Here is a 142,709-nt window from a genome sequence, read left to right as displayed (position 1 = left end):
AGAGAAAAGAAAAAGAAACCCAAGGAGAGGGTCATGGAAACCTCTAGAGACAGACATACAGGTAACAACTTGGACTTGCAACAGGCATCCGAAGTCCAAGAAGGTCCTTGGAAACTTCAATCTATAGCCGGTTGGTCAGAAGCACCTGAGCTTGTAACTAGCATCTGAAATTGTTGCAGAGGAGGACAGTCTTTAGAACTGAACTCTTAACCTGTGGACTCTGATGTTATTTATGGGTATAGAGTGTCAGAATTGAGTCAAATTCTCAGACACCCTGCTGATGTCTAAGAATTGTTTGCTGGTGTGGGAAAGTCCCCCTTCCATGATGGCACTGGGTCCAGGAACCCAAATAGGTAAGAACTGAGAAAACCTGTTCTCTCAACTTCTGAATTAGAAATGAAGATACAGTCAAATTAACTGAATTAATTTATTTTAAGCTAATGGTTCTCAAGCTTTAGTGGCCAGCTTATTAAACCACAGGTTGCTGGGTCCATATCAAAATTTTCAATTGAGTAGGTCTAGAGTAGATCTGCAAATTTGAATTTTTAACAAATTTTCAGGTGATGCTGACGCTGCTGACCAGGGACTGCTTTGAGATTGACTATATTAGGACTCTTTTAACCTCCCTCAACTTGGATTTTCTCATTGGTAAAGTGCGTATAACAATAGTGATGTGTGGATTAATGAAGCCAAGGATGTGGAAATGCCTCATAAATTATCCAACACTAAGGGAAAATTGGTAGCAATTATGATTATAACACATTTGGCTTCGAGAGTGAATGCTAATGGTGCATGGGAAGTGTTGATGTTTGAATCTCTGATCTTAACCATAGTAGTCCATATTCAAATACATGGGCATCACAAGAGATTCTAGTAATATCAAATGGAATGAGAAGGGGAGAACACCTTTCTATGCTAGACTCCCATTCAATATGCAAATATAATAAGCTTTCTTATGTGCCTTGCCAAAAATAAGAATATATCATACACATACATTTTGGAGTTGCACTGTATGTAAATTTAACTTATTCAAGGATTGTTGTAGCTGCCAGCCCCCAAAAGACACACGGACCACCAGAAATCAGTGAGTTATAGGAAACACACTCTTTATTCAGCCAGCTGGGTCTGCCAGGGATACGCAGACCCCAAATTAAGCAGCTCCGAAATGTAGAGGTACAGGGTTTTTAAGCCCTAAATCCCATTCCTCATTCTGTCTTAAACACAAAGGTCTATTTTTCTCCTATTCATTACCTGTCAACCCACAGGTCGGGCGTGCAAGCAGGGGTACAGAAGCAGAAAGCTTATTGTTAGAACGTTACATTCCCATGGGTGATAGCCTATGTTCCCATGGGCGATAGCCAAGCAGTAATTTTCCAGCCAGCACAGGATAAGTAAGTGAGAAGTCCCTTTAGCTACCCAAAGTGTGAATATCCCACAGAGCTGAGTGTTAAAGACATATATTAGTCTAATACCTAGGCACTAAACGCATGCAAAGTAATTCACATCATGTTTAACTTTTACAGAAACATCTAGCTACGAGTTACCATGGGAATTTTGTACTCACATATTTTTGCCCCAGGGCCTTTAAACTAAACCCCCTTAAAAAATCCAAGTGCACTATATCTCCTTTTATATCTTGCACACTCCATTATATTTGTTAAACAGCTCTGTTAGAAAGTTCTTTTCCACAATAAACCAGAATCTGCTTCCACAAACTTCTGAACAATGGAACTTATTTTGGCTTCCAGGATATGACAGAATAAGTCAAATTCATCTTATGTTAATGACAAGCCTTCAAGAATTTAGACAAATGTTTGTTTTACCTTCTCCCACCCAACCCAAATGTTTACCGTTGAAGAATTAAAAACAACTAATTCCCTCTCTCAAGAAATACTGAGGTTCTTGTCTGAAAGACCTAACAATTAATCCTATTTACATTATACTCTAAAGATAAATGGTGACTTATTAGAAGACAACTATATCTGAATTTAAAAGACTAAATGGTTTTCCTTTGCAGTAAAAATTAAATAAACAATGACTACCCAAAAAAATATTCCCAACAGATTCTAGATCTGTAAACTCAGCCATCTAAATATCCAAGCAAGGAGCCATTTCAGGGACCAGAAACAGGCCCTGCAGAAACATGTGGCATTTATGTAATAGTCTTAACTGTACTTCCAGGAAAAAGGTTCAAAACTGAAGCATGAGAGCCATTCCAAATGCTGCTGCAAAGAACATCCTTGTATAATAAGTAACATGTTAGTAATTCTGTAAGATAGTTCCCAGAAGTTACCTTGAATTGTAGTGTTGATACAGAATGTCAGAAAACTTTTCCCAAAATGGTATTCATTATCTTTTAAAATAATGTTCACTAACTTCACAGGTGAAAAATTGTATTTATATTCCTTCTTCCTATCAATAAAAATGTGATCATTCTATAGTGTTCTGCACCTTAATTTTCCTCAAAATATCTTGAATTTCTTTTCACATCAACACATAATTTTTGACACATATTTTCATTATATGTGTTATATAGTATTATGTAATATTATATTCCTGTTGAAAGTAAGTAAAATTATTTATTAAATTAATCTAGACATCTTTACTCCAGTGTTATAAAATACATCACCCAGTGGGGAAAAGCATCACAGTTTATATTCTAAAACAAGAACCTGGGGAAAGTCAAGTAATCTAAAGTAAACATTCATTTTGGAAAGTCAGGTTATGGGGCTGGGAGAAGAGCCATCCTATGGCTGGTGGGGAAGTGCCACCCTTAGCAAGCCACACTCAGATGTCCGCCTGCTCTGCTGGCCAGTCCACCCACAAAACCACAATCCTGGACACAGGGGATGACTCTTGGCCCAACATGTTATTATCCTCTACCCTTTCCCAGACAAATAGGCCTAGAACCCTCCCCTCAAACTTTACTAAAGCCTCAAAAAAGAAAGAGAGGACTTGCCCACCTGTTCCCCCTTTTAGTTCCCTCTTTTTCTGCAGACCTGAAGCCCTGGTTCATTCTACTCTAGCTCCCAGTTTTTTTGCCCTACTCATCCCCCTTAAAGTCCCATGACTATGACAGAAGCTCAGGCTAAAGTCCTTGAGAGTTGGACATTTTATTTTTCTTTTTTAGCAGTAACTAAATACTATTTAAATTGGCAGTTTAATAAAGTTAAATCTTACATATCCCCAGTGCAACTTGGGTCATGGTTTCTATTAAAATTAGAAAGAAAAGCAAAATCCCATGAAATTAGGTTCAGCTTTTGACGGCTGGAGTTAGGCTGGAGTTAAACTAGCATAATCTGGCACTTTCATTACTGCTGCAGAGATGACAATGTGGCTACAGGACGCAGCAGAGCCACCTCTCTCTGGACACACTCTAACTCCCAAATTCTACAAGCCAAGCAGATAACCCCCTTCAAAAAATATTCTTACCCCTGATTATTTACTATACAATTGAATATTTTAGATTTCTTCCATGTAAGTAACACTCAAGACACTTGTTTTTTGAAAATATTCCCTGAAATCCTGAAAATGCTCCCTGGCTACATCTTTCTTTTTGTTTTCTCCCTACAGCAGGGTTCCTGGGGAGGTGGCAAAACAGACATCTGAAGCAATGTTTCCAGATTAAATGAATTGATGGGAGCAGTGAGGAGGCAAGGCAGAGGGATTAGAGAAGAATCAAGATCTAACCTGAGATCCTAGCGGGAAGAGAGACAGGAACTAAACTACTCAGTGGTTTTGAGGGACTAGAACCTTCTTTTTTTTTCCCCTCTGCCATGTCAAAACAATTTCATTTCTGGTCAATCATGAAAGTTCATATCATTAAAATGACAGCTTAATTTGGTTGTAAGTTTCTGATATAATACTCAACTTTGATCACATGCACATGTTTTTAGAGGCACTGATATAAGACAACTTAAAGGAAACATTGGCTTGCACAAATTAGCTTATCGTTAAATCCTGAATTTTGATTGTCTATATTAAAAAAATTTTTTTTTTACTTTTATAATAACAGCATTTTATTCTGTTTTGGTTCCATAGTTGTCTACTGTACCACCTTGACAGGAGGCTCCTAAAATTTTTTTATTAAAATATAGTGTGTATACAATATTATAATAGTTTCAAGTACACAACACAGGGATTTGACATTTATACACCTTATAGTGTAATCACCACACGAAAGTCTAGTAACAACCCATCACCTTGCAAAGTTATTACAGTATTGTTGATTATATTCCCTGTATGTATACTATATATAGAAAACCCAAAAGACTCCACTACAAAACTATTAGAACTAATAATTCAGTAAGGTTTCAAAATACAAAATTAATATACAGAAATCTATTGTATCTCCATATACGAATAATGAATGATCAGAAGAAATTAAGAAAACAATCCCATTTACAATTACATCAAAAAGAATAAAATACCTAGGAATAAATTTAACTAAAGAGGTAAAAGATCTGTATTCTAAAAACTTTAAAACACTGAAGAAATTGAAGAGGACACAAAAATTAATATTGTTAAAATGTCCATACTGCTCAAAGTAATCCAAAGATTCAATGCAATCCCTATCAAAATACCAATGGCATTTTTAGAACCTAAACAAAGTCCTATAATTTATATGAAACCACAAATATAAACACAAATTTGACCTCCAATAGCCTAAGCAATCTTGAAAAAGAAGAACAAAGCTGGAGGTACCATACTCCCTTATTTCAAAATATTACAAAGCTACAATGATCAAAACAGTATGGTACTGAGATAAAAAAGAGACACATAGATCAATGGCACAGAATAGAAAGCCCAGAAATAACCCCTGCTTATATGGTCAATTGATCTATGATAAGGAGGCAAGAATTTAAAATGAAGAAATGGCAGTCTCTTCAATAAGTGTTGGAAAAACTGGACTAGAAGCTTTTTAGACAACTTATGGCCTGCTTAAAATTCCCCAGGTGGCTTTCTCTGCTCTTAGTGTAGTCTTTGAGGCCCTAGGATAATCTGCCTCCCACCCTTTCTGGCCTTGCTCCAGTCACCAGGTTCTACAGTCAGCTCTACGGTCAGCCAGTCCCCAGGTCTCTGTGGGGTTGTGCATCCCTTCCACCTAGCCAGTCTCACTGCTGCCAACCACTCAGCTCTCACCCAGGAGTGACTTCCTCAGGGAACCTTCCCTGACCTCCCTGCCCAGATCCAATCCCCACTGCAGTCTCTAAAGTACCCTCAAGCTCCTCAAAACATAGCACCATCATAAAGTCATGGACTCTTAGATCCACGTAACTCCCCAAACAGGCTGGAATCTCCTGGAGGTTCAGGCCTGACTGTCTGCAAAAACTGGTAAACTTGCTACAGCCCAGACCCTATAACCCCCTACCAGAGGCTCTCACTCATGAGAATTCTGGCAGGGTGTCCTCTGGAGCCCATGAAGGAAGGGACATTAGCTTGGTTGACCAGGAGTGCTTACACCGACTGAGAATCTCCTTTCCCCCTTCACCCAAAGAGTAAAACCGTTTCATTTGTAATCTCTCAAGAGATTACATATATATATTTAAATATATATTTAAATGTGAATACATGTACCTTAGGGAGGGGGTGTGACTGATGGGCTTTGATTTTCTGATCTGTAAAATGGTAATAATGTGAAAATTGAGTTAATACAAGTGGAATTCCCCACTGGCAATCAGCATTGGCTTTAATTGTTAGCCACTGTTATTTAGGTAGTTCTTATCAGCTGTTCTGTAAACAAGCTTTTCTGGACTATGCTACGCCCTAGTTTTACCTCCCCTCCAAATCTCTTTTGTCCTAAAGTCTGACCTTCCTTAAGGCAGACTTCTCATCTCCATTACAATGAAAACTTGCTTTGCTTCCCATAATCTTTGCACTTTGACTCGGTGAAAAACTGGGCAAGAGCTTCAAAAAAAAAAGGCAGCCATTCCAAGACAACTATTTTTTTAACTTCCAAAACTTTTCCTATGAATTTTCTATCGTTCTGGGGTTTTTTAAGGGTTGAAAAATCTTCAGTCCAGGGCATGCCTGAGATTTACGGCATATTCTTAAATTTTCAAAATTTGCTACTTTGACAGATTAACCTAAAGCTGTTTTCTACATTTAGAAGCACTGCCCTTAGGACAGAATTTCTAGACTTAAAGGGCAAGGGCAGCTTTTATGTGTTTCATTCACACTGCAGAATTAAGAGTTCACAACTCTCCAGTTTACAGTCCTATATACAACGATTCATTGCCAACTGACTCTTTGAGGGGTGCACTAGCTGAGGGTAATTTAAAAGTGCCAAAACTGATGGTCCCCAAAGCGGACTCAAGAAGTACGGACGACAGGAAGACTAACACATCAGCAAAAAAAAGTTTGCCAATCGTCTCTGGGTGGAGTTGTGGGGGAACAGGCAATCTTATACATTACTGTTGGGTATGAAATTATTTCATCCCCTTTGGAAGGCAAGTTGGTAATATCTAGCAAAATTATATATGCTCTTCCCCTTTGGACCAGCATTCTCCCTCTTGGAATTTGGCCTACATTTGCATGATGGACATGCACTACTTGTCTCTTGCAAAGAACTAACAGCTATTAGTTTTCTCCACCGCTATTGGTCGATCTCTCCAAGAAATAATCAACACTTGTTACTACGTGTGATGCCTGTTCTAAGTGCCCTACATATATTAACAGCGAAACCTCACAACTTCATACAGATTCAGATGCTATTATCTTCAATTTGGAGACTGAGGGAGTTGAACAACTTGGCTAAAGTCATAGGGCCAGAAAGTTCCCTAAGTGGGACTCATTCTGGATTTAAACTACCAAGCTAGTCTCTACTAGGGAAAACTGTAGTCCCTATTCTGATGACCCGTCAATCATCGGGAGTGAGGCCCACCTATCGTAACACCTTCAACTATCCCCAATTCCACTTACCCTATGGTGGAGAACCCCCAGAGACCTGTTTAAGGGTCTATGAGGTTCTTCTTTCACATACGAATCTGTAAGGTTGAATTTTCTTCAAACTCCAACCTAAATAATATTCTGCAGCAGAATGAATGAAGATGAAAAGCTGGCTAGCATTCATTCTGTTAAGTTTACAAGGATATAAAATTGATATACTGAGATGATATTGGTGCTTCTGTATTTGTTTTGGAGAATATTTGCTTTTCATTTTAAACATGTTATGTTAACCAATTGTTGGGTTATTATTTGTAAGAGTCCAGGTCAGTTCTAGACAACATCACCATCTCCCCTAGACCGACAGCTTTTTGGTTGGAGCTGCAACTCAGAACTTGGATCCTAGACCTTTTATACCTTAGCTAAGTGTGCTTAGGCCTCTAAACATAGCTTTAGGAATTTCAATTAAGAGTTAAGTACAAGATCCACCTTGGCTGTGATGTCATCTGCAATACGTCAACCACATGTCAAAGATTTATTTAAAATTTTATTCTTTAATTAGCAATCTTGAGAAAGTCAAATCAGGACTCAGAGGCAAAAGCAGCTGTTTTCCCTTGTCAAGGTGGAGCAGAGTTTAAACCAGGCCAGACCCATTCCAGCTCTAGCCACAGCCTACTCTCCACACATCCTGGTCCCAGGTACGTTGGTTGCAAACTGGCTTCACTTCATCGAAGGGCCTAGCTCAAGAGCATTCATGGCTTCCTCAAGTTTGAGCATCCCTGCACCAGAAAGCAACAGTAGGTGGGCATGAGGAAAGAGGATAAGAGCCTGGACAGTTGTCAGCGTCTATCAAGGTCCCTTTCTGGGACTTTCTGACCTGGCGTTCTGGTTCTAAGATTCTCGGGAACCTCAGAACGTGGGGCCACTGTGCCCACTGTAACATCCTCGAAGAAGCTGGGGGGAGGGTGGGGGCGGAGGGCGGGAACTAGGTTGTTATCTCAAATAACCCTACCCTATGAGGCCAGTCTCTAAGACCTCCCATCATAGTCTTACTCCAGGGTCCCTAGAACCAACCGCCCAAGTCTCAGGGTCAGCCTAGACACCAAGGGCCCCGCTGGTGATGCCCGAGGTGTGGGTGGTAGTTGCCGGAGAGGATGGGAAGGGAGGGGTTAAGAAGATGGGCTGAAGGAGAGGGAGTAAAGCTGTCCGCTCAGGCCTCCCGCTCCGGACCACCTCGTAACGAGCCTCCCACCTCGCTCCTGCCGCAGGCGGTGCCTCTCGGCCATGGACTGAAGCATCCACTTGGTTCGGAGCTTGTACAAATAATTGCCGTAAACCACAACCTCGGTGAAGTCCGAGGATTCCAGAACCTTCAACTCGAGCATGGCTTTGCTCACTTGCTCGATGTACGGGATTCGAGATCCGTCTGGGCCTGTTTGGGGAAGAAGATGCGCGCTCCAGCCCCCGGAGGAGGCCGAGGCACCCAGGTGGAGGCACCCGGCTCAAGTCTGGGCTCACTCACCAAACATGGCTTCCAGCAACCGCGTCTGGACCAGAAACACCTCGGGATCTTTCAGATCTTCGGGAACTCTGACCCACGGTGGGATATCTTTCCGTTTCAGCAGCGTCCCCATCTTGCGTGCCTCGAAACCAAACCACGCTCCTACTTAGGCAAGGCCTAACAGAGTCGCCCAGCGCCGACGCGCGCCTGAAAATTGAACACCTGGGCGGGCCCCGCCCACAAGCAGGGCCCGCCCCCCGAAAGCTCCGCCCCTGACCTGGAGGCTCAATCCGGCGCTCACCACCCAGCCGCCTGCGCTTTGGTCTCGCTGGTGACCTCTGTGGCTTTACCCTCTCCCGAGCACTGGTGGGCCCAGCTGTCTCTGAGCTTACGAGGGTTTCCATCTGCATTGACTGGTATCTTCAGTACCAGAATCCCTGGGCCTTGGGAGTGCATGGGGCGAAGGCGTTATGGTCTCTTCCCCTAGGAACGAGTGGTTGGGCCTGAACCCCAGAAAGTTGGAGTCCAGCTGTGAGGGTGCGAAGACCACCCGGGAGCTGCCAAATAGAGTTCCTGCCTCCTGTGTTCCAAACGAGCGTCTATTTCCTCTTGGCCTAAAAGGGCCAGACCCTGGAACTTTACATAGCAGGTGAGCCCTGCAACTTCTGGGGACTCAAGTAATTCCTGCCATTTAACAAAGAGGAAAATGAGATTCGAAAAAATCGTTATCTTCAAGAGACGTGAAGGGGGCTCTAAACTGCGCCCACAGTTTGAGTTCCTTGAAGCCCCCCAGTCTGGAACTTTTGCGTCTACCCGGATTTCGAAAACTTAACGGTGCCCCTCCTGGATACCGGAGGAAACCGTGTGGTCCAGGCTCCTGGCCCTAAATAAACTTGTTTCATTAGTTTAAAAAACATCTTGCTTGAAGCAGTTGCACTAGATTCACTTTATGAGGGTATGGTTTCAATGTTTATGGCTTAATTGATGAAGAAAAACCTGGCATTTCCCATCTGCTAAAATCTGGTTACCAAGAAACTGAATATTCGAAAAGGTCTGGAAATCCTAGCCCACAAATTAGGAACTTAATACAGTATTTAAAGAAGCAAATGGAAAGTTGTAAGAACTGTGTCCAACTAAACGAGATTAGAGACAATCTCGTAAAAATACAGAAACTTATAGGATAAACAACCAGAACTTACATTGCTGACTCAAAAATTATGGCTATCAAAATTTTTTCAATAGTAATGATTCAGGTCCCTTCTAAAGAGCTCATGCACAATGACATCAGCACAGGTGTATCACATCAGCAGTTTATAAGAGTCTGTTTCCCCCACTCCAATGATTTTCAGTTGTTTGCCTTGCCACTGGGATAAGTGACTATGGATGTCTCATTGCTTTTTCATTTACACATTTTGAACCTAGAATCTCAGATTCACCAATTGCTGGTTTAGGGGACTAGTTGGAGAGTGGTGTGATTTACTAAGGGGAGTTAGATCCAATTTCCTGAAAAAGGTGCCACCACCAACTCCTTCGCGATTGGGGATACCTGTCTTAATTTTATCTCCCAGGAAAAAACTGTTTATGTGTCCCAAGGCAAATCTTTACCTTCTCAGCATGGCCCTGAGCAACCACTGTGAGTAAATATGAAATGAAGCCACCAGAAATTTTCAATCGCAAATATTATCTGCCTGCAGCTTCTCATTTGAAGCAGATAGGAACCCCATCCAGAGGCCCCGGCACAATCACAGCCACCCATACTTCCCTTCCTCCAACTTGAGTACTTAGGCTGGTGGGCAGGAGGTGGTGAAAGTGAAAGGGCTGGCCAGGAGCTTCTGGATGTCCTCCACCCCTCCAGCACATGGCTCAGGGCGAAGCAGGTAAGTGCCAGGTGCACCCAACCAGAGGTGTCAGGAGCACCCAGGGCTCGCCCCCTAGCTTTCTGGACACTCACAGCACTACGTCCTAGTCAGCTACATCTGGAAAGGGAACGAGCTTCCTTCCAGCCACTGACCCCAAGGTGCGGCAGTGTGGACCGTAGACACACAGCTGCCTTTATCTGGACCACCATCCAAAAAAGGCCTCAGGGCCCATCTGTCTTCTTTAATATACCCCTCACGCAGGGCCTGAACTGAGAGAAGGCTGCAGAATATTGATTGGGAAGGCTGCAGCAAGAAAGGCAGTCCCGATAATACTCATTCCAACCCTTGCCTTTCTCAGAAAAAGACTGCTGTCGAAGGATGGCATCTCTGCAGCCAGGGATCCTCCTCCAGGCCCTGGGCGCGGGATTTTATGGGAGTTTCGAGGAAATGGTTCCCCTTGCCCAAAGCAGTCACCGCAGCCCAGATACCAATGGCCAGTCCATATATTCCTCCTCCCTCCGCAACCTGTGCAAGGTTCTAGCCCATCATCTTGGGTCTTTCCATGGGTTGCCCTGGCGGTTGTACAACCCCCATGAGCTTCGCGCTTGCGGCTAGAAACACACCCACGAGGTCTAGTCTATCCAGAGCCAACTGTCTGTCAATCTGCTCAGCCTTTTTGGCTTCAGTAAGAAGTCTCCCGGATCCAGGTGCATACCCAGCGCGCGCATGGCTCGCTAATGTGCTGGCACCGGGTTGCGTTTAAGGAGAACCCAGTGCTGGGAATACGCAGGCACTTAACCACCCAGGCAGGAATCCGCGCCGCTCGGATGCGGAAAGGGCACCCTACTGAACGCAGGTTCCCGCGACCCCTACCAGGCTTCTGCGTCTGGACAAGCTTCCTGGTTCTAGCTCCTTAGCTCCTGAGGACATCGTCTGGCCATTGCCTGAGCCGAGATTCCCTGCCAGACAAGAGCGGCGGAATTGCGGAGCAGTGAGCGCCGCCAGCTCTCACTGTCGAAACGCCTGCAGGACATGATCCGCAGCTGCCACTTGACTCTCTTCCTGTGCCACGAGCGCCGACAATGGTGATCTCCGTGTAGCCTAGAGAGTTTGCCACTTTCAAGTTCAGAACTACTTCGTGCACGCCCGGAAGAGCCCCAGGAGAGCAGTGTCCAGGCCTGGGGAGAGCTGGGCCATGAGCTAGGCGGAGCCCTCAGCTCCGCACATCTCCCAAAAGGCCGGCTAGTCAGGGTCCCACCGTTTGGAATAGACCCCGCAGAGCTTGACTCTAAAGCAGTGCTTGAGACTTCTGGAAGGACTGCGACAAGGGGCGCAGACGCGAGGTCCACCGCGGAGCAGAGGCCCCGGGCCGACTCCCTCCCGGAAGACTGACTCCGGCAGCGACAGCTCCTCCCGCGGACTCTTCAAGTGTGAGGGCCCCAGCCACCACCCGCGCTTCCGGAGTTTTCTCGGCGGTGGGAGCACGGGAGCACCGTCCACTTCCATTCCAATTCTGCTTCAATTTCAGCTCGGTCTGCCTCGGCTTCGGCCATGCCGAAAGGCATGAGCAATTTTGGTGGAACTTCAGGGAAACATCGGACCTGCGAGCGATCAGGGTTCGGTAGTTCACAGCGAAACCCACCCCTTCCAGGGCCTAGTCTATCCAGATAGCCCAACTTCAGGGCTTGTTGAGGACCCATAGCAATGACAGTCACTGACTGACCCTCTGTTGCAGGCTCTGCTTTTCCAGACCTTCCATAACTATCGGAGACATCTTATGTCTTACACGCTGTAACCCATGGGAGAAGGGGCTCAATGCATCAGCATCTTGAAACTTGGGGGAACAAGGGAAAGATGACCTGGCTAGAACAAGAGAGTTAGACTTTTTCAATAGAACAGATTGTATCCTTCCAATTTGCATCTTATTTATCAAAGATTTTTAAATTGCTTCTATTATGGCTCTACGATATTCAACCCAAGTCTACTATCAGATTTTGTTGACTACCTTTTATACACTGCCTTGAATAAATGACAAGACCATTTGGCTTATTAGCCATATTTGGGAGTATCTCCTTTATATAAGATAAACGCCCACAGAAAGAATTATAAATGAAAGGACAGGAGAATTTTTCATACTCAAGCCATTCATTAACCTATTGCTTTTCAAAAACGTCCCTTGAACATTTGGAGTGAAAAAATCACTTGGTTGGATGCTGGAATTGGGAATAATTTCCGTCTTAGATTTCAGTTGTTACTTTATTGTAAAACAGTATTTTTAAAAACAATTTGTTTTTAATTTATACCCCCAATCGACTAGAATCTGTTGTTCTCTGGACTTTTATGTAACAGACCCTGAAGTATTAGAGATAAGAGTGCCTCAAGCTTGAATGTATAAAAGTCACTTGGGGATCTTGTTAAATACAGGTTTAGTAGGTCTGGGACAAGCCTAAGATTCTTTATTTTTAACAGTTTCCCAGGCATTGCTGATGCCGCTCGTTAATGGATAAATGTGGAGTAGCAAGGTTACAGATATCTCAACTATCAACCTAAGACCTCATCTAGAATATAAAATTCAGTAGCTAGAAAAGTGTGTTGTAATTAGCAACTTTTCTAATGAGTGCTCTCTCAAGCTCTGTATAAGAACCTGTGCTGCTTTAACATCCTGGGCTTCATACCTTTTCAACATTACCATTGGTCAATCGCCATGCAGGGATGTGAGCCCCAGAACTGACAGATATTATGATTTTTATATAAAGTTTCTCATTTTTATAATGTTAGGACCTGATTCAAAAGGTAGATAAAAAAAAAATAGTGTGAGTAAAACAAAACATACCTGTGTGCATTACTAGGCCTGTTGAAACCAGTTAGCAACCTCCAAAGAATGTTGTACCTTCCAGGTTCACCTCTATTCTCAGCCTCTAGGAAAAAGTCTGCCTCCAAAGGGGTAGTGAAGCCTCAAACCTAATCTCTCACAGCTTTCTCTACATCTTAGATGCTTCCCTACATTCAGAGATACATAATCCCTTTTGATTCCATCTTGTCTTCTATCATTTCTCTTCAAATTGATAATACAGGCTTAATGCAATTCCTATCAAAATGCCAGTAAGATTTTTTTTTTCTTTGTACATATAGACTAGATCATTTTAAAATTTATATGAAAAGGCTAAGGAACTAGAATAGCTAAAACAATTTTGAAAAAAAAAATCAGTCTGCCTAACTTTAATTATTATTATATAGCTATAATAATCAAGGATATGTGGCATTGGCAGATTAAATGTAAAAAGTATAGCTATAAAGCCTTTAGGGGAAAACACAGGAGTAAAATTTTGAGAACTAGGGCTTAGTTAAGAGTCCTTAGACTTATCACCAAAATCTTGCTTCATAAAAGAAAAAACTGATTAATCGGACCACCTAAAGTAAAAACTTTCATTTTGTGAAACACTCTGTTAAGAAGATGAAAAGGCGAACTACAAACTGGGAGACGTATTTGCAAACCACATATCCAATAAAGGACTATTATCAAGAATATATTAAAAAAAACTCTCAAAACTCAATAGTAAAAATCAAACAATACAATTAGAAAATAAGCAACAGACATGAAGAGACATTTCACTGAAGAAGATATACAGATAGCTAATAAGCACATGAAAAGACGTTCATCATCATTTGCCATTAGGGAAATGGATATTAAAAGCACAATGAAATATCATTTTATACCTATCAGGATGACTAACATAAAAAATAGAGAACTCTAAAGCTGGTGAGGCTTGAGAACAACTAGATTACTCATACACTGCTGGTGGTAAGGTAAAATGGTACACCAAATCTGGTGACAATCTTACAGTTCTATGATTAAACATAGAGTTACCATATGACCCAGCAATTCTTCTCAGGTATACACTCAGAAAAACTAAAAACATATGTCCACACAAAATCCTGTACATGAATGTTCATAGTAGCTTTACAAGTAATAGTCAAAAGCTGGAAACAACACATATGTCCTTCAAGGAGTGAATGATTAAACAAATATGATACATGTATCCCATGGGTATCACTCAGCAATAAAAAGAAACAAACTATTGATACAAGCAACAACTGGATGAATCTCCAGAGAATTATGAGTGGAAAAAAATAGCCAGTGCTAAAAGTTACATACTGTTTAATTCCATTTATATAACATTCTTAAATTAACAAAATTATAGAAATGAAGAACAATAGACTAGTGGTTGCCAGAAATTAAGGAGAGGGTGGGGATTTCCCTCTGTGTCCACACCATATGGACCATCCGCTGATGGGTGTGCTCAGCTGTCGCAGATAGGTTAAGGAAGAAGCTGAAAATGTGGTGGCCTCTGGGAAGGGAATTCAGTGGTCAGGGTTCAGGAGGAAGTAGGGGACCTACTTAAGCTCTTAAATGACATTTTTACTCTTTGAGTTTCTGCTTTTCTGATGTTACTTGATTAGGTTTTCCATTAAAAGTTATTCCAGCCCCTCAGGAATGCTAAACTGGTTCCATTAGAACTGTCTGGGAAAAAGCCCGATTCTCCACAAACATCAGTTTTCTTCTCTGCGGATATTGTCCCGAGGTTGAATTTTCTGCCTTTCTGGGGCTCAGTCTCTCAGCGCGCCGAAAGTGCCCCATTGCACCTGCGCGATCTCTGGAAGTTGCCGGGCTTCGGAGTTTGAGGAGCGAGGCCTGGAATCCAATAAGAAAGGCGCGGATGGGGAGGGGCTTGCCAAAAGCCCTTAAAATAAGGCCCAGAACCGACTGCAACTGCCGCAGCCAGGCCCAACTACGACCTTCCAGGTTGCAACTGTACCGTTGCTCCCTGCGAGACCCGCTGCAACATGGCCAGCCCCAAGAGGTTTCCGACGCTCGTGCAGCTGGAGCAACGGGAAGGAACGCTATTCCAGGTGCTCGGTAACCTCACCAAGCGGCCCTACTGGTTCCACAATGAGTACCTGAAGAATCCGAAGGCAGTTCACCTCGAGGCATGGCTGGTGGAAGCAATCTTCGGTGAGTGGCCCGAGAGCAGAAGCTAATGCGGTCTCTTTCCCCCACTCTTACCCACCCCAATGCCCAAACTGACCGCACGCCAGGACAAGCCTCTCCTGTGGCCCTGGCCTCAATCCGTGCCCCTGTTGCCTCCCGAGTCCTCACCTCACACACCCTCTCTGCCTCCTGCGCAGGCCCGGGAGGAGAGCACATTCCGCACGTCGAGTGTGTTTCGCAGACACTGCTTCATGTTCATCAGTGGGACTCAGAAGACGAGGCTGAAATCTTGATATTTGGTCGGCCTTCTTACCAGAAGGATGTGTCCAAGATGATCATGAACTTGGCTTACTATCACCGCCAACTCCGGGCGCAAAGTACGGGACCTGGAATAGTGAGGAATCCTGGACAGACCTTGGGTTTCTTGGGAGGGATCCTGATGCTTGCTGGCTGTGCCTCGGCAACAGTTTCATATTCTTAGTCATCCCGAGATTGGTTTTCCTCTTTGCAATGGATCTAGAAGGCCAAATTGACCCCGCGCTGTCAGATTCTGGGCCCCCAACCCCGAAGCCCGTCCAGATGACTGACTGACTCCTTTTGTAGACAGAGTACGAAGACACAGGTGCTGTCTCCTTACACTGCTCTTCTTCCAGGCTCAGTGAGGGACGCTGCGCAGGAGACCGGGACCCAGAGCTCCCCCGACTCAGTCTGGGAGGCGGCGACCCAGAGCTCCCCCGACTCAGTCCGGGAGGCGGCGACCCAGCGGTCCCCCGACGCAGTCCGGGAGGCGGGGACCCAGCGGTCCCCCGACGCAGCCCGGGAGGCGGCGACCCAGCGGTCCCCCGACGCAGCCCGGGAGGCGGCGACCCAGCGGTCCCCCGACGCAGCCCGGGAGGCGGCGACCCAGCGGTCCCCCGACGCAGCCCGGGAGGCGGCGACCCAGCGGTCCCCCGACGCACTCCGGGAGGCGGCGACCCAGAGCTCTCCTGACGCTACCGTGGGCCCGGTTCCCAGGTTATGAAGGCATTTCGAGGCCCGGGAGCGAAAGCCAGCCAAGATTCAAGTGGAAACTCCCATCTGGAGCCCTCTTCTAGGCCCTCAGAAGCTGAGGAAGGATCATGTGTGTTGTCCTTGGTTACTCCTCCCTCACCCCACCCCCATGTTAAATGTTTGCAAACACGAATCTAAAAAGTTCTAACCAAGAACCGAATTACCCTAATAAAGAATCGAATTTCCCTAACGTCTGTTTAACTGGCTGGTAGAAGGGGAGGGAGAGTGGGCATCTGCCTCCAGCAGGCAGTACCTGCTCTAGGCTGCTTTCTTTCTAGAGAGGCAGGTGAGACCTATTAGATTTTTAGTCGCTGGAGACCACAGTCTTCCCAGCCACCGGTAGGTGCTTCCCTTGTGCTTCTCAACCGCCCGCACCTGACTTTGAGGGTGGAGAGCCAGCCCATCGAGTCTGTTCTCACGGAAAAACCTCCAAACCTAAGGTGTTTCCCTTCAAGGCCACAGGGGATGCGAAAACTTGGTTCCAATCCGAGTATGCAGTTGGGTGTATTGTGCTGCTGCAAGCAGCTACTTCCCAGCTGGGGCAACCATGGGCAAAAAGGGTAACTGGAAGAAAAAGCCAGGACTGACCTGCTGCCATCTCATCTTGCCTAGGTCACTCGACATTCAGTGAGGTTTGACCCAAGCCAGAAGTAAGCAGTGCTGGTGACTCTTCCCTTAGTAATGGAAGTAGCAAGCTGAGCTAAGGTGAAGCCCTCTTTGTCACTTTTTTTTTAAAAAAATGAACTATATTTGACATAACATTGTGTAAATCTAAGGTGTTCAATATGTTAATTTGATACATTTACAAATTGTACTGATTGCCATTGTAGCAATAATTAGCACCTCTATCACATTTAACATTCTGCTCCAGGCAAACTGTTAATAGCTGGGTGCTGTATGAAAAAAAACAACAGCATCCATCAATCTTAGTCTTAAGAAAAACCTTCATTTTAAAAATTCAAGGAAACCTAACTTTAAAGACCAGGGGAGTGGTATGTCTATCATAGACCCGTTGGTTACCGCTAGTAGAGTATCACTCCGATTTTAAACATAAGGGAAATAAAGATGAAAAGCTGAATTTACAATAGGTTATTAACTATTTTTGGAAGAGGCAGAAAAAGACTAGGTGGAGTGAACTTTAAACATTTAAGACTCAAAATCAATGCAGACTCAGTTTCAACTGAGGCTACAGTGTAGAACTAAGACTCGATGTTGATTTTTTCCCCCCTCTAAGTTGTACCCACATGATGAAAGTCAGATACTCCCCTTTACAAGAAAGATTACTGAGCAGCAAACATTTAGGAGTCTTTGTGACTACTCCAAAACTTTGATAAAGATACCCTATATACACACACATGGACATGTCTGAGATGATTTTGTGAAAGAAAATGGTAAGATGAGTAAATATCCTTGGTTGGAGGTTGGCGAGAGAAAAGAAAAGGGAGGTTGAACTTTAAAAAGCATTTAGGTGTGATGGCATATAAAATTCTTTATGCATATATTTTTTAAAAAAGAAATGTATTTGGTTCTTCTCAAAGCAGGGCATGAATCAATGCCACTCGAGTTTTCACCCAGATCAAAGTCTCCAGAACTCCCTGTCCTCTCAAATATATTTAGAGGAAATCACTTTTAACAGTTTAACTTGTACTTATATATAATTGTATATACCTTTTTTCTTCTAGCAGCTTGATTTTCCGCAGTATGGGTACACTTTAGTCTTCCCTCTCTTACTACTGGTTAGTTTCCCAGATTTCTCAATTACCAACTGCTACATTGAATTTCTACTTGCATCTTTGTATTCATGTTGGAATTATTTCTATGAGAGAGCTTCCTAGAAGTGGAATTGCTGGGTTAAAGAATGAGCACCTTTAAAATTGTTACATTGCTAAACTGCCCTACAAAATGGCCATACCAATTTATTTTCTCACTACATGGTATGAAAGCTATTTTCGCTATATTGACCCAAACTCAATGTTACTAATCTATGTTCATGTGTCGCTTTAATTATTTTCTCAATATTTACCCTACTTTTTAACCATATAAAGTTATACAACATTTTCATATCTGAAAGGGCAAGCCTACTCACAGTTCAATTGGTAGTCTCAATCATTTGTTTTCCATATGAAGCAACTTGTTAAAGTACATAGAAAAACCGTTGAGGAAAAAGATGTATGTAAACGGCTTCCAAAAATATTGGTTTTGTTTCATTAAGGTATCCTAGAGTGCTCATTTTATTTTCAATGACATGTACATTACATATGAATGGACACATGTATTTTACCAGTTAAAAGAAGTTGGTGAATTAGATGAGAACACAGAAACTGAGGCCCAAGGCAGTCAATGGAAGATTGTCAAGGAATAAGGGCAAAAACTACAGGAGTCTAGAAACAGTGACTCCTTTTTTTTTTTGTTACCTTTTTGTAGGTAAAATGATTGACAGCTAATAAAGAAGTCAATCGGGACGGTTTTTGAATAGATTGACTAGAGGCATCAAAGAAAAATGCTCATTGTCGATAGAATCTGTAGAAAATTTTTGAGTTTAGTTGTGAAGCACACATAACAGCCTATCTCAAGGTCTTATTGCAGCTCTACTTTAGTTAAGCCAGGCTGGCACTAGTTCACCTCATCAGAATTTCTCAACTCCACTTTTGATCAAAACAAGGCCTTTTTAAATATCACTAAGAGTGGAACAAAAAAACAAAACAAACTTTGTGCCTGCTGATGTGATGCACTGAGGACACAATATGCTTTATCTAGTATTTTTGCCAAAAAATATAACCTAAATCTAACCATAAGGAAACATGAAAAAGAAAAGGATTGTAAGAGAAAACTATCGTCTGAAAATAGTGAAACCTATTTGCATATTTTGAAGGTGGGGTAAATGGTTGGCAAGTAGTTTAGTGTGGACAGTCTTTGAGTGGACTCAGTAAAGGTATCAGTTGTATATGATTTTCTAGAAAAACTTGAGAATGTAGCTGTGGAGCATATGACAAGCCATCTCTGTTATGTCTACCTGTGTACTTCTGTTAGTACCTCAAATTTAGTTAATAGATATTTATTTAATAGAATTTTTCACTAAAAACCTAGGAAAAACTTTATTTACAGCATTCCTGAGTCCTTCCGAAGCACTTATATAATCAGGCTTTAAGGAGTCTCGCCATACAATCACTCCCTTGAAAAGTGGTTGGATTATAATTGGAATTGCATTGAGTTTTTAGATTAATCCAGGAAGAACTGACCACATCTGTGCAATACTTGACTTTGCTATCCAAGAATGTACTGTCTCCATTTATTTAGTTGTATTCCTTTCTCTCTTTCTCCTTCTCTCCCTTGTCCTTTTCATGTTTATTCATAGATATTTCAATTAAAATATAGAAACCGTATTCTTTTATCAGAAATAAGTTTTCATTAATCTGAAGTAGAATGTAATGAGTTAAGATTTGTATAATCCCGAAGGCAACTAAGAAAAAAATCATTTAAAAAAAACTAATTTTAAATGGTATGAGAATTTAACACAAAATCATAAAGGAGGAAAAGAACAAAAAAAAGATGTAAGACAGGAAACAAATAGTAAAACGGAAGACAAATCCAGTCATATTAATAATTATACTAAATCTGAATGGACTAAATCTTCCAATCAAAAAGCAGAGATATTCCAACTTGATAAAGCCAAATTCAAAAGACTACATTTTATATTATTCTATTTATATTACATGTTCAGAAAAGGCAACTTTGTAGAGACATAAAGCAGACTGGTTCTCTAGGGCTAGAGACAGTAGTGATAATTGACAGCAACAGGCATAAGAGAACTTTCTGAAGTGATGGAGGAACAACTCATACATTTACTTAAAAAAATTTTTAATTATACTCACAATTTTATAGTTATGTAAATTTTAACCAATTAAATTTAAAAATTACAGTGCAATACCACTAATACCCAAAGTCTCTAAAATGAAAATTCTGATTGTGGACAAAGAGAGCAATTGGAATCTGATATAATACTGGAAGATATGTAAATTGGTTAAATCACCTTGGCAATTCGAATTTAGGCACACTCAATAAACCAGCAATTCCAATCTTAGATACATACTCAATAGAAATGCACATATGTATGCGCCAAAAGTCATGTACAAGAATTTTCATAGTAGCACTATTCATTATATGCCCAAATAGTAAACAACCAAAATGTACATCAACAGATATAAAACTAAATTATGGTTTATTCATACAATGGAACTATACTCACAACATGGATAAATCTTACAATAATTTCATTTATATTTAAATCAGAATAGTTACCCTTGGGAAAAATGCAGTGGTAGCTTCTGGAGGGCTGGTAATGTTTCTTGTTCTCTGGGTGCTGACCAAATGGATGTGTCTCCTTTGCATTGTTCAATTAATTTTTCACGCCTTTTTTTTTTTTTAATTCTCCCCCCACCCCCACTTCCACCCCTGATTTAGGGATGTTGCTGTCTCTCCTTAAGAACTGGATCTCTGAAGGTGGGGCATCTCCTCCCATGTGCTTGTGGTGCACATCTGGGGCTTGGCATACCCAGGGGGCCTGGTGCACCCCGGGTATGGGCCATGGCTCTGCTGGGGCTCAAACCCAGGACCTTCTACGTGTAAAGCAGACATGCTAACCACTACTCTATGGAACCACTTCCCAAATTTTTCACACTTCGGATGTGCATTTATTTTTTATGAACATTATGCATCAATAAAATATTTACTAAAATAGAAAAAATGGAGTTATGGAAGACTACTTGAAGGTAATATAGGCAATAAGGTTTTTTGAATAATTATTCTAATGCTTATGCTCTAAACATCCTACTTAGGAGCATGGCATAGGGCATGGTATGTGATATAAGCTCTAATAAATAAATATATAGCTAACATTACCCCAAATTCTGAAAGGCAGAATGACAGTGCAACCTTTTTTTTTTTTTTTAGATATATTAAAAGGTTATGAAGGTAGTAAAAATACTGTATTGGCACATAGATGAAAAGGAAGATGGAAAACCCCTATTAGATATCGTATTAGTTTGCTAGAGCAGCCATAACAAAATAACAGACCAGGGTAAACAAGATATTTATTTTCTCAAAGTTCTGGAGACTAGAAGTCCAAAATCAAGGTGTTAGCAGGTTTGGTTTCTTCCGTGGCCTCCCACCCTAGATTGCAGATGGCTATCTTCTTGCTGTATCCTCACATGGTCTTTCCTCTGTGCTCACACCTGTGTCCATTATTTCTTCTTATAAAGACACCAGTCATTGGAAAAAGGCCCACCCATATGGCCTCATTATACCTTAATATTACTCTTTAAAGGCCCTATTTCCAAATACAGTCACATTCTGAGGTAATGGGGGTTAGGATATCAACATGTTGATGTGTATAAATGATGGAAGCAATGCAAAATCATTTATTAATTTAATTTTGGATAATTTGGAGAAAATTGGAGTAAATTTTAAGCATAACCCTCCTTCCAGCAAATAATTGTCCAAAATGTTCATGGTTTTGGAGAAATCCCAGTAGGAAAAACCTGTAGGAATATTTATCAAATTTCTAAAGAATGAGAAAAAGTAGGAGTTCCTAAAATTTAAAAGGGGTAAGGATGAGGAGAAATCACACAGAAAACAGTAGTTGGTTTAACTACATAGAGTAAAAACTTCTCATGTGCAAAAAATTTGAGAAACAAAGGGGTGAAAAAATAGTAATAATAAACCATTATTTGTTACAAAAGCTTATACAGATAATAAAAGTTCTTATATTCAGGGTTGAAAGAAGTAATTAGGAATAAAGAAAAATGTAAAAGCATTTTACAAAAATGTGAAGCAAAGTAGGAACATGATCAATATCAATTGTGTAATCATATTAAGAGATTTGTGTATGAATGTGTGTTTAAAACACTTGCAAATGGCTACAATCCATTACCGCTCAGGGGTGAAGAAACTGCATGGGTTAAAGCAACTCCACCTTTGTGTCTGAAGCCACCCAGTTCTTGGCAACCTCTCCCCACAAGAATCCTGCTTCCTGAAAGTGGAGGCAGCAAGGGCTTGGGGCTGTTTTGCACAAATTGGTAATGGAAAAACAAGCCAGCACGTGCAGGACACCTGTGCAGACCCCAGGGGAAAAGCAGACAGCTGACTTGGAGGTCAGATGCTTTCCTGGGCTAAGCTGCCCAGTACTCCGACTCTTTGGCGAATCACAGCGCCAGCACAATGAATGCTGATCACCTTATTTCATACTGGAATATCCACACATGTGCATGAAGGGAAGGTTCCACTCTAAGAAAACCCACCCTCGGTGCTACTCAAGGACCAAACCAGAAGCTTCAAAATGAGAGCCTCAAAGAATCATTAACCTTACCCATGAGCTTGTTAGAAATGCAAAATAATGGGCCCAATGTACTGAACTAGAATCACTTAAGGAGCCTAGGAAATTGTTTTAGCAAGTTCTCAAGGTGATTTGTTCCACACGTTAAAGTTTGAGAACAAAATGATGCCTGATTCTGACCCTAAAATCATAAAAGGGTTAGTAGTTTCAAAGTGGTAGAAATTAAGAAACAAAAATAGAACCACTACAAATCAGGCCTTTTACCCACGTCGCACAGCAAGACAAGAATAAACAATCTTTTGTAAATTTGCTTAATTTTAAGTGAGAAAAGATCTTTATGCCATTGGACAAAAAGGAAATTCATTTCTTTACTAGAACAGCACTATAAACTCACGTTTGCATCAAAATAATCAAACCACTACCCATTACGACAAAGGAAAAAAGAATGCAGAGATTTAAGGATTCTTTCTTCTCTCGAACTTTAGTAGTAGAAGCAGGGCTGTTCTCCTAACGTTCCTGACAATACTTATGCAACAGCATGCTGGGGAGTCTGGAGACCTGCCGCACGGGCCTTCAAGAACTCCTCAAGTTGTTTCATCTTCTCAGCTGGATAAGGAAAAATGCAAAAATGCTTGCTGTTTCAAATTACTCTGTCATTGAGGGATGGGAAAGGTGCTGGCAACATCATTTCTCAGAGTGGAAGCTCTGAATTTGGGATCTGGAAATAGTGGGTAACCAAACTGAAGCTGGCATGGGAAGTGACAGGCCTGAATGCATCAGACCCCAGTTTATTCTCCCAAGGTCCTACTTTGACTCCTCTCACAAAGCGATGCCCAGGGACTGTGTGCGGCATACTGGAGTTGGGAAACTGCAAAAACTACTGGGGAGATGAGAGAGGATAAAAGGATGTCAAATACGGCCAGGTGGTTCACCTGTGGCTCCCTACACATGCAGGTTGTCAAAAACCTTCACCTCGGGCACGATATTGCCGGTGCCTTGATGCCAGGCTCAGAAGCACGCTCTTCACCCGATTTTGTACACGCGGCTGGCCGAAAATGGTGATTTCAACGAAGTTTCCAGAGTTTACTTTGTCCACCATCAACAAGACCTGATTCATCCACTCCATTTCCGGAATTATGGCTCGGTCTGGGCCTAAACACGAAGAGAGACACTCAGAGAGGCAGCATGGTCGAAGGTCTGGAGGAGCTAGAATCGAAGGGAATGTCAACTGGGGAAGGGAAGAGCTAGAAGCTGGCATCACGGCGCCAAAAGTGGCCTCTGAACTGGGAAAGCCTGTAGAGAGCTGCTCTGTCGGGCCTCTCTCGGACTGGAGGGGGCTGGGCCACCCGCGCCCCCAGGCTCGCTTACCAAAGATCGAGTCTGCCAACCATGCCTCCAAGTAAAACACCAATGGGTCTCTCAGTTCCTGCACAGGAAACCACCACGGCCGGGTGCGAAGCCGTGGCGGTGGAAGTGGTAGCCTCAACAGCCCATCCCGGGACTCGGCGGGCGTGCATCCATGCCCCTGGCCCACATCACCTGCGTGGTCCGCCATGCTAAGAGGCCAAGAGAGAGGCCCACGCAGCTCTGACGAAACTCCAGCGAGCAGCGAAGCCCGAGCCCCCTTTTACGGTTTCCGGCCAGCCCCGCCCTTTCCTGCGGCATCCGGTGGCCCTTTGGGGCAAGCTACCCCATTTGACAGCGGGCACTCAAGCCTGGCGGCGTCGCGAGGTACTTGCTGTTGTGCGTCTAGCCGCAGGATTTCCTCTTCGACCTTGAATTAGTGTTTATTTGAGCTCCAACTGGATCTCAGAGGCTCTCTGTGGTCTTCTCCGCTGAATAAGGTATCAGTCTCAAAGCCCGTTCCCTGTACAAAGCTAACAGTGTGGTTTGAATTGGCGACTTTGTTAACTGAGAAAGAATCACTTTCAGTGCCTAGGTTAAGGTTTCTATGTTACCTACCTTTCAGAGGTAGGTAGGTAAATCAGGCCGAGGGCAGACTTATCGAATCTACATTTTTCTCTCTTCTACTTCCTGTTATGTTCTGCCTCTGGTTTGTTACCATTTCTAAATCATTCAAGAATGTTTTCAATTTAAAATATAAACGTCAAAGGTGTTCATTACAGAAAACGTTGCAAGTATAGACAAACCTTGTCTGTTTCCAGTGTCCTAAAACACCTAATGTTGATAGACGTTTCTTACCAATGTTCTTAGTTTTAGTTAAAATTTTAAATTATGAAAGATTTCACACATTCAAAAAAAGTTATAGAAAACTCATGTACAACCCCCACACACCATCCCCAATTAACAAGATGTTAAGATTTCCCCACATTTGCCTCACTTCTCTCTTCTTTAAAATAGGTATCACTGAAACATCTTTCCTTTCCCTCTCCACAGGAAATCATTGTCCTGAAGCTGGTGTATATCATCCCATACACGTTCTTATACTTTTTCTAGTATATTTCTAGAAATATTATATGGTAGTTGTTTTAGATTAGATAGCATCTGCTGTACAAACAATTTTGTTCTTACAACTAGCTATAATGTGTTTCTTTTAAAAATCTTTTTAATGGAAAATGTTTATCATTTACATAAGGGGGATAGTATTAATATACTGAATTCCCTCATCCACATCATCTAGGCTTCAACAGTTATCCATAGATAATCTCTTGAGACATGTTAAATTAAACTTTAGTGGATATTTTTGTTTCTTCAATTTAATATTAAAATTCAACATAATAATACATGTACATTGTAAAAAAAAGTCTTGAAGATATAAATATGTGAAAGTTCTCATGAAGTTGAGTTAAAAAAAAAAGTTTTTCTAGATCATTTATGCAAAATTACAAGAAATGACTTTTTGCAGTTAGGGATGCCTAGAGAAGGAGACCATGAAGAGCTCAGCTTACCTGGGGGGGAGAGAGAGAGAGAGAGAAAGAGAGAGATAGAGAGTGAGTTAGAGTTGCCAGGTGTCTGAGTAGCCAATCAAAGCAACAAGCCAAAAAGGAAAGAGTCTCCAGCTCCCTTCGCCTTGTACCATGGGCCGGAATGCATTCGCGGTGGTCTGGCAACATGATTGTTTTCACAGAGCCAGTCTCAAGGGCTTTCTTGGTCTCCTCAGGTCAGAGCAGACCAGCACAGGGGAGAAGAGCAACCAGATTAGAATTAGAAGTATGTAGTTTGACATTTAAAATAGGCACATGACTGCCACATCCCACACCCCTCATGCTGGCAGGACCCTAACTCTTCCCACTTTAGGAACTTGGTCGTCTGTCCATGTTCTGGATGCGTTGACACTAAGGGATTCTCCCGGAGATTAAGAGGCTCAGGAGTAGGGGCTAAGGGCTCTCCGGAAGGAACAAGAAGGGGATGAACAGATCTGTCCTGGCATTCAAACATATTTGCACAGAGACCTGGTCCCGGGCCCCAAGATCGTCACTTCAGGCCTGGCGGTGTCGACTCTCGAACCCCAAAACTCTCGACCAACACTTGGAAGACCCGTTCTATCCGTCCCCTGAGCAGCATCGATCCGTAGATTGTCATCTCCATGATGTCTTTGAAGCACGAGTCTACTTGGAACAGAGTGTTGAACTGACACTCTATTTTGGTGAGGCAGACCCCACCCCGGCCTGTGCGGGGGGGGGGAAAGAAGATGCTCAGGTCCAGAGAGCTCAGGTCCACGAGGCCAGGAAGAAGGTGCCATTGTCGCTTATAGGAGGTCCCAGTGGCGCCAGTAGCGGCGAGAGGATGCAGTTAGGAGGGAGCAGGGGGCCAACGCAGCACCAGAGTGGGCCCACCACGGGTCACTCGGGACGCACATTTTCTCATCAAATGCATCTACCTTGACGTGGACCAAGGCCGGGTTCTTAAAATATTTCGGCTCTACAGAGCTCAATTTGCTCTGGCCCCTTTCTCATTTTGATCTCTGGCCAGTGTCAGGACCAGCGCACAAACCCTGCGGCCCAGAGAAGCAACCTAAGACCGTAGGACAAGTGAGCTGCTAACCTCAGCCGACTTCGGCTTAGGGAATCGCCGCATCTCGGCTTCCAAGTTCTGCGGAATACTCTCTCCATCATACCCCCAGGCCTGTGGAAGGGTTGCGTGTCCCTCTGAGTCCGTGAAAGATTTCCCAGCACCTTGGCTGCCGAAGTTTGGGGGGCGGAGAAGTGAGAACTTGGTGGGTCTTCCAGCCGCCCCAGGAGGTAAGCTCTGCCTTTCCGGGATGTGATTCTGGTCTTTGACTGCCTAGTGGGAGGTTCCCCTTGGCAGAACCGCAATCCACTCTGGAAAAAAACTGCCTAAGGATGAAGTGGCCATACCAGGCGCTTGCGGCTTGTTTGTGAGGGAGACTAACTGCCATGCGCCTCCAACAAGTGAGTCATTTGTGTGGGGCTTTATCTCTAAGGATCCCCATAAAGTAACTGGATGCTACCGTATCCACACCAAGAAACTGAACCTGGGAGAACTGAACAACTGAACAACTCACACGAAAAATTCATTAGAAGTATGTAAATACCGGGTAAAATAGAAATATTTGCCTACAGCAGTGTAGTTAAATCTCTTGATTGGGTTAAGGTTTTAAATGTTTATTGCTTCAGAGACATAGCCAAATCTTGCTTTCCTGAAGGTGTGTCCTACACAATGATATTTGTGTTTTTTCAGAAAGCTTTATTTGAAGATGAGAAGGGGGTGTTCTGGGGACAGAGTCACCCATTCCCAGGTGACTTTCAGGACTCTGCAATATGCTTTCCCCTATTTGAGGACTTTTCCTACCTCATGTTTAATTCTCTTGTCCAATGTTCACTTTATTTTACTTTTCCTTAACTATCAACTCTTAATGTGATACAAAATTTCAAGCATTTAAAACTTCACTTAAGAAATTATTTATGGCCTGTTTTACTTGTCCTGGAGGTAGGGAGGATTGCTTTTTTTCTAAAGATATGTTTACTTCATGGTTCTTTTATTTCCATTTTTAAAGACTTAAAGCATTTAACACAAGACTCTAGAGTGCAAGTTTGACATGTATAATTAACCATACATATAAAAATACAACTTAAATATTATCAAAACTCTAACTTTTATACTCAAAGTATTCATCAAGTATGAAAGAAGATTAAAAATACTAAATATGAAAGACTTCAACAAAACGGCAGATTAAAACACACAGTATCCATCAGGCACCCTGCAAAAATCTATAAATTCCTGAACAACACCCAAAGAATCTAAGCACCAGGAGGAAAAACAGACCTAAGGTTTAATTTGTTTGAGAAAAGGGTTTGTTGAGAGAACTGAAGGTACTTTCCTGAACTCACCCATCTCTTTAAAGGCAGGAACTAGTGCTCCCCGCCTTGAAATTACCTTTTTCTAACCCTGCATTCACATGTTTTCCTATTTAACCCAAAGTGGGGGCAGGGGGGTGGGGCGGGGGTGTCTCCAGAGTACTTTAGATCTGGGAAGAGAAAATAGTGGTGTAGCTGAATTGTGATTCTTTTAACCTCACCTCCACTGCCTTTTCAAGGAAATTGGCTGTTAGTGGGCCATCTTCCTGTGTCCTTGTCTCTTCTCTCATCTTTCCAAGTGAAGGATGAAGATTTTGAGATCTCAGATTTTGAGAAGCTGGATCCTTGTGGACCATCAGAGATGTGAAAGAATCTTGCTTTCATTCTCCAATTTGAACCATTTCATCTGACAGTCTTTATATTCTGTGTTATGAGGGTGTGGGGTATTTCCTCATAAATTATTTTTGATTAATTAACTTTGATTTCCAGGAAACATTTGTTATATTTGTGCTTTAAATTTCATGTTGCTTGCTTCTAATTCATGCTTACAAAACAATACTTTTACTTATATCGATCGTGTCCCTTTATTACCCTTCCAGAGTAGAAGCCTGTAACTTGGCTATTTTCTTACTGTTTTTTTGCTCACTTTATTCTTTTGAAATCTTTTTTTTTTTTAACTTTCTTTTAATAGAAAAAAATTTCCTAGCGTTTCTCTTTAGTCTTGATCTCAGTAGTGACCTAGTATTTCATTCTCCTTTCTTTACACCCTCCTTTACCTCTTTCCCAGATCTGCGGCAGAAGCGGACTTGGGTCAGAGCCACCCTCCTCTGCCGATCTCCCCCAACTGCGCTGTAGGTCGCCCAAACTCCCTTCTTGGATCTACGTTCTTCTCTCACACAGGCCTCAACCTTGAGTAGGTACGAATAATCGAGAAAGTCACTGGGACTCGGCTCAGACTGGACATAAACTCCCTCTTGGAGCTGGTTGAAGTTATGGTCCAAAGATTGAGGATGCGCAGGAACAGGGCGGGATGGGTGATCCATGCCCTGGCCAGGTAGTGCTCCCCAAGAATGCGGGCAGAGCTCCTGGAGTTCGGCTTCCTTCCCACCCCAGGCTAGGTCCTGGGTCTAACTGGGATAAATGATTGGGTCAGGGCCGACCTATCCATTAGACGCAGTAGACACAGTGTGTGGAAACCACAAAAATACTTTTAATTAAAAATATTTTTAACCAGAAAAGAAGCATTAAATAACGAATCTAGTCTGTTTCGTATTCATTTTTATACCAAAACTGTGGTATTATACACCCAGTCTCACTTTGTGTTGAGGTAGGATTCAGATTCAGGAAAGGTCCTGGCATCCTAGGATTTTCTCACTAGAGGCTGCTACAGACGATCCTCTTGGCTTCCATCAGTATTTCCTTCTCTGCCTCTGAAAGGGAAAACAACTGTATTTGCGGTAGTTCACGAAGGCACGCACAATCTCGGCTTGTCGCGAATCCCTCATACACTGTAAGTGGAACCAGAGGGAGCCTGTCCCCGCTCTTGTTTCTTGGGACTGAGTTTGGGCACTTGGTGGGAACGCTTTGAGTCTGGGAGGTAAGGAGACAGAGGGACACACCAATTTCTCCCCTTCCAGCTTACCTTGCTGCTAGGTCTTTGGGGCCTTAATGACTGAGATTTCCCTTGACAGCGAAGATGTGACTCGGACTCTGGAAAGCTCCTGAGACAATGAGTAAAGACGAATAGGGCTCCCTACCCAAGCCTGAGCCCAGGTCTGTGCGGTCTCTGCTCCTCGTCTTTAAACTCGCCCAGCCTCCCCAAGCCCGCAGCAGTGCTGCTTTCTTCTGCAAAGGATAATGGACTGAATGTTTCCTTTTCTAGCGGTCGGAAGGTCAGGATCGTGCCCTTGGGGGCCAGAGTTCTTACTTGCAGCAGGATCTCGGTCAACTGCTGGAAGTGCGGGATTTGGTGCTTTGGTTGTGAGCTGGGGGTAGGGGTGGGGTCTGCTGAGTTTGGCCGAGCTGGGCGGGGTGCGAGACCTGATTGTACCGTCTCTGGCCTGGAGGAGGGGGAGTGCGCCTGGGCCTGGAGGAGGGCGGCCGCCAACCACACACTCACCAAAGATCTTTTCCACCTACTCTATGGATAGATAGGTCAAACACTACCAGTTTTCCAGGTACTCTTCTTAGAAACAGTCGGGAAGGCTGCTCAGACCCATGTGTACCGGGCCTGTGAATACAGGTCAATCTTCCCTCTCTTTCTTCTGGGGCGAGGCCACCGCCCTGTCCTGGTTGAAAGCTGGACGCCACAGCCCATTGGAAACCGGGAAGCTCTCGGTGCGGCCCCGACACGTTTTGGTGCCGTAGGCTTACATGGTACTCCGGGCTGCGGGATCCCGCAGCCTAGTGCTGCAGGTCAGAACCCGGAGCGCCCAGGCGGCTGGGGATGTGCTGAAGGCACGCCTACCGCGGGCTGGTGAGCCTCGCGGCCCGCAGCACCTGGAGGCTTCCCCGACCACATCTCAGCGCAAGCGCGGGACCCGACAGGCGGCCCTGGGAGCCTCGACCCTGGCTGTGAGGGATCTGCGGCAGCGGCCAGATACACTGGTCTTAAAGGCCAGGACGGATTTCCAAGTCCTTCTTTCCTCTCAGCCCACAGGAGCCAGATCAGCACATCTCACCTTCGACGTAGAGTAATGTGACACAGTGAGGACTCACATTCTCATTTTTGGACCTCCAAGGGCAAAGTAATCAAAAGAAATTCGGACTGCCTGTTTGCTTAGATAGGTTGGAAGTTATTGAGAGCAGGATGAAGTCTTATGCCTCTGCGTATTCCTGGCACCTGATATGGCACCTGGCACAAAAACGTTATTTTAAGGAATAGAGAAATGTGGATTTCAGTTCTAATTTTGCCACTTATTGGATTTGTGACTTTGAGCAGTTTATCTAACTTCTCTGTTCCTCATTTGTAAGATGTGAACAATAAAAATAGTAATACTTGTGGGATTGTTCAGGAAATTAAGTAAGTTGAATATATACAAAGAGCTCAGAAAAATCTCTGGCTTGTAGTATTTTCCTAGTTCAATAAAAGTTATTTCCATTATACAGCACGATGTACATGTACATTTAGACTGTCTCTGACATTCAGCGGCCAACCATAACTAGTTACTCTAATTCTGGCTCCTCCTCCACTCCTTCTTTTCCCCTTTTTCTGCACTTTCCCCCACCCCATCACTTACTAGATATATGTGTGACCTTGGGCAAGATGTCTAACTTTTCAGTTCTTTAGTTTTCATCTATAAATTGGGGATAGCGATAATAGTACCTCCATCCTAGAGTCGTGAAGATTATATAAATTAATTAATACATATAAGACCTTAATTGTGCCAAGCATAAACCACAGGTAAAGGGCACTACTGTAAAGAACAAGGGCAACAAATAGAAAACAGTAACAAATATGGCAGATGTACACTCCACTATATCAGTAATCGCTTTAACATTAATGGTCAAAGTGCACCAATTAAAAGTCAGAGACTCAGAATAGATCAAAAAACAAGATCCGACATATGTTGTTTACACGAAGCCTATATTAAATATAAAGACATGCAGTTGTCTAGGAAAGACCGTACTATAATGTGACTACTGCAAGGTGGATCCAGGCCAGAAGGGAAGTTGCTTTTGGAACCCCACCACCACCACCACTCCTAGACTCTCAGATTGTAATTAATGTTTATTTCTGACAGAAATCAGCATTCCTTCTTTGCCACCTGTCATATGCCCATATATTGTCCTGACCTGATCAAGCATGTAAAGTAATTTTCTCTACCTGGCAGCATTCACAGACTAGTACCCTTGACTATCCTCCCCTTTACCCTATGTAATTCTTAGGAATCCATTTTGTCTTACATGCCTCCTATGTAAGTTTCCCTTATCAAACTCTATTAGTTGCCACACTAAGTGGCCTGCTTCGTTCTTCAGCCTCTCTTTGCCCTCTGCTGAGATTTCTGGTCTCAGGGCTTTTTGCTAGGTCTGTATGTTTTTCTTTCCAAGGTTTTAGTTACTAGCGGTCAACAGCAGTCCAAAAATATTAAATAGAAAATTCCATTTATAATAAACAATTCATAAGTTTTCAATCATGTACCATTTCGAGTAGTATGATTAAAACTCAAGTTGTCCTGCTCCATCTGCTTAATATAAATCATCCCTTTGTCCAGTGTATTCACACTGTATACACTACCTTCCTGTTAGTCACTAAGTAGTAATCTCAGTTATAAGATTGGCTGTCATGGTATTGATATCAAGTAACCCTTATTTTGTCTTCAAGTAAGCCTTGTTTTATTTAATGATGGCCCCCAAACCAAATAACTTGTATTGCATATATTGTTACAATTGTTCTATTTTATTATTTGTTATTGTTGTTAATCTCTTAATGTACCTAGTTTAAAAAACTTTATTATAGGTATGTATATATAAAAAATATATATAGTTTGGTATTATCCTCAGTTTCAGGCATTCACTGGGGGTCTTTGAGCATAAGGGAGGACTGCTATAGATTAAAAGTTAAAGGATGGAGAAAGATATACCATGATAAGATTAATTAAAAGCTGGAGTAACTATATTAATTTAAACACAGCTAACTTCATAGCAAGGAAAATTAAAATGATAAAGGGCTAAATTCTCCAAGAAGCCGTAACAGTCCTTAACATGTATCTAACAACAGAGCATCAAAATATGTGAGGCTAAACTGATGGAACTACAAAGAGAGATAGGTGAAGTCATTATTATTGTTGGAGACCTCAGCACCCTGCTATCTAAAATAGACTAATCTAGCTGGCAGAAAATCAGTAACGACATAGTTGAACTCAACAGCACCATCAATCAACTAGATATAATTGACATCTATGGACTACTTCATCCAACTACAGCAGAATACACATTTTTCTTAAGCCCACATGGAATATTCACCAAGACAGATCATATGCTGGGTCTTAAAACACACCTTAACAAATTTAAAAGAATAGAAATCACATAATACCTGTTAAAATTGATGACAGAGACCTTAACCTGGATATAAATCAGGAGGGCCTATGGAAAGAGCTATTACACTCCATGTCATAGAGTCTCATAGGAAATCTATGTTTATAATATAGCTCTATGGTTGTAATAGCCCCTCACCTTAACCTCCTCTTCCACTCTATAAAGTACTTCCTTTATCTTTCTCCAGTTCAGTTCATGCATGTGGCTCACCATGTCTGCACTGAATTGAAATCCATCCTTTTTCCTGAATAAATCCTTTTGATGATGGAATGTCTAATTGATTTTATTTTATGGTCGACAATGTTCTCAGACCACAATAGAATTGAACTAGCAATCACCAGAAGGATAGCTGAAAAATACTTCTAAATAACACATTGGTCAAATAAATCTCAAGACAAATTAAAAGATAGTTTGAACTAAAAGAAAATGAAAACAACTTAAAATTTGTGGGATATAGTAAAAAACAGCGCTTAGAGGGAAATGTATAGCATTGAATGAGTATATTAGAAAAGAAGAAAGATCTAAAATCAATCATCTAAGTTTCTACTTTAGTAAGCTAGAAAAAGAAGAGAAAATTAAATCCAAAGTAAGCAGAAGAAAATAAAAATTAGAGCAGAAACCAATGAAATTGAACACAGGAAATCAGTAGAGAAAATCAGCCAAAAGCTGGTTCTTTTAAAAAATAAAATTAAATCAATAAACCTCAATACAGGCTAAGAAAAAAAGAAGGAAGACACAAATTACTAATATCAGAAATGAAAGAGGGACATCACTATAGAGCCCATGGACTTTAAAAAGATAATAAAGGGATACTATGAACAGGTCTGTGCTCACAAATTTGATAATTTAAGTGAAATAGACAAATTCCTTTAAAGACACAATCTACCAAAACTAACATGAAAAAATATAGACAAACTGAACAGGCCTACATCTGTAAAGAAATTGAGTCAATAATAACTTTGCAAAACAGAAAGCATCAGGCCCAGATGTGTTCACTGGTGAATTCAAAAAAACAACAACAACAAAAATCATTTAAGAGATTACACCAATTTTCTACAATACCTTCCAGGAAATAGAAGCAGAGGAAAAACTTCCTAACTCATTCTATGAGGTCAGCATTGCCCTAATATCAATCCAAGTGACATTACAAGAAAACCACAAACTATCTTTTATGAATATAGATGCAAAAATCCTCAATAAAATATTAGTGAATCTAATCCAACAAAATTTCTTTCTAAAGTCCATTAATACTATCTATTTCAGATTAAAGATTAGAGAATTGAGATTAAATATATAACATATTTATCTCTTTATTTCCTGGATGCTCAGATGGCACTGTAATCCTATTTATCCAGAGATGATCACATTAAGAGTGATAGGTAATCCCACATGGGTTAATCCATTCAACCTAGAATGGACCAGGTTCAATCCTGAGCACAGAGCATAGTGCCTAACATTATAATAGATGTCTACTATGTTTGATAGATGATTATACATGAGATTTGTTCAGACAATATGAAGATCCTAATCAGAGCAGGGGTACTCCCAACTGGCTTGCTTGCCTGGAATAGTATGTCCAGCCACAGAGCCAGGCGGCAGTGATGGGAGTACTTCAGGCATTTATTCGATTTACTTCATTAGCTTTAAAACTGCACCAAACATTCAAATCAAGTGTTGAGTGAAGCCTTGACGCCGCGTCTCTCAGGCCAGAGATTTTAAACTGTGGGTTACTAAATTTGTGGATTACGACCAACATTTTAAAAACTAATACAGGCTTAAAGATATCAAAGTGCTGCTTACATAGCAATGGTAAATGTTTTGTCAACCTTTCCTTTCAAATGTTTTATGTACGTATTGGGTCACGTTGTAAAAGTGACCGACGTTTGGGACTCATGACTTTAGAGTCACTGAGACGTGGAGTATCAAGGGTGGGAGTTCAGCAGAACAGCGGTCAAAGACAACTTGGTAGAGGTCCCACGCCCAAAAAAGGAACAAACGTCGGCGCATTGACTCGTTCAAGACGAGCTCGCACGATTATGAGAGCGGATTGGTTAAACCGTGAAGGTCCCGCCCACAACGTCTCATGCACCAATGGATGTGAGGCCATGGAGGGCGGGGCAGGGGCGGAGCGAGCCTCGCGCGGGCTCCTTAAGTAGCGGCTGCGTGGATGCCCCTGTAGAGGAGCCCTACGACGGCACGGTGTGGTGCTGCAGAGCCGGACCGGAACGACGTCGGACGAGCCGGATCTTCTTCACGGAACCATGTCTAGGCAAGAAGCAGGCGCTAACGCCTCTTCCTGGGGCGTTGCTTCCCGGCGAGGCTCGGCAGTGTCTCAGGCTCCGGAAAGGAGGCCGGCAGAGGAGTCGAATCGAAGAGGTCGGGGTGGCCGTAGAGGTGGCAGAGGCGGCGGCTGGAGGGACCCCTCCAGCCTCCAGCAGCCTGTGGCCGATGGTCCCCGGGAACCGCCGCTCTGCTTTGGATTGAAGAACGATTGGGTCGGCGCGGTGATTGGTGAGAGCAAGTGGTTGTGTGCGGGGCTGGGCCGGGAGAGGTGAATGGGTGGGGCCAGGGGCGGAGCCTGGTAAGGGCATCCCCGCCACACGCTCCTCGCCTCCAATCAGCTGCCACCTAGTGAGACTAGTTTTATCCCCGAGATATTTCTAACACCTTCTGGTACTAGAATGGTGTCATTTAACGCACCTTTTGATATTTAGAGACGATCATTTGGGAAAGCAAATTCTTAGGAGACTTTGGAACCCTTTGAGACGAAAGATCAGTCCCATGATAGCTTACCCCTAAATGAACAACAAAGCAGAACTGAAATCAATGTTTGAATATCGTATAGAGCCATTAACCAAAGATAAGAAGGTGGAGGATATTATAGGGTTGCACAGAGTATAATCATATATTGCATTTAGTTTAACTTAAATATGATTTATCTGCTGAAAAACAGGATTTCGTTTTCTTAGTATGTCTTTAGTCTTACAAATTCATTTTTGAAAAGCATTTAGAAATGATTGGAATTTAGATTCCCCTCATTTATTGCCATTAATTCTGAGGATAAATTCCAACATTTTGCACATTAAGTATGAGACCTAATATTTTGTTTTACCCCTTTTTAACTTGTTTTACCCCTTTTCAACTTATTTTGAAAAAAAAAATGAAATGATTTCGTAGGCTAATTTTTTTTGAATTTTTATGAGTTTATTGAACCAAACTGACAGCATAAGCCAGGAAACAAGATCTCAAGTCCTCCAAAGAATAACGGTTTTGCAGATTATGTTGTTAAATGGAGCAATACAAGACTGATTGCTAGACCAGCCAGAAATTAATTGATCCATCAAGGTGTCTCGGGTTCAAAGATATGAAGAGTGATGGTTCATAAATGAATGCCACTAGGTTTGCAATAAAAATCACTTAAGCTTTCAACACTTATTGAGCACCTGTGAAATGCAAGCACAGGTTGATGTTGGTTCTGGATCCAGTATTCTTAGATTGTGATAAATTCAACTTTAATTTACACATAATTTTAAGCAGACAGTATACAGTGTAGTATTGTGAACTGTAAGAGTAATGTATACTAAATCTCTAGAATGTTTTCATCTTGCATGACTGAACCTACCCATTGAATATCCATTTCCCCCATCCCTGGCAACCACCATTCTACTTCGTTTCTCTAAGTTTGTTAGATACCTCATAGAAATAGAATCATACATTACTTGTTTTCCATGATTGCCTTATTTCATTTAGCATAATGTCTTCAGGGTTCATCTGTGTTGTCACAAATGGCAGGATATCTTTTTTTCTTAAGTCTGAGAACTTCCATCGTATGTATATGCCACATTTTCTTCATCCAACCATCTGTTGGCAGGCATTCAGATTGTTTCTACCTCTTAGCTATATGAATAATGCTGAAGTGAACATGGGAGTGCAGATATCACTTTGAGATACTGATTTCAATTCTTTTGTATAAAAGCCCATAAGTGGGATTGCTGGATCCATATGGTAGTTCTATTTTTATTTTTTTTGAGGAACTTCTGTACTGTTTTTCATAGTGGCTGCACCAATTTACATTCCCATCAACGTTACACAAAGTTTCCCTTTTCTCCACATCCTCCCAAACACTTATCTCTCTTGTATTTTTGATTAAGGCCATTCTAACAGGTAGGAGGTTATTTCTCATTGTGATTTTGGTTTGCATTTCCCTGATGATTTCATCATCTTATATATACCTGCTGGACACTTATATGTCTTTAGAGTAATGTCTATTCAAGAGCTTTGATCACTTTTTGGTTGGAATTTTTTTGAGTTGGACTGTTCAAGGGTTCCAGTTTTTCCACATCCTTGCCAACATTTTGGATCTAATTAGTTTGCTTGGGCTGCTGATGAATCCTTAGGATCAATTCCCAGATAAAGAGCCTTCTACCACCCACTAAAATTTGGAATCGAAAACTCTTGCTTCCTTTTTTCCCAAAGAAAGTGATTATTGGACCCCAGGAGCCTTCGTCTGGATGATTTAGGAAAGAACTAGAGAAAGTTCTTTCAAGATAGTAGGTAAATCCTCCCCCTTATTATTTCAACTTGCTTTAAAAAAAAAATCCTTTATTTTTAAAAACAGGCCGTGGTGGGTCAAAAATTAGAGACATCCAAAGTACAACAAACACCAAAATAGAGGTAAGTAACCTGTGTTCTTAAATCCTTAAAGAGTATAGTTTATTCCTAACTCTAGTTTCTGCTCAGTTATTAACATACTGTTGTAACTTAGAGTTGCTGAAGCTCTTCATACTGCCATTCTTTTCAAGAACTCACCTATGCTGTGGTCCATTCTAGGTCTAGGTTTTTTGATTCATGGAGGTAAAAACCTTTAGAGATAATCTTCACTGAAAAAGGAGATCTCGAGGTATATTTTTCATGCCCTTCCTGATCCTCATTCCTCAAACCTTGAGCTGTTCCTGTGTTCCCAGTCTCAGTAAGCAGCCACATCATTCACCAAGTTCCCAAGCCAGAAATCTTAGATTACTAACTTCTCCTTATCCTACAATCAGTTCATAATGGAGTCCTATTTCCTGTATTTCTCAAGGGAAATCACATCATTTGGGGGCATTCTCCCCTAACTGAACCATCCTACTTCCAGTCTTGCCTTTTTCTAACCATTTTTCACTGTGGCCAGAGTATTTTTTCGAAAACACAGATTATGTGTTCATGATCTTTTCTTGCATAAAAACCTTTTATTAGATCTCAAACACTTATTGATAGCAATCCTATATTTATACTTTTATACTGTATGAAGTTGTGATTGTTTGAGGGCGGAATGGTGAAGGACTCTAGTCTTACCTATTTTTCCCCTTGTGTCTAGATAATAAAAGGGTGTCCAGAAGCAGAAGTCAAAATTTTCGGCAGCAAGGCAATGCAGACAAAAGCAAAAGCAGTGATAGATAATCTTGTTAAAAAACAAAAAAATTACAGCTCACAACCCAGAGTTGGTAAGTAATTTTTGCCCGCTAAAGAAAGTCCTGTAAAATTTTTAAAAATTTCAGTGTTATAAACCATGTTATAGCTGATGCTTTTCCTAATAACAAAGCTTTAGCTTGCTGTCATTAAATCTAGTCTGTTATAGAATTTTTTGCTATAGAATCCCAAGAATACTTTTTTCTCAAATGAAAACACTTAAACTTTCATTTGAGCCTAGCAGTTTTACTTATAGCCACAGATGAGTGAAAAAACCAAAATAACATAACCTTTTTATTACACTTCTATTAATGAGAGAGCAGGGATTAGTCTAGCCATTATTGAACCATTTCCAGAAACAAGGAAGTAAAAATAAGTCTTGGGTTCAGATGGAAGCACTGGTCTTAGTGTTTCTTGAGAAAGAACCTCTAAGAACTCTGTAAGACTCCATTTCTTCATCTGTTAACCTGGAGTTACATGTGCCTTGCAGGATTATTGTGAAGATTAAGTGATATGTGTGATTTATTATTAGACACTAGGCTCTCATGCTGTTTAACTTCTCCAGTAAGTTAAAATTTCTTCCATTTTGTAAAACCGAAGTAGATAACTAATGACAAAAGCCGTGACCAGAATTGTCATGTTAGTATAGCACAAAACTCAATTTTACATTGCAAGCATTATTGTCTTGTTATTAAAACAATAATAAAATGGTTTTGGAGATTTTGTACTGATAGGATTTGTTTTGAAACGAATTTGGTAAAAATATTTTAACAGATATTGTTGCATTCCAACCTTCTGTTCGAAGAGGTGTAAGGACAGATGACAATGTTGTTACAGAAGATCAGACATTGATTGATTGGGATCAAATTCGAGAAGACGCTTTGACATGGGGGAAAAAAAAGTGGGCAGGTTAGTGCTGCATTCTAACATTTACATGTGGTATAGGTGTTTCTCTTAATGAGGTTTTTATCTTCTAAAATGTGTTACTCTCAATAATGAGATCTGTATGAAAAATGATATTAAAATTTGCAATGCTGCAGTTAATCCCTGGGGCATGATACTGTCTATGTTGCCTGTGTTGCGATTTATGCTACCAATGGAAAATTAAAATATTAAACTTATTTATACCTTATTTGAGGTAACTTCCTGCAAAAGTCAATAAAATAGAAAGAAAATTGGATCCTAGGGGAAAATGGAATAAACATTCTGACTATAAGTTGTAGCTGCAATTAAGCAAAAGTTGACCTTGGAGTACCTGGCTGACAAGGGCAAAATAAAAAAGGAAAAAACATTTAATAAGAGCATACTGTTCTTGAGAAGAGATAGGTTTTTAGAATTTAATTTTAAATGAAATTCTCACATGGAATTATATATGGAGTATAATATAATGTTCCACATTATAGGCACCAAATTTCAGAGTAAATTTGAGCACGAAATTTGGCTATCAGAATGAGGCAGCAATACATCATTTAAAATTAAGAATCTAATGCACCGATATGTGACAAATATTAATGACAATTAATACCACTTTGGTAGTCAGCCTGTCTGCACAGTAAGCTTCCAGTGCCATCTTGACAATTTATATGTTGGGGAGATTTGGAATGGGAAGCCATAGAAAGGATTTAAATTTTGAGGACATATGATAGGTATTTAAGAAGACAAGGTAGCTTCTGAGGGTAGAATAAGGATAAATATTTTATTCCTAAACAGTAATGGGATGGACCTTCAAAGATAAAATCAGTTTACTATGTTTGAGAGAAAATTTATCAATGTGATAATTGTTGTGTCTTGTAAAGCATGGTTTCTTTTATTTTGTACCTAATTAATTTTATACTTAAAAGATCTCTTTTTTGGGTGAAAAATATAATTGAAAGAGAGACCAAAATGGGAGATCTCCTAGAGTCTGGCATAAGCCTGGCTAGCAAAGTCTAGAACAGATGTCTAAAACCATGTATACAAAGTGAGCCTGATATATATTTTAGTTTGATTTCTATTACTTTGAATAAGTGTCAATGAAATGTAAGTTCCCATTATTTATCAGTTTGAATTTTCATCTTTGTCTCAGATTTACCCCCAATTAAGAAAAACTTTTACACAGAGTCAGAAACAACAAGTTCAATGTCACAAGTACAAGTAGACAATTGGAGGTAGGTTTTATTACTTTGAGTATTTGTATAGTTATTAAATTAATGTAGGAAAAGATTTGAAATGATTGCATTTGACGTCTACGCCTTTCGTAGCCAAATGAAAACTTGGTTGCATCCTACAAGATATATTTTGGAGCATTGCTATCCAATAAAACTTTTTGCAAAGATGGAAAATTGGGTATATTTGTGTCTGATAGTCACTATCCATATATAGCTATTTAACACTTAAAATATGGCTAGTATTAAACTGAATTTAAATTTTAAATTTAAAAAGACGCATGTGGTTAGTGCCTGCTGTATTGAACAGTAATTTTAGAGAATTGTTTCAACAACTATTGAAATTCATAAGAAATTGATCCGATATCTGAATATTAGAATAATTTTTACTTCTCAATCCTTATCTGGAATTAAAGGTCCTAATGGCTACATTTTTTTTCTATTAATGTCTGTTATAAAACTAAGATACTATGGTATAGTAGAAAGAACAGTTATCCTAGTTTGGAGTAGAGCTCAGACCTTGGACAAATAACTAATGATCACCTATCAAATGTGAATAATTCTCACTTCATAGGATTGTTGGATAAATTAAGAAAATATGTGTGAAACATTGTAGGCCATCAGTGTTAGATCTGATTTTGAATTATGAAGCATATAATTTTCAGGCTCTATTAACCTTTCCATGAACCTTTCATTGGCCTGTTCATACATATAATGTAATTTTTTTCCTTCTCTTTGCATCTATTCTGATGAGAAAAAGATGGGTTCATTTCTATTAACTTAGTTATTACATTTTACTGTAATTTTACTACTCTGGTTTTAATCAGTTGCAGCAGAATTTCTAGATACAACCTGAACTAATGCTGGAAAATTTCTTGTTTGGGGAGTATAAGGATACTCCCCAAATATTAGTGGCTAATATTTGTTTTATTTTTCCTTAAAAGGAAGGAAAACTATAATATAATGTGTGATGACTTGAAAGATGGTGAAAAACGTCCTATCCCCAATCCTATTTGTAAATTTGAGGATGCCTTTCAGTGTTATCCTGAAGTTATGGAAAACTTTAAAAAGGCAGGTTTTCAAAAGCCAACACCAATTCAGGTATGCTAAATAGTTCTTTAATTCTAATATTTCACTGACCATCCCCCACCCCCAACAATATCTGATTGTTAGAAGTTAAATCATTAGGTAGCAGCTGTCTCTAAATGAGCACTCCGCAGCACCTTCTGCAGCACCAGTGCCTAGCATTCAGAAAATATTTGTTGAAAGAAGTTAGGGGCTGGGAGGGGAGGGACACCTGACAGAAAGAAATGCACTTTTTATTTTACTATTTATTGTTCCATTTCAGTCACAGGCATGGCCAATAGTTCTACAAGGAATAGATCTTATAGGAGTAGCCCAAACTGGAACAGGGAAGACATTGTCCTACTTAATGCCTGGATTTATTCACCTTGACTCTCAACCACTGTAAGAATTTCTACAGCTGAGTTCTCTTTTTAAGGGTTTAAATGATATGGATACCAAAAACGCAATTAAAGTTTTTCGTATATTGCTTTGGTCAAAAGATAATGCCTGGTTTCAGGGAAATACACTTGTATCGTACTGACGAAAGTATAAATTGACAAATCATTTTGGGAAGTAATAAGTAGAATCTACCAAAAATGTTAATAGTGAAATACTGGAAACAAATTATTTAAATTATCATGTCCAACACAATTGTGTGAGAGAATGTTTGACACAGGAAAGCACTGGCCATGTTAAATGATAAGGCTTCTATCTTGGCCCTTGGATTTTTTTCTATGGCTGTTTTTCTATATTTCTCCACTTTTTATGGTGAATTATGTGACTTTGACACTAATTGCTAGAAATTTTGAAAGCACTAAACGAACGTATCGTGTATCTGAGACAAGTATTTTAATCTTGTTTTCTCTCCAAAGACCTAGAGAGAAAAGGAACGGACCTGGCATGTTAGTCCTTACACCCACTCGAGAATTAGCTCTTCAAGTGCAAGCTGAATGTTCTAAGTATTCATATAAAGGTCTTAAAAAGTAAGTCATTTCTTTGGTCATTCCTGCATCAGCATCTTAATCATTTGTAGCTTTATATATTCTTCCATCATTTTTCACACATTTAGAGAACCTGATTGGCTCAGCATGGGTCAGGGGTGGGGCCAATAACAGCGATGCAGGCAGATGGCTGTGGAAAGTTCTCAGAAAGGGGAAAGAAAATACAACAAAAGGCATCTGATACTTTTTTTGATTTGTATACCTTTTATTTTGTTATTTTATACCCAAAATACTTAGGTTGGTCTGGATTTTGAGTTGTGATGGGACATTCCCTACCTGAACATGAACCTCTGTACTATTTTTTTTTTTAAGTATCTGTATATATGGTGGCGGAGATAGATACGGACAAATACAGGACCTGACAAAAGGTGTAGATATCATTATTGCAACTCCCGGAAGGTTGAATGATCTGCAAATGAATAACTTTGTCAACCTGAAAAGTATAACCTACTTGGTAATTATGGAAGGGTTTAAGGGTTTGGGATACTGAGAGGAAGCACAAATCTTATGAAAACAGTCTTTTAGAATGGCTGTCCATTTTATAATAGTTTTAAATCCTAGGATTATTTGCCATTCCATCTAATACGTTAAAGATTTTAAGATAATTGTATTTTAATGTTGGAAAATGTAGATAAATACAAAAGTATTAAAATACATGGGTATTTTAGATATAATTTTTTTTTATTAAGTAGATTTAGGAACTATTAGACAACTTAAAAAAAAATCAAATCAATTTATGTTACAGCTACAGACAGCTTATTTTCTCCTGGAGAAATTAAAATAGTGGCTTAGGTAATAGGAGAAATGAGAAAAAATTACCTCTTAATGTTATATTCATAAAAAGAGTGCATATATGTTGGCTACCTCTCAGATCTAATATAGCCACAAACATTTTTGATGCAGGTATTAGATGAAGCTGACAAGATGCTGGATATGGGATTTGAACCTCAGATAATGAAGATTTTATTAGATGTGCGCCCAGACAGGCAGACTATTATGACAAGGTATGTGCTTAATTGCTAGTCTGCAAAATAGAAATGAGTGTAACAAGGACTATTGGGTTTCCTAAATTATAGATTGAGATTTCTGTAAAAACAGAGGGGACTCCAAGAGGGTAGATTGTTTCACAGTGAAGTCTCACATTTGAATAAGTAATCACCTGTCCTTAGGGGTATCTATTTGATTACAATATACTTTTTTGCCCAAGATAAAACTGAGGAAGCAGTGATTGTTATTTAAATGAAGAGTGATCTAGAGACCCATTTTCTCCTTTGTTTCATTAGCATAAAAAATAGTATGTAATTGAGGAAATATACTAAATTTCCTCTGTCTCCTTACTGTTCCCATCATTGTAATTACTGTGAAAGTATAAAAGGTGGTTACTTTTCTAATTGATGTGGTTGCATAAACATCTGAATTTACATATTCTTTCATCAGTACACTTAAAATGTTTTTATTTCACATAAGCACTTAGTTTTCCCTGCTGACAATGTATGAAAAATACAAGGTTTTTTGGGTTTGTTTTTTACAAAGGCCAAGAGAAAACTAATTTAACACTTCATTTTACCTTTTCTTAGATTAGAATTTAAGGTATAAATCTCCTTCACCTTTGATACTATAAAACATATTTAAAGGTTTCATCTAGTACCTTTCCTATAGTTGAGCAATTCTTTATGAAGCATACATTTTCTGTAAACTCTCTTATTGAAAAACATGAAAGAAAAATATGAAATTTGTTTCATGGGCAATTTTGTTCATAGCACTCTTAGGGAAACTTAGTAATATTTGTTTTATAATACATTTTTATAATAAATTTGTTTGTATATCATGTTTTGTTTCCAGTGCAACGTGGCCATATGCTGTCCGTCGACTTGCACAATCTTATTTGAAAGAGCCAATGATTGTATATGTTGGTACTTTGGATCTAGTTGTAAGCTTGATTTTTATTACTATTAAAAATATTTATTAATTGTGGAATTTAAATTTTTGTTTTGGCATTCCTCCTGCCCACTCCTTAGTTTTAGAGCAAATACTAAATACATATGATTTTACTCATAAATACTTCAGTATATATGTCTCAAAGGCTAATTTAAACATTTAGTAGGATTATCTTACACCTAAAATTTTCATAATCTTTTAATACCATCAAATATCCAGTCAGTGTTTCTGTTTTCCTAATACCTCATTTTATTAACCCTGTTAGAATCAGATTCTAAACAAGGTCTACATCTGTGCATATATTTTAAAGGCTGGTGTTTTTTTTGTGAAGTTAAGATAGATCAGTGGGTTAAGATGTTAGTAATTATACAATGTATAATTAAAGATCACTATTATATCTCTCTTCTATTATAAAGTTCTCTGGCCTTTCACTTAATAATTGTAACTGACTTTTCAATTAACCATTAATGAAAATTGACCTTTTTTACTTAATCACTAGTAATAATAATGAATCATTGCCCAGGCTCATTTCATTAGATTTCATGAAGGGCCGGATAAATGCTTGGTTCTTTCCTGTCATTAAATGCTATTAGAATCTATTTTATCTGTCAAAAAAAATGGTACCAATGATATTTTGAAATTTCACATTAAATCAGGATACTTATTGAATAGAAACTCTTGTGTATAAGAGAATTATCTTCCTTCATTGTAAGGGCTATACGCAAAGTTCATGATAGTTTTCACAAGCTTAGCTTTACCCCATGGTTATTTTCCTACATTGGTAACCAGTTGCTTTCAACACATGGCCAAGTACTCAAGAGTTTCTAACTTCTCTTGGGTGAATAAGTGATAAAAAGTGAAAGGCTGAGCTACAAATCCTTAAGTAAAAACAGGTAATTTTGCAAGGACCTGCCTTTTTTCCTATTAGCAATTTATTAAGACATTAGCCAATGATATAAATAAAATGTATTTTGAGCCACGCTATGGGATTTGCCAATCAATGTTGATCTTTGAATCTTTTAGGCTGTAAGTACTGTGAAGCAAAATATAATTGTCACCACAGAAGAAGAGAAACGATCGCATATCCAAACTTTCCTAGAGAGCATGTCTCCCAAAGACAAGGTCATAGTGTTTGTTAGCAGAAAAGCTGTGTAGGTATTTTTTTGTTTTATAGCTTTAATTATCCAGTCAAATTGATTTATTTAGTATTATTTCTTTTTGTATACGAATTCAAGTGGGGGTGTGTATGTCTTACAGTACATTATTTTAGACTTTCGCTAATAAAAGTGAAATAGTGAATTGGTGGTGGTATTAGTGTAAGCACTTAAGATCACCATCTTTTGCTTCAGTGCTGATCACTTATCAAGTGACCTGATCCTCCGACAAATATCAGTAGAGTCTCTGCATGGCAACAGAGAACAGAGTGATCGGGAGAGAGCGTTAGAAAACTTTAAAACAGGTACATTTTTGCAATTTCTGCTTGTTGCATTTAAAAGTGTAAGATGTTTGTGGTTGGCTGAATGACAGCTCTTTTTGATGGAACCCGTCTCTAAGATCTGTCCTCAGCTTACAGATCCCCAAACTACCTGTTAGAGCTCTAAATATTAATCAGACTCTCAGGACTATCCAAACTCAAAGAGCTAATGTTTAAACTTGGATGTCGAGGTAATTATTTGCAATGGGGATTATTTCCATTAATTTATCTGAGGCACATATCTTTGTGACATGGCTCAGATGATTCAGTGACTGTTTGCTGTACTATGATATCATTGTGTTGTAACTTGCCAGCAATTAAAAAGAAAGAGTGAGTACCCCTTTCCCATTTTCACTGCCTTAAGTATTTTAATATTAAAAGCAATAATAGTTCACCTGATAAGAAATTAAGGGAAAATATACTTTCTGATATGTCTTAGGTTGGTTTATGCCAGAATGTGTCTATGTTCTTTTGGCTTTACTTTTTAGGTAAAGTGAGAATACTGATTGCTACTGACTTAGCATCTCGAGGTCTTGATGTCCATGATGTCACACATGTCTATAATTATGATTTTCCTCGGAATATTGAAGAATATGTGCACAGAGTAGGGCGCACTGGAAGAGCAGGGTAAGCATAGTCTACAGGTGAAAGAAGCGAACCCTAGCTCCTCATTACTACCCTTACATTTTTATCTAGAAAACTTTGTTCTCTTGCCTATGAATTATCTAAGCCACCCTAGAACCTGCTTTGCTACTTTATTCCTGTCCAGTTGGCTTGTTCCAGGTTCAACCAGACCCCTCTATGATTAGCATGTGACTGTCCGATTCCACTCTGCTTTATGTTTATAGTGTAACAAAACTGATTTATACCCAGTTGGTTACTCTTGTCCAAGTTGGCCTGTGTAAGAGGACTTTTCCTCCTGCTGAGATTACCACTATCATAAACCCCTTGTCACCTGCTGTTTAAACAACTGCAGATTATTTAGATTCCAAATTGCTGTTTGAATGATGCTAAATTTTGATAATACATATTTGGGCTTGTAAAAGAGTTGAGGTTTTGCTGCTACTGTTTTTATTCTATTTTGCTAAATGAATAATGATTGTAAATTATAAATCAAATTATATGAGTTTTTCCCCCCATTAAAGGAGGACTGGAGTGTCAATTACTCTTATTACTAGAAATGATTGGAGGGTTGCCAATGAATTAATTAACATTCTGGAAAGAGCAAATCAGGTGAGACTATAAAACTCATTAGAACTTTCCTCGTATCACTTTTCTAATATTCAAACAATTTCATTTACTCTGAGTATGGGGGCTTACTGCTCAGCAGGAAAGACAGATATTAAACAAGTAATTGAACATGTTATAAGGGCTTTAGCCTAGCAAAGGAGCTATATAATATCATGTAATTGGGTAACCTAATCTAATGGGGGTGAGCATCACTGAATGAGGTAAGTGTTCCAGCAGGGAAACATATTCAGGCCCAGAGATGAGAAAGAATATATAAAGGGGCACTAGGCAAGGCACGTTAAGGGCACTGGGGAGCAACTGGGGGCTATACAGGCAGGGGAATAGTATAATGATGGGTGTTTTTAAGATAAGTCTGATTTTATAGCTTGAAGATAAATTCAGAGTTTAATGTGCAGGGAGACAGATTTCATTCTGTTTGAAGAATTGTCAGTAATCAGCTGTGGAGATTCTCTGATTGAAATGCCTGGGAGGCATTTTTAGCATATTGTACAAAAGCTGTTATACTAAAAGAAAAATGTCAATTCTAGTAATGCATTTAATGGTTTCAGAGTATCCCAGAGGATCTCGTGTCAATGGCTGAGAGATACAAGGCAAATAAACTAAAAAAAGAAATGGAAAAAAAATTCGGAAGACCCCAAGGAAAACCGAAGAAATTTTATTATTAATGTCTTTGTTCAACAGCAGTGCCAGCCTACTTATAGGAGGTAAAATTTGAAAAAAAAATGGACTTTCAATGCCTGTTTCCCTTAACTAGGTTTTGTTAGTATGTTTATTAACATTATCTCTAAGAATCATTAACATAATAAATTATTAGGTATTATTCTTTACCTCTTTTCTAAATTCCAGTTAATATAATTTAGAGTTAGAATTATTCAGAGTTGAGAATAAACTTTAAATTGTACAGAAAGATCAATAGTGTAATAGAGTTGGTGCAGGTATAAATTTTCATAACCTTCTGAGCAATTTGGATAATGTATCAATTAAAATACATATACCTTATGATCCAACAATTCTAGGAATGTATTCTATAAATGTCTGTGTATATAAGTAAATATTTATTGTAGCAATATTTGTCGTAGGAAAAGACTATAAATGTCCACTAGGGCACCATATGAATAATTTATGGAGAAAATATTTTTGCAAATCATATATCTGGTAGGTGATTAATAGCTACAATATACACAACTCTTAAACTGAACAAAAACAAAACGACCTGATTTCAAAATAGGCAAAAGATTGAACAGACATTTTTTCAAATATGTAAAAATGGCCAACAAACATATGAAAAGGTGTTCAGCCTCACTCATTACTAGGGCAATGCATACCAAAACCACAATGAGATAGTTTTGATTTGCATTGCCCTAGTGATGAGTGATCACCTATTAGGATGGCTACTATAGGATGACTATTATCAAATAAACAAAATAAGTGGCAAGGAGGTGGAGAAGTTGGAACTCTTGGGCACTGTTGTTGGTGAGAATGTAAAATGATACATTCACTATGCAAAATAAGGCAGTTCCTCAAAAAATTAAAAACATAATCTAACAATTCCACTTCTGGCTATATAGCCAAAAGAACTGAAAGCAGGGTCCCTAAGAGACACCCATGTTCATAGCAACTTTATTTATAATAGCCAAAAGGTAGAGGCAAACCGGGTATGAATGAATTGGATAAACAAAATGGTGTAAAAAAGAAGTTCTGGCATACACTACAACATGGATGAAACTTGAGGACATTACACTAACTGAAATAAGGACAAATACTGTATAATTCTACTTAATATGAGGTTACCTATTGTAGTCAATTCATAGAAACAAAGTAGAATAGTGGTTGCCAGGTGCTGGTGAGAGAAAGGAAATGGGGAGCTGTTCAATGAGTTTTAGTTCTGCAAGGTGAAAAAGTTCTGGAAATTGGTTATAGAACAATGAATATACTTAACACTTTAACACTACTGAACTGTGTACTTAAAAGTGGTTAGGATGGTAAATTTTGTTGTGTATTTTATCACAATTAAAAACACTTTAAGGATGTGGTTCCATAGTGTAGCGATTAGCACATCTGCTTTACACATAGAAGGTCCTGGGTTTGCGCCCCAGTGGAGCCACGATCCATGGTCTACGGCCACGCCACCCTGAGCAAGCCCAATCCCGTCTGATCTCGGAAGCTAAGCAGGGTCGGGCCTGGTTAGTAATTGGATGGGAGACCACCTAGGAAGACCAGGTGCTGTAGGCATAAATAATAACAAATTTAAAAAATTTTTTTTACGATTTAGGAATAGCAGTTTGTTTTTTTCTATTTTTCAGAACTCAAGATTTTTAAGAGATACTACTTAAGCTATATGGAAGTATGGAACATGCTAGCAGTGTGAAAAGACTGATACTTAAAATAATAGTGTTTTAAAATGTAGAACTCAATATTTTATACTTTCTTTAATAAAATCAAAAGTATTTAAACTTGAGTTGAAAATTTTTTTCATGGATATTAAGGAATAGAGCATTGAAATTTTTTCACTTTATACTACCTTTTTATTTAAATAGAAGTAAATTTTGTCTCTTGTAATGTTGCTGTATTAAGGCTAGTCTTTAATGGGTTTAAAGCTTGTTCAGATATTGTCATCACAGTGAAAAAGATACTGTTAACAAAATAAATTTTTTCCATTACAAAAAGATAAGCTGATCTCCGTGTTTCTGCATAGCCCCTTAATTCTATGTTTGCTAAATAGTATTTTATTTAGTGGTACTTTTCTTAAGTGATTGTACTTCACCTTCTTTGAAATAAAACAGTAAAAGTATTTCATGGGATCAAAATATACAACAGCAGTTTCTTACATTTTGACCTATACCTATACTAAAGTCAATCCTAGGAAAATCATTTCATTTCCATGAAAGCTTTTTTGACTAATGACATTCTAGAACTTTTCCTTACAGTTTTGTATACAGTTGTGTTCCATATATAATAGGCAATTGTATTAACATTTAGCATTTATGTATTAACTTTTGTGTATAATTAGGCCTTCGTCTCATTTTACATTCATTCATGCAATATTTTGTTATTAGTGATAAGAACATTAATAAGAACAGAAAGGAAATAAAAGTAAAAGCAGAAATAAATTAGAAAATACAGAGTTCAGTGAAAACCAATGGCTGATTCTTTACTAACACCCACCAAATAGATAAATTTCTGGTAAGTCTGAGTAGGGAAGGGAACAGCTCTCCCTGCTTTCTACCTTAGGGATACAAAGGTACAGAATTGTAAAAACACCATATAATATGTATTCACAAGCCTGACTACATTTTCCTAAGTTACCAAAATTAACTCAGGTAAAGCTGAACAGACGAAACATGAAAGGTAATCAAGGGGCTTCAAGAGGGTAAATCTTGCATATTAGAACATTAAAAAAGATGAGTTTTTCAAAACTCATTCTAAAAAGCTAGCATAACTGATATTAAAAAAGGAAAAATCTCATTAAATCAAGCTATGTAAATAGTTGTCATACTGTATTGTCTAGGGAATAATGACAAAATCTCTACATGTTCAGTAGGTATGCAACCATTGTAGGCCAAACTACATAGTACATATCAGTAACAATGTAACTTTTTTAAAAATATTTTTGATTCACTGTTGGATGAATCTGTGAATGCAGAACCTGCAGATACAAAGGGCTGAATGTCTATGTATACATATAAGCATGTTCTTAGAAGGATATATAAGAGGTATCAGTGATTGCCTCTTGGAAGGTAAATGGTATCTGTGTAACGAGTGGAATAATTACTTTCACTGCCCTTAGGTACTTTGGGAGTTTTTTGGCATTTGCATATATCATGTCAGAAAAAAATGAATAGTATAAGGAAATATGTTCATAATATAAATATCTTAGACACCTACCAAAAAGTATATGTAATGAATAATTTTTTATAATGAAAGTTTTATTACTTGAACATATTTAAAATAAGTAAAAAATACTATAATATGAGTTAAAGACAGGTTTTCAGCTAAGGTGGGCTAGGGGGACCATCTAAAATATAAGAAGTTTTAAGTTTAAATATAAGAAGTTCTTAAAATATAAGAAGTTTTAAGGTTTTTTTTTTAGGTGATGAAACTTCTGAAATTACATAGCAGTTATGGGTATACCACTTTTGAATACACTAAAAACCACTGACTTGTACACCAAATGGATGAATTGTATGCTATGCAAATTATATCTTAATAGAGCTGTTATTTTTATTTTTGTCTTTTTTTTTTAATTTTTTTTTTAGAGTTGTTATTTTAAAAGTCTCCTTAAGAGCAAACGAGCTGGCAGGATAGTAGGGAACTAGTAGTCCAAGAATCCAAAAAAATGAAGCTGATCACAGGCAACTACAAACCCTTTTTGGACATGAGGATGTTTGGTGACCCTGTTCTGCTAGGCAGTGAGGAAGGGGACAAGGTGGCATCTTCCTAGGCTAAACTAAATATTCAGACTCACAATACCACCAACAGCCACACGTGACATCAGATTTACTCAGGAGCATATGAGACAGGAAACTCAGCTTGCCAGGAAGGCACTATTGGGTGTTCATGGTAGTAGCCCTCACAGAATTCCATATAACCATTCTGGAGCTAGTCTCACTGGTGCTCTGAGGTAACACTTCAAGACAGACTAGATCCACCTTGCTGGGTATGGGAGTCACCTTGGCATGGAGCTCCATGGCTCAAAGGAGCCAGTATCTCCTGTAACAACTTCATAGGCCTAGATTCCCACAATGAAAAACTGAATCTTGACTTGGTGACAAAAAAAAGACCAAGGTCCACTTGAGTTGAAAAATTTAACATCTTCCTCACATTAAATTATGACACCAAAGGGCTATCACCTTAAGGTAAGGTAAAACAAAAGTAAACTCACTTCCAGTTTTCTCCAAGCAAGATGGCCCTGGCTCTTAGAAGAGCAGGAGTCAAAATAAAAAGTGAAAAATAACATTGAGAAGTGTTGCTCCAGTTCACATTGGGTGGTCTAAGAAGACTCCAGAAGTAATCTTGATTTGAGGTGCTTCATTTGCTGACTGCTAATGTCCCCCTGGCAAATGCAAACAAATCCTCTTTAGAGGGAGGTACCTTCACAGTAGGCCAGAAAGAATCTCCAAAAATAATTCAAGAATAATAAACAGTACGCAGTAAAAAAAAACAAACCATGCACCACAAAAGAGAATAAGAACAACAGACACAGCAGTGGTAAACTACAACTATGAAATTTTCAGATTATAAAACAACTATAATTATTATGATGAAATAAAACAGGCTTCAAACTACCTGCCAGAAATAGCAAACTATAGAAAGTGATATAGCAGATGAGAACAAGAACCAGATAAAACTTCTGGAAAGGAAAAAATTTACAATAAAAAATTTCAAACTCGATCACCATAGATAAAACCAGAAAAGTAGAATGATGATATTGTTGAAGCCAGGGAACAGATATGAGAATATTATATTTTCTCTGATTTTGTGAATATGTGAATATTATCATAATAAAAATATTTTTTAAGGATGAGTTAACCAGAGAATTAGAAATAATTGAACACTGAATAAGTGAACTAGAAGATAAGTCAGAATCCAGGTTGTAGTACAGTAAGGCAAAAAAGGAAAATACAAAAGGTGGTTAAGTAATAGAAAATTCACTTACGAGTTCTAACATGTATTACTAGATTCCCAGAGAAGAGAAAGATTAGGGCCAGGCCAATATTTGAAGAGAAAATGGCTGAGAATTTTCCAGAACTAATGAAAAATATCCACAGAATCAAGCTCAATGAATCTCATGCAAGATAAATTTAAAAATATAATTATATATATCATAATAAAATTATAGAACAAAAAAACAAAAATTCTAAAATCAGCCAGAGAAAAACATTAGGTTAATGCTATGTCTCGGACTACTGGAATTGTAAGCAATTTTAACTTTCTTCTTTACACTTAAATGTGAGCATCTGATTTTGTAACATTACTTTTAAATAAACACATATTAAATTATTTTCATTTTTATCAGTCATGTATGCATGTAGTATACAGAAGCCAATGGTTCTACAAAGCTTATTTTTAAAAAGTAGTCCCCAGCCCTTCTACCCTTCATTTTTCATTACTAAGATGCAACCATTCCATCTTTTAGCCATTTCTAAATAACATGTTTATATTGCATTTTCTTGGTTTTTCAAACCTGGTATTTCTGATCGATAAGCCAGTATGAGAGAGATAATTCAGGTCTTTCATACCTGTCATGGTCAGACTCTTAGGGTGGAACATCTACCTTCTGTGGTTCATATCTAGGTATAATTTTAACCCAACTCAAAGAGGGGTCTTACTTTTGCTGTTAGTTTCTGGGAAATAATCACTAAGCCCTTGGAACATGCCAGAAAGTCTACCAGTGTGATTTATGGTGGGCCTTTGGGTCATACTGCTTGGCTTTTAGAGGAGTTGGAGACTGAACTTAGACAAGTGGGCAACCAACCACTGAGCTCCAATAAAAACTCTGGATACTGAACCTTAGGTGAGCTTCCCTGATTGGCAATACTCCATGTGTATTATTATACATTGATGACAAGAGAATAACACAGCTGTGATATTCTCTTGTCATCAATGTATAATAATACATTCAGGAAAAGAACAGAAGCTTTGCATTTGGTACTCTCCTGTACTCTGCTCTATGTGTTCTCCCTTGGCTAATTGTATCCTTACCCTGTAATAAACTGTAACCGTGAGTACAAAGTTTTCAGTGAGTTCTGTCTTTCCAGTGAACTATCAAAACAGAGTGATTTGTGGCATCTCCTGAAACTGCAGTTGTCAGAAGTGAGGGTGGTTTTGTGGGGGCTGTTTTCCTCCTAATGGTATATACAGCTGGATAAATTGACACTCCTTTGAGTGATTCTCCTCCCGACTAGTATGGGTAGAACCTGTGACTTGCTTTCTACCAATTAAATATAGTAAAGGCAATGGGATATACATAATTATGTTTCTGTAATTATGTCAGAAAGATTGTGGTGCCCCTCTTGCTGCTGTCTTTCCATCCCTTGCTGATTTTAAAGAGAGCTGCCATGTTGAAGGCTGCCAATGTTGGAAAATTCACATGGCAGGGAACCGAAGGCAGTTTCTAGCAGCTGAAAACAACCTCCAGCTGAAAGAAGCTGAAATCCAGTCTTAAAACTGTAAGAAACTGAATACTGCCAACAAAAGTGGACCCTTTTCCAGTCATACATCAGATGAGACTATAGCACCAACTGACACCTTGATTGTAGCCTTATGAGACCCTACATAGAGCCATGCCCAGAATCTTGAACCACTGAGACTATGACAAAATGTGTTATTTTAAGTTACCGAGTTTGTGGTAAGTTGTTATACAACAATAGGAAACATACAATCCAACCCTCTCTACTACCACTATCCCACACAAGCACTCAACCTGTTGCCCTATCCTCCCCATAAAATTAATCATAATTTTTATAAGATTAATAGTTAATGGTTATGTTACTTTAACTTCAAATATACTTACAGGTGAGCAATATTCTCAAATCGGACTATTATTACTTTTCTTTTCACATATTCATTTGTTCCTGGAATTAAAAGGAGCTTGGATTTTTTTGTTTGCCTAGTTTTCTATTTCTTTTATCATTCATTGTCCCCAAAACTCTCTTCCAAATGTCTAACTTCTCTCTTAGTATGTTCAAACAGAGTAAGTTGCTAAACAGGATACATGAAATACACAAACCATAAAAGACTGGTAAATTCAACTACATTAAAAATTTTAAAACTTGTTTACTAAAATAAAAATGGTAAAGACAATCCAGACAGTGGGAGAAGTTATTTGTTATGTAGACAACCAATAAAGCATCAAATACTGTCATGCGCCGCTTAACAGTGGGTATACATTTGGAGAAATGCGTTGTTAGGCAATTTCTTCACTGTAAGAACATCATAGAGCACAATTGTAGAAACCTAGATGAGGTAGCCTGCTATACACTTAGGCTATATAAAATATATAACCTATTAGCCCTAGGCCACAAGTCTGTACAACATATTACTGTGCTGAATACTGTAGGCAACTATACAATAGTATTTGTAAATCAAAACATAAAAAAGGTACAGTAAAAAATACAGTATGAAAGATAAAAAATGATATACTTGTATATGGCACTTACTTTGAATGGAGCTTTCAGGACTGAAAGTTGCTGTGAGTGAGACAGTGAGTAGTGATTGAATGAGAAGGCCTAGGACATTACTGTATACTACTGTAGACTTTATAAACACTGTAAACTTAGGCCATCTTAAATTCATAAAACACAAGATTAAATTAAGCACAAGAAAATGATGTAATCAAGAGACATGGTAAACATGAGATGTATGAGGCTACTGCTAGTATAACACAGCATACCGTTTTACAGTAAACTTTTTTTTTTGAGTAGAAAGAGTACACTTTAAAATAATGATAAAAAGTATAGTAAATACATAAACCAGTAACACAGTCATTTATTATCAAATATTATGTACTGTACATAACTGCATGTGCTATAATTTCATACAACCGGTGGCAAAGGTTTCTTTACACCAGCATCCCCACAAACACAAGAGTAAAGCACTGTGCTATGACGTTACCATGGCTACAATGTCACCAGGTGATAGGAATTTTTCAGCTCCATTATAATCTTGTGGGATCACTGTCATATATGTGGTCTGTCATTATGTAGCACTTGATTGTATCTAAAATATATAAAGAACTTCTACAAAACAATGAGAAAACAATAAAATACCCAAAAAGAAAAAGTGAAATATAGGAATAGGAAAAAGTTAGCAAACAGCAGCTGCCACTAGGTTAAATGCTACCCAAGCACAGAAGAAAGTGGGTGACATTCTTATCTCATACCCATTTCTTTGAGTTTTGTACCATGTGTATGTATTGCCTTTTCAGAAATACACATAAAAGTGGAAACAATAAAAATAAATAAGAGAAAATAAGTTATAAGTTTTATATTTAGCCACAATATTAAATTACTCAATATTATCCTATAAGATTATGAATTTCCTGAGACATGTAGAGACAATGTAGAACTTTTTTCATTTCCTTCTTACCTATCTTACCACATGGTTTCCAAGTATATTTGTACATTGAACAAAGCCCACCAGATTTATGGAGGCGATAATCATTTCTAATATTGTCTCTTGCAACCTTCCACACATTTGTGCTAGGCGAGAAGTGGCAATCAATAAGTACTTGATGATTTTAATTAAGGTGATATGTATTCTCTCCTTTTCATTCCAATCTGGTAAAGTTTTTAGATTTTAAGTACTCTTTTGCTTTGTATTCCTTGACTAATCTCTTAACTAAGATAATCAACCCTTTCATACTAATTAGAGTTTAGTAAGACAAACTGAAAACTGAGTAATTATTTATATTTTTTCATTAATCATTGCTGTGACAAACTTCAAACATTTAATTATTATAAAGTCACTATAATTCTTGATTCTTTCTAAAAATGTAATTTCAAAACTCACTGAAAAAGTGGAAATCCCTTCAATCTTTGATATTCAATTTCCTTTGACAGAAATGCTTTACTCATTTTCTTAATTTGGTCTGGAGAGAATAGATTTACTCCAGGAATAAAAAAATGCTTCAGATGTTCTGTCCTGAGGTACTCAAGAAAGTATGCCACACAGTGATCAAAGCAGTGTTCCAGGTCTTTGACTTGCCACTGTCTGTCATCTGGTTGCTGGGTACATATGTGCAAGAAGGCAGTTTTCACATGGTAAGAACAGAATTCATTCAGGCACCTTTGGTTTCCAAACTTGTTTTTCAATTCTTCTAAAAGATATTTCATTAGTTTTAAACAATCTTTCCTGTTGAATTAAAAAGAAAACCATTCATTTTTACTAATTAACAACCTGCTTCATTCCACAATGAACTTTAGGCATCCTACAGGAAAAACGTATAAAGATACAATAAGCAATACAGATAGTATCATACATATAGTGATGCAGATACAGATAGTATCATACATATAGTGATAGTATCAATACATATAGTGATGCAAAAAATAAAGATATAGAGTCACTCTAAAACCTATTTTTTCAAATATATGCTTTCGGTTTCAAAAACATATTTTTTCTTCCCTCTTTCCCATTCCTAGCTTAAATATTTTATCCTATTGGAATTAATTCAACTATATGAAACTGGAAGATATTTGTATTAGTTATCCAGTTACTTATTATTTTCAAAAATTTTGTTCCAATTTTTATACAGTGATTTTGCCTTACTAGACTACAAATATTTACATTATTCATCTACTTATTTGACAAAATTTAATGTTTTTAAAATTATTTAGCCATATTACCAACAATATTTTTTTCTGAATGCTGGTTTCAAAGCCTATACGTGAAACCTGAACAACAATCCTTTGGCTGCATGTTGGGTATTCTTGTTTTGACCTTTTAATTTTTGTGACCCTATACTGGACAACATTAGAAACTGAGATTAAAAAGGAATTGTTCATTCACGTTTAGCCAGTCAGTCCCTGGCCTTCAACGCAGTCAAACCATCTCAAAGCAAGCACCAGTATCCAGTAAGAGTGATCTTTAGGCATCCTTCCATCATGTGACATTAATATTCATTACCTGGAAGCAACTGGAATACTAAGACACATACAATTGTCATGGCTAATTATGGCTAGTGTTTACACTCTCTTACTCTGTCCTACTTTATACATCCATCTGATCCAGGTTCAGGAGTATGTTTCCTGGCCTTGCCTTCTAACAACACTCTTTCTTTGGTCCCTTGGATCTGGCTTCCCTGGTTTCATGCTCGCCCTCTAGATAATATTTCAGGTCAGTCCAGCCATGTGTTTTCCTTAAGGATTTAACCCAGCAATGATCATTTTTAGGTTTGAGCTACAGAGTCAACAAAAAATTAAACATTCCACAGATAATTCCCCATTTCACAAAATAAGTAAATTACCTGCAACACTTCACTCCCTCAGCTTCACAGCATGTTTTAGATTGCCCATGATTTTTCAAAATGTACTTTTCAGTATGAGAGAAAGAGAGTCTCCATGTTTCTTCTTAATTTCCAAAAGAAAAACAAAAAAGCACTTTATAAAAATGTCCATATATAAATAGCACAATATTTAAGTGATATCCTTCATTAAAATATCATTCTGAAAAATTTCTAGGGGGAGATAAACCAAAAGAAGTAAACAGATAAATAATATAATTACATACTAAATAAGTCGTTTGAAGCAAACAATGGACGAAGATAGAAAAAAATGGCAGGGAGAGGTTAGATCTTAATATACTTGGCCACGGTAAGATGTATTACCTTCTTATATTGCTAAATTCAGTTTAATAATTTGTTTCAACAATAAAAGGCATAGTAGAAAACATAGGAATGAAACTCAAGGATTTTGGACTTAAAGAGGATTTTATGAATTTGACTTCAAAGGCAAGGGAAGTAAAAGCTAAAATAAATGAATGGGACTACATCAAACTAAAAAGCTTCTGCTCAGCAAAAGAAACCGTCAACAAGGTAAAGAGACAGCCATCTCGATGGGAAAATGTATTTGCAAGCTACACCTCTGATAAGGGCCTAATATCTAAAATATACGAAGAACTTATACGACTCAATAACAACAAAAAACCAAATGATCCAATCAAAAATGGGCAGAGGATCTGAACAGACACTTCTCCCCAGAGGACATACAAATGGCCAAAAAATATATGAAAAGATGCTCAACATTGCTAGCTATTAGGGAAATGCAAATCAAAACCACAATGATACCATCTCACACCTGTTAGAATAGCTATAATCAAAAGGACAAGTAATAACAAATGTTGGAGAGGATGCAGAGAAAAAAGAACCCTCATACACTGCTGGTGGAACTGCAAATTGGTACAGCCACTATGGAAAACAGTATGTAGGTTCCTCAAAACACTAAGAATTGATCTACCATATGATCCAGTAATCCCTTTACTGGGTATTGACCCCAAAGACTTGAAAACTCATACCCCTAAAGATATTTGCACACCGATGTTCATAGTAGCATTATTCACAGTGGCCAGGACATAGAAGCAACTGAAGTGTCCTACGATAGATGACTGGCTAAAGATTACTCAGCCATAAGAAGAGATGAAATACTGCCATTGTGACAATATGGATGGACCTTGAGATAATCATGCTAAGCGAAATAAGCCAGACTGAAAAAGTTGAAAATTACATGATATCACTTGTATGAAAAATATAAACCTAAAAGCAACAAAGGAACAGGACAAACAGAGACTCATGGACATGGTCTATAGACTAGTAGTTACCAGAGGGTAGGGGTTGGGGGAGGAGGGAAGAGGTAGACAGGGTAAAGGGGATCAAATATAGGGGATTAGGGGGAGGGTGAAGTGGGTAAAGGGGATCAAATATATGGTAGCTGAAGGAAACTGGACTTTGGGTGGTAAATACATAATAATCAAATTTTAATGTACATTTGAAAATTATATAATTGTATTAACCAATATTATATAATACAAATTATATAATTATATAATACAAATTATATAATTGTATTAACCAATAAACTTAATACCCCAATAAACTTAATTTAAAAAAATGTTTCAGTAATAATTTGAATCAATGGATTCAAAAATTTTTATACCATTCTTGCAAATTTTGATATTCATGTAAAATGAACTAGGAAATATTTCCTTTCTTCCTATTCTTTGAGAGATTGTGTAAGAATAGAATGATTTCCTCCCTTATCCCCAACTTTTACCATGACTAGCTCTTTTAAACTCAGACTATCCTATTTCCCAATTGGTTTTATACCAGGAATGCACAATTGATTTATAATTTAAAAATCAATCAATATAATCTGTCACATCAACAGAATCAAGGAGAAATGTATAATCATCTCAAAAGAAACAATATGCAGCTAATAAAATTCAGCATTCATTCATCATTAAAAAAAACACCTCTCAGTAATTTAAATCTGGATGGGAATTTGATCTGAGGAAAGACTTCTAAAATACATAATTTGATAATATAAAGTAAAAAGTTTAGTTTTTTCCTTTGAAATCAGGAAGACAGGATGTCTGCTGTCCCTATTCTATTCAACATGCACTGGCTATCCTATCAAGCACAGTAAGGGACGGTAAAACTGGATTATAGCATTGGAAAGGGAGAAACAAGGCCATCATTATTACTAGATGATACAATTTGCATAGGTAGAAAATACAAAAGAAGCTGGGTGACAGGTATGCATGTGTTCAGTATATTTTTCAGTCTACTTTTCTATTGGTTTAATATTTTTATACTAAAATGTTGCAATTGTCTATGAGTAAATCTAACAAAAGATATATAAAACTTGTAGAGAAAACTCAAACTTCACTGAGATGTATTAAGGAGATCTAAATAAAGATGTGCCCCTTGTCCATGAAGTGGAAGACTCATTATTGTAAATACATCAAGTCTCCCCACATTTATCTATAGATTCAAAGTACTCTCAATAAAAATTCTAAAAAGTATTTTTGTGGAACTTGGTAAGATGATACCATAATTTTAATGAAAATACAAAGGGACAAGAATATCAAAAACACTCTTGAAGAAGGACAAAGTGGGAGAACTTGCCCTACCAGTATCAGTGGTTGCCAGGAGTTTCGGATGGGGAGGGTTGAATAACTGAAATACAGGGGATTTTTTAGGGCAGCGAAACTATTATATAAGAATCGATACAAGATACAATGTATTTGTCAAATCCAGCAAAACTTTATAGCACAAAGAATAAACCTTAACATACACAAACTTAAAAAAAATTAGGAGGTCAAGAGATCCCAGGAAATAATGCAGGCTGTAAAAAGGGACTCTTATTACAATCTTCCTAAAAGGGATAGGGGTAAAAGGTACTGACCTAAATTACTTTGAAAATGGGATCTGTAAAACTGAAGGTAAAAGGAGTTGTACTGTAGTTGGTAATTGTTTCCCATGGGGGGAACTGAACAATTAAGTAAATGGGTGGCAGATGTGGGTGTCAGGTTTTTCACTGTTAAGAATGAGAGGTTACAGAGAGCAAGAAGAGAAAGAATGATCCATGTAGTAATGGATTATAATTAGAGATAGTATGAACTCCGGTATAACTAAATATAGATACAGGTGGTTACATATAAAAATATTCATAGATATGTGTATACACTGGGGTTAGTACACATACATATATTTCCTTATTTCTTCAGCTGAGACAGTTGATACCCTAGTAATGGAACAAATACACACAGCACCCAGATCTTGGTTTCTAGTACATTCTCCAGTAAAAGGATTCAGGACTCCTTGGAAAAATGGCTGGTTTTAGGACTGATGCAGGAAATATACAAGATGAACCCGGAGCAAATGATTTGGTGCAGAAAACAAAAAAACAAAGAAAAACCCCATAATTATGGGGGGTAAGTCCAAAGGACATAGGAGCCAATTGAAAGAGCTCCTAAAGGCCAAAGCTGGAATAACTGAAGCAATAAAATCAATAAAGTAGTATTGGAATATAGCCCAAGTTTAAAAAACAAATATTCATAAGTCCATATTGATATAAATTATTAAATTAATAAATGGAGAAGAGACAAACCTCCCATGTAGAATTCCAAATAATTTGTGTAAATACTCTGCTCTTAAAGAGGTGGAGCATAACTCCCCACTCCTTAGGTGTGAGCTGAGCACAGTGACCTCCTTCCAAACAGTATAGTAGGAAAAGTGGGGGAAAGACTAACAGTGGAGAAACCTGACAACTACCTCAGCCAGGTGATCAAGGTCAGCATCAACAGTGCTAAGTCATGTTCATGGCATGTACTTTTAATATGATGTGATGAAAATGGCACTTTACCTCTTTGGTCTTCCTTGCTAAAGCCCAGAACTCCAGTCTAATCATAAGAAAGAAAAACATAAGACATATGCCATATGAGGGACATTCTACAAAATACCTGACTAGCACTCCCCAAAACTGTCAAGGTCATCAAAAACAAACAAACAAACAAAACTGAGAAACTGTTAGTCAAGAGGAGCCTAGGTAGGCAGGATGGCTAAATGTAATGCGGTACCTGGAACAGAAAAAGAGCATTAGGAAAAAACTAAGGAAATCTGGATAAAGTAAGAACTTTAGTTATTATCTCATTGATATTGGTTCATTAATTGTGACAAATGTATTCAATTAATGTAAAATGTTAATAATGGGAAAACAGGTATAAGGTATATGGGAACTCTCTGTACCACCTTTGCAATTTTTCTATAAATATAAAACTATTCTAAAACTAAAAGTTTATTTTTTTTAAAAAAACTACATTGAAATATCATTTCTCACTTTTTCAGATTACTGGCAAAAATTCCAAAGTTTAACGAGTTCTGTTGATAAGGCTGAGGGTAAATCAAGTACTCTCATATGTTGTTGTGGGAATGCACATTGGTGCAATTCCCTATGGAGGCAATTTTGGCATTATCTAGCAAAATTACATATAGATTTACTCCTTGACCAGCTGTAAAAATATACTGTGGAAAGGAATGGGTGCTATTTCTATACAGAGCTATGGAATGATACCACATTATCTTATTAAGTGAAAAAAGGAAAGAATACTTTTTTATCTTAAAAAAGGGGGTAGCATATATATACATACATGCAAATATATAAGTATTTACTTATTTTTTTTTTTTTAAATAAAAGGAAAACCAAAAACAAAAGAATTTCTGATCAGGGAAGGACTGAACACTGCAGGAAACATGAATGGAAGCTATGTTTTTCTAAGAATACCTTTTTCTGTAGCTTTGACTTTGGAAACATGTGAATGTTTTATAAACTTATGAAACAAAATTAAATCAAAATTTAAAACCAAAAATCATAATGAAACAAACTAATTTAATTATGTTGAGGTGGGTAGCTTAACCAGCTAGAGAAATTTTCTCAACTGAGGTTAGGGTATTTTGACTGTTTTTTTACCTTTAATAAAAAAATGGCAAAGAAATCTTCAACTTGTTTTTATAAGTATACTCTTGGTAATAATAGTGGTATTATTTTGAAACAAGTAGAAAGATTTTAAAATTTTTGAAATTTTAAATTGGAAATCAAACAAATTATATTTTTAAAAATTTAACTTGTGAGACTAGGAAAATTCCTAGTAAAATGTTTAGAAAGAGGAAAGCTAAAGTAGGTGTAATAAGTGTCTCCAAACTAGTACAAGTATTTTCATTATTAATATGCCCCTCTGTTCAGTCACTCAGGTACATACACACACACATATACAGGCAAGGTTTTGCCTCAATATAGATAGTAATCTGGAATAATGGGAGATGGAGAACAGCCACGGGTAACAGAGAGCAGAGGTCAGCTGAGCATCCATCACCAGCCTCCACTTTCACCAGCCACGGGGCCAATGAAAAACTCTCATCTCTAAGCTGATTTGTCTACCAGTCTTCCCCAAGATGGTTGGTAGAGGGCTAGCAAGAGGATGGTATGGGTCCTGTGAGGGTGGTATGGGTCCTGTGAGATTTCTTTGGGGAGCCATTCTAGAAATTGTTCAGGGAGTAAAACTCCACTTGCAGAAAGCTATGTTCTTTTTAAAAAACCATGAATAATGAAATGTGTAATTCCTTCTTATGAACAACTTTTCTTGCAGAAAATGACTCCTATATATACGCAATATAAAAAGTTACAATGTGCGTCCACAAAAACATAAGCTATCAAACCAAGCATGACTATTTCTAGGATTTGTTCAGTAATATTCATTTATAACTTGGTTCATTTGTTTTGTGGTCCCCTCAAATTTTACTGGAGTCCAATAGCAGTAAATACCAAAACTCATTATATAAGTTTATGAGAGAAAAAGAAAATAACCAGCTAATTTTTTCTGCCACTTGAGAAAACATCACCATTATTCAGTCTTATCTGTGAACTAACTCAGCTCAGTTTTTGGAACTTGACTGTTACTCAAGAACCCCACCTGAAAATCTGTCTTGACCCCTGAGGCTAAGGTACACAGGTGAGAAGGAAACCTGACCACCTGTGTTCAACTGCAGCTGAGGCTGCAAAGGTCTGCTAGCTGCACGGGGAGCAGCGGAAGGGGAAGATGAAGAGAAAAATGTGGCTGGGGAAGAGAGTCCAGGCTCTGATGTTCATTAATAATATATAACTGCTATAAACTGAAGTAGGGATTTTGCATATACTGTCTCATTTTTATCTTCCAGAACCTTTCAAGTAGTCTTAAATTAGCATATAGATGAGCAAACAGGTTTAGAGCAGCTTGGTAACTAGCCCAAGATCACACAGGTAGTGAGAAGAAGCCTCAGGGTTCAGATCCAGAGCAGTCTGACTCCAACGCCTTCCTTATTAAAAACAAACATAAAAGATAACGTTCTTATGTAGGTTAGCAGACATCTGAAAGCTGGTATTTGATATTACTACTACAACTATGCCCTTTTCAACTCCATCTCTCACCAAACTCCCACCTTATAGCCTATTTAGTCCGATGGCTCTTGAAATGCCAGTAGTTGATCTTTTAATGCCCTAGTATATATATAACATTAACAACTTTTTATGTCTTTAAATCAACCTTCATATTCAAGATACCTTGAAAATCATTTCCTTCCTTTGCATGCTTGGCTACCAGGTAAAACGGCTCCTGTCTTAGACTTCTCCTAACTTTTCTTCCAAGCCAGTTACTGATGGGCAAGCCTTCCTGGGTGCTAGGTGGCCAGTTGGCTTTTGCTTCCAATGCCAAGATTACATCCACAGATATTACTTTAGGTTTTGTAATACGAAGTGTTACAGCAGGGCTCCCTTTCTTCTTCCTCTCCATTTTGATATCTGTATCTGTTTAAACATATAAAAGAGAAAAAAGGGTTTGTCAATCTAATTTTCTTGAAAATATAGGAAAAATAATATAACTATAATTGGAGATCTATAAATGCTAAGGTGAAATTAGCTCTAAAGTGGAAACTGACCCCTAAGGCAAAGTGTTTTACTCATTTAATCAATATTTATTAATATCTATCATGGGGGGAGGCACTGTCAAGATTCTGTCTGGTATATATGATGAAAAGCCCCTGAAGACTTTGGGGTATGGGAGTGCTTTGATTAAATTTTCATTTAAATTGATGCAAGGGATTTTGGAGGAAAGCCTGTAGAAGAGGCCAGATGAGAGGTAGCAAGGAGAAAGATGATCAAGAAGACCATAAAGGACAACACAACAGAAAAAAAAAAAACCCCACAGCAGTAGCTCAACACAAGAGGGTCGGGGTGCTTTGAGGCAGTGACCATCAAGACACAGGGAGCAACTCATATTCATTGAAACATCATTCACAATAGCCAATACACAGAAACAACCTAGGTGTCCATTGATGGATGAATGGATAAAGAAATTGTGGTATATACAGGCATATCTCGGAGATATTGTGGTTCAGTCCCAGACCACTGCAATAAAGCAAATAGTTAAATAAAGTGTATCGCATGAATTTTTTGGATTCTCACTGCATATAAGTTATATTTGCACTATACTGTGGTCTATTAAATGTGCAATAGCATCATGTCTAATAGCATCATACCTCAACTAAAAAATACTTTATTAAAAAATGCTAACTATCATCTGAGCCTGATGGAAAAATGGCACTGACAGACTTGCTCGACGCAGGGCTGCCACAATCTTGATTTGTAAAAAATGAATTATCTGTGAAGTATAATAAAGTTAATCACAATAAAATAAGGTATGCCTGCATATACAATGGTATATTATTTAGCCTTAACAATTTTATTTAGCCTTAACAATTTTAGCCTTAACAAAGAAAGAGATCCTGCCATTTGTGACAACATGGATGAACCTGGAGGAAATAAGACAGACACAGAAAGGCAAATACCAAATAATCTCACTTACATGTGAAATCTAAAAAAGTAGAATACACAGAAGCAGAGAGTAGGCTGGTGGTTACCAAGGGTGGGGAGGTGGGGAAAATGAGGAGATGCTGGTCAAAAGGAACAAAGTTGCAGTTAGGTAAGTCAAGTCTAGAGATTAATGTACAGCATGATGACTGTCATTAAAACCATTATATCGAATACTGGAAGTGTGTTAAGAGAGTAGATTTCAGGTACTCTCACCACACACACACACAAAGGTAACTATGTGAGATGTTATGTTAATTAGCTTGACTATGGAAATCACTTCACTATGTATATGGATATCAAAACATCATGCTTATATGATCATGAAGTACAGAAGAGTGAGGGTCTACATCTATTTGTTCATTAATAAATCCAAAACATCTAGAGCAGGGATCCCCAAGCCACAGGCCATGGACTGGTATCAAGCTTCAGACCGTGGACTGGTACCAGTCTGTGGCCCGTTAGGAACCTGGCTGCATAGTAAGCAGCAGGCAAGCGAGCAAAGCCTCATCTGTGTTTGCAGCCGCTCCCCAGCACTAGCAGCACTGCCTCAGCTTCACCTCTGATCAGTAGGCATTAGATTCTCACAGGAGCACTGGTCCTTGGTGCCAAAAAGGTTGGGGACCGCTGGTCTAGAACATCTGTCACTTTAGACAATCGGTGAATGTTGATTAAATTAATAAATAAATGAATCTCTACTCTCTGCCTAGATGATCTCATCCATTCCTAATGTCACTTCTGTGTTCACATGCAGTCCAAATGTATCCTCTGAACTCCAAATCTATACCCAACTACATACTTGGCACATTCACTTTAACATATCATAGGAATCTCTAATTTAACATATCCAAAGCAAACTCTTAATTCAGTGCCCAAAATGTGTTTCTCCTCTGTCCTTCCCATCTTGGAATATAGCACAATCAATCTACACAGGTGCTCAATCCAGAAATCTGGAGCCTTATTCAATTCAATCCTCTCTCTCACCCCTACACTTAATCTAAAAGTAAGCACTGCTACAGCTTGGATGTGTCAGCTTCTTTCCATCCCATCACCCCATCCCCACCTCCATCTTTCATCTGAACTATTATAATATTTTCCTTTCTAATCTCCTTATTTGCCTTCATATAATATCTTCTCCACAGAAGCCATAGTAAACTTTTAAAAAACAAGGCCAATCATTACTCCCTAATTAAAACCTGGCTTCTCAATGAACATGGAATAAAATCTTAATTCCTTTCCAGAATCTACAAGTCCTTGCAGAATTTGGTCCCTGACCACTTCTTCAACTTCATTTTATGTCACTCTTCCCCTTGTTCACATGAGCCTCTTTTTGTTCCTTGATCTTGCCAAACTTTTCTGTCTCATGGCCTTGCTCCACCACCCCACTCTCTCCCAATTGCTACCACTTCTCCCAGTTCATTCCCTTCAGAGCACTCACTGCAATTTGTGTTTACAAGCTTCAAGAGGGGATCTCCTGATTTTATTCAACCACATATGCTCAGTGGCACAGGCAGCGGTTCAGTGAACATTCAATGGAGACCAAAATAGAACCAGTCAACATTTAGGAAAAATACCAAGAAAATGTAGTAGACTAAAATCAAGGGCAAAGAGTTGTTTCTAGGAAGCAGTAGTCAGAGCTGTGCTGCGGGGTGGTCTGAAAAGATCAGGAGAGGAAGGTACACTGGCAAGAAGCAGGTAGGTATGAATAAAACTTTAAAAATCGAAAGTCAAAAATCTTATAATGTACACCTGAAAATTATATAATTATATTAAGCAATGTTACCCTAATAAACTTAATTTAAAAATATATATAATGTACACCTGAAAATTATATAATTGTATTAACCAGTGTTACCCCAATAACCTTAATTTAAAAAATTGTTCTTTTCAAATTAAAAAAAAGTCAAAAATCTTACCTTTAATATTTTTAATTTCTCCTTTAATGATTTCCCTAAACTTCAACAGCATTTTAGAAGCTGATAAAAATTCTCCTTCTAAAAACTGTCTTAGAGGATTTCCTTTGGGATTTCTTTTGAACTTCACAAAGTAATGAGCACCACTGTCGCCATATTCTTGAAGCTCAATTCTGGGGAGACTCAGTTTGAACATAACGTCAAATTCATTAGGAGCAGAAATCTAAGAAAAAGTAAAAACGGCAGTGAAATGTTTGCTTGTGAATATTTTCCAAGCAACTTCAATTTTTTTTTTCTTGAAATTTCCACTAAAACTCTACATTGAAAAGCAAGATTCCTAATATTTATGTCCTCTGAAAGTAGGACCAGTGGAGCTGGGAGAGTATTATTGCTTTTAGTTTGTAGGCTCTATATTCATTTTTTTTTTTTTTACCATGAGTATGCCTTATTTTTATAATTTAAAGCAATTTTAAACATCATGTAAGCTTTTAAAATCTATATCAGTTTTACTTTGAGTTTAAAGCTTAATAAAGTTAAAAACCCTTAAGGTGCTTTTACATCACAAGATACACACTGTAGCCACCCTCCTGTCACAATGGCCTCAAAAATGTGTGTAATTACTTGAAACTAATTTAAATAAATAATTTTTTTAAAATGTGTATAGTCACTGCTGGCTAGTTGAGCAAAGGCCATCTCATTATAGCTGCTGGTCACCCAAGTGAAAGTGAGATCCAAATCATGCACTAGATTAGTGTCTTTTAACCACAGCACTTATAGGAGTTTCAAAGAATCTTTTCCATTCTCAAAATAATATTAATTAAAGCAATTATAATAAATTCTTGTTTTTGCCCCATTAAAAATGCCACAAATCTTTCATTACTTAGGAGTGTGCTACCAGTACAATTATTGGACAGCTCTGTTCAACGCAGTACCTAGAAGCCAGATGTTTTATTGACCCCATGAAATGGGGCTAATCCAAATTGAGATGTATTGTGCTGTGCTCTGAACTGTCTTCCCCAAATTCACATACTGAAGCCCTAAACCCTAATTTGACTATATGTGGAGATAGAGCTTTTAGAAGGTAAGTTAGGTTAAATGAGATCGTGATGGCGTGGTCCTAATCTGATAGGACTGGTGACCTTAAGAAGATTGCATTCTCTCTGTGCACATACACCAAGGAACACAGTGAGGACATAAGGAGAAGGTGGCCATCTGCAAGCCAGGAAATGAGTCCTCAACAAAACCTAACCCTGCAGGCATGCTGATCATAGACTTCCAGCCTCTAGAACCGTGAGAAAATAAATTCCTGTTGTTTAAGCCACCCAGTCTATGGTATTTTATTATGGCAGCCTGAACGGATTAAGACATACTATAAAGGTGAAATAAAGTGACGTCAGTGGGAATGACTTAAGAATCTTTGAAAATCCACTTTTCCATAAAAGAAACAAAAAACATGGGCAGAAATAGTCAAATTCAACTCTTTTAGAACTCTGTAGATTAACTAAAGGCTTTCAACAATCCAAGGATTTATTCAAGAAAAATGGCTGAATCCCAGTAAGAACAGTGAGCCTCGTGTCATTCTGAATTGTCCTATTCCCATACCCAGGAACATAGAAAGTTCTCTCACCCCCACTCTCTATCAGAAATCTTCCACCAACAGTAGCCACTATTCTGACTTCTAACACCAGAGATTAGGTTTGCCTGTTTGGGAACATCGCATAAATTGAATCATAAAACATACTCTTTTATATCTGATTTCTTTCATTCAGCATTATAGTTGTGATTCATCCATATTGTTATGTGTATCTGTAGTTTGTTCTTTTTCATTCTATTTAGTATTACACTGAATTAGTAGAATATATCGGAATATATTTATTTATTCTATTGTTGGGTATTAGAGTCGGTTTCAATTTCTAGCTATTACAAATAGTTCTGAGTTTAACTATTACAAAGCTGTTCTGAGTAGTTCTACATATGCCTTTCTATTGTATATATGCCTAGGAGTGGAAATGCTGGACCACAGCGTAAGCATATCTTTTTTTTCCTATTTCTTAAGTTTTTCCGATGTCTAATAACAGTTTGCTATTATTTATACTTTTATGTGCTTTTGATCAGATACAAATTTTAGTAGGGAAATAAGCAACATTCCTAAAAATGAATTATAAAGAACTGTGTTTTAGAATACTAAAAGGATTTTACGTGCTTGCTTTGGCAGCACATGTACTAGAATACTAAAAGGATTTTAAATATTTCAATTCAGTAAAGTTAACATTTTTCCTTAATTGAAATAATGCAAAAACAAGTGTAGACACATTTATGGCTTGGGGGAAAAGTCTTCATGCCCCCAAAATCATGTTCCTTAGCAGTTACTGTTAGGATCTGCTTCCACTAGCCCTGCAGGGTAGGCACCATTTTGTCTTCTTCAGAAGGTTCATCAAGACATTGGTTACTGTTAATGTCTCAAGGTGAGTACCTCGGCATCATATTCCCATAACTGATTTTCTCTCATTCGGTGGTATTTTAACATGATAATAGGTCCATTGAGTCTGATTTCCTCCCATACCATGACAGTTGAATATGCCCACTTTTTCATTTTCCTTGCAGCCCACGTTGTCTAAACATTGATTGGTTTCAACATTTCTTATCTCACCAAGCGAGTAATAACATTTTGGGATCTGAGAGTCTGGAGAGATGTTTTCAAGGTACCAAGAAAAGGGCTTACACTTCAGATTTTCTCTTAGTGTCTTTCTGACTGACACATCTCCATAATCCACTTTGACAACACTTCCTCAGCAGCAGTCCACATAAGAATTTTTCCCAACTAGCCTATCTTTTCTTAGCTTCTAGGACACTACACTCTTTTTTTTTTTTCCTGTCTCAACAGTCATCCTAGATTCTCTTTGGTGCCTCTTCTTTTGCTGACCTTCTAAAATGTGCATATCTTTAACTTTAGAAAAAAACTGTTTAATTTCTAAAGAGGTAATACCAATTTATCCTCCCATCATCGATGTAAGGAAGTTTCAGTTGCTCCACATCATCAACACTTGGGATTGTCAAGTCTTAAAATTTTAGCCATTTTAAAATTACATTTTCCTAATGATTAACAATGTTGAAAACCTTTCATGTGTTTATTGCTATTTGGATTGCATAGTAAGTGTCTGTTCAAGTCTTTTGCCCAGTTTTAAATTGGTTTGTCTCTCTTTCTTATTGATGTGTACTAGTCCTTTGTCAAATATATGTGGTGGAAAGTATTTTCTCCCAGTCTATGCCTTGCATTTTCATTCTCTCAATGGTATCTTTTGATGACGTTCTTAATTCTTATGCAGTCCAATTTATGTATCTTTTATGGTTAGCAGTCCTATTGTCCCATTTAAGAAATATTTGTACGTCTCAAAGTTATGACAATATTCTTCTGTTTTCTCCTAGAAGCTTTATTGTTTTACCTTTAGGCCTATGATATATCTTCAATTAATTTTTGTGTATGATGTATGGTAGGTGTCAAGGTCCATGTGTTTCCCTTATGAATATCCAACGGACCTAGCACCAATTGCAGAAAAGACTATCCTTTCCCTCACTGAATTATATTACTGCATATATTGCATATTGTATTGAACTGTAAATGTAGGTCTCTTTCTGAATTAACTTTCTTTCTTTCTTTTCTTTCTTTCCTTTCTTCATTCCTTCCCTTCCTTCCATTCTTTCTTTCTTTTAGGCGAGGCAACCCTTGGTTGACCTCACAGATTGCAAGGACCTTGTCAGTTTACAATCCCTTATTTTTTACACCTACAGCACTTGGTCTTCCTAGGTGGTCTCCCATCCAAGTACTAACCAGGCCCGACCCTGCTTATCTTCCGAGATCAGATGGGATCAGGCTTGTTCAAGGTGGCATGGCCGTAGACTTTCTATTCAATTGGCCTATTTGTCTATCATTGCACCAATAACACCTCCTTAATTAAGATAGCTTTATAGTAAGTCTTGCTCTTTAGTAGGGTAAATTCTCCAACGTTTTTTTCCTTTAGAACTATCTTGGCTATTCTAGGTCCTTTGCATTCTCATATACATAAACCTCATAATCAACTTTTCATTTTAAACCAACTATTGATGGTATTTTGATGGAGATTACGCCGAATCTATAGATCAGTCTGAAGAAGACTGAATATAAAAAACTATCCATTTAGTTTCTCTTCAAATTTATTCAGCAATTTTTTTGAAGTTTTGACCATCTTTAACAAGATTTATTACTAAATATTTGATGTTTTTGATGCTATTATAAACGATATTTTTAATTTCATTTTCACTTGTTTCTTTGCTAGCATACGGAAACATTATTTTTGTTTACTGACTTTATATCCAGCAATCTTGATAAATTCACTTTTTTCTAATAGTTTGTATGAAAATTTAATTGTCATATACATATAGTAACAGTTTTATTACCTCTTTTCCCATCTTATGCATTTTATTTCTTTTTCTTGTCTTGTTGCATTGACTGTATATGTTCCTTTGCCTTATCTTTTTTGTTCAACATTATGTTTGTAAGATTCATTTATGCTGCTACATGTTGCTGTAGTTTGTTCCTTTACTTTATGGTTAATGTGTCATTGGCTAAAACCACTGCAATTGGTTTCTATGTAACCTTTTCACTTGGTCTTAACTGTAGAATCAGTATATTACATTAACATCTAGGAGAAAAAAAACATTATGGACTGGCAATTCTACATAGAATTTCTATAAAAAATTTTCCAAATTTTTATCTAGAACTTGATAATATTACAATAAAATATACATATAAATGAGAAATGTCTCATTATGAGACCATGTAAATAAATTACTGAGAAGTATATTTTGTTTATCCTTTTACCAGTTGTGGGGAGTCACTTATGGACATGTGAAATCGTATAACGAGGAACAAGGATATTTGTGTACTTGGCAACAATGTAAGAAGTTGAGATTGTAAAGCAAAAACTGGGAGGTAACTGTTCACATAGCAGTCACTGCACATTCCTTGCAACAGTTTAGCAGAGAGTTCTGAGTTGTGAGAATCTCATTGTTCTACTAGATATAGTAATCTGGCTAACCTTGGTTCTTGACTACTGTCTTTCTTATTGTAATGTTATAAATAGTATGTTCTAAATAAACTCGGGGACACAGACACAGCTTGAATCTGTGCTCCCTCCTGCAATTCTGTCTGTCTTCTTTCTTTTCCTCAGTCCGTGCTCCCCCTTTCAGGTACCCTCAATTACTTCATCGGCTGGCTTCCAACAAGTGGCGCCCGAACAGGGACCTGAACACGGGGGATAACAGCTAGGACGTGCCGCAGAGTAAGGCGTGCGCATGCGGAATCTGGGGGCCTAAGAGTCCTGTAGGCGGCCAACCGTAAGTACGCAGGAGTATTGTAATATAGAAACTGAAACAGAAACTTAAAGAAGTAAAAATGGGCCAAGGAAATAGCCGGCTGCTTTTTTTGTACATATGCTTAAAAATATGCTTAGTATAAGAGGGGCCAAAGTGGGTCAGCAACAGTTAACTAAGTTTTTGCAATTTGTAGAAGTATGTCCCTGGTTTCCGGAAGAAAGGACTATAGATTTAGAAACCTGGAAAAGGGTAGGACAAAAGTTACAAGACTATTATGATGCCCATGGGCCAAGTAAAGTGCCAGTGGATACTTTTGGATTATGGACATTGATAAGGGATTGCTTAGATCCCAGGCACGAGAGAACTCAATGGCAGGAACAAGGCAAGGATGCTTTTACTGGCCCTGAGGCTCCACCTAATCCTGATATTGCACCCACTGCTCCACCGCCTCCTTTTACTTCCCTCTTTTTTGATGAGAATGAGAATCTTTAGATCCAGGAGATACTGCTCAGTTAGAGGATGAGACAGCTAAATATCATGAGGAAGAAGAGGTTGAACAATTAAAACAGAAATTGGCTAATTTGTCTTTGCAGATGCAAAAGCTGGCCATGGGGCCTCAGCCCTTAAAAGTGCCAATTTTTAAAGTTCCTCAGGATCCACCGAGGTCAGGGGGAAGGCTGACTCCAACTATAATTGCAGGGTTAGATCCCCCTCCTGTGAGTTTTGCCCCTGTTGGACCAACTGGCACACCCCTTTGGATTAATCAGAAACCAATGCCTCAAACAGGGTTACAACAAGGGCTGCAGCAGGCTGCTTCACGGCTTTTAGGGAACCTAGAAGCCAGTTCTCTGCTGGTCAAACAGCTGGCTTATGAAAATGCAAATTCTGCCTATCAAACAACAATCAGAACTTTTAGAAAGAAAGAAGACTTAAGTGATTATGTTAGGTTGTGTTCTGACATAGGGCTGTCATATATGAAGGGACTTGCTGTGACTGCTGCCCTGCTGGGAAAGTCCATGCGGGAAATGTTATCTGACTAGTCGAACAAACATGGCAAAAAGATGCTGTGATGCCCTCAACCCGGTTTCTCCACAAATTCTTTCTGATGCTCAAAAAACTGAATTTCTGATGCTCAAAACTAATCGACATGGCCCCGACCCGGTATTAATATGGGGACGAGGGCATGTTTGTGTTTTTCCACAGGATGCAGAAAATGCCAGGTGGTTGCCGGAGAGGTTGGTCCATTTCGCCGCTCTACCACACACTCGGTGGGATGACCCTAACCTTGATCTTGCTGAGCCTGGTGATGGCAGCTGAGGGTGCAGTTTACTGGACATACTTTCCTGACCCACCTCTCTTACATCCAACAATATGGCAAGGACCAGAGGTCATTGTGAAAATGAACAACACATCGCTGCTGGACATGCCATCTATGAGGAGGGTGATTGGACTAATTGTTCCAGGAATACTTGCTATTATATCTCTTATAGCTACTGCTGCCACCGCTGCGGTGGCTCTCTCACAAACTGTACAAACTGCTCATTATGTCAATGATTTGTCTAGAAATGTTACTTTAGCATTGGGAACACAGAAAAATATAGATAGAAAATTAGAACAAAAGTTAGATGCTCTGTATAAGACAGTGGAATACCTGGGTGATGAAATCCAGGGTCTAAAAATTAGATCTCAACTAGAATGTCATGTAAAATATCATTGGATCTGTGTCACATCTAGAAGATATAATGAGACCAGTCATGACTGGGATCGAGTAAAATATCATTTAAAAGGCATATGGCACAATGCTAATGTATCCTTAGATTTAATTAACCTGCATAAAGAAATACAAGGACTTAAAAATGCTAAACCTCTACAATTTGACGCTGATAAATTGGCCACTGAATTTTTGGATCACCTTAAGGGCCTTGTCCCCTCATGGTCTTCCTTCTATCAGCTAGCTGCTTCTGTTTTGACTATAGGAGCCTATGTAATTGTTGTTTTGTGCCTGCTTCCTTCTCTACTGAAATACTTCATTAGTGCCATGTTAAAACTTCAGGCCAACCTACATCATGTAAGACTTCGAAATACGGCTTAAAAGATAGACATCTCCCTCCCGCGGGGGCTGGTAGTCAAAGACGGGTAAGACTCCCTCAGAGACTGGACAACCTAAGACAGGGCGTGCATGACAGAATGCACGTACTGATGACGGGTAAGTTTCAGATCTGGTGAGGGGATCACCTAAGACAGGCACAGTCACCTTGCGCCAGAACCAGGAGGGTTCGGGCATTTAAAAAATAAAAAAGGGGGAGATGTAGGGAGTCACTTATGGACATGTGAAATCGTATAACGAGGAACAAGGATATTTGTGTACTTGGCAACAATGTAAGAAGTTGAGATTGTAAAGGCTGGGAAAAACTGGGAGGTAACTGTTCACATAGCAGTCACTGCACATTCCTTGCAACAGTTTAGCAGAGAGTTCTGAGTTGTGAGAATCTCATTGTTCTACTAGATATAGTAATCTGGCTAACCTTGGTTCTTGACTACTGTCTTTCTTATTGTAACGTTATAAATAGTATGTTCAAAATAAACTCGGGGACACAGACACAGCTTGAATCTGTGCTCCCTCCTGCAATTCTGTCTGTCTTCTTTCTTTTCCTCAGTCCATGCTCCCCCTTTCAGGTACCCTCAATTACTTCGTTGGCTGGCTTCCGACAACCAGTTATAAAGAGCTTGGAAACCAATCTTGCAATTCAAGTATATGCATAACAGAAGAAAATACACCAAATAATAGTGAATAAAATAAACAGGAAGAATATTGTCTTCTATGTGTTTTTCTGAATTTTCCAGGGACATTCCAATGGAATAGAGGTGAATATGGGAGAGGGTGAGGAAGGAGGTAAGATGGAAGGGGGTGCTACTGTACTGTGGGAACCTGCTGAAGGGCAGACAGTGGGTCAACTCTAAAATAAACAGGTATACCTTTTATAATTAGTTGAAATAAATTTCATTGAATTTCTTTCCATCTGCGTGATTTTAAAAAGGAGAGTGGTTCTGATTGGAGACTTTTCTAAATGTCTTATTGTTCTCTAGTTCTAACTAGTAAGTTTCTTTTTCCCTTGGGTCTTCTATATAATTGAACTGACAAATATTTATGTAATAAAAATCATGCTCAAGACAGTATGATGAAAGTGTTGCTCACTTAGCTTTCAAGAGACTTTAGGTGGAATTATATGAGTGGTCTTCGGTGCTAAGAGTTTAAGATCCAGAGACCAATACAAACACTGCCAAAGATAATAAATATCACTAAGTCCATACCAATGAAATAAGAAGCTGTACAGGGTGCAAAGTTGTGTAAAACATGCTACAACAATGAAGCTTACAATATCGGTGGAAGGCTAAGACAAAAATATACGAAAGGTTTAATCTCCACTGAAGGCTACCAGGCTAAATGCTTAAAATAGAAATTAAATCTGAATTTGCTACCCTGAGAAGGCAAGGATCTTGTGAGAGATCACCCATCTATTCATCTTGAGCCCATTCATTCATTCATTTGAATGCTTAGAAATACAAAGATGCATAATAACTGGCCTGCTCACTTGATAGTTTATAATTCTAAAACCCTAAAACTAGAGTTTTACCATTACCTACCTTCTGGAGGAAAGCAGTTAATTGAATAAAGCCAATATGTAACTCTAAAATAAATTATGACTACTTAATAAAGATCTCAGCCTCTATTCTGTTCAGCCTTTATTTCTGTTGGTGCTACTACACCCAAGATCTTACACAGAGCTAATGGAGGTGCCCAGAAAACTGACAGCCTAGACAAAAAGCACAACCAGAGAAATCTGTCACTGGTCTAGAAACAAACTCCAGTCAGGAACCCGCTCCTAAACCTTGAATTTATACTGGAATGATGACTTTAATGGCAAACAAATGGAGTTATGGAATACGTACTTAAAAAGTTTCAACTGGTTTGCAAGTAGGAAGTATGCTTTTTAGTATCTTTCAGAGAGTTTCTCTTTAAAAACATTTTTTTAACATCACTCACTGTGAGCTTCCCATAACATTTGTATTAGAAACTGGGGAAAGAGAAAGGGGTGGGGGTAGAGGGAGAGACTGAAGATATTTTTCCTGAGTACAGATGTCCTCATAGGAAAAAGTTTCTTAGATATATTAATTTTGTGGATTTTTTCGCAGATCAGTCCTAATCATCCAAGCCATAATTTGACCAGAAACCACCAAATATAGCACTGTTACAGAAACACAGTACAGGTCTGCTTGCATGGAGGAATCTACACATTTGAATTCCCCAACCCCCAACAGCAGTGTCTTGACAGTGGCTGGCAATCAGTATGGCTTGATTGTATGTTCCCTGGATGCAGAGATGGATAAATGAATGAACAACTGTTCAACATTTTAATTAGAACTAAAGAGCAGGAATTTGAGTTACTTCTGAAGGGAAGTAAGCGACCGTAGGAGGTGGGTAATACCGGGAAGGCTGGGAAAGGGGTGAGAAAGCTGGGCCCGCGCGTCGCGGGAACAGAAGGGCAGGCGCTGGGAAGCTCACCTTCACTTGCTCGTAGTAACTCCCGGCGCGCAGCAGCGTGACATCTTTAAACTCGGACTCGAAGCTCTGCACTCTTCGTAGCAAGTGGTCCACGACCCTGTTTACAACCTCCGCAGCCGCTGAGATTTCCTGGCGTCTCAGCCTCAACTTCTCCAGCACGGCCTGGAGCTTCCAGGTGCCGGGCGGCGCCTCCTTCCCGCCGAGAATACGTGCTGCGACCAGCGGGTCGGGGCCGTGGAGTACCGCGGGCGCGGGACGGGGTCTCCGCCCCGGAGCGGACCGCGCGCCCCCCGTGCGGCGAGATCCATCCCTGGAAAGCGGCGGCCGCATGGCCGCAGGAGGCAGCGGCCCCTCGGCCAGACCCTCCTGCCCGTCCACCGCGTCCTCAGCGCTCAGAGGCGCCTTCTTGGCGCCGGCACACCGCGCGCGCGCGGGCGGCCTCTCCTGGGGACCAGGGGCGCTCTCCTTCTGCTGGGATCCCGACGACCTGGTGGATCCGCGCCTCTGCGCGTTGGGCCGGGCAGCTGCGGGAACAACCGGAGACTCGTTGGGCTTCCTCGCGGCGCCCTTCGCACTCGGCGCCGAGGCCTTGGGTGCGCAGGCTCTAGCCTTCGGAGCTGTCCGCGTCGCTTTTCCGCGCTGGGGATCCATGGCTGGCACTCTGCTATTCGAAAGCTGGTTTCACTTCGGGGAAAAGCTGGGAGAAGAGGAACCAGCAGTCGCAGCTGGAAATGAAACTTAAAACTGGCGGGAAGGGAGCGAATGCGGCGGAGAAGCACGCACGGAAGGTGTCCCCAAGCTGGGGGGCGGGGTCACGTGGAGCCACACCACCGCCGCGACGGGGCGGACCGCCCACGGTCCTACAGTTCTCCTCCTCGCAGCCATCCAAGCCCATGGCTTCGGAAACACTCAAAACCAAACCCGAGGAAAGCGGGAAATAGTCTCTGGAGCTTTGAAAACCAGAATTTGTCATTCCGCTAAAAGAATTTTGGAAAAAATACAGGGTTTGTTGCCTGTTGAAGTTAATAGACACTTGTTCAGGTAAGTTTAAATAAGGGTGTGTGTATGTATATATATAATTTTTTAACTAAAAGGAAATAGAAAATGGTCTTTTACAAGACGAAAAGAGGTGAAGATTGACTGTAATTGGAATAAATGTTTCATTTTATTTGACATTTTGAAAGCAAATGTTAAAAATTGTGTGAAGTTCTTATTCCTTAGTTTTATCCACTAGTTCTCAAAAGCCCATCAAAAATGATACATTTTAAATAATCCATGCTACTTCTGCAGTTGAGATTCCAGAGTATCTCAATACAGGCTTTCAAATATCTATTTCTAAAGCCAAGCCCTTTATAGAAATACATATGAGAGAGGAAGCCCTTGGATTTAGAATGCTTTACTTTTATTTTTTTAACAAGCCTAATCATTTTTAAGTGTACAATAAGGTGATATTAAATACATTAACATTGTGCAGCCATCACCACCATCTACCTCTAGAACTCTTCATCTTGGAAAACTGAAACTCTGTACCCATTATACAGTAACCCTCATTCCCCTCTCTCTCCAGCCTCTGGCAACTACCCTTCTACTTCTGTCTCTATATATTTGACTACTCTAGGTACCTCATGGAAATGGAATCATACAGCCTTTGTCCTTTTGTGACAGGCTTATTTCACTTAATTCTTAAGATAACGTTCTCAAGATTTATCCATGTCGTAATGTGTCAACTTTCCTTTTTAAAGCTGAATAATTCCATTCTCTGTATATACTACCTTTTATTTATCCATTCATCTCTCAGTGGACAAAAATGCCATGATTCCTTTTTTAAAAAGTTTCCCTGAATCCAATATTTTGATATAGCCTTCTCTTTTAGTGCAAAGAAGATTTTATTTTTTTCGGTTTTTTTTGTTTGTTTGGTTTTTTTTTTTACAGCTCTGGGCAGTGAGCAGTAGTTTGAATTGTGATATGAGAGATGTTTATATTTTTCTTTTGTAAAATGGAAGGACTGTTGTGTAGTCAGGCTTGTTTGCAAGCTGACCAATTTCAGAGAAGAGTAAAATGGAAGTTGAAATTTAGAAATCCATTTCCTTAAAACTGCAAGTTCACTTGTCTTCCAGGATGCCCAGGGGTTATGCCTACCCCATTCTAAAGACCTCTGCTCTATAGTTCAATTGTTCTTCTCCAAGGGCTCCAGCTGCTTGTCATAGTATCCTGTAAATGACTGTTCAGCTAACTTAATGCTGTTTTCCAGCCATTTCCAAAGTCTTCAAAAGTCCACTGGTGCAAGCAGTCTACCACATCAGAAATCAAATATCTCTACTGGTAACCTGTCAAAGGAGGAAAACTTGTTCCTTGCTCAATCTTGCTATAGCAACCAGTGTCTAGATCATAGAGGGAATGAATGACTTTTGAGTTGAATCTTGATATGAATCTTTGGCTTTACCTAGAAGAAAAATCCAAGAGATTCATTTGTGGGTACATATTTTACCTCATTGATTTTACATGTACCCTTTATATTTTATATTTGTTTCAGTAATTAACTTAGTCACTCAACAAATATTTGAATGCCTACTATTCTACATTCTTGGGATATATTGATAAACAAAGATCTTTGCCCTCCTGGAGACTACAGACTGGCAGGGAGAAACAGACATCTCTCATATCACAATTCAAACTACTGCTCACTGCCCAGAGCTGTAAAACAAACAAACAAACAAACAAACAAACAAAAAACGAAAAAAATAAAACCTTCTTCGCACATAATACATATGATAATTACCTCATATAGTAGATTATAAGCTGTATTAAAAAAATGCAAGAGGGATCAGGAGTGAGGAATGCTACAATACTAAAATACTTGGAGAGAGACATTTGAGCCAAGATTTAAAGGAGGGGCTACCGGGGAAAGAGTACTCTAGGCAGAAGCAAAAGATAATGCAAAGGACCTAAGGTGGGGCAATGCCTGATTGTTCAGACAAGTGTGGCTGGAGCTTGTGAAGTTTGAGATGATATGTCAGTTATCAACTTATTGCCTTTTGGCTCCAAATACCCCTTCAATATATGCTTTCTGATAAACAATAGAATTCCTTTAAGCATCTCCCTTTTGAACTGCCCACTATGTTAATCTTTCTCAGTAGAGGTTGCTGAAGGGAATTTGCAAGAGGAAGAGGTTTTCTGCAATTTCCAGTATAGTGGAGGGAGTGGAAGGGGGTTGAATGGGGAAAGGACAGCCTTGTGGGTATGAGAAAATCTGATAGAACCTATCCGGGGCCTGGAAAGTGATCCCTCCGGGACCTTGCAGCGTTGGCCTGGCCATAACCTGTCTATAGCTTACTAGGCCGGGAAACTCAAATTCCTGCCTGGCCTGCACACAGCTGCCTGCGGTCCAGAGGTTCACACAGCAGGCACTTGTATCTTTCTTCAAGCCCTGTGTACAGACGGTCTATGGCCCAGGAAATCCACATATAGCTGCTGCTCCCTCTGCAAGCTACCTTGTATAGCTCATGCTCTTTGAAGGCCTTTTGACCTTGAGATCTGAACCACTTCCAAGTTTATTCTTCTTTGGATACTCCCCCTTAGCCCTATGGTGCTATATAGAATTTCTTTATATTTTATAGTTATTCTTTTATTATAATTTATTCTTATATTAAATATCTCCTGTTTAATCTACCATGTGATTTCTATCTCTGATTGGTCCCAGACTGCTATAGAATTGATATTAGGAGTGGTCCCAGGAGATAGAATCCTAAAGATAGGATTTGGGGATTGGTTTGGTTATGCCCTTGAACTTTATAACAAAGCTCAAAGAGGAGGAATCAGCAAAATAGACTGAGAAAAAGTAGCCAGAAAAATAGGAAGAAAACCAGAATACCTTGATTTCTTAGAAGTAAAGAAAGTGTATCAGGAAATGGTTGTGAAGATAACAAAGCATCAACATATATAATCTCTGTCTTCTTGCCTATGTGTAACTGTTCCTTTGTCTTGAATGACATTGTTCTGAAACAGGAAGTACCATAAAGTTTGTGGGAAGATAGGGGTACAGAGCACGGGAAGAAAGAAAGGTATTCCAGTCTAAAGGAACAGCAAATGCAAAAGGAAAGATACTAAGGAAGTTATTTGAAGACCAGATAATAAAGACTCTTCAATAACTTTTTTTCCTTTTACGATGAATTACCTCAAGTCCATTTCATAAGTCAGCTCATTTAAATAGCAAGCATTCTCTGTCATCTGCCATGGACAGGATCACTCCGTCTCTGCCTCTGTGCCTGGGTGTGGGTTAACTTCCCTGGCTGGCGATACTTTGTATTGTCATTTATCATTGCTAGGAAATCTAAGTGCTGTCCTATCTGTATTACTCCAGAGGGAGAAACAACTGGAAGCTTGTTTTTGGTCTCTCTGAATTTAATAACCATGAATATAGCAGCTTTTCAGAGTTCTGTAAGTCCTTCTAACTTATCATTAAACCTGAGGTTGGTCTTGAGGAATCCCCAAAACAATGGTAAAAGACTAACTTCAGAATAAAGAAGAGACTTACCTTCTTTTACAGTAGAAATCCAGTTAAATATATACCAATTTCTGCCTAAACATCTTATCTTTGAGTCTGTGATTAATGTCTCTGTAAGAAAGAGAAGGGTTTCATTTAAATATATACCATGTGAAGGAATTAGTAAAATTGAAAATGTAGGCCTGTGATTCGCTTATTAAAGACTGAAGCTATTAATTTTTAAAAATATTTAATAGTACATTGTGTAGCCCTTGAAAATCACATAAATCTGTATTTATTGTCGTAAGAAAAATCCATGATAAACTATTATGTGCAAAAGTAGATTATAAAATGGTGTATATAATATCCCATTTTCAATAAAAATACCAAAAATGTATTTATAGTTAAAACTTAATTAAAATCCAATGCTAGCTACAGTGTGATGAAATAATCTTACACTGTTAGTACACAGTCTGACACAAAGTTTTTAGAATGTTAATTTAGCAATCATCAAAAATTTAAACATTGAGGAGTCCTTTTACCCCAGAGGCCCCCACACCCCTGGCTGCAGACTGGTACCAGTCAGTGGCTAGTTAGGAACTGGGCCACACAGCAAGAAGTGAGCAGCAGGCAAGCAAGCGAAGCTTCATCTGTATTTGCAGCCGCTCCCCAGCGCCAGCATCACCACCTTAGCTCTACCTCAGATCATTAGGCATTAGATTCTCATAGCAGCACTGGTTCCTGGTGCCAAAAATGTTGGGGACCACTGTAATTTCACAGTATTTTCATTAGAAAGAGTCCCATACATTATTATTATTATTTATGCCTACAGCACCTGGTCTTCCTAGGTGGTCTCCCAGCCAAGTACTAACCAGGCTCAACCCCGCCTAGCTTCCGAGATCAGACATCGGGCTTCTTTAGGGTGGCATGGCCATAGACCATGGACTGTTGCTCCACTAGGGAATGAACCCAGGACCTTCTACGTGTAAAGCAAACGTGCTAACCGCTACACTATCGAGCCGCATCCAAGTCCCATAAATTTAAAAGGATATATGTACAAGGATGATCATCATATCAAAAAATTAGAAACAATCCAAATGCCTAGTAATTAGAGTTGATTAAATAAATTAAGGTTCACATACACAATTGAATACTATAAACATTAAAAAGTGGGATAGATTCATATATACTGGCATCTAGTCAAAAATACGTTGTTAAAAAAAGCAAACAAAAACAAGATAATCACAGTATTATATATGCAAAATAATAATAGCATTAGTATTGTATAAAAAAATAGCGGCAATAAAATGCTGATGAGGATTATGGCTGCAGAGGGCCTCAGGGAAGTTATAGGTTAAACTCTCACAAGTTTTTTAATTTCCGTTAGGTTTAAATTATTTATAAAGAACACTTAATGTAAAAAGACAACAAAAGTATGTATTTGATAGATTTTTTAATAAGAAGAACGGTAAAATTCACACAGGTTGTTTCGCTCTTTAACCAAAGTTTCTTAAGGCTTTAAAAATATCAAGGACATTTAACCTTGAATCATTCGATTTCTCTAATTAGCCACCATGAATCGTTCACCCACAAACGTACTTAAACTCCTTTCTATTCTATTCCTATTTAGACAGTCTTCATAAACAAAAGTCAAGGTGATGGTGTACCAGAAAATTCAAGGAATCTGATAAAACAGTGATCGAAATCATTATAGGTGGCCACCTGGCGATTAGGGCTGCAAATCACAGGAAAAAGAGAACAAAAACAAAAACAAAATGACCGCGTTGGAGACCCAAACCACAGCCATAGGTGACCAGACAGTCCAGACAAACCGGCAAACAGGTACACACCACCCACTCACCAACGCCGTTAGCCGTTGCCAGGTCTAGCTTTACTAGTAGAGTAGCGCCAAAACGCCAATCAGCGGCGACGCTGGACGGAGACGTGCTACGTCGTGACATCAGAGCAAGATGGCTGCGCCCTGCAGACTTTCTGTCATACCTTAAATTTTTGCCCCTCGCTCGTGTCAGGTTCAGAATCAAAGAGACTGTCTTTCTCCAGCCATGTTCTCCTTCCGAAGTTGTGGTCGCTGGGTTGCGGCTTCCCTCACCAAACAGCAGGTTTCGTTGGCTCGGCTCAGTGGTGACAGTGCGGCGCCCTGGACTCCGCACTTCGAAGTGGTAGTTATCGGCGGAGGACATGCTGGGACTGAGGCAGCCGCTGCTGCCGCTCGGTGCGGCTCCCGAACTCTGCTACTCACGCACCGCGTGGACACGATCGGTGAGGAGCGCAGGTGGTGTGGAGCTTGGCATAGTACTTAAACTACGAATAATCAATCCACTTTTCTCATTCCCAGTCCCTAATGTGGGCCACCTCTTCTTTCTCCCTAGGCTACTGGGAATCCTATTGTCTGGTTTTTGCCTGGTTTGTGTCTTGCAGATTAGGCAGTCCCGAGCCAGAACTCTGGATTAGGCTATTCTAGCTGATATTAGGCTAATACTAGCTGATAGCTTCTTATTTCATTGTTGCCATTTACTCTTTACTAACTTGTTGCTTTGGCTAAAGAGTGAATAAACATTATTAGTGAAAGTTTATTAAACGACCATTGAGGAACGATGCTACCGTTTGTTACAGTCTATATTTCCACTGGATGTTTATTCCCCAGTTTTGTGCTTAGGACTCATAATGGATCCCCGCACCCCGACCCCCCCACCCCACCTCCCACCCACCTCCTTACACGCAGTGGTTGGCCATAATTTAAAGCAGGACCAATCATGATATATGCTAAGACTGTATCTTGAAAATTATGCATGCCTATGTCTTTCCTCCTGCATTTTGCTTAAAAGTGAACAGTGATTAAAATATTAACTGTGTTTTGTAAAAATCATGTATAAATCACATATTTGTGTACTGAAATATTTTTTCCTTCCTATTATTTCTTTAAAAAAAGTTGTTTTTATGGTGACATTCGTTAACAAAATCCAATTGAAATATTTTTTAAAAGTTATCATCCAGATCGTAACTGTCGAGAAATATAAAGTTAACAGCGATTTTTTTTTTTTGGAGGAAGGTCTATATGATTGCCAGAATGATTACATTTTGCTTATTATGTAATATCACTTATACTACTTTTCAAAACAAAAAATCTAATGAACAAAAAAGTATTATTCAACTAAGATGATAGTTATACAAGTAATTTAGTTCTGTCAGGGATAAAGGGATTCCCATCAAAATCCATATTCAATTGTTTTATAAACAATATAAATGTCTAACCAATGTACTGTATACTTGAAACTATTTAAAATAAATTAATTAATTTTAAAATCCCATATTCATATTCTCAGCAAAATATGATCTAGGTTTTTAAATAAATGTATTTCAGAGATATTTTAATACCTCTTATAGATGAGCTTAGTGAGTAACAATTCTGTCTTAAAATCAAAGTTTCATTTTTTAAGGTAATTTGATATAGTGGAGTTTCAACTATTTCTACTTGGCCTCAGATAGTTTTGGCTTAGAAGGTTGAACTTCTAAAAGAATACAGAATGCATGAATTACCCAGTCGTGATTCAGTCATATTATCTACCGTTAGTGAAGTCAGAGGCAGAAAGTGTTTTTTTATACTAACCTGGAAAATAATTTTTTTTTGGCAAACTGTCTTTTGTCTTCACACCAAAAGAGACAAGCCTCTGAGTGTTTATTCTATCTGTTCTGTATCACCTATGCATTTTATGAAGAATGTTAAAGAGGTTGTTAGACTTTCTGACCTTTAATCCAGGCTCCACAGTGTACTATCTATGTGACCTTGGACAAGGGACATTTTATCTAAGGCTGTTTCTTTCTCTATGATATAGAAATAATAGTACCAACCTCATCAAGTTGCTGTAAAGTTTAAGTCAGAAAATATATGGAACTCATCTGGCATAGTGCCTAGCTCATATTAAGTGGTCAGATGTTAACTATTTTACTATAAGCTTTTCCACATAGCCAACTTAAATTCTTTAGCAGAGTGGAAAATGGACTCATTTCTTCTGCCACTGCCCAGTCCAACTACTGGTACCACACATGGGATGTTAATAGCCTCTATTTAAGAGCACAAATGACCAACAGAGCTGCTTATTCCAACTCCAAATGATTGGGAATGAACGCTGGCTTCGTAGAGTTCTATGTTGAGACATTTTGAGAGCTAAGCAAAAGAGTGACATGTTCAACTTTTATGCCTATAAGGAGAGGGGCTCAACATTGATACATGTATTTCTTTGAGTAAAAGTTTTTAGCAATTTAAAAAGATGATTTCTTTTCACTTGACTTTTACACATGTAAATTGTATAAATAGGTATAATATAGTACACCAATTCAAAAAGTGCTTAGAAGTTGTCCAGTTTAACAATATAAAAAAGTGGTAGAATTTCAATAGTTTCTTCTTAGTTTTTGTAGGGCTTTTATTCTATGTATGAAGAGACTCATTTCTGGGGATCAAACATTGAGAAAATGTCAGAAATTAGTCGGATTCAGATATTTTTAAAAAATTAACTGATATGTAATAAGAGTTAAAAAAAAGCTAAGTCATTTTGATGAGTAGCTATATCTAAAACAGCGATGCTCTAGGAGACAGACATAATTTAAATGTGTGAGATTAGGTGGATATAAAACAACACAGTACTGAGAACAGTAGAGAATTGGAAATACATTTCTATTGTTTTATTTGTTTATTTTTAATGTTTACTAAGCAAAACATCACAAACTACTGATCTAAAAGTATCTGAAATGTTTCCTCTCTGAAGATGGGAAGAGGATTACTTAAAAGTAGTACAGAGTAATAGAAAAAAATCATACCTTGTGATGTCATTCCACATTTCCAGTTTTTATTTTGGTTACTTATCCATTAATAAACAGTTCAAATGTTTTAGGTGTGATTTAGTCATTTTTTAAAACAAAAAAGCTTTGTCTGAAATATTTACAGTTGTTATAATTCTAGGAAAGAGGGAAGTGCATTGAGCTATAAAAGACCTGAGTCAATAATTGGGAATTAATTACACTATTCTCTCTACTTCTTATTTTTTATATTTCTTTAATAAAATAGTTTCACATTTGTATGTGAAATAAAATATTGACTAAGAACTCAGGAATGCAAACCAATTGCTTTCATATAAATTCAATGATAGGATAAATATTTACTATTTATACTTATTGATTTTAAACACTGTTTGGAGCACTTTTCTAAGATATCCATGTAATGATACTTTTATAAATAGTAAACTTTTTACACATTTGAGAAAATAATTAGAAGAATTTTTAACGATGCTGGTGAAGGAAAATTAATTATGATTAAAATAAATGTAAAAAAATAATTTAAAGAAATTGTGATTTTTCAAAAGTTAAGATCAGAAGCAAAGAATATTTTACATCGACCTGGGAAATAAATTAAAACTATTAGTAATTGTTATTTATTGCTTACTCTATTCCAGATACTGTGCTAATTGCTTTATGTACACTATCTCATTTTGCAAGTAACAAATTCTTCTTCAGTTAGTTTAAACAAAAAGGAGAATTTATTTTCTAACAAGAAGTCTGCAGGTAGATCAGCTCTAAGGTTGCTTAATTCAGCATTGTCACAATATCCAGGAATTCAGATTCCTTCCAGCTATCCTTATGATTGTAAAATGGCTATAACAGTTCCAGGTGTCACTTCCAGAGATGACAGCTTTCAGCAGAGAAAGGTTTTTTTTCCCCCTTTCTACTTCTATCTCTTTGTGTGCGGGGGAGGGGGGGGCACTTTCTTAGAGACCCCTCCCCACAGCAGCTTAACCCACACTTAAACCAGACACTGGCAAGTAGGAACAGGATTACTATGATTACTTTAGATCAATAAAGATTTACCCGTACTCTGAGTTTAGGTCTCACTCCCTAAACACAAAGCCTCATAGAGGAGAGTGTTTACTTAAATGAAATTGTGATTCTATATCAAAGGAAGGAGGGAAATAATCTATTGCAGCTGTCATCCTTGTTATTACAGTAGCAAACTGAAGTACAGAACTGAGATAACTTGCCAAAATCACAGAGATTGTAAGTGATAGATTTAGGAATTGGAGCAAGGTCTTTCCCTCCTAACCTATGCTCCTAATCACAGTGCTATTCAGCCTCACTGTGTAGACAATACAAAGGTATAAAATATGGTGTCCACTTTGAGGAAGCTTATAATTTAATTATTTATGCAAAATAAGCAAAAAGAAAACAGCAGATGGCATTTATGGAAGGCATATTGATTATAAGAGTGAACTAGTGCCAAGGGACTCTTAAAAGTATGCTTGATTGGGAAAGATTTTATGAGGTAGGGATTTCAAAACCAAATTTTAGAGGAGAAGGCAACCTAATGAAACAGTAAAAATATGCATCAAAGAAAGAATTGAAACTACAGGCAATGGTTTATCTTCCAAAATGCCCTGAATAACTCTTGCATCCCATTGAGACTTTGGAATTTTCTTTTAAGAGTTTATTTCAAGTTTTTTATTTTTTATCACATGAGGAGATTCTAGTCACTTGTACAGATATTTCCCCATTATAACTATTGCAAGGTGCTCATATATTTATTTTGTTTATGTCTGTTTTCTTTAGGTCAGATGTCCTGTAATCCTTCCTTTGGTGGCATTGGAAAGGGACATTTAATGAGGGAAGTTGATGCTTTGGATGGCCTGTGTTCTCGAATCTGTGACCAGTCTGGTGTACATTTCAAAGTATTAAACCGCCGCAAGGGACCAGCTGTTTGGGGTCTGAGAGCTCAAATTGATAGGAAACTCTATAAGCAGAACATGCAGGTAAAAATAGGGCATGAAGACAGCAGAGATTGTAGTGATTGTTTAACTGTTTCTTTCTTTTGACAGAAAGAAATCCTATTGTTTCTTTCTTTTGACAGAAAGAAATCCTAAATACACGGCTGCTTACTGTTCAGGAGGGAGCTGTAGAAAATCTTATTCTTACAGAACCAGAACCTGAGCACACTGGGAAATGCCGTGTCAGTGGTGTTGTTTTGGGTACGTACTAGTTATAGATGATAATAACAGTATCAGACTCCATGTAAGCAAGTTATTTTAGAGCAGAATGGAGATGTTTTGCTTATTCTAGGAAATTGTTGTGTTTTCATAGATGATGAAACAGTATAAAAACATTATTTCTCCTTCATGTTGGCCTTTGTGATACTTAGTCAAATTATAGGCTCATCTTTACCATCTTAGTGTAGGACTTTATAGCCTGCATAATTGTCTTATTCTCTCCGTCTTTCTGTTTTATTATTTTTCCTAGTTCTGACTTTAAATTTTTTAAATTTATATTTTATGAGAGTATGTTTTTTATTTAAATAATGTATTAATTTTTTAATCAAAATAACGTAATTTTTACAAAAATCAAATATAATTTAAAAATTTGCATGGATAAACAATTATCTCTATATCACCTCTACAGACCCAACCGCTTCAACTTTTTTAGCTCTCACTTCTGATCTATACTTCTAAACAATATGCTCATATTTTTACTCCCTAAATTATCAGTCATAGACATTATCTATTAACTTTTTTTAATGGTAGCTTTCTTTAATTCCCTGCTTTCCTTTCCTCTATCCTTCCAATATAATTATACCACAAAATTTGGTTTATAATATTTATATTATTATGACTAAATATTATTTACTGCAGCTCCAACTAGTGTATTATGTTTGTTTTCTTTCATAAAACTCTTTGTTTTGCTTTGGGTTAATAATTGCTTTATTTTTTATTTGCTTATTCCACCTGTATACCTGTTCAACTTTTTCATCAGAAAACTTTCATTTTCTCAATGCTCAAATAATCTATCAATCGTTTTTTTCTTTGATGCTTACCTCCCAGAGATATCAACTTTCACAACCCCCCACAACTCATCTGTTATAGTCAGAACAATTATTCTCTAGGCTTTGTGCACAGATGTCATTTCGAGACTTCTTTTTACTTTTTTGCTGTTACATCATCCCTTGTTTCCTGGGACTCCAGTCTGTCTCTTTTTTAATACCTCGTTTTGCTGGAGCACATCTTCCAGTAGCTTCCCAAAAAAAGATGCATGCGAGGTAGGTTTTTGAGTCTTTCCATATCTGAAAATGTATTATTCTCTCCTTAGACTTGACTCTTAATTTGGCTGAGAATAGAATTCTTGTTTAAATCTTTTTTCCTGAGAATTTTGACAGTCTTGCTCCACCACGTTCTAGCTTCCAGTTTTGCTTAGAAGCAGCTCAGTGCATATTGACTTAAATTTTTTTTGTATGTGACATTTTTTTCCCTTTCTAAGAGCTTCTAGGATCTTGAATTTGTCTCAGATGTTCTGAAATTTTTAAATGATGTTGCTCAGTGTGGTCTTTGTTCACTCATTATACTGGAGTACTAGGTGTCCTTAAGCTAGAAATCTGTGTCCTGATTTCTGAGCTATTTCCTTCTATTTCTCCATGCTCTCTTTCTGTAACTTCTGTCCTTTCCTGGATTGGTCTTCTAGATTTCTTTAATTTTTATTTTTTGTCATTTTGCCATATTTTCTTAGGAAGTTTCCTTTTAGCCTCTTGTTCTTTGTTTCTGAGTTCGATATCTTCTTTAATCATAGAAGGATTTTAATGATCAATTTTCGAAGTTTCCTTCTGATCTGTATATTTTCTCCAGATTTCTCTATTGTTTGTTTATTCGGGCTGCTTACTTTCATGTACACAGCTTTCTTCCTTCAAGTGTCTCGAGAACTTTGGTTTCTGTTAAGATATTTTTGAATGAAGAACTAAAACACCGATTGGAAGATTTGTTAGTGCACAGTTAATTGTATTGCTTGATGTACTCTATAGTCTGGTGATTAGGAATTGAACTGGTCTTTGTGTTGGGGAAATCCCAAATATCGATGTCTGTTAGTTCTCAGGAGAAGAATCAGTCTTCTGCCTAGAGGACTAATATGGCTGCCTGGGAACAAAACGGTGTGAGAGGAGCTCTGCTGGAGAAAGCTCATTTAAAATACAAATCTTGATTTAATTTCCTTGTTTTAAAGTTAATTTTTATTATAGATTTATTAATTTTTTTTGAATGGGGAATATATATACATGGTAAACAGTTTAAAAGGGACAAAAGAATGTTAAATAAAAAGATGATCTCTTTCTCATCTTGTCTCTCAGCCAATCAATTTTCTTCCTTGGGAGCATTACTGGTTTCTTGTCTAGTCTTTCTATCTGTTCATATATATGTATCTTCATAGATATTTTTAACCAGTTTTGCCTGTGAACAGTAACTAAAATAGTTTATTTTCATTTCTTTTTCTCTCTCCTGCCTCCTATCCTCTCCAGATTTAATGATTGTGTTTTTATTATTAGTATAGACCTTTTTACTTTTAAATTATTTATACTTTTGTTAATTTAATATCTTTAAATGCTATTTTTTTTTACCATGTCTATATTTTATAGGCTCAGTAATACAATTTTTATTGTGGTAAAATGTATATAACAAAATTTGCCATTTAAGCCATTTTTAAGTGTACAATGCAGTGCCATTAAGTACATTCGTAATGTTGTATAGCTGTTGCCACTGTCCATCTCTACAACATTTTCATCATTGTAACTGAAATTCTGTACCCATTAAATTGTGACTCCCCATTACCTGAAGAATAAACATGAATTTTCCTGTAAGGTAGAGCTGTCTGTAGATAAAACCTTTATATGTAGATTTCAACTGTTTCTCTTAATTTTGACCCTAAGCTTCATTCCTACATTTCTCAGTTCTTACTCTCACTTCTCCAATTTCTGGACCTTTATAGGGCAAATTAGTTCATCTTCATTGGTATGGTTTCTTCAGATGTTTGAGGTATAGTCTTCTCCCTGCTGCTAGATCACTCTTCCAACCACTTTCTGTCTTCCAAATATATTTTGAAATGTATCATCTTTTGACAGATTCTTTCCCATTACTTGTCATTGTGGTTTTATACCTTTTTTGCCCCTTTATTTCATTTTCTTGGTGTTTCAAGGGGGAGAACAAATCATGTTAGACAGTCTGTAATATTTAACCAGAAATCTAAAATTAACTAATTTTTAAATGGACTGATTTAATCATTTTCATTGCTGGTGTGATTTTAGGAACATGTGAATTGTTGATAGCATGTTATATTCTCCCAGCTTTCTTGGATTCTTGAGATTGATAACATATAGCCTTTTTACTCATTTAAAATTTTTTATCAAGTTTCTATAGACAAAGTTTTTCTGTAGTTCTAATGTAAAATAGTCACATTCCACTTTGATCTGTGGTAAAAATTAGAACACAATTTTTACTCTCCTTTCTTTTCCTTTAGCGGATGGAAGCAAAATATATGCAGATAGCGTGATTCTGACCACTGGGACATTTCTGAGAGGCATGATTGTAATTGGATTGGAGATGTATCCAGCAGGACGTTTAGGGGATCAGCCTTCCATAGGGTTGGCTCAGACTCTAGAGAACTTGGGGTTTGTGGTAGGAAGATTGAAGACTGGGACTCCGCCCCGAATTGCCAAAGAGTCCATTAATTTTAGCATTCTAAACAAGCAGACACCAGATAATCCATCAATACCATTCAGCTTTATTAATGAAACAGTGTGGATTAAGGTAAGATCATTTGTGAAAACCCGGCTTTACAGTGATATTAGTTTAGCTATTCACGGCAGGATATAGCCTAACCATTCATTTAGTTGGTCACTTAGTTTTTGGTAGCAGTTCACTTTACATCACTATTAGGGTTCAAAATGTGGTCTTTAAAAGGATTAGCTAATTTGGCTAATTGTGTATTCCTGTAAGTTTTTAAATTCATTACTTCAATAACTTTGCCTATTTAAGCTTTTGATATATATATATTTATATTCTCTTTTTTTTTTTTTTATGCCTACAGCACTTGGTATTCCTAGGTGGTCTCCCATCTAAGTACTAACCAGGCCTGACCCTGCTTAGCTTCCGAGATCAGATGAGATCAGGCTCGTTGAGGGTGGCATGGCCATAGATTATTTAAGCTTTTTGAAACAGTCTGAGACCTACTGAAAAGTTGGAAGACTATTAAAACAACCTATAAAGCATTGAAATGTACCCACTGTTAATATTTTAACATATTTATTTCTCTTTCCTTTTGTCCCTCTCCCTCTTCTTCTCCATCTATATATATGTATAAAACAGTAGTATACACATTTATACTTTTTTTCCTGAAATATTTAAGAGTAGGTCACAGAGATCATGACCCTTTATCTCTAATAACTTCTGTCTGTATCTCAACTAAGCACAAAAACATTCTCTAATATAACCTTGATACAGTGATGAAATTCAGGTAATTTAACATTGATGAAGTACGGTTATTTAATATAAAGTCCATAGTCAGATTTTGCTAATCGTCCCAATACTATCCTTTATAGCAACCTTTTTTTTTCCAATCTAGAATCACATATTGCTTTTAATTGTAATTTTTCTTTAATTTGAAACAGTTCCTCAGTCTTTCATGATACTGATATTTTTGAAGAGTAAAAGCTACTTTTGTCTGTCTTTCGATTTTAAAAAATATATTGTGTGCTTAGAATTGAGGACTAAAAACTGATGGTCCTAGTTTCTGAGGAGTGTTATTCTGATAAGAGGCTCAAATATTCTGTAATTTTGAAAAGTCACTTTTATATTTTTGCTTTGGTGAATGTAAATTGTGATGATACTTTCTTAGTATGTGTATTTTAAAACTTTTTATCATAAATTTTTAAGTTTACAGAAAGTAGAAAAAACTGTATAATGAATCTATGTCCATCACTCAGCTTCAACAAATAACATTTTTTGGCATTCTTGTTTTATCTTTCCTCAATACTTTCTTCTTGCTGAATTGTAAAGCAACAATCCTAGACATCATATCATTTCACTTATAAATACTTTGGTATATGTCTTTAATAATTAAAAACTTTGTAAAAACAAACCATTATACCATTATCACACCCAGCAAAACATAATTTCTTAACATTATCCAATTCTCAGTGTTCAGTTTTCCGTACTTATTTTTGACAGTTGCCTTAAAACGTTTATTTAAAATGTTTACAGTTTATTTTAAATGTTTTTTACAGTTGTTTTATTTGATCCAGGAACCAAATAAGGTTCATATATTACATTGGATATTATCTTATAACAGTTCTCTCTCTCTTTTTTTTTTTTGACATTTATATGTGGGGAAAAAAGTCATTTGTTCTCTAGATCCCACATTTTAGATTTGTCTGATTTCATCCCTCCAGTGTCTTAAATATATTTCTCCATCCTCTTTAATTTTCTGTAAACTGGTAGATCTAGAGGCTTGCCAAAATTTAGGTTTATCTTTTAGGTCATTTTTGGCAAGAATACTTCATAAGTCATACTCAGTTGGTATTATGCACAGATTTAATGTCTATAAAAGTAAGCACATATTATTTGAATAAGAGGTAAACCAGTAGAAAAGCAAAACAATATTTTAACTAGTTTCTGTGTTTTAGCCAGAGGATCAGCTGCCATGTTACTTGACTCACACCAACCCTAGAGTGGATGAGATTGTCCTTGAGAATCTTCATCTTAATAGTCACATTAAGGAAACCACAAGAGGGCCCCGGTAAGGACAAACTATCACTGCTCAGTTACTTTAAGGAATGATGTCGACTCTCATTTGTTTGTTTCATTAATTTTTTAAATTTAAATGCCCTGTTCTAGATACTGCCCCTCTATTGAATCAAAGGTTTTACGTTTTCCAAACCGTGTACATCAGGTTTGGTTGGAACCTGAAGGAATGGATTCTGACCTCATCTACCCGCAAGGGTTATCTGTGACACTACCAGTTGAATTACAAGAGAAAATGATCACGTGCATCAGAGGTTTGGAGAAAGCTAAAATGATCCATCCAGGTAAAGAGAATCACAGCTGCCCTTCAGCATGAGCTCAGCATCGCCTTAGCTGGCAGTAAGGAGATCTTAGCTACAGTCATGGTTGCTCAGAGCCTCAGAAGACAAAGCCCAACATCTATGCATTTAAAATAGTCTTCGATTTTGAAGAGCATTTAATGATAATCTTTGCATCTGTGCCCTGAGGCAAATTTACCTCTGTGTTTACTTATTTCGTACCATTTATTCTTTGGTCAGGCTACGGGGTTCAGTATGATTACTTGGACCCCCGTCAGATCACTCCTTCCCTCGAGACTCATTTGGTGCAACGGCTCTTCTTCGCTGGACAGATAAATGGCACTACTGGTTATGAGGAAGCTGCAGCTCAAGTAAGTTTGTTCAAATGTTAATGTAAACAGAAAGAGACTATTTAACTGATGTTCCTCCTTTTAACATCTGTAATAATAATTATATAGATCTTCGATATAACTCATAACTCTAATAGAAGACTTATTTCTGTTTTAGGGTATATGGAAATGGCTACTGTATACAATAGGATTTAAAAAAAGAATTGTGGTTTTATTTATCTTTTAACATAACTTTATCGAAAATTATTTATTATTGCTTTTAAGAGGGAAGTTATATTTTTACTTGTAAGAGGAAAAAGCCTAGAAAAGTTTTACAGGTGGATTTTTTTGAAAAAGATTAGCACATCTATGCCTTTCAGGAATATATTTTGAAAACAACGAATCATATTGTAAATTGGTACATTACCCATATTCTGTTTCTGAATAAGGATCACATTTTCTACCTCTATTTTGTTCCTTCTGGGCAGTGCCTACTTTCTTACTGCCCCATGCTGTTTTTTCCAGGTAGTGTTCTAAATAGGATAGCTCTTTGTTCAGTTCATAATGGCCTTTGAAACATTTCAGTCCTCTTGTAGGGTGTGATAGCTGGAATCAATGCAAGTCTTCGGGTCAGAAGCAAGCCACCTTTTGTCATAAGTCGAACAGAAGGCTACATAGGAGTCTTGATTGATGACCTCACCACCCTGGGCACCAACGAGCCATACCGAATGTTTACCAGCCGAGCAGAGTTCCGTTTGTCACTGCGCCCTGATAATGCTGACAGCAGGCTCACATTCCGAGGTAACTCTTCACCGAGTCCAGCAACTAGATTTACTCTTCTTCACGCCTCTCTCATTGCATTTTCTCCTTCCCTCTTCTAGGGTATAGGGAAGCTGGCTGTGTGTCCCAACAACGATATGAAAGAGCTTCTTGGATAAAGTCTTCTTTAGAAGAAGGCATTTCTGTGCTAAAATCCATTGAGTTTTTAAGTTCTAAATGGAAAAAGTTAATCCCAGAGGCTTCTATAAGTATGGGTAAAAGTGTGCATCTCAGGTATGAATTTTTAATATAGACCTTTCTCATTTTTAAAGAAAAATGAGATCATTTCAGAGAGACATTACCTGTAGACTCCCTACCTGCACATTTTAAATGAAGCTTGCTTTTGGCTTTTTTTCAAAATCCTTTAAATGTAACTTACCTATTTTTATAAAGTATTAAAAATATTTATGATTCTAAATTATTCTTTTTACTTTTTATATAACTTCTGTCTGTTGGGGGGAGGGGGCTGGGTCCCCAGTATATTTTACCTTTTTTTTAAACCATAGTTTCCTTGTGAGAGATTTTTGTGGACTTAATGGTCAGACCTCTGCATTCTGAGGCTTAGGCTTGATTCAAAACATATCTTGAAGTCTGGACCTGAGAACAGCTCCAAGCCATGTAAACAAATGATCTTTTAAAAGGTTTTAATAGTTAGATGGTCAAGGGATTTTCTCTGAGGTCACCATCCTGCTAGATTCTTTTTTTGGTTAGTCATTAGGAGGTATGTTTCACTGTCAGTGAATTTGACAACCATTTCCATTTTGGAACTTTGGGTTATATGGTTTCAGTGTAGCTTATATGATAAAGCCTCTAGTCAGTTGACAGTTCCTCACTGGGGGAGGATTTCTGGACTTTCCTAGAGCAGGCCATCTGAGGGAGAGATGAGTCAACCGTCCGCAAAGGGTGATAATGCATGACTGCGGTAACAGAATGAGCTGTAATGAAGGTTGGTGGGAGGCCTGGCAAGATGTGGGACCCATGAATGGGCAGATCTAACTTTGTGTTGACTTGAATAATTAATGAGTTTAATAAGTTTTAGGTGGATGGAATTTATCAATAAGGCAATCTGTTAAAAGAGGGAAAGATCAAAGTTAGTAAATAAAAATAAAATTAATGAAGGCAATAAATGTAGGGAAACTGTACAGATCAGTGAGGCCTTGTGAGAACCAAACAAAATGAGAGACACTACAGAATATTTTGCACTTGGAGGAAGCAGGAGATCTCCTTTAGCTTGTTCTGAGCATGCAAAAGGATGATTCATTCATAGGACATGGCCTTAACATGGTTTAGATGTCAATTCTTAGGGAATTCAGTCAAACCTTTGTTATCAGAGTATGTTCTGTCCTTACAAGAAAGGTCAGGCAAATGGATTATAGCAATGTAATCTTTACTAACAACTTATATCTCCTTTGAGTGGGGCCTAATCACATACTCTTCTTATTGAGATCCTATTATGATGCAGATGCTGCCACATTTGCTCACTGTACTTGGAAAGAATTAGGAGTATCTTTTGATATTATTTTTTTAGTATTTTATTTTTAGTTTCAAGTATAGCTTTTGATAGTATTTATTCTGACATTATTTCTAAGGAATAACATGCCTTAACATGTTTTCTTAACATGCCTTATATGATATGGACCCTAACGATAATGACATTTTTGTGTATTTGCAGAGCTCTAGACGTTCTGAAGTATGAAGAGGTTGATATGGAGTTGCTGGCCAGGGCTGTTCCAGAGCCCTTGAAAAAGTACACTAAATGTAGAGAGGTAGCTGAAAGACTGAAGATAGAAGGTAGAAAATACATTTTTTTACTTAAGATGTCTATATCTTTTTTATTTTTTGAATTTTTATAAGAGTTTATTTGAGGCAAACTGACAACATGCTAGGGAGCAAGATCTCAAATGCTCTGGGGAATAAGTTGTGCATCTCCTTATATGCATTTAAAATTAAGGAGGGGATGGTAGGGAAGATTATATGGAGGAGAGAGAAAGCAGGGTGGGGATTGGATTACAGGATAGTTAACAATATTCTGTGCTCTCTTGAGGGTGGTTACTACTTATTTCAAAGGTATGTTAACCTAGATGCACAGAAACAATGGATAGGGCTTGATTAAGGCAAAAATAAACCTTTTACAAAAAAGTTACATGCCTGAGGTGGGACTAATCATGACCTGCCCAAGTTAGGAATTTATAATCTGATCCCCCTGTGAGATTACTTTCCATAGAACCCCTTTTTTGTCTACAGTTGCCCCTTTTGGTCATCAATCGATCCGAAGGGTGCATTGATGACCATCCTTTTGGTCAGATAGTGTGGTGTGACAGTGCTAGGCAGGCTCATTCCTAGGAAGTCTCAGTGTCAATGTCATCTTGTTGACCATTGGGGATAGGGAAATACTGTGACCATGGGATCTGAACTGAGACCAAATTTTCCCAAAATGGGAAGGGCAGGTAAATGGAAAGCAGTCAGGTCTTACAGTCTTGTGAAAAATTGCTCTGGATCATTTCTATCCTGCAAACTATCATGATCTGAGTTTTGTCTTCTGTCTCATTTTTCTTTAAGATGTCTATATACTCTTTTCCATTTGTCTAAATTATAAATGGACAGCAGATCCATTAATAGCTCTATGTCAAGAAGAGCCATTATTCCTATAGTCTTAGGCTCTGTGCTGCTCAAAGTGAAATTCCCAGGCTAGGAGCATTGAGGCATGTGGGAGCTTGTTAGGAATGCAGAAACTCAGGCTCCTCCTCAAACCCACTGAGTGAGCATCTGCATTTTAACAAGATCCCTAGTTGATTTGTGTGCACATTTCAAATTTGGGATGTGCTATTATAAAGCTCTCCTTTAAAAAAAATTTCTTTCCTTGAACTTCCTTTTTATAGTTTCCCCATCTAGTGTTCTAATAATGAGAAAAATGATACTATCTTTGGCTTTGACAATATACTGGAATACCATTAACATACTTATTTTGCATCAGAGAAATCCATAGTCCTCTCTGTACATTATAACACATGGTACACATGTACTGACCATCAAAGCCACAGATGACCTGTAGTTACACTGCATTTTTTTGTGTTTTTCATTGTGAAAAATTTTAAACATAAAAATACTGAGAATAATATCGGCTTCTGTATTTTGATAGATATTTCTTCCTAAGGTGGAAAATTATGTGGAGAAAAAGGCAGGGAGCAAGCAGAATGAGATGAGGAGAAGGTAGGAAAAGTTAGATGATAATAGACTGTTCAAACAGGAAAGTTACTTTAAGCTCCTTGGGACCCTGCAAAGATAGTAAGAATGCTGCATTCCTTCTACTAGTGGCATTTTCATCCAGTTCCAGAGAGGTCTATCATCTTGCTGTGCTTTCACTGCATTCATGGGATGACCTGAGTGCTACCTACCATCCTACCATGCAAGTTAACAAAAGTCTAGCAGTAAAAGGAAACCTTGCTAAACTCAAAAATCATTCTTTCAACTGTCCAGACATTGGTACTATACTTATGTATAAGTAATGCTGACCTTTTATTTTAACATCATGATTTCTCTATTGAGTAAAATTTACTTTATTAAACATTTAGGCTCTTAGGACCTGTGCAGAGGTGATTGAATTCTATATTTTAAACTTGGTTTGCAGTTTTAGTTTGTCCAATCACCAGGTTTAGGTTAGAATAATCCAGAATTATTATCTTTAACTTGTTTTTAGATAAAGACTAATTTATATCCATGGCTTAAAAAAAACTACACTAGGTTAAAATGTAACACCTATCAGTGGTTTTCAAATTCTCCACTAGAGGACCAGTTTCTTGAGGGCAGAAATCAATTTCTGATTATACTTATTATCTCTCATCTTGCTATATACATATTTGAAAGATTAAATAAATATACCTTTAACATGTATAGCACATCATTTATATTCCATGATCTCATTTATATTTTATTTAGGAATCATAAAATCATATTACAATTGGTTGTACTAGATTGTTATATTATAATGTTGTGCTAAGCCCTTTATATGAGTATTTACTTAGACCTATTCTGTGAAGGATAAGTATTAGAATTATTATCTTAATTTTACAGATAAGCGGCAACTTATCCAAGGTCATATAACTGGTGAGCGGCAGAGCTGGGATTTGAACCTAGTTTGTCTGACTCTAAGGCCTGTGCACTTCACAACTATCCTTTGTTGCTATAAAGACCACCAAAAGTCATCTAGGTCAGCCTTTAAAATTTCTAGATAAAGAAGCTAAGGCCAGAAAGGTAATGAAGTGCCCATTGTCAGAGGGTAATTCATTGGTAATTTAGAGCTGAGATTTTCTGGCTACCAGTCAGGTGATGGAAGCAGGTACCAAAACCTTTAGGGAAGACTTGTTTTCTTGAACAGGACAGAATGACCACTTCAATTTAGGTTTTAAAACAGGTTTTGAATTTATTTTTCTAAGAACAGAATACTTTAATTACAAAATAATGGCTGAATTATCTTTTTGACTTCACTTCTAAATAAAACTGTAGTTAAATTATTTAAATTGTTTTATCTAAGAGGCTTTCAACTTTTTTAAAGCATAGCTTTATCTGAACATAATTCGGAAAACCATTTTCTTGAAGAAACATCCTGTCTTTAGAACTTAAAATTCAAACCCATAGCCTATTGAGGGGTATTCCACTAAAATTTGCACTGGGAGCGAAAGCAATTTTTCTTATTTTTAATTTTCCAGACTTTTGAAAAGAAAAGGACATGCAAAAAACTATCAGACAGAATGTTGTAGTTAATATTGTAAGAAACTCCCTCTTTTTATCTTAGCTTCAGTTTCCTCATCTGTGAAAGGGAAAATCTACCTATTTCTTGATGTTAAGTGTTGAATGAGATGTGTGCAAAAGCTCTTTGTAAATTGTAAGAAGCTATACAAATGTAAGTCATTAATATAATCTGAGTATCACAATTAATTTTATTCACCAGCCACTTATGAATCAGTATTGTTCCATCAGCAACAAGAAATAAAGGACATTCAACGGGATGAAGCTCTCCAACTACCAAAAGATCTAGATTATTTGACTCTCAAGGATGTGTCCTTGTCCTGTGAAGTTCGAGAGAAGCTACATTTCAGTCGCCCACAGACAGTAAGAAAAAAGGCAATGGGATAGGAATAGGTTATAAATTAAGAGCCAGTTCTTTAACTTTTTAAACCTGGATTTACAGTGGCCACATAACTAATGTTTTCTTTTGTCATAAAAAACTTAACCTCTTATTTTCAGTATCTCTTTGTATGACAGATGTCAGTACATTTCTGAGATTAACAAAAAGCTTAGTCTAAATAAATAACTGGAAGTCAAGAATTGGGTTGATTAGAAATTCAGTGGTTTTCAAATCACTACTTGACTCCCTCTTAAGGGTTCTATACTGTTGCCTTGGGAACCACTGGGAGAAAGAGGGGCACTGAAGAGGTTGCCCCACCCCATTCTTTAGCCTAAGAGTATGAGAATGTGTGTGCTGTGATGCACACACTCACATAGATCAGTAAATGCCTATTTAAAACTTTATTATGTAGTGTATAGTATTTAACTTCTAAAAGATCTTTAAAGAGTGATATGCCATATATATTGAATCTAAGATGCACATTTTTAACATGTCTGAATCTGAGTTGTACCTTAAAAATTGATGGTGTCTTATAGTTTATGGGTAGTGAGTTGTTTTGTTTTGTTTTAGTAATGGTTCATAAAATAAAGGAGCATTTAACAAAAATATGGTCGGTAAAATTTTTTTAAATGAAGATATTAGCAATCAAGTTTATCTACTTTATAGAATTATTTTGAAAATACAGTTTTGAAAATATTTTTTTAACTATAATACATAAATTGTTATTGGGAAGAATATACAGTTGATTCGATTTGCTATAGCTCACTTTATATTTCTCTTGTGGTTTTAATTCACAGATTGGGGCTGCTAGTCGTATACCTGGAGTGACACCTGCTGCCATCATCAATCTGCTCAGATTTGTAAAGACCACTCAGCAAAGACAGGCATCTGTGAATGAATTGCCCAAAACTAATCAATGCTTATATGATACAAACAAACTTGAAGAGAGGGAGTTATAACTTTCTATTCATAGAAGACTTTTAATCACTATAAGAGTATAGGTAGGAGATAAGTATTTCTATTTAGCATCTGTTAAAATAACTTATTAGTTATTATCGCTTCATTGTTAATTTATGGAGATTATCATTGTGTTTTTTTGTATGTATGAAAGAAAAGTTATGAACTCTTAATTTATACTCTGTCCCCTGAGTATTCTAATACAATGAGCCTATTAATATAACTCTCTGCAGAGTTCTTTAAAGAGAGATATTATAGTGGACCTAAAACTAAAGATGAAAAAGAAAGTCCTAACTTGCAGATTTGCCTAATCATTAGGACTTTGTCCATTAAATGTACCAAATTAAAATTCTTATCTTTTATCTTGTTTTGAAAGTTAGCAGTCTTCTGCTTGGTTATGCTAGGTTAGGAGGCAACTTCAAAGCCTTCAAATTCTTAGGGCTAAAAATTTGAAACTATACAAAATTATCCAGAATCATTCAGCTAATTTCCAGTATTGAAATGTAGTATGTAGGGTGAAAGTTGACTTTTAAGATTTCTGTACTTCTGCAGAAATCCTCACTGATAATTATCTTTGTACATTAATGAAAACCCTATAAAATAGAAAAATTGGAAATCATCATAGTTTCTTATCATCCACAAGGTGGAAAACTTTTTGGTAACCTGGTTAAGGCAGAATAAAGGAAGAGAGAATAAAGTAAAGGTAGTTATTTTATATAACATTTTCTTATGAAACTGTCATGGCCATGATTTCTTAACACTGAAAATAAATCCATAGTAATTAGTAACTAATGTTTCCCTGTTTTTAAGTCAGAATTGACAGAAAAATGTGAATGGTGCTGGCATTCCTCTTTCTCTCCATTACTTCCATGATACGTGGTCACAAAGTTAGGGTAGGATGACCAGCTGGGCCCTTTGGCTGGCTCCTTAGATACCTCAACCTTTGTGGATAGACTAGAGGTTGAATACAATCAAGTAGGCCAGAGGGCCCAACTTGTCCCTGGAAATGCCAACTCAGATCTGTTGTCAGCCTAGGGAGAGGCTCCCATGTCAGTGTCAGGCCAAAGCAAATCCTAAGACAGTACCAAGGACCCTGAAGTCAGTTTGGCTACAGATAAAGGTGTTAAGCCTGATCATGGGTTGAGGCAGCCAAATATCAATGTTGCTATGATTATATGTAGTCACTTGAATAGAGCTCAGTTTTCATGGATTTGTTTCATCTAATTTTAGTCTTTCATAAATCAGTCAAGATCAGTAGCAAGGTAAAAAGTACTTATAATGCTGCATCATTTCACAGTGATGAATTCTTTTTGATTCTTGACTTAGTCATTTCAAAAAGTGGTAACTTTTCTTTTAGTTATTATAGCTAATCCTGGGCAGAATTCTTATTACAGAGGCAATATTGATTACGGTACTATACTGTGTTTTAAAAAAGGTATTTTGTGCTAGAAAGGAAATCACTGTTTTTAAACTTTTTTTCTGATTAAATACAGGAGTAAAAACAGTGAATGGGGTGCATTTTAAATGGAATATAACAAATTTATCTTTGAAAGGTTCTTGACAGCTGTAATTTGGGGCTAGTGACACTACACATATAAAGAAATGTAAGTTTTGCCATTACATTACAATAGTAACTCTCACTGAAAAATGTTTGATGAAAAACATGTTAGGTTCTGCCATTTAGCTTAGGATGTGAAACTCCTTTAAATCTACAATTTAAAATAATGTTATACACAATTATCTCAATTAAAAGAATATTTTAAAACATCCTACATTCTGGTGCTGCTCATTAGACATGCTATAGACTATGATGTCCTAAGAAAAAATCAGCTAAAAATGTAACCTAACTCTATCTAGTTCAGTTACTTTATAGCAATCCCCCAACAATGACAATAGTCAGCCTCCAACAGAAGCTGACCATGCCTGTGATTTCCTCTACCCACCACAGACCACACTGGCTAGTGGTTAGAAAAGCTAGGTACTAAAGTTCATTTCAACAGAAACACCAAAATAAAAAGAGGAACAGCTAAGAGACACTAAACATTTGTAAAAATCATTGGAGGAGGGAGGGAGGATGAAGAAAGAGACCTATGCTAAATTAAACCAGATGGCATTGAATTGTAAAGTTATGTAGAGCCAAGAGTTTGAATTTTATTATTGTTTTAAAATATTTTGTAATTTCTGAGTTTCAACCTGGATTGGAATAGCCATGGCTTTTCCACTTCATAAATTTCAACTCCTAGAAGAATGCCCTATCCAGAAGTGGCCAGAAATACCAGGAAAGCCACCAAAAGACTAGAGGCTCATTCAGAGTTGGCAGAGCTGCTTACGCTGGAAGACACACAGTGAAGATAAACTGGTCCTCTTAGGCTCCCTCTTCACAATACTTCTAGTATTGCACTTACTTCATTCCACCTTAATTTTTAATATCTGTCTAACTTTAACCTCTTAACAAGATAAAAGCCTCTCAAATACAGGCAATGCCATAGTTGTTTACATTCAGGACATGCTTTTTGAATGAATGAACAAATATTACTAAAGGCAAGAGATGGCAAAATTAAAACTTAACTGAATAATTAAACAATAAAAATACGTATGACACAAATATTAAGAATATATACTCTTGTATCTGCCTTTCTTTCTCCATAACTCTTCTGTCTGCACATTCTCTTCAGCTTCATTTCTTCCCTATCTTCTGTACTGTCCCTGCTTCTCACTGTCCTAATGTGATTGAAACTTATTTTTATGATATTCATTTTATTTAAGCAGAGTTTTAGTATTTCCTAATTTAAAAGCTAGAAAAAATACACAACAAAGTAAAAAAGGCAAACCATAGAATGGAATATTTGCAAATCATATATCTGATAAGTGGTTAATATCCAAAATATATAATAGACTCCTACAACCAACCAAAACAAACAACTTGGTTTTTTAAATGGGTAAAGAACTTGAATAGCCATGTCTTCAAAGAAGATATACAAATGGCCAATAATCACATGAAAAAATGCTCTACATCACTAGTCAATAGGAAAGTGTATATCAAAGCCACAGTGAGATACTATCTCACACCTATTGGCTATTATCAAATAGTAAATAACAAGTGTTGGCAAGGCTGTGGAAAAATTGGAACCCTTATGTACTATTGGTGGAAATGTAGTACAGCCGCTATGGAAAACACTATGACAATTTCCTCAAAAATTAGAATTACTATATGATCCAACAATTCTACTCCTAGGTGTATACCCAAAAGGATTGAAAGCAGGGAGAATCTTCAGGACCCTATTCAAGGGTCATGTTCATAGTAGCATTCACAGTAGCCAAAAGGTGGGAGTAACCTGTGTCTATCAGCAGATGCATGGATTAACAAAACATATATTTTTCAGCCTTTAAAAGGTTGAAAATTCTGACACACTACAACATGGATGAACTTTGAGGACATTTCACTAACTGAAGCCGGTCACAAAAGGACAAATATTGTATGATTTCATTTATATGAGGTATCTAGAGTAGTCAAATTCTTAGAGACAGTATAGAATGGTGGTTGCTAGGAGTTAGGGGAAGAAGGAATGGGAGTTATTGTTTAATAGGTACAGCATTTCAGTTTTGCAAGATGAAAAGTGTACTGGTGGAGGATGGTGGTGGTTGCACAACAATGAATATACTTAACACCACTCTATACTTAAAAATGGTTAAGATAGTAAATTTTATGTTGTATTTTACCACTTTTTTAAAAAAAAAGCCAAATGGGTTAATTTGTATATGTATCTTAAGACTCTAAAACCTTTTGATTTACTTACTGATAATTTATCCCCTGCTTATTTGTAAAAATATAGTTGAAATGGTTTAAAGAAAACAGAATAGTTCAAAATTAAGGATCAGCTAAAGAAAAAGCAGATTACACTTAAATTCTAGCTCAGAGCTTCCTGGCAGTGAAACAGTTCTGTCTCATCAAGGAGACCAGGAGGAAACTTTCCTACTACTAAAATCGAAGAGAAATTTATCACATGATCTCTTAGGGAAAACAATGCTTTCATTTCTGATTTCATAAGAGATAAAAGTAGGTACTGTCTAATAATGTTTACTTTGTGGCAGGTAAGAAGCGCTTTACCTGCATTTTTAGTCTCATTCTGTTCTAGAGACAAGGGAAACAAGATTTGGAGATGTTAAGTAATTTGCCTATGATAAATACTGCTAGTTGTTTTCTCAATAACCATGTCTGCCCACTGCCCTCTGCCTTGCCAAAAGAATAGTGATTTTTTTAACTCCCTTCTGAAGCCTAGCAGCTAAATCTTCATGAGTTTAAACCAATGTTAGTCATTGCAGTCCCGCCAGTGTCGGTCTAGGCCTGAGGCTGGTGTGAAGCTGACCTAATATATTATAAAAGTCTTCTGGGTGTCTTCTTTGCCATTAGAAAGGACACTGTTTAAGGTGATGAAAATGTTCTAAAATTAGTTTGTGGTGATGGTCGCACAGTTCTGTGAAGATGCTGTAGACCACTGAATTGCACACTTTGAAAAGGTGAATTTTACTTTTTTTTTCCCCCTCTTTAATTCCACCCTCCTCACCTTCCACCCCTGACCTACGGATGTTGCCGTCTCCCCTTAAGAACTGGATCTCTGAAGGCGGGGCGTCTCCTCCCACGCACTCGCAACGTGCACCTGGGGCCTGGCGAACCTGGGGTGTGGTCCGTGGCTCCACCTAGGGCGCAAACCTAGGAACTTCTGCGTATAAAACAGATGTGATAACCACTACACTATGGAGCCAAAGGGTGAATTTTATAGTATGTGACATATGTCAATAAACTGTTATTTGTTTTTTAAAAAAAAGGACTGTGTAATTGTCAAGCCCTTTAGCCATGATTTTTAAATCTGATTGGACATCAGAATTCCCAGTAGAGCCTATAAGAGTAGATGGCCAAGCCTTATCGCAAGCAATTCTGATTCAGTTGTCCTGGAAAGGTCTTTGCATCTACGTTTAAAGAGCTCCACAGGTTATTCTGCTGCTCACTCAACTGTGAGAACCACTAGTTTGCCCTAATAAATATCCATTGTCTCAGCTGCTTTTGGAAGAAACTAAATTGCAATTAATTTTACAGTGCATTCTGGTTTAAGAATATAGAATACAAATAATCCATACTGTTGATTGAAGTTCTAGAGCAATTCCATTGTACGAAAAACTGAACTTGCATTCTATTTCAGAAATTCAAGTCTAATGGAAAGTCATTCAATGTTCCAATGAGAGGTGGGCTATGATGATTTGTGAGCAAGACTAAATTTTTTTCAAATGTAAGCTTGTCTGCCTGGGCAAGTATAGGCTGAAGAGTAAGTACTATTCTGTGAAACTTGTTTCAGTAATTCATATTCAAATTATATTTCACCAATTTTAAGATGCACATTTTACATATTTTATCATCTCTAAATTGGTGTATATCCTATGATCATATCCTGGTATCTTACAATTATAATTGGCAGCATTTGTGACTTCCAACTGAAAACATCTTAGATGCAATGAAATAGTGTGTGGTTTATATTGTGTTGCAATAGAAAATATATTTCTTACTGTGGATCCTAGTCAAAAATGTTTGAAAAAGACTAATCTGTTTGAATAGCACTACTCCATGATGGGAAGACCAAAATACATTTGGATTCTTTTACATCAGTGTATTCCTCAAAGTAAGAATTTTTCTGAAAAGCTTTTAAAAACAAGTCTTATCTTCCTATGCTATAGCTTGGTTAAGTGTTGTGATTACGGTTTACTGCAAGTTGCTGTTGAGCTTGGGTCTCAGGTATTGACTTTACAATACCTTTCTGCCACTTTCAGTGTTTTTTTTTTCCTCCTGAGCACCAGACGGTCGGTCCTTCACTAGATAAAAAGTTTCTCCATCCCCTCCTAAACAATCTAGGATAGAACTCTGTTTCTCTTGGTTTAAACTTCAATTCCCATTCCCACTCTTTGTTGTAGCCTATTTCATGCTAAGCATTTATGGAATTGCCATGCTTAATGAGCCATTATAGCACTCAAACTTAAGTGTTATCCCAGAGCTTAGAGGCTGTATGGGGATTCAGAGTGTGCATTTCACTTTGAATAGCATTCTCTGCCAACTTAAAATATTCTTCGTATACTTGAAGACAATACATTTCTAGTGTTCGTTAGAGTAAAGAAACTATTTTTTTAATCCAGTGCCTCATAATTAATTTTTAGTCTCATTCTCTTTTAAAGTTAGTCTACTACACCCTTTACATTCTCTTTTAGTTAGTCTACACCCTTTTAAAACATGGACAATCCAAATTTAAAACAGCACAAAAAGCACATTGCCTAAATTTAAAAGGAAACACTTCTAGACAACACTGTATTTAATACAAGACCAGACTGTGTGTGTGTGTGTGTGTGTGTACACCTGTTGTTTCAAACAATGAAACGAAACACTGAATTTTTTATTTTTCCAGTTTCATAAAGAACTACCTCATGGCATGAGGCAGTCCAACAAACTTAGAGACAGGTATCAGAGCTTTGAAGAAAAAAAACCATGAGCAGTTACATAAAATATGAGAAACTTAAGTTCCCAGACATGCATTCCCTAACTTCAATATAAAGACTTAGCTATGAGAAAATGTTCTCTGTACCCAACTGTAACTTATTTCTCATTAGACATTTTACTGAGGAGGCTAAACAGAAGTCCAAAGGATCAATCAAGAATGTGTGACAATAGCTAAAGTGAGGGACTGCAGGTCAAGGTTGTGTGGGGCCGTTCCTTTTTTGCAGAGATAGAGCTCTACCCCCTACACCTCAACAGCTACAACCCAGGCCTCAGAAAAGATGCCCTCACCAGAAGGCTGAGAGAACCACTTCCTCAGGTTCCAGACAGCACTGAAACTCAAATTGCTTATGTAGCAACCCTACAATTTTTTGCAACACCAACTACGGCCTCAATCACATGATTTTACTGAAAATGTAATCAAGTGAAATATTGTTTTCTTTTGCTATTAGCCATCTGTTCTTTAATCTCTGGAAACCATATTTGCAGGATCATACTACCCTGTCTCTGTCAGCTTTTGCTGCCAGTTACTCTCACTAAACTACCTACTTTCTTTTAAAATCTATTCTGCTTTATACAGGCAATAACCTACATTTTACATTTTAGACAATGTCTCAAAAGAGATTATATTTAGGTAATATCCAGACTGCCTATGCTGTTGCTTTGATCTGAGTGTAGTAAAGTTTGACAAAAAGTCAAAGCTATCTGAATTCTTTTAGGGAACTCATAATTGGTTAAAATAGAAAATTTAAATTTCTAGTCTGAAGATCTTACTCCTACCTTGACCTTAGCAACTTTAATGCAAATTATTTTTGTCTGCCCAAAAAGTAAATTTAAAGCTACTACCTACTTCCCTTTGCTTTACTAAACATTTGATAAAATTTTCATCATGATTATCTTGTGATTAAAATGGTGAAATGTCTACGGCCATGCCATGCTGAATGTGCCTGATCTTGTCTGATCTTGGAAGCTAAGCAGGGTCGGGCCTCGTTAGTACTTGGATAGAAGACCACTTAGGAATATCAGGTGCTGTAGGCAATAAAAAAATAATTTATAAAATGATGAAATATGACCTAGATTATAGTAGTTATGTGAATTTGCAATTGGCTGGACCATAATCAAAGAACAGTTCTCTTAATGCAATACCACGGGCCTCTGTTTTTGTACCTAGTGTAAGTTACCAACTATTTAAGTAAAACTACAGAAATAATTATGTGTAAATGACAAAGCCCACATTTTTCTTTGACGTGCTAGATAGGTTCAAGATTCAAAATGATCTCAACAAGATGATAAACTAAAAATAAATGAACTATAGCAGAGATATATGTAAACTCGCAACATTTGATTTCTTAAAATTAACCATATAGTGTTTTCTTTGAATCAATCCCAGAACAGGAAATGGCAATTAAAAACAAAACAAAATCTAAATAAAGTAAGGAGATTAATAGTGACATACCAATGTTGGTTTCTTAGTTTGACAAATGTACTCTGGTTAATGCAAGGTGATAACATTAGGGGAAAAACTAGATGAGGAGCATGTGGAAACTCATCTTTGCAACTTTTCTATAAATCTAATACTCCAAAATAAAAGGTTTATTTATGGAAAAAATTAACCATGCAGTTTAAAGGATATCTTCCTATAGTTTTGTAAAGGTGTTTGTTCACTATAATCTGTAAATACAATGGAATTAAGTAAAGCTGCTGTCTTTCAAACAACTATAATGGTAAAACCATTTTATTGGCTGTTCACAATACGCCAGGAACTAAACTACAGAATCTATGTCCACTAGTTCATCTTCACAACAATCTTAAGAGATAGACAGTATCATGCCCATTAGATAATGAAAGGCACAGCTTTTTCCCATGATCATTTAGTCTAAATGCATTTAGGAAACTAGAGTCCAAATAAGGTGACTTATCTTTGGGTCACATTAATAAAAGCACACTGTAGATTAAGAGACCAATCTTTTATGCGTCCACAGCTTTATTTAATTTTGGTGAAAACACTTTAAAAGCTATCAACTGTCTGGGAAGAACAGCATGGGAAGAATCTAGAAACTATGTGACCTAGGGTTAAGAAACTGCTGTAGGAACTGAAAGTGTTAAGCTCAGATGTGACTAAGGGGTTATCATTTGGTGTCTTCAAGTAAATTGGTGCCTCTTGTAGAAAAAGAGAATGATAATTATCCTAGAGACTAGCCTAGGTACAATGATTGTAAATTACCAAATTTAAATATCGGGGAAAAAAATTCATCTGGTGATGGGATGACTTAGCCTCTATCCATGCCCGTCATCTGTAATATAGGTGTAATACCTGATCCCTATGAAAGTTGAGGATTCAGTGAGATGTTTCTGTCCTCCACATATTACATAAACATTGATGAGGTAAATCAAAGATTTCAATGAATATATTCAAGGTTGATTTGAATAAATTAGCTTAAAAAGCTTTTAGATTTTCTTAGATTTTTCTGATTCTATGTAGTTATGAGGCCAAGTTAAGCCTCATATATTGAGATATCTAATACAATGTTTTCATATTCTCTTATTCAATAACTCCTACTTATCCTTCAGGTTTCAGCTATTCCTGACACATATCTTCTCTAGCAAATCCAATTGTCCCTTTTACTCTTCTCCCTGATAGTATCCTTTTCTTTTCCTTCGTAGCATTGTCACAACTCAAAATTATCTACTTATCTCCACCAGATTATAAACTTGAAGGGCAAGAATTGTGTCCATTTTGTTCACAACTCTATCCCTCGTGCCTAGAATAGTGCCTAACACATAGTAGGCATATTTTAAAAAACAAATTAGCTCTTCACTGTGCTACAGAATCTCAGTGCGGCACTCCAAATTATTTCTTTCTTAAAAAGATTAATACTAGCAAAATAAAAGGTAAAACTTCACTTAAAAACCTATCACTAATGGTTCAGCCACTTTGGAAAAGTTGAGCAGTTTCTTATAAAAGTAAGGCATACACTTGCCATACGATCCCACAATCCCACTCCTAGTATTTATCCTAAGTAAAATAAAAACCTATAGTCAAGCACAAACCTGTATGTGAACGTTTATAGTGGCTTTATTAGCAATTGTCCCAAACTGGAAACAACCAAATGTCTCTTAGCTGGGAGTGGATAAACTGTCATATCTATTTAAAAAAGAACAGATTACTGATACATGCAAAATGGATGAACTCGAATGCAGCATGCTAAGTGAAAGAAACCAGACTCAAAAGACTGTAAGTCCAAGTATATGACATTGGTGCATAAACAAAATTATAGGGACAGAAAACAAATCAGTGGTTACCAAGGTTTAGGGGAAGAGAAGAGTTGATGACTACAAAGCACTGAGTAAGTTTGGGGATGGTAGTGATAGAACTATGCTTTGTGATGAACTGTAATATGTGTCAAAACTCACAGAACAATATACTTTAACAGAGCAAGTTTAGGTAAATACCTTAATAAAAAAGTGGGGAAAAACTTTTAAATCTCTTGCTTCCTTAGGTTTTCCAATATTCTTTGCTTACTTAGGATATAATTATTAAAAGTAATTCGGCATTATCTGTTGTCATGTCTCTCCCATGGAGACCAAACTGAGCTCTAAACAATTAAAAGGCAGTCCAAGGTAAATGACAATGTTCCTTTTACTTATTTTACTCACTTCTGGTGACTGCTGGACTAAAGCATAACCCTCTATTTAGAAAACGAACAAAATCACATGGTCCCTCAGAGATTTCCACTGGATCAGGGGTCAACGACCTTTCAAGAGCCATGTGACGGTTTCCTAACAAAGCTAATACATTTTCCTCTTTTAAATCAGACTCAGTAAGTAATGTGTTTACAATAGTTAGGCTCCTAGTTTTAGTCACTGAAGTTCCCAGAGACCTCCAAATAACGGAGGTGACTTTGATACCACCTGCGTGAGAGAACCTATAGTTTTAAGTGAAAAAGGCAGTTATGAAAAGCAAAACCAGATAAGAAAACTTTAGGAAGGTAAAAAGAAAAAAGGGAGAAATGTCTTATTTTCTCTTCTCACCTGAAATGCCAAGATCTCTTCCTATCAGGACATGGGTCATAACTCCAAAATGCAACTTTCTTAACTGGATTTCTGTAGCATTTTGTGAACACAAATTAACTAGCATTTCACTTTCAATCTGAAACATGTAAGGGTATCTGGACACATATGAAATTAGCTGTCACCCTTTAGAGTTGCCCATTTCAAGAACTGTTGTGAATACTACGGCCAAAAAAAACTTTTGGCCAAGAGCTCAGTGCTCAACTCAGCAGAAAAGGTTACAAAGGTTAAGTACATTTTAATAATAAAATCCATAGTCCTAATATTGTTTTTACACCCCATTATTGAAAAATCAAAACTCATTTATAGTCAACAGCCTTTTGTTGAGAACCATAACTAAACCAGATGAATTCCCATGTTCTTGAAAGAACTACAACAATGCCAGTCTTGCTGCTAGAATGTCAACCTCCTAAGTTTACCAATTTGACATTGATACTTCACTGCAAAATTTAAGTTTTGGTCAATTTACATTTGCCTGAAACATTTAAATGCCAAATATTAAAAAAAAAAACCTAATTTTAGTTGTGTATTAAATGCCACAGGGATATATATAAATACTAAGTCACGAAGAGCCCAAGTTTTGTTACCAATGTTGGCAAATAACCCAGTACAAAAATTCTGGACTATTGACAGTTGTCAACATTCTTCAAAGAGAAAGCAATGAGACTGGGTTGAATGTTAGTTCAGAATTGTGATTACTATACTGGAGTCTTGGATCTATGAGTTCTTGATGCACCTGATCAGGGAGGTAAATTATAAAGAGTATCAACTACAAAAATAAGGACAGTCTGAATTCTGAAATGAACACCGAGTTATTTTGGATTGCTGAGAATAAAGAGTCAGATAAGCCTTATTGGCAATCTGTAACTCCTGAACCAGAATGCCTTTCTTGCTTTCATATTCTAAAATCACACCAGAAAGTAACAAATTTCAACAAGATCCCATCTAAAATTTAGAAACATGAGTTAACAGCTGAGCAATGTAATAGTTTAAGGTCAAGCACCAGTTTGATAGTCTTACAAACCCACTCTATTTTGCTTTTAATCAAAGTACAAGGAAATGCAATGTGTAGAAATTCAGATGTGAAACACGATCCCATTAATTTAAAATTCAGGTTTTCAATTAATTTGCTGTGACCACCAGTAGGTGGTGCTCAACCACTCTTCACAAGCATACACATACAAGTTCAGTATACTAGACAAACTAAAGTTAAGACTCTTAGTTGTCTTACATACAGTGGAGCAATTTCTACAGTTAAACCTTGATATCAACCTTCAGCTGCATAAGACTTGCATTTGTATCTACCACTTATCGGCCAGCTTTTAAAAAGAACCTTGTATTTTACTACAAATAAGCAGCATACTTGTAAATACATTTAGGGAAAAAATTGCTTAATGAACTATGGATAAATGTCAATTTACATCATTCGTCAATGACCTCAGGTTAAGTGCAGTTGACTAAGGGATTTTACCCAATTTAGATTTAAAATTAAAACTTCAAATTGCAACTAATTTGAAAAAAATTACATATGGCCAGTTTTTTACAGGTCACATTCCTCTAATATGTCTTACAGTACATGATTTTTGCCACTTTCAGCTGGATTAAATTTCCTTTCATACACAAAGGAAGCCTATTTACGGGTTATACAGAATTAAATTCATGTTTCTCAAAAGTTCTTGGTTTCCTATCAAAAGCCAGAATTTGCATTAGATGTTCACAAATGTCAAATAACTTATGACTTCGTTTCTCCTTTGTAACCCATCACATGTAATCAATTATTTCACTAGTTAAGTACTTACTTTCATCTTGTCCAACTAATTTAACAATTTCAAAGTCAATATTCCTTTCAGCTAGCAAATTTTTGAATGCTGCTGGTCAACCTTCCCAAACATTTACACTAAAAACCTTCCCCTTAGGCTCATTTGCCAACATCTAATCTTTGAGTTTAATCTCGTGTTGGTAATTTGTTCACCCAACATCAACTTTTTACATGAAAATCCACTTCCCAATAGGGCTTTAAAATATTTAAGTGACAAAACACACTCAACTTCCAGTATCATTTATTTTTTCCTAGAATCTGGATACAATTAACTAGCAAGACAGTGCTCAATACTGTTTAAGCCTCATTTTAGGTTTGTAACTACCTAGGGTATTGGTAAATGTGAGAATTCACATTCCATTAACTGGAAAACTAAAATTTGACATAACAAAATTTACTTAATATTGACGCCAACTACACAAAATTTCATATATGCAACACATCAACTTTATTACAGAATTTGGCCTTTGTAAACTAGCTTACACAAAGTTACTTTGCTTATCTGTCCTGACCTATATTAAGTGTTGCACCAACAGACCCATCCCATAGCTTTTTAACTATGTAAACAGATGATTCCTCCCATTAAGTTGAAAAACCCCAAGTTCCCACCCAGAATTATCAAATTCTAAAGCTTCAGCATATGTTAACACCAGAAATATTTTATGGGCAACTCTTTAAAAGCCTTTCACCAAAATACCATAGGAAGTTACAGTGTTGACCAAAAAAACACACAGGTTTCTCATTAAACTTTGTTTTAATGGGGTCTCAAAATGCTGTGACAGATTTTTGGTCAAGTTGTTTCCATTAAAAAGTACTGATTTTAAAAACTAATAACTTAAAAACTGCCACACACACAAAAAACCAAATGGTCCACAAAACTTTCTCCTTTCCTTCTGAAGGTTTTACGATGCATTGTGATCATTAACCAGTCTTTTACTATTAAACTTAAATGGCCAATTGAGACAAATAGTTCTGAGACCGTTCTTCCACCACTGATTAAGACTGGGGTGGTAGGTATTGGGGATAATATTCATTTAGCCTTCTGAGCTTTCTGGGCAGACTTGGTGACCTTGCCAGCTCCAGCTGCCTTCTTATCCACTGCTTTGATGACACCCACAGCAACTGTCTGTCTCATGTCACGAACAGCAAAACGGCCTGTTAAAAAATTTTAAATTTTAAATTAGAAACACTTGGCACACAAAATACTTTTCACTTCAAATAAAATTCCTAATTACACACTAGTCATTCTTACCCAGAGGAGGATAGTCAGAGAAGCTCTCAACACACATGGGCTTGCCAGGAACCATGTCAACAATGGCAGCATCACCAGATTTCAAAAACTTTGGGCCATCTTCTAGCTTTTTCCCAGAACGACGATCAATCTTCTCCTTCAGCTCAGCAAATTTGCAAGCTATGTGAGCTGTGTGGCAATCCAGCACAGGTGCATATCCGGCACTGATTTGGCCTGGGTGGTTCAGGATGATCACCTTGAAGGAAAGACAGGTATTTAGTGATTCTCAAAAAAAGGTAGTTAAGGACCTGGCACTAAGTGAAGACAGTCACTTAGTTACCTGAGCGGTGAAGCCAGCTGCTTCCATTGGTGGGTCATTTTTGCTGTCGCCAGCCACATTGCCACGACGAACATCTTTGACAGACACGTTCTTGACATTGAAGCCCACATTGTCCCCGGGAAGAGCTTCACTCAAAGCTTCATGGTGCATTTCAACCGACTTTACTTCAGTTGTTACATTGACTGGAGCAAAGGTGACCACCATGCCAGGTTTGAGAACACCAGTCTCCACTCGGCCCACAGGGACGGTACCAATACCTAAAACGTTTTGGGAATAGTCATCAACAAACAACTCATATATGCAGGGATTGTACCAAGCCATACAAGTTACATTCTGATGTTCATCTTACCACCAATTTTGTAGACATCCTGGAGTGGCAGACGCAAAGGCTTGTCAGTTGGACGAGTTGGTGGCAGGATGCAATCCAGAGCTTCAAGCAGCGTAGTTCCACTTGCACTGCCATCTTTACGGGTGACTTTCCATCCCTTGAACCAAGGCATCTATAAAAGACAAGACTGTCGATTAGTGCTACCAATCTTCCCCCACCATACCCTGGGCTTTTCTTAACTGTCATAAGCCACTTACATTAGCACTTGGCTCCAGCATGTTGTCACCATTCCAACCAGAAATTGGCACAAATGCTACTGTGTCAGGGTTGTAGCCAATTTTCTTAATGTAGGTGCTGACTTCCTTAACGATTTCCTCGTATCTCTTCTGGCTGTAAGGCGGCTCAGTGGAATCCATCTTGTTAACACCAACGATTAGCTGTTTCACACCCAGTGTGTAAGCCAGAAGGGCATGCTCACGGGTCTGCCCATTCTTGGAGATACCTGCTTCAAATTCACCAACACCAGCAGCAACAATCAAGACGGCACAGTCAGCCTTTGGGGAAAAAAAAGGCAAATCTTATTAAACAAAAGCTCTTCGAAAGGATGAATCCGATGTAGAACAGACCAAAATAATTATTTTAAAGTTTAATCCTACAAACCTGTGATGTGCCTGTAATCATGTTTTTGATAAAGTCTCTGTGTCCTGGGGCATCAATGATGGTCACATAATACTTGCTGGTCTCAAATTTCCACAGGGAGATATCAATGGTGATACCACGCTCACGTTCAGCTTTTAATTTATCCAAGACCCAGGCATACTTGAAGGAGCCTTTCCCCATCTGTAAAGATTAAGGATGGTTACTTGGTGACAATCAAAATCCAGCTTGAAATTCCTTATTCCCACTATTTGGGAAAGCCATTAGACTCCACTTTACACCTTAACTTAGTTTACAAAGCAAATTGATCCACCGCAAGTTAGATTATACCTTAACTGGTTATGACATGCAGATCTAGGTTAGGCACTAATTTTTGGAAATTACCACTTAATTAGCAGCAGTTATCTTCGTTTATCTGTTTATGTCAATGTACCTACCTCAGCAGCCTCCTTCTCAAATTTTTCGATGGTTCTTTTGTCAATCCCACCACATTTGTAAATCAGATGACCAGTTGTGGTAGACTTGCCAGAATCTACGTGTCCAATGACGACGATGTTGATGTGTGTCTTTTCCTTTCCCATTTTGGCTTAAATTTAGCGTTGGTTTTCACGACACCTAAATTGGGGGAGGGGGGGAGATCTTTTAACCACCGTCCCACAAGCTTGAGAACAAGCCACGATGAAAACTCAAAGGGCAAATTCCAAGGAGAATCATCCAGTGCCAAGCTGGCCCAACTCTTGTCTCCACCCACCAAGTGTGGGGAAACTCCATCGCCTAAGTCCCCTCCCCCAACCAGAGGAAGCCCTGCTCCAAAGGCCATGAAACCGAGGAGCCGGGACGGTGCCGGGCACACGGCGGGGTCACAGGAAGCAGCGGCCGTGGAGGGAAAAGCCTTTCCCTTTGTGCGGGTGACTCACCCGCCCGCTCTCCCGGGCCGCCGCGTCCTCCATTTTGAGCTCCCTGCACAGGGCCGCGAGCGGCCATCTTTCCGCGCACGCAACTGGTGCCGAGCGGGCCAAGGCCGGCCTCGCCGCCCAGGGCAGGGAGGCGCACGGCGGCGCGAGCCCGGCGCCGGAGCCGCCTGGCCCCTCCATGGGCCTCCTCCCGCGTCGACTCGGGGCCGAGGCTCGCGGGCACCGCCTCGCAGGCCATGTGCGCCGGGCGGAGGGCCCGCCGCCGCCCCACAGCCCGAGCCCGCGACGCGAGCGAAGCCCGCCCCGTCGGCGCTGACCAACCTCGGCCAGACCCCCTCGACGCAAAACCACTGGGGATACTTTCCCCGAGAACTCAAGTGGCCGGAGACTTCTGGATCACAGGGCGGGCGAGGCGGCGCGGCGGCGGGAATCGCACGCGGCAGCCACGGCGCGCCAACCAGGCCTTCACCCAAGCACGAGGCGACGGGGCCCCTGAAAAAAGCGCAAGGCCTCGAACTCTCCCACCCACTTACGACCCGAAATTCGGGGTCAAGAACATCGCAAAGGGGCTCCGTGGCGCAGCAGCAGAGAAAGGCACGCGAGGGCCGCAGCCCGCTCCGGGAGGCCAGGCCCGCGGAAGCCACGCCCGGCACTCACCTGTGTTCTGGCGGCAAACCCGTTGCGAAAAAGAACGTTCAAGAGGACTACGGCACTTATATACGGTCCTCCCCCACCCTCGGGAAGAGGGCGGAGTCAGCACACGACACGACTTTCCCAGTTTACCCCGCGCCACCTCCACCGGGCACCCGTTCAATCGCCGTCCCCTCCCCCAACGTTTCGGGGACCGTGGGCGATGTGCGCTCAGCCCACTGAAAAGCACCCGTCGCCTTGCGCATGCTCCTCTCGACCCCGATGATGACGAGAGCGCGGGGTGGGAGGCGGGGACGAGCGAGCCCTCGGTTCTAGGTTAGTGGGAGTTTACCGACGGTCCCTGGGATTCCCCGAGGCCAAGGCGAGTCCTCCTTTTGTATGAATTACTCTCAGCTGCAGCTGGGGGTGGGGCGGAGAGTAGACGGCCAGGCGGGGACGCTTAGAATCTTCCCTCCACCGTTCCTGCTTTCTTTGCAAAGATGGTATCCAGGTTGGGGTATCCCTTCACCCCGCAGTACGCCTCCCGTCCTCAGCCTTGACCTCTCGCGGGTCCTGGACAAACCCCTTGAACAGCTTCTGCTGGTCTCATACGCGCCCGGGGCATGCTCCTCCTCCGTCTTTGCCTTCAGTGTCCCCACCGGGTGGAGAGGAGTACCAGGCCGGGAACCCGGGGCAGCGGACCCAGGGGGTATTCCTTCACGGCCGCAGAAATCGCGGATGGTTAAACGCGGTGCCCCTGAACCCGAGGAATATGCTCCTCAACTGGCTTCTTGGCTTGTTTCAGTAAAAGCCAGCTGCTTTTATCGAAGTCCATGTCGCACATTCACCCCATGGTACCCCAGATGCCCAGGTTTTCAGTTTTTAGACTCCAATCCTACAGTTTGCTTTACTTCTAACTCTAGTTTTACTAAGCTAAAGGGACCCTGAGTGTGTGTCACCCTCGTGGTACATTTTTTTCCAGTGTACACTCATTCGATTGCAAGCATGAGAAACCTGAAAAGAATTTTTGAAATTCAGTCTTTCCACATGATCTCATGTGGAGACTAAGCTGTACAGCAACAAGGTTATCCACCCAGTGTGAAATCACTGCTCCTCAAAAATGGCCTATCCCATTTTGATAAAATGTCTTCGTTTTCTGTCGTCCTATTAATTGTAACTGAATTTTAGCATAAATTCAGGGTGAAACTGTGTAAGGCCTTTTTGGCTGGCAGTCAGGGCAGACTCAGAAATATTCCTCTGAAGGAAGAACTTTTTTAAATGAGCTAATTACTAGATCGTTATGTCTCTTCTTTCATGTATAGAACATCTCTGCAACTTCTCCAGCTGATCTGTTAACGAATATTTGAGAACTTACTATGTGTCCAGTGCTAAGTAAAGCTCTGTGGCATGTACAAAAGAAATACTTCTTTTGGAAAGGAACCAGAATTAAATAGGAAGAGGAAAACTAACGTATAAAACAAGTGGAAAGCAGTTAAAGGCTAAGGTGTATGGTGCTTACTTTCTAATTAATTGCAGAATACAGTTCTAGTCCTAGCTTTCGGTTACTTCTCACAATCCAAATGCCCTTTTTTTTTTTTTTTAATGAAAGTCTGCCTTTTTGTTTTGCTACTCTTTGTAGACATAAACTTATAAAAATCAGGTTTTTCTGTTTCTTTATTAACATGTTTATAGCCTTCTCATTTGAACTTTGAGATAGTTTTCATGAAAGAAACTAGGCCATATAAATTTCCCTACAATACAAATAACTAATCTTTTTCTAGCAACAAAAGCCTTTTCTGTGTGTTTTTCTAGCTTCTCACCTTTCACAAATTCTTTTTCTCTTGCATTTCCTAGTGCCCTTACCCAGTCAAATGCACGTGGAATAAAATTAGCTTGATATGCTAGTGCATGTTTGTAATGTAAGAAGTACCAATGAAAATCACTAGCAATAGAACAATGCGAATATAGACCTCTGTGTTTATTTCCTTGGAAATATTAAATAATGACTATTCTCTCTCAAACTAGATTCTCAGAATCAGGCATACTTGTGTAGCGCAGTGATACTGACTGTACGCTGTGCTTTTTCAGATTAAGATTAGGGTGCTACATGAGATTTATTATTTTCCATGCCTTCTTTAGCAGTGTATGCTTTAAATAGTTTAGGTTTGTACACTGTTGAAGATAATACTAAGGCATATAAATATTTCAACAGGAATGATGAATTTTTGAAAATGCAAAGAAATGGTTATTTAGTGACAAGGGGAGGGAAGCAAAGACTAAAGATTAAAAGTTGAACATTTTTAAATTCTATATGGAATCCAGAATTATAGTTGAACAACTAATCAAGAAATAAAGGTTAAAATGAAAAGTGGACGTTGGTAGGAGGGGAAAGTATCAAATTTCAGTTTAGTAAAAGTGTGAAAAGTCATCTCTGTGAAACGAGCACGGTTAATTAAACTTTTACATTGCAAACTTTTATACAGTAATAACATTGTACTAATATGTATGCTTTCAGTTAAATTATTGTTTGAAAATATGGACCTATAATTTAAACAGTAATTTTTGTAGATATATGTGTTCAGCACTATGTTGGAATATCCTTAAGAGATACTCACAAACATTTCCTCAGTAGCTTATAAAAACTATACCTCGTGAGTCAAATCTCACCTTTTCATTTTTCTAGTACTTCAACCTTACTGCTTTGGATGGTGGAAAAAAAAAAAAAACCCAACATTCCAAATATAACTATGGTAACAAATGGTTCAAAAGTGTTCCAGGACCAAATCATATCAGCCAAAGTTTCATTACTATGTCCAGAGAGAAAGAAAGGAAAATTGAAAAAGTATAACTCCAAAACTATCCCAGATTATAAGCAAGTTTTCCCCAAGGCCCTGTGATTGTAGGTAAGAGTATACACTTTATAAAATACATAAATACCTTATAGAGAATCCTTTTTTGAATTAGCACCTAACGAACAGCAAAATTATACATAAGTCCTTGATTTATATCTAAGTAATCTACTGGGCATCACTGACTGGGTTACTGACTGAAGTAATGACCGAGACTTTGTGGAGAATCTCGAGCCATCCGGTGAGTTAGGGTTAGGCACGGCCCACAAGCCTTATCTCCGGGCAGAGCTCACATTTCTGCTCTGGGTCGATGCCGGAACGGGACGGAAACGTGGGTCCCAGAGAAGCCCCGCGCGGCTCGGGGCGCCCTGGGTTCTGAGGAGGCAGTGCGCTGCGGTCCCCGGGTGGCGAGGCGGGCACGGGGCCGTCCTTCCCCGGAGCTCCCCGTGCGCTCCGACACCTGCGGGCGGGCCAGGACGCGAGGCAGCGCTGGCTCGGGTCTCCGAGGGACTGAGGTCGCCACAGCTTGCCCCCGGACACGCCCCCACTTTGAGGTCACTTTCTTTGGTGCTCTGACTGCGGAAGGAAGTGTGAGGGAGGAAGCTGAAAACCCCACGTGGCTCGGGGTGGGGGTCGGTTTTCGTCACCCGTGGCGTGGCCTCTAAAAGCCTGAAGCAAAAAAGAAAATAAAAGACTGAAGCAGATATTATTACTCCTTTTTAGAAAGCTCTTATCCTTAGGCCCAGTATTTCGAAACATAATCCCAGCTCGTTTTACCTCTACAACTTTACAGCAGATACAGTATGCCTTTTACTACTTAAATGTTAAAATAGTAACAGTAGCATCGTTGAAACTTGTAAATGTGCTTTTTGGTTGTAATCTAAGGACGTATTTTGTTTAAGATTTTCCTTCGAGTTGCTCATGCCATTTAGAGTAGCAAACTGTTAAAATACATTCTAGTAAACATCTGCACTGTCCCTTTTAGGAAAAAAAAAAAGAATTTACTTGGTAAAAGGGTGAACAATAATAGTTCTTTGATATCTGTAATTGTGATTCACCAAGCATCTTTCAGTATTGGCTAATCACTTTGCTATTGGGCCTAATTTAAAGCAGCTTTAAGTAATTACATTTTGCTGTGGCTTGCCACGTTTTCATCTTGCCTGTGCCAATTAAAAATGATTTTTAAAAGAGTATATTTGAATATGATTAAACCAAGGACTATTTGGCTTGAGAAACAAAATAAAATGTTACTTGAGTGCCAGATAACATTTGCACCATTTAATGTAACCCCACTACCAACATTTTACAGATGGAGAACCTGTAGGCAACTGATAGTTTATGCATAATAAGCAAATGCAGACATTTACTTTTTAAATTTGCGTCTTTTTTTTCTTTTTCTTTTTTTTTCCACAAATGGTAAATTGCTCTTTTCACTTAATACTTTTTGGAGATCTTTTCTTGTGAGTAAATTAGGGCCCAGCAGAGCAACTTTGGAACCCAAGTAATCTGGCCAGAGAGCTAGTCCTAACTTTTACCAGCAAGTCTAAGGAGCCTGGTATAATGAAAATAGCAGTAGCTTTGGAGTCAGAAAATCAGGGATTCAGCCATTGCTCTGCTATTTACAGATCTGTGATTGCCAGTAGTTCTTGGTTTCTCAGTGCATCTGTATCAGGGGGCTGCTCATGATTCATCCTTAGCACCTACCTCATAATTCTAATATGCAAAAATATGAAACCATATGGGAGCACTCAATTTTCTAGTTAAGACTGAGTTTCTATAAGCTTTTTGGACACCTCCTGTCCATGGTTGGTTTACTTTGTGACACTAATGTGACACAATAGGGAAAATAAACTCATTGGTATCTTTTTATTTCTAAAAGTTTTGAAATAGGAAATACATGTACATAGTAAAAAATATGTACAGAGGTTATACAGTGAAATGTTACTCTCTTTTTAGTGGCTTAGAGAAAGTCTGAAGAATATGCCAGGATGTTAAAGGAGACTAAAAATATTTTTGTTACTGCTATCATGATTCCAAGCTGGTGCCTACCAGGATAGAAGCTCTCTGATTTGGCATGGAGGAAAAGATGACCTTCCCTCATTATTTTTTTCTGAATCCACATTTTATAGACAATATTCATTTTCAGCATTACTACATAGTCATAGGTAACTTAATGGAAAGAACACCAGACTAAGAAGAGCTTGAATCTATTCCTAGCAATTTTATTTATTAGTGGTGTGATCTTGAATAAATCACCCATGAGCTCATTATCCTATTCTAAAATGTCTAATGATACCTATTTCACAGAACTGGTCATAAGGACTAAGTGAGAAAATGTTCCTGAAGATACTATTTTTACGAATGTTAGTGCTCATTATAATTAGAAAATAATCATTAGCTTTTTCAAAAAACAGAAAGAAAAATCTATTATTGTTCAAAATATAGAGAAACTGTCAATTGTCATTATTCATTCTAATAATGAGTACTATTTGGTCCATTTCATTTAAGTACAAAACTATAGATTCACCAATATATGTGCGTTTGCGTGTGTGTGTTCTATAAGTGGGAGGGACTTTCAAATTATGGCATTCAGTAAATATTTGTAATTGTACACGACTTCAGAGGTCAGTCTTTATTCATCCATCCATTCACATTTGTTAAGCAAGTACTATGTGCCAGATACTTAGACAGTGAGGAGACAAAAAAACAATCACTGTTGGATGGTGTGTGCCATTCAAGAGCCCTGGAGAGGTAGGGAGAACATGGACAGTGAACAGATGACTCCAGGAGAGCATGAGTGAAAGCCTAGAGTGATTTCAAGCACTCAGGAGGGACCCACACTGGGGGAGGGGATGAGGACAACATCAGGGAAAGCTGCTCAGGATAGACAGTCTCACCTTGTTTGGGTAGAAACTGGGAGTCAGTCAGTGGAAGAAAACCTTGGAGGGTGGGTGTTTTGGGGTGACCGCTCTAGAAGAGAAAGTGAGAAGGAGCGTTCGCGCCTCCATAGATATGAACAGAGAGCAATATATATCTGTGTTGGGGTAGTCACTGAGACCCCTGAGGGACCTGCGAAGCACATGGGCTTCAGAGACAGACAGACCTGGGTCCAAGTCTCACATCCATCACTTACCAAATGCGTGTTTCTGGGCAAGTTATTTGGCCTCTTTAAGCTTCAGCTCTCTCATCTATAAAAAGGAGATGATAATACCTACCCTGTAAGACCACTGTGAAAATTAGATAAGAAATTATCTCAAGTGCTGAGCATGGTTTTTAGCACCAAGTTAGAACATAATTGGCAGGAGTTTGTTGTTTTTATTTTCCTTTTCATTTGTTTTTACCCATTGAGTATACAGCATAGTGCTTTCAGGGTGAGTGCAATCAGAAAGCCTTCACTCAGATCTCTGCTGGCTCTACCACAGCTAGTGATGGGATGTTTGGCAAGTGATTTAACTTTGCTAAGCCTCAGTTTTCATATCTGTAAAGTGCAGATAATAAGTAAAAGCTCCCCCAGAGGTTTGTGGTGAGGATTAAATAAAATAATCAATGTAAAGTACTTAAAGCAGTGCCTGGCACCTAGTAATCATTCAGTAAATCTTAATTGTTGTGCATGTTTGTTTTTGTTTTTGTTTTGTCCTCTTGAACTGGAATCTTGTCAGAGAATGAAGTTTCTTTACTAAGAAAATACCACAATGACCTTGCTCTGAGCTGTGTTTAACAGCCCTGCATTTTAAGTTTGCTCGTTAATTTCCCTATCAGCTCCATTTTCAGAATCTTAGAGATGCCATGTTTTAAATATTGTGAAGTTAAAAATGTTTAAAAATCAGTGTTTTTAAACTAGAATTTTAAAAAATCAGAGGCAGCATAAACAGTTGTCCCTCATTCTAAAGTCTTGTCACATCCTTGTACTTCCTAAGATTAAATGTCCTGTATCTTTTTTAAAAATGTTTTAGTTTGGTATCTTTTGATTTGTTGCAATGTCATCTGTTTTCTAGTACCATCTGCTTCCGGTATATCTACTGGCAAGCTGTTTTTGCTGCAAAAAGAACTTCACAGACTTATTTATTTATTTTTTTTAAAACTCTATTTTGTGTCATGATTGTTATGGAAACAGCGTGTCACACAATCATCAATAAAAAGAGAAAACCAGGTCTCAATAAATGGAAACCACTATGGTAAACTATTAGATCACCTTCTTATTTTTAGGACACACTAACTCAAAAAATATATATATATATCTGAAAGCCATCATGTGCTTAAAAACTATTGACAATCTCTCCATGAATTTGCATATCTGCCACCTGTGGCTCCACTGCAGAATGACTACTACTGTCCCTTTTTATATAGTATATATGTTATTTCCATACTTGATTTTATTAATTCCATTTAACCTGTACCAGCCTTTGCCATCAAGGTCTACAATAATAAACTCTTCAAGCTGGAAGAGAGTTTATTCTTCATCTAGTGAATTCCACTAATTTTACAGATAAGGAAAAGTGTCAGAATGAGTGATTTGCCTAGTGCTCACCTGGCTAAAGATAAAGGCTGCCCATCCTATGGCTTGTATTTTTTGCCTTTGGTGGATAAAGTGGTAGGGATTAAAAGTGCACATTCTAGAGCTAGACTAGCTAGATTCAAAGTCCATCTCTGATATTTACTAGCTATGTGATCTTAGATATATTGCTTACCCTCTTTAAGTCCCAGCTTCCTCATCTGTAAAATGGGGATAATATTACTTATTTATAGAGTTATTATGAGGATTAAATAAGTTAATATGTATTTTTAATATTTCTCGCATTCTCTAAGAATTAACTATTATTATTTTGTCTATCTTGTTTATTATCTATCCTCAATGCCTAAAACAGTACCCGCACAATAAGTATTTGTTAAATGATTAAGTGAATGGATGAAGGATGAGCTGTGTGATTCCGCCATCATTGACCAATTGACTCAAAAAGGATTTTTCTATATTTTTATGAAAAGATGGTCCTTACTGTCAGACACGAACAGATTAGATTAGTTTCAGTTGTGGAAGATAAGTGAAAGCTGTAGGTAGAACTACTTAAACTTTTTTTTTTTTTAAGTCTACATTAATTACTATGTTGTGGAGAAATAAGGGCTGAACATTTTCCAAATTTGGTGAAGGTCAGAGTCAGTCCCTTCAGTGAAACCCAAGCAAGATAATAAGACCTTTCTTAGGTACATCATAGTCAAATTGCTGAAAGCCAAAGATGGAGGAAAAAACTGAAAGTGCTCAGAGAAAAACAGGGGAGCAACAATTGAAGTGACTGCGGGACGTGGAGGCAAAGAGATAGATGAGCAACATTTTAAAGTGTTGAAAGGAAAAATAATCAAACCTGACAACCCAGAATTCTTCTTCTTCCTCTTCCTCTTCCTCTTCCCCTTCCCCTTCCCTTCCCTTCCCCTTGTCTCATCCTCTTCGCCTCTCCTCCTCCTCCTCCTCCTCCTCCTTCTTCCTTTTCTTTTTTTTTTTTACAGTGGAAAAGAAAAGTTTTATTAGAAGGGAGAGTACATTTCCAGACGTGGAAGTGGGCCTGAGCAAGAAAAGCATGGCTCAAAAGACCCCAGAATTCTTTATCTAGTGAAAATATCCTTCATAAATGAAGGTGATAAAATCACAATGAGATAGCAGTACACACCCACTAAAATGGCTAAAACTGAAAAGACTGACAGTACCAAATTTTGGCAAGCAATTGGGACTCACACAGCTGATGAGAATGTAAAATGGTAATTAGGAAACAGTTTACTAATTTCTAAAGAAAGTTAATCATACATCTACCATATGACCACTTCTGGGAGTTTAAAGAGACATTAAAGCATATGACCACACAAAGACTTGGGGCCAAATGTTCATAGCAGCTTTATTTGTAATCTGGAAAACAACCCAAATGTTCATCAAAAGGTGACTGGATAAACACATGATGGTATATATCCGTACAATAGAAAACTACTCATTCTTTCCTCCCACAGCCCAAAATGCCTAAGGCTAAGAAGGCTAAGGTGAAGAACCAAGAGGCCAAATAGGGTAAATTCCCTATTTGAGAAAAGACCTAAGAATTTGGCATTGGACAAGACATCCAGCCCAAAAGGGATCTCACCTGCTTTGTCAAATAGCCCTGCTCCATTCGGCTGCAGCAGCAAAGGGCTATTCTCTACAAGCTCCTGAAAGTGCCTCCTGCGATTAACCAGTTCACCCAGGCCTTGGACCACCAAACAGCCACCAGCTGCTTAAGCTGGCCCACAAGTACAGACCAGAGACAAAGCAAGAGTAGAAGCAGAAGTTGTTGGCTCGAGCTGAGAAAAAAGCTGCTGGCAAAGGGGGTGTCCCCACCAAGAGGCCACCTGTCCTTCGAGCAGGGGTTAATACTGTCACTACTTTGGTGGAGAACAGGAAGGCCCAGCTGGTAGTGATTGCACATGACGTGGATCCTATAGAACTGGTTTTCTTCCTGCTTGCCCTGTGCCGGAAGATGGGGGTGCCCTACTGCATCATCAAGGGGAAGGTCAGGCTGGGGCCTCTGGTCCACAGGAAGACCTGCACCACCATTGCCTTCACACAGGTTAACTCAGAAGACAAGGGAGCGCTGGCTAAGCTGGTGGAAACTATCCTGACCAATTACAATGACAGATATGATGAGATGTGCCGTCACTTGGGAGGCAATGTTCTGGGCCCAAATTTTGTGGCTTGCATTGCTAAGCTGGAAAAGGCTAAGGCTAAAGAACTGGCCACCAAACTGGGCTGAGTACCCTGTCATGTGTTCTGTACATAAAAGTAATAAAAATTCTTTCAACCACAGTCAGAAAAAAGAAAAAAGAAAAAGAAAACTACTCACCAGTAAAGAGGAATTAACTATTGATAAATGCAACAAAATGAATGACATTCAAAATGATTGTGCTGATTGAGGAAGCCATACAAAAAAAGAATACCTATTAAAATTCTTCATTGATATAAAATTCTATAAAATGCAAATTGATCTGCAGTGACAGCACATTAATGGTTGCTAGGGGGTGCGGTGCCGAGGAGGTGAGAGAAAAGGGGATTACAAAGAGGTGTGAAGAAACTTGTGGGTGATGAATGCATTCATTATCTTGATTGTAGTGATGGTTTCATAGGTGTTTACATATGTGAAAATTTACCAAATTGTATACTTTAAATATATGCAGTTTATCATATAACAATCATACCCCAATAAAAATAGGAAAAATAGAAGAAAACAAAACAAATAAATGAAGGCAAAAGAGATACATTTTTGGATGAAAAAAACTAAGAATTTGTTGCCAGCAGACTTGCACTATAAGAAATGCTACAGGATGTTTTTCAAGCTGAAGAGAAATAATACCAAATTGAAACTCAAATCTTCAGGAAGGACAAAATGGAAATGGTAAATATCTGGGTAAATATAAAATACTACTTTTTCTCCTAATTTCCTTAAAATACATGAGACTATTGAAAGCAAAGATTATAACATTGTCTTATAGAGTTCATAACATGTGTATTGAATGCATATAATAATTATAGGTTAAAGGATAAGTGTGGGCCTGTAGAGCAAGGCTTCTACATTGCACATAAAGCTACTGTTAACTCTAAGTAGTTTGTGATAAGTTAACGATGTATATCGTATCCCTTAAAGCAAATGCTAAAAACATAATATAAAGATATAGCTAAAAAGCTATTAGATAGAATGGAATTCTAAAAGAACACCTAAATAATCTAAAAGAAGAGCAACAAAAAGCAGAGGGGACAAAGAAAACAAATAGTAAAGTGGTAGACCAAAATCCAAATATTTCAATAATTACAATAAATATTAATGGACTAAACATTCTAATTAGAAAGTAAGGTTCATCAGAATGGGTTTAAAAAAAGGAAAAAGAAAGATCCAACCAAATGTTGTCTATGAGATACACATTTTACGTTTTAAATACAAAAACATGGATACATTATGTTAGATTTCACTTATTTTGCCACATTGAAAATGGCTTTTAAACTTTGCCTGTCTCAATCACTATACTTATAAGACAGAAAATAATTATACTCTGTCCAAGATTGTAGCAGTTGAAAATAATTAAATGATTATAATGAACTCTGCAAATACTGTTTGCAGAATTATTATTTCCTTATAATAATTATTTAATGTATATTATTTTACTCTAATTATTACATTGTTTCTTTCTGAACAAGCTTATCAATATTTAATGTAAGCATTATCTTATTTAATAATATTATCCTACTTAGTAACATTTTTACTATATAGCAGAATTGAAATCAGGGTTTTGGTGTCAAACATCCCTGAGTTACTCTTGGCTCTGACATTTACTATGTGCCCTCAGGCAAGTTTCTTTAGCTTATTAATTGAGCTTCAGTTCCTTCATCTGTAACAGGACTATACTACTTCATGGATTAAATAAAAGAGTGTAATGTAAAATGCTCGGCACAGAGCTTGGTACATAGTAAAAGCTCAATAAATGGTAATTATCATCATCACCATCATCATAATGACAAGAGTGAATTCACATATCTTCTTAAAAACATTATGTAACAACGGATGAGAAAAGATATTTTAAAGTTTTGTATTTTTGTCAATACTTTAAACAAATTCATAACACTATGTTAATGAAATAAAATACAATGAAAAAAATCTGCAACAACCCAAAGAAAGCAAAAAATATCCTACTATATAGCAATCGGCTATATGTTTCTACAAAATTAAGTTGATGTCTATCAAAGTCTTCCTATGTTTGAAAACATTTTATTCTGACACTAAACTTTAACAATCAAATGAAGCAAATGACAGCCAGACAGCAAAAGGAGTCTATTATCAGATTCCTAACTTGAAGCAAAAATTGTCTACAGACACCCACTTTGTTGTGGGCATGTCCATTATGTGACAGGAATATGAGAGAACAGAAAATAGAATTGCAGCTATTGAATAGAAGCTGGGAGCCTTCATTGTCAGAATACTTAAGTGGAAGGATTCTATGATAACTGGGAAAAAATGCATTTTGTCTTGATTAACTATCATAAAATGAAGCAATCAGTGCAGGATCATTTTGCTCACATACTTTTTTACAGCACAAATGGCCACAGGAGTTGGTGAGATGAGCAAAGGACAGGACTCAAGCATGGCTGGCTCCAGCTCCTTCCTCCGGTCTCATCCCATCTGCTGCATTCTCAGAGGGATCCATCTAAAAGGCTTCCCTGTTATTTTCCATTATGGCCCCTTCTTTGTTTCCTTCTTAACACCTATCATAATATGTAATTATTTTATTCACTTAGTTCCTGTTTCAGCTTTGTCTCCTTTACTAGAATGTAAACTCCATGACAGCAGAGACCTTGTCTGATATTCTTTTTTTTCCCCATGGTATCTGGAACTTGGCACATTCAACAAACATTTGTTGAATGAATGAGTGAATGAATGGAGAGGGAATCTGGGAATGCAGTCTGCTTCTCCTCAAGTAAATTTCTTCTTACTGACATGCATATGCTGTCTTCAGTTTGAGAATCTACCAAAAACCTTTCTTTGGTATTAAAAATCATTCTAAAATTCATGTTTTTCAGAAGCTCTCCTAATATGCCCTGGTCTTTCTTTCTTTTTTTCTAGTTTGGACTTGCACTATGTTTTTTTGTTTGATTTCTTTATTTTTAAGGTTTGACTAGGAGTGAGGGGTACACCTTGGCTGTGGTGAGGGCAGGGAACGTCCCTAGATGTTGTTGCCCTGATGTCTGCTTAGCAAATAGAGTGACATCTTCCTGTGGCCTGAAAAGAAGAGTTGATCACACTCATAACTTGGATTGGCTTAGAAACAGGTAGGGGACAGTGAGGGTGGAGGGAGCTCATTGAAAGCAAAAACGTGTCCTATTTATTAATCTATCCATCCACCCATCAGTTATGCTCTCATTCAGTAATTTTAGCATTTACTGAGCTTAGACCTATACCAGAACTGTTCTAAATGGTTTATGCATATTAATTAATTTCCTTGTTACAGTTACCCTAAGAGTTTGTACTGTTCTTATCCCCAGTTTATAAATGTGAAAACGTATAACTACTTTTTAAGCGTTATTATTCAATAGTCTTTCAGAAGGAACTGACAATTTTTTAAATCAGATAGATAATCTAGTTTAAAAAAAACACTATGGTATTTTTCCAAATCACTTTGACCCATGTAATCATAATAGAATAGTATCTAAACAAAATTATATATATTGCCCTAGAATTATGGGAAATGTTGCCATATAATACACTTTAGGATAAAGTCAGTGCCAAATAGGAGAAATGAGCAAAATGCTGCAGAGAGGACGCTGGAGGAATGGAAAGAACATGGCATTGGGGTTGGAGAGACTTGGAGTTGAATCAGTTCTCTGTTCTTGGGCAACATGCATGAAGATCAGTTTCTATACCTGTGAAGTGAGAGTGACAAAGCCTCTATAGGTCTTTTCTGAATTCCCCAGACCAGGCTGAGTGCTCTCCTCTGTGCTTCTCCATCGTCTTTTGCAATGTCTTGCATGTCATTTGCCAAATAGGAAGTACTCTTGATATGACCATCTCTTCCTTAGATTATAAATTCCTTCAGAGCAACAATATCTGGGAATGTTCCCCACCACTATCAGGACCTGGGTAAGCCCCTCACTTCTAGTTAAATTTGACTGGTTCCTTAGATCTCAGCTCAGTTACCTTTTCAGGGAAGCCTGTCCTGACCCTATCCTCACCCATTCTATTGCCCCACCGCCCCCCACCAGAGCTGTAACGGTTTCCTTTGCATAAATTTTTATAAAACCAAATTTCTATATTGTCTTCCTTTGGGGTACTTGTCTTAGTTTGTACTTATACATAGATTATAGTGAATATTTAATAATTGTCCTCCCCTCCTCCCCAGCCACATAGGCCTCAAGAAGGCAGGGAGGGACCAAGTATATATATGGTTCACTACTGGATTCCCTATGCCTGAGGGATCCTTACAGAGAATATGGGTCTTGAAAAATGTAAAGGATTTCTACTGGCATTTGAGGCAGAGAAAGCAGTAATTTAAGACATGTAAGTTCACATTTTGTTTTAAAAAAAATTGAGTAGTCCTCTGTGTTTCTAGAACAGTGACTCTCAACCAGGAGTGATCTCACCCACCTCTCCCAGGGGACAATTGGCAATGTCTGGAGACATTTTTTTATTGTCATGACTTGGAGAAGCTACTGGCATTGAGTAGGTAGAGGTTAGGAATGCTCTGAAATATAGTGCTCAGGCCAGCCCTGTACAACAAAGAAATATGTATTGTTTTAGCTCAATATGTCAGTAGTGCTGAGGTTGAAACCTCTGTTCTGGAATAAACGAAGCTAAATATACAGTTTGAGGCTTTATCACGGAAAGCCCCAAGTCCATCTTCATAATCTTCGACACTTATTAGGAAACAGTTGTACTAACAAACACTTGTGAAATGGATTTAAGTCTTGAAAAACCAGTTAAATGTTAAATTTGGGACGAATGTTGAAAGACGTTTCACCAGATACAGAATGAAAGAGGAAGTACTTTTCTACTTCAGTCAGGCGGATGTAGGTTCAGTTCTCTCTAGACAAATGTATTCTTTAAAAAGGCCTTTCCCTAAAAAGGACCACTTTCCACAGGGGAATGGGCATGTTTAAAACTTAATTGAGCAGTTTAAATAATACTTAAATCTTTTAGTTATATTTTACTGGCAGTTTAATCCTATTTGATGACTGACTGAGTACAAGCTCATTCAATTTCAAGAATGGATAATGGAAACAAAAAAGTACTTGGAGAGTTAAAAACATATCCATACAAAAACCTGCAGACATATGTTTATAGCAGCTTATTCATAATTGACAAATCTTAGAAGTCACCAAGTTGCCCTTCAGATGGTGAATGGATAAATAAACTGTGGTACACCTAGACAAAGGAGTATTATTCAACACTAAGAATAAGTGAGCTATCAAGCCATGAAAACAGGAAGGAAACTTAAGTATGTATTACTAAGTGAGAGAAGCCAATCTGAAAAGGCTACATGCTACATGATTCCAACTGTATGACATTCTGGAAAAGACAAAACTATGGAGACAGTAAAAAATCAGAGGTTGCCAGAGGTTGGGGTGGGGGAGGAATGAATAGATGAAGCACAGACGACTTTTAGGGCAGTAGAAATACTCTGTATGATACCGTAATGGTGGATATGGTATCATACCACACATGTACCACACATTATACACTTGTCCAAACCCACAGAATGTGCAACACCAAGAGTCAACCCTAATATAAACTACAGACTCTGGGTGATAATGAGGTGTCAGCATAGGTTCATCAATTGTAACAAATGTACCACTCTGGTGTGGGGAGGGGGTGTTGATAATGGGGGAGGCTGTGCATGTTGGGGGCAGCAGGCAGAGGGTACACTGGAAATAATCTCTGTACCTTCCGCTCAATTTTGCTGTAAATCTAAAACTGAAAAAACAAAGTCTATTAAAAAAATAGTCCTAGGGCATTTAGCTGTTCTTAAATTATATATTTTTTGGAGTTACTAAGCATGGAATTGGACCTCTGGGGTTAAGAGCAGGGAGCTCCTTTTAGAAGTAAAAAGATAGATTACTGAATTGAAAAACAACCAAAATATACGGATATTAATGTAGGAAGGGTACAGAAAATCAAGTTGAAAATGGCAAACAAGGTACAAAAGTAGGGCATAATACTGAGGCCATATCACCCAAGAGGTTCCAATAGACAAGATTAGAGGTTGTAAAACACTACTAAATTATAGTCACTAATTTCCACCTAAGGCAATTTTGGCCTCAATTTGTTTAAAAAAATTTTTTTGAAGTCCAAGATTAAAATTCTTAAAGCCAGGGAAGGTTTTTATAATGCCCAATTGGAGGTTAAAAGGAAAATTTTAATGAGATAGAATGCTTGGCTGATTGGTGAAGAATTAGAACAAGGTTTTGTAATAATACTGTTTAAAGCCCAGATTATTGAAAGGCAAATATCTACATGAAACAACTGATCTCAACATAAATGTTGTTGCTTTGTTGTGGGTTATGGTTTTTCCCATGTTGTCCTTTTGGAATTTATAAGTGATCTTGTGCACTGTTTGAAGATTTCAGTGAGAACAAATAAAGGCACTTGGCACTCCACAGGTCAAAACAATAGTTTTATTACAGAAGGCTGCCTTAGTGCTAGAAGCAAAGCATCTTCTCAAGAGACTGGAGAAGATGTAGCAGCAGAGGGAAAGGTAAGATGCTTGCTCCACCTTCAGAGATATTGGGCTTTTTTTACTCTAGGAAATTCCATAATTAGTTACTATATAGGTGGCTATTTTTATGGCCAGGCTCTCCCTTTACAGAAGGATTTTCTTTTTTACGAATGCTTTCTGTCCTTGACTCTCTTACCCAGCTTTTGGCAATTGACCCTACAATATAGGGTTTACAAATGTGGACTCCCTGCTGGATTACATTAGGGGTCCCACGGCAGTTCACCCTGACATATGTGTCCTCTTTGATGGGTAATGTGACCATTTCTTTTTCCTCCTCTTTAATTCTCCCCAACCCCGCCTCCACACTCCCAACCCTGATGTATGGATGTTGCTGTTTCCCCTTAAGAACTGGATCTGTGAAGGCGGGTGTCTCCTCCCACACTCTCTTGGTGTGTGCCCGGGGCCTGGTGCACTCGGGGGTCCTAGCGCACCCGGGGTGGTCCATGGCTCCACCTGGGGCACGAACCCAGGACCTTCTGCATGTAAAGCAGACGTGCTAACCACTACACTATGGAGTCACACTGACCATTTTTTAAAAAGACTTTTTTACAGCATGTTTTTAAAGGTGCACAGCAAAATTTAGCAGAAAGTACTGAGATTTCCCGTATACTCAGTGCCTCCACACATGCATAGCCTCCATTATCAACATCCCCCACCAGAATGCTACATTTGTTATAGCATTGTAGATGAACCTATGTTGATGAACCTCATAAGCACTCGATGGCCATAGTTTACATTAGGGTTCACTCTTGATGTCGTACATTCCATGTGTTTTGACAAATGTATAATGTCATGCATCCACCATTATGGTTTCATAAAGAATTGTTTCGCTGCCCTAAAAAACTTTTGTACTCTACCTATTCATTCCTTCCTAACCCAACCCCTGGCAAACCACTGATTTTTTATTGTCTCCATAGTTTTGCCATTTCCATAATGTCATATAGTTGGGATATACGATACACAGTCTTTTTGAACTGGCTTCTTTCATTTAGTAAATATGCATTTAAGTTTCCTCCATGTCTTTTCATGGCTAGCTAGCTCATTTCTTTTTGGCATCTAATAATATTCTATTGTCTGGATGTATCACAGTTTATTTATCTATTCACCTACTGAAGGATATCTTGGTTGATTATAAGTTTTGACTGACCATGCTTTTTGGACTTTAAAAAATAAGTAATTTGAGTAAGAAATAGAGATGTTAAAAATACATATGACGTTTTGGGTCTCAGAGTTTAAAAAAAAGTTAATACAAATAGATTGAAAAGACATTCTGCCAAAACTCAGAGAAATTCCGAGACTGTTCCAAAATAGATATTTATATCTAGAAACAATTTTTAATCAACAGGTAGCCCAAATTTCAGTAATTTTGTCCTAGTTTGTGTGCATTTAAGTACAAAGATCAGTTTAAGTTACATTACTGGACTATTTTAATAATGCTTAATAAATAAAAGCAGACTATAGTGGTAAGTTTTTACTTGACTTTAAATTTGTCTAATATAAAATAAATACAAGTGAACAAAGAACATTATTAAAGAGTGAGAATATCCAGTGAGGGAGAGAATATGGGGAAGTAGGGACTCATACTTTTGGTGGGACCAGGAATCAATACAATCTGTTTTTGAAGGCAATTTGATAGTCTCTTCCAAATTTTTAAGTAGCATATCTTTTGACAAAGCTTCTGGAAATTTGTTTTATAAAAAACACACAAGGGCTACATGGAAAGATGCTGGCAGTATATTAAATGAAGAAAACAAGGTATGAATAATAGCAATGATCTCATTGAAATATATACTTGTATATGAATTAAAATACCTTGAAGAGAATATTCCAAAATATTCTCTAAGTGTGTAATTGCCTATTGAAAAGTGGTGTTGGGGGTTTTATTAGTTTTCTATTACTGTGTAACAAATTACCACAAACTCAAAGATGTAAACTAACACCTACATATTATGTCACAGTTTCTGTAGGTTAGAAGTCTGGCACAGTGCGCTTTGGTCTCTGCTCGGGTAATCACAAGGCTGAAATCAAGTTGTTAACCAGGTTGTATTCTTATTGGAGGGCTTTGAAAGGATCTGCTTCCAAGCTCAGTCAGGTTGCTGGCTATGATACTATGATTTACAACAAGAAATACATATTTGGTTTTCCTTCCAGTTTCTGACATGGATATCCTGACTCTTGGAATTTCCTAAGTGATAAGATCCGTAGAGTCTATGGCTATGCTACCCTGAACAAGCCCAATCCTGTCTGACTGTCTGATCTTGGAAGCTAAGCAGGGTTGGGCCTGGTTAGTACTTGGATGGGAGACCACCTAGGAAGACCAGGTGCTATAGGTGTAAAAAAATTAAAAAATAAGGCATTGTAAACTGACAAGGCTTTACAATCTGTGAGGTCAACCAAGGGTTGACTTGCCTTAAAAAAAAAAAAAAAAGATCCATAGAGGTGTCATTTGTTATGTTAATGAGGTGATTTTTGGACCCTCACCTAAGAAGGGTGTATGGGGTGGGGTGGGTTGGGGTGGGGGGTGCTTGTTGCTAGGAGAACCAATCACAGGATAGGAGGATTGGAACTTTCAGTCCTCCTGAGCTCCAGGGAGTGGCAGTGGCTGGAGGTTGAGTCAATTGTCAATGGTCAATGATTCAATCAATCAGGCCTATGTAATGTAGACTCCATTAAAAAAAAAAAATACAAGGTTCCCAGACTTCTGAGTTGGTGAACACCATTTAGGGAGAGCCATGTGCCTGGGAAAGCATGGAAGCTCCTTGAGCTTTCTCCATACTTTGCCCTATGTATCACTTCCTTCTGGCTGTTCCTGAGTTGTATCCTTTTATAATAAACCGATAATTTAGTAAATTAAATGTTTCTCTGAGTTCTGCAAGCTGCTCTAATAAATTAAACAAACACAAGGAAGTGGTGGGGGACTTAGAGAGGGGTGGTCCTTGGAACCTTCAATCTGCTGTTGGATCAGAAGCAGAGGTGACGACCTAGACTTGGAAGTTGGTGTCTGAAGTGGCAGGGTGGGGGCATGCGGTCTTTTAGGACAGAGTCCTTACGTAGTTTGTGGGATCTGACACTATCTCTGGGTAGATAGTGTCAGGATTGTGTTTAATTGTAGGACACACAGCTGCTGTCTGAGAGTTCCATGATGGTGTGGGACCGAAATTGGTGGCCAGAATTGGTGGCAGAATCTCATATCTTGTACAGAAGTGGTAATAAAACTGAAGTCCCATTTCTTTGCTGCCTGTTAGTCAGGGTCTGCTTGCTCTTACCTCCCAGAGGCTGTCCAAACTCTTTGCCAAGTAGTCTCTTCCACTTTCAAGTGTGCTTCTTCATTCTCACACTTCACATCTCTCACTTCCTCCTCTGTCGCCAGCCAGAAACACTATCTGATTTTAAATGACTCATGTGGGAGGGTCAAGAGCACTTGGATAATCTAGATTAAGGCCGATTGTATCATGTAACATAACCCAATCATGACAGTAAAATCCATCATATTCATAGTCCCAGGGACTATGTTGTATTACTCCAAGGGGGCTGAAACTCTTAGGGTCCATTGAAGAATTCTGCCTTCTGAAAGGGTGGAGGTAAAGAAGGAATATTTTCACTTTGTACTTTATATATATCTGTAATGTTTGAATTTTGGAGGAAAATAATATGTATTACTTGTAATGCAAAATGTCTGGAAGGATATACTCTAATAGTTTAACAGGGTCTAGGTTATATGTAGGTGGTAGGAATAAAATATTTTTATATTATTGCAGAAAAATCAGACCAGTGAGAAACCAAACACAACTCAGAGAGTTAGAGAACTCAGGTTTATTATGCCAGCGGTCCCAGAAGAGCTAGTGCTCTGAAGATCTGGACCCTGAGCTCAGGGATAATGTTACTTTTATAGGGCTTATTTGCAAACAAGCAAAGCAGATACATCTGTTATCTAGACAGAACAAGCGAAGGGGAGGATGAATCTTCAGTTGATCTCAAGGTCACCCTGCCCTTCGGCCTATGCACCAAGCATGTCTACAGAAGCAGAACAAAGAACTGATTACAAAGTTAGCCATTCGAGTAGAAAATTCCTCTTCAATATAAGCATATAGTAATCAACTTTTTATCATATAACTAAAGAAATATAAGTTATTCCCATTTTAAAATACAAATTCATGCTTGTCCTAGCATAAAGTAGTTAGTGGAGTTCATGTTGGTGCCAATTTGGCTAGTGATAGCTTTTTGCAGTGGTTGAAAATATATATCCTGATAATACAACATGGCCGAGATGCAAAAGTATGAATGAATTTGAGGAGACTCTAGATAAATTTCTGGGTGACAGACACACAGGTTATAAGGAACAGTGCAGACAGTATCAGGACAAAGAACGTCATCTGAGGACTTAGGTTCAAAGGCCCACTGACTGGCTGGGGGCAGATCTCATAGTTTTCCTGCATCCCTTTTGTCTTGTCTGTAAAATGAGAGGGTTGAACTAGATGAATCTTAAGATCCATGTTTTTTCCCTCAATTTTTTTGAGGTTGTTTTATCCCGGTTTCCGACAAAAATTTTCCAAGCGTTGCCATCCTAAATTAACACCAGGCTGAAAGTATTGTTAACCTGATGCCGAGAGATGGCTTTTAGGTTCTTCTGAATTATCGGTGTATTCCCTGAAAGGAAGAGTTGATGCTGGATTAATCTGAGAAAACAAAGTACAAATACAGAATTTGAGAACCTGAACAAGCAACTCAGGCATGAAGCACTGTAAGGCTTTGGAAGATTGGAGGGGAAGGATTTACTTCTATGATCCCTCGTAACTCAGGCGTCTGAAGAGTAAAAGTATTTTTCAGCCACTTCAAAGAAAATGTGCTTCTCCTCTGAGTCAACAGTAAAAAACTCACTCTTGGTTAGGAAGAGAGAATGTGTTTGGGTTATTTAGTATTTATTATATGCAGGTCAGGGAGCAAAATCTCTAAGCGCAGAGCAACACACAGCAAAAACAAACTGCAAAACTAGATTGACTTTTTATTTTCTGTTCTTTTTTAGTAGGTCTTTGTTCCCCAAAAGGAAGGGCTGATACTGATTAAATTGGAAAAAACAAGTTCAGAATGTTAAAGTGCTTCCTACACATTGCTGCCAATCTGTGTAAATCCCAATTTGCACTCATTTGTACATTTCTCTCCCACCCCCACATCCCTTCATACAAGGTCTGAAGCCTTTATTAGGACAACAACAGAATCGCCATTCTTGCTGAGGTCAGGAGTTATGTTTTTATAAATAAAACCTCTTGATTGAATGAAAAGAGCTGGGGCCTGGGAGTTAGCATTCTAGATTCTCCCCCTAACTAGTTCACTCATTTATTTGACAAAGTTATTGAGCACCTACCATGTGCTAGGTTAGGCACTGTTCCAGGTGCCAGGCGCACAGCAGGGAACCAAAACTAGTCCTTGTCCTCTTAGAGATGATATTCTAGTAGAGGGAGAACAACAACAAACAAAAAGAAGTCTCAGTAGAATTTGGCTGTTGGAGGTGAAGACTATGGAGGAGAAAAAGGGATTGTGGGCAGTGGGGTGAGACTGAGGGATTCTCAGATGTAACTTGCATCAGAATCACCTGGGAGTAAGGCACTTGTTAAAATATAAACTGCCGTTCACTCTCCCCGAATTTCTGATTCAGTAAGTCTGAGAGTGGGGAAGGGTGGCTTGAGAATTTGTGTTTTTAACAAGTTCTCAGGTGATGCTGATGCTGTGGTCCAGGAACCATGCTTAGAGAACCACTGGGGTAAATCACGTTATACAGGATGTCCAGGGAAGGCACCTAAAGAAGCGAGCTACGTGAGAAAAGCAAGAACATTCCAGTGAGAGGACAGAAAGTGGGAGCCCCTGAGATGGGCACGTACTTGGAGTGTTTGAGAAATGGCAAAGGGACCAGAGTGGCTGGGATGGAGGGAAGAGGTCGGAGGAAAAGAAGATCATATAGATTTATAAGCCATATAGATTTTGATGGCTAATATAAGGACTGATTTTTTACCCCAAATAAGGCAGAGCCAGGAAAGAATTTTGAGCAGAGGAGTGCTGTGGTCTGTGTTAAAAGTATTAAGCAAATGGAGGGTATGGCTCTCTGCAGTAATAATGACAACTTTCACAGCAATAATATTCGGACTTATTTCATCTCATAGATGGATAAATGGATGAAAAGGAAAGTCTGAAATTGTTTGACAACTATTATAGAATGAATGTTTGTGTCCCCCTAAAATTCATATGGTGATATCTAATCCCCAGTGCAATGGTATTGGGAGGTGGGGCCTTCAGAATGTGATTAGGTTACGAGGGTGGAGCCCTCATAAATGAGATTAGTGCCCTTATAAAAGAGACCCCCTCCCACCCAAAGAGCTCCTTGTCCCTTTTGCCTTATGAAGATGCAATAAGAAATATGCATCTGCAATATGAAGATGGCCATCTATGAACCAGGAAGCAGGCTCTCACCAGACACCAAATTTGCTGACACCTTGATCTTGGACTGCCGGGCTCCAGAACTGTGAGAAATAAGTTTCTGTTGTTTATAAACCACCCAGTTTGTGGTATTCTGTTACAGTAGCCCAAAGTGGACTAATAAACAACTTAATTGAGTTTCATATTTTGAATACTATTTACAGAATCTGTGGCATTGAAGATCAATAAACTGTTACCTTGTATCTCAAAACAGTTTACTTTCCTGTGCTCCATTAGATTAGAAAATCTATAAGGGTAAGGGCCATATGTGTGGATAGTATGTATATTGTTCACATGTAGTCTTATTTACAGTTATTTGTGTATCCCCAGTGCCTCATATACTATTATGCCCCCAATTATTTTTGGAAAGACAAATGAATGAATTAATTAAATATTAGTTTCTACATAGAATTGTACAACATCAACAACTAAATCACAACATTTGTATAAAGAATTTCTTTTGCCCATTTTCTCATTCGATGCTCAGAATATTCCCATTTGGTAAGAGCAAGTAGTCTCTTTTTCAAGGGGAGACAGAGAAGCCCTAAGAATTGAAATGATGACCCAATGCCGTATGGCTAGTAATGGCTGAGGTAAGTCTTCAACCAGAGTCTCAACTCCAAAGCCTAGGATCTTATCACTACATTACCTTTTACAGATCTGCAGCTAATAACAAACTGCAGGAAGTGTTTTTATCCCAAACTTGACAGATTCCAAAGCCCCTTGCCACCACCCCACAAAGTTTAGCAAGAAATGTAAAACTTCTCTCCTATTGATTCAAAATATATTCTTCCCTCAATACCTACACTGAGATTCCTATATATCAGTATCATGGTGCATTTATTTGATAGGTTAGAGAATGGTGTGTTTACACAAACGAACTGAAGAGATAGTTCTTGATTCTCCTTACATTTAATTACTGGAGTATCCAAGAAGAAAGTAAGCTTGAAATAGGCCAGCAACGCCAAATACATTCCACGAAATATTAATGAGAAGATGTTCCTTGAAGCAGAAATAAGTC

At 38.1% G+C, this 142,709-nt stretch overlaps 7 protein-coding genes, 1 long non-coding RNA gene and 5 pseudogenes across 11 annotated transcripts; 6 read left to right on the top strand and 7 right to left on the bottom strand.

Moving 5' to 3' along the window:
• Nucleotides 1-7,605: 7,605 nt before the first annotated feature.
• DPPA5 (developmental pluripotency associated 5) lies at nt 7,606-8,866 on the bottom strand. Its single transcript, XM_039853172.1, has 3 exons — nt 8,408-8,866; nt 8,138-8,317; nt 7,606-7,664 (listed from the first exon to the last, which is right to left on the bottom strand). The coding sequence occupies exons 1-3, from the start codon at nt 8,517-8,519 to the stop codon at nt 7,606-7,608; spliced, it is 351 nt and encodes a 116-aa protein (XP_039709106.1). The 5' UTR covers nt 8,520-8,866.
• A 6,224-nt stretch (nt 8,867-15,090) lies between these two features.
• Nucleotides 15,091-16,256, top strand: KHDC3L (KH domain containing 3 like, subcortical maternal complex member). Its single transcript, XM_039853334.1, has 3 exons — nt 15,091-15,259; nt 15,433-15,629; nt 15,963-16,256. The coding sequence occupies exons 1-3, from the start codon at nt 15,091-15,093 to the stop codon at nt 16,254-16,256; spliced, it is 660 nt and encodes a 219-aa protein (XP_039709268.1).
• A 5,227-nt stretch (nt 16,257-21,483) lies between these two features.
• Nucleotides 21,484-25,479, bottom strand: OOEP (oocyte-expressed protein homolog). 2 transcript variants are annotated; one of them, XM_039852881.1, is made up of 3 exons: nt 23,985-25,479; nt 23,589-23,768; nt 21,484-23,222 (listed from the first exon to the last, which is right to left on the bottom strand). In XM_039852881.1, the coding sequence occupies exons 1-3, from the start codon at nt 24,169-24,171 to the stop codon at nt 23,143-23,145; spliced, it is 447 nt and encodes a 148-aa protein (XP_039708815.1). In that variant the 5' UTR covers nt 24,172-25,479; the 3' UTR covers nt 21,484-23,142. The 2 variants fall into 2 exon arrangements, 1 of the variants encoding a protein (XP_039708815.1); XR_005650696.1 differs by lacking the exon at nt 23,985-25,479 and having other exon boundaries at nt 23,549-23,767.
• Nucleotides 25,480-35,024: 9,545 nt separating this feature from the next.
• Nucleotides 35,025-47,918, top strand: DDX43 (DEAD-box helicase 43). Its single transcript, XM_039853333.1, has 16 exons — nt 35,025-35,443; nt 37,551-37,606; nt 38,289-38,415; nt 39,155-39,289; nt 40,446-40,527; nt 41,469-41,625; nt 41,873-41,991; nt 42,462-42,572; nt 42,903-43,044; nt 43,494-43,594; nt 44,433-44,520; nt 45,552-45,679; nt 45,878-45,987; nt 46,491-46,629; nt 47,148-47,235; nt 47,802-47,918. Exons 1-16 carry the CDS (start codon nt 35,194-35,196, stop codon nt 47,916-47,918), a joined length of 1,950 nt encoding a protein of 649 aa, XP_039709267.1. The 5' UTR covers nt 35,025-35,193.
• Nucleotides 47,919-49,366: 1,448 nt separating this feature from the next.
• On the top strand, nt 49,367-49,485 carry LOC120595267 (uncharacterized; annotated as a pseudogene).
• Nucleotides 49,486-55,012: 5,527 nt separating this feature from the next.
• Nucleotides 55,013-78,776, bottom strand: CGAS (cyclic GMP-AMP synthase). Its single transcript, XM_039853206.1, has 5 exons — nt 77,979-78,776; nt 68,066-68,285; nt 64,845-65,087; nt 58,220-58,322; nt 55,013-57,105 (listed from the first exon to the last, which is right to left on the bottom strand). The coding sequence occupies exons 1-5, from the start codon at nt 78,627-78,629 to the stop codon at nt 56,760-56,762; spliced, it is 1,563 nt and encodes a 520-aa protein (XP_039709140.1). The 5' UTR covers nt 78,630-78,776; the 3' UTR covers nt 55,013-56,759.
• Nucleotides 71,843-71,961, bottom strand: LOC120595142 (uncharacterized; annotated as a pseudogene).
• Nucleotides 78,777-78,875: 99 nt separating the features above from the next.
• Nucleotides 78,876-103,368, top strand: MTO1 (mitochondrial tRNA translation optimization 1). Of its 3 annotated transcripts, none has more exons than XM_039853205.1 (12): nt 78,876-79,019; nt 89,077-89,276; nt 89,375-89,492; nt 92,791-93,080; nt 94,955-95,067; nt 95,166-95,356; nt 95,591-95,721; nt 96,276-96,480; nt 96,561-96,732; nt 98,171-98,289; nt 101,447-101,607; nt 102,421-103,368. In XM_039853205.1, exons 2-12 carry the CDS (start codon nt 89,082-89,084, stop codon nt 102,580-102,582), a joined length of 1,857 nt encoding a protein of 618 aa, XP_039709139.1. In that variant the 5' UTR covers nt 78,876-79,019; nt 89,077-89,081; the 3' UTR covers nt 102,583-103,368. The 3 variants fall into 3 exon arrangements, 2 of the variants coding, with proteins under 2 accessions (XP_039709139.1, XP_039709138.1); XM_039853204.1 differs by lacking the exon at nt 78,876-79,019 and adding an exon at nt 84,421-84,741; XR_005650748.1 differs by lacking the exon at nt 78,876-79,019 and adding an exon at nt 84,488-84,741 and having other exon boundaries at nt 101,476-101,607; nt 102,421-102,613.
• LOC120594971 (uncharacterized) lies at nt 79,878-84,550 on the bottom strand. The gene is made up of 2 exons (XR_005650749.1): nt 84,323-84,550; nt 79,878-82,593 (listed from the first exon to the last, which is right to left on the bottom strand). It is a non-coding gene; the product is annotated as an uncharacterized LOC120594971 (long non-coding RNA).
• Nucleotides 93,352-93,470, bottom strand: LOC120595104 (uncharacterized; annotated as a pseudogene).
• Nucleotides 103,369-110,034: 6,666 nt separating the features above from the next.
• LOC120595217 (uncharacterized) lies at nt 110,035-110,153 on the top strand (annotated as a pseudogene).
• A 5,276-nt stretch (nt 110,154-115,429) lies between these two features.
• Nucleotides 115,430-119,390, bottom strand: EEF1A1 (eukaryotic translation elongation factor 1 alpha 1). The gene is made up of 8 exons (XM_039853284.1): nt 119,133-119,390; nt 117,999-118,176; nt 117,565-117,744; nt 117,162-117,458; nt 116,926-117,076; nt 116,577-116,833; nt 116,258-116,492; nt 115,430-116,160 (listed from the first exon to the last, which is right to left on the bottom strand). The coding sequence occupies exons 2-8, from the start codon at nt 118,140-118,142 to the stop codon at nt 116,036-116,038; spliced, it is 1,389 nt and encodes a 462-aa protein (XP_039709218.1). The 5' UTR covers nt 118,143-118,176; nt 119,133-119,390; the 3' UTR covers nt 115,430-116,035.
• An 18,036-nt stretch (nt 119,391-137,426) lies between these two features.
• LOC120595125 (uncharacterized) lies at nt 137,427-137,553 on the top strand (annotated as a pseudogene).
• The last annotated feature ends 5,156 nt before the right edge of the window (nt 137,554-142,709 follow it).

This window comes from Pteropus medius, unplaced genomic scaffold (genome assembly GCF_902729225.1).
Source record: "Pteropus medius unplaced genomic scaffold, Ma_sr-lr_union100, whole genome shotgun sequence".
In the NCBI taxonomy this organism is placed as follows: domain Eukaryota; kingdom Metazoa; phylum Chordata; class Mammalia; order Chiroptera; family Pteropodidae; genus Pteropus; species Pteropus medius.
The sequence above is the reverse complement of the archived record's forward strand: the minus strand, read 5'-3'. Positions and strand labels throughout refer to the sequence as shown.

Excerpts from the sequence above, each read along its gene's own strand:
- DPPA5 (XM_039853172.1), bottom strand. The coding sequence starts at position 8,519 with ATGGGGACGCTGCTGAAACGGAAAGATATCCCACCGTGGGTCAGAGTT. Across the intron at positions 8,318-8,407 it reads GTTGCTGGAAGCCATGTTTG|GCCCAGACGGATCTCGAATC; the intron begins GTGAGTGAGCCC and ends TTCCCCAAACAG. Across the intron at positions 7,665-8,137 it reads CCGCCTGCGGCAGGAGCGAG|GGATGCTCAAACTTGAGGAA; the intron begins GTGGGAGGCTCG and ends TTTCTGGTGCAG.
- KHDC3L (XM_039853334.1), top strand. The coding sequence starts at position 15,091 with ATGGCCAGCCCCAAGAGGTTTCCGACGCTCGTGCAGCTGGAGCAACGG. Across the intron at positions 15,260-15,432 it reads GCTGGTGGAAGCAATCTTCG|GCCCGGGAGGAGAGCACATT; the intron begins GTGAGTGGCCCG and ends CCTCCTGCGCAG. Across the intron at positions 15,630-15,962 it reads AAAGTACGGGACCTGGAATA|AGCTCCCCCGACTCAGTCCG; the intron begins GTGAGGAATCCT and ends GCGGCGACCCAG.
- OOEP (XM_039852881.1), bottom strand. The coding sequence starts at position 24,171 with ATGGCGGACCACGCAGGTGATGTGGGCCAGGGGCATGGATGCACGCCC. Across the intron at positions 23,769-23,984 it reads GTTGGCAGACTCGATCTTTG|GCCCAGACCGAGCCATAATT; the intron begins GTAAGCGAGCCT and ends CTTCGTGTTTAG. Across the intron at positions 23,223-23,588 it reads CCGGCAATATCGTGCCCGAG|CTGAGAAGATGAAACAACTT; the intron begins GTGAAGGTTTTT and ends TTCCTTATCCAG.
- DDX43 (XM_039853333.1), top strand. The coding sequence starts at position 35,194 with ATGTCTAGGCAAGAAGCAGGCGCTAACGCCTCTTCCTGGGGCGTTGCT. Across the intron at positions 37,607-38,288 it reads CAACAAACACCAAAATAGAG|ATAATAAAAGGGTGTCCAGA; the intron begins GTAAGTAACCTG and ends CCTTGTGTCTAG. Across the intron at positions 41,992-42,461 it reads CACCTTGACTCTCAACCACT|ACCTAGAGAGAAAAGGAACG; the intron begins GTAAGAATTTCT and ends TTCTCTCCAAAG.
- CGAS (XM_039853206.1), bottom strand. The coding sequence starts at position 78,629 with ATGGATCCCCAGCGCGGAAAAGCGACGCGGACAGCTCCGAAGGCTAGA. Across the intron at positions 68,286-77,978 it reads GTTACTACGAGCAAGTGAAG|ATTTCTGCTCCTAATGAATT; the intron begins GTGAGCTTCCCA and ends ACTTTTTCTTAG. Across the intron at positions 58,323-64,844 it reads GGAAGGAAATGATTTTCAAG|AAGAAACATGGAGACTCTCT; the intron begins GTATCTTGAATA and ends TTGGAAATTAAG.
- MTO1 (XM_039853204.1), top strand. The coding sequence starts at position 84,525 with ATGTTCTCCTTCCGAAGTTGTGGTCGCTGGGTTGCGGCTTCCCTCACC. Across the intron at positions 93,081-94,954 it reads ATGAAACAGTGTGGATTAAG|CCAGAGGATCAGCTGCCATG; the intron begins GTAAGATCATTT and ends TCTGTGTTTTAG. Across the intron at positions 101,608-102,420 it reads ATTTCAGTCGCCCACAGACA|ATTGGGGCTGCTAGTCGTAT; the intron begins GTAAGAAAAAAG and ends TTTAATTCACAG.
- EEF1A1 (XM_039853284.1), bottom strand. The coding sequence starts at position 118,142 with ATGGGAAAGGAAAAGACACACATCAACATCGTCGTCATTGGACACGTA. Across the intron at positions 117,745-117,998 it reads TTGAGAAGGAGGCTGCTGAG|ATGGGGAAAGGCTCCTTCAA; the intron begins GTAGGTACATTG and ends TAATCTTTACAG. Across the intron at positions 116,161-116,257 it reads CTCTGACTATCCTCCTCTGG|GCCGTTTTGCTGTTCGTGAC; the intron begins GTAAGAATGACT and ends ATTTTTTAACAG.